The following is a 128,536-nucleotide window of genomic DNA, read 5'->3' as shown; positions in this document are numbered from 1 at the left end:
CAACACATCCTATGATTAAATGCAAGTATTTCTTTACCCAGTTGCAGTGATACACTGAGCTGCAGCACCAAGCCAACATGCTGAAACTGTCTTTACAGCACCCACAAAATGCCCTGGAAAACGCACTATTGCCAGAGCTTCTGCTGTCACTGCCGCAGTTCTTATCAGCCTGGCTTCCTTTTGGACTGTCTTCCTGAAAGCCAAAAAAACTGTGACTATCCATCACATTTAGTTTAATTCCTAATGCCCTCTCAGATGGCAGGCTAAAATAGCCAGCGATTTCTGACATACTGACAGAAACGGACACTTTACCAGTCCAAGTTGTGTGTACCCCATCGATGCCCGCCGGCAGTAAAAGATGTAAATGTTTGGAAAAGACACGTATGGGTTTTAACCAAGCATAGATTTTCACAATGCACAGTTTCAAATTGGTAGCTCAAATTTGTGGTTTGTTCTCTGCACCTTGAAGTGGGAAGGTAAAGCTTAAAAAACTATGAAATGATGAGAACTGAGCCCAGAACGGAGAAAGTGAGTGTAGATGTACTAGAGCTATGCTAGTAAACACCAGCTAAGGATTTGGCATTCAGCTTTGGTGTGTCATCTGGTTACACAAGTGTGGTGGTGGTGTGGGTTTGGTTTTGCTTTGTTTTTATCTCCAGGTCCGCTGTTAGGGGATTTGGCTGCATTGCAACATCTCTGGCCTGTTAAAGACCCTGCTGACAAAGGTTTTCTTATGGTCCATATTACATCTGTAACATCTCTGAAATTTTACCTAGCATTTGCGATTAGAGAGGGTGCCCGAAGTGTGACGTAAGTGCTGATTATGGGACACTTCTCCTCCCGCTGAAGGGTGGCACTGTCATGCGCTGCCATCAGCTGACAGACTATTACAAGGCACTAATGACAATTTCCTTCCCACATATCATGTTGTAAATGCATTAACAGATCACAACTAGCTCATATCTTGCTTAGCAGATGAAAGGAAATCATTCTCCTGCAGATTAACTGAATTAAAAGGGGAGTGCCACTCCTGCTTCACCAGGACTAAAGCGAAGGCTTCTTTTATGATTCAAGATTGAGAAGAATAGCTGTATTTTCCTGTTTCTTCTCTGTAACCAAAAAGGTTCAGTTTGGGAGTTCATATGAACCACCCTTATGAAGTGCACCATATGTTTTGGTCTCTTTTAATTACTGGAGCCTTTACAAGCTCAGCTAAATGTCATACTTAGTGCTTTGTTTTACAATTAAATCTCTCCTTTGGGGAGATCTTAAAATCTTTTTCTCTTGTCATCTGTGAAGTGTAAAGGAGAACTGCAAATTTACATTACTATGGGCAAACAACAGTTTTGTTTGGAAAACAAACTTTAAACTATTATTATATCAAGATGCTTTTTATTAAATGCTGTGTTGATGCCACATAACAACAGTGTAGATGATAAAAGACATTCTCTCTCCCTCTTCGGCAGTGCCTTGCATAAGCCAAAGCATCGGTTTATTATTTGAAGATAAAGGTCTACGCAAAATAAAAAAGACAATATCAGCTCAGGCCTCCACGTGTTTTTAAGATCGCAGTACTAAGGGCTAAGGATGAATTTGCATCTCAAGCAGCCTTTTGGTAACTGCCGAAGAACTCGAATCTATTCACAGCTCTCTCCCACTCCTCAAACCCACACATACTTTCTGCAAAGTGCTTTGCGCACAGATATGTCTCATTTAAAAAAAAAAAAAAAATCATTTCTGAAATAACTGCAAGCTTTAATTTAGGCCTTCTGAACCTCATGCGGAAACTGTTAGAGTTCTGCTGGAAAACTTCTAAATGTGAGGCGATGCCTGGGTGCAGGGATGGAAACATGACCTTCTCTGCCACAGGGTTTGGTTCTGGAGGGTCTCCGAGCTGTTCCCAAACTCTGATTAAACACCACAGCTCCCCTGAAAGATAAATAAGGGATTAGCCACACCTCGCAGGCACCACCTCGGGGTGAAATTCAACAGCGGTGTGACTAAAGGCGAGCCGGAGGTGCAGGCTCCAGGGGCACCTGCCATCGGGTTGGCTTCATCCGAAATCCTGCGGAGCGGCGGCTTCTCTTGCCACAAACATCATGAGGTTTTCTATTTACGGCAATAACTTCCAACTATCGTGTTTTATGCTGCTTTATGGAGATAACGCTTAAGAGGGAAATCTTCATTATCTTTTCCTAGTTCTAGGTGACTGGTGCTTCCTCTTACAGAAGCTATTAGCACTGCAGGCTTGGGGAAATGAATTTAACTTACTGCTGTTAAACCAGAGATGATCAGAAACAAAAAAACCAAAACACATTCCTCCTCCTCATCTCTCACGGATGTCTCAGGGCGGTTTCTAACACATTTTTTCCTCATGGCTGTGTGGCATTTTAACCTTTCTTAACCACCTCTCCCTGGCGCTGCCTCAGCTTCACTGAGGGCCTGAGGCAGGGATGGGGCTGAGGCGGCTGGAACCGGCCGGAACCGGCTGCGTCTGGTATGGGGCAGCCCTGGGCTCCCTCACAGAGGGCTCTGCAGCGCCACCGCCTTCTCACAGGCACCCGGTACAGGGAGAAGCAAGGAAAAGGGGTTGTTGGGTCTTTTTGTGTGGAAACAATAAGAGGCAACAGACGCTCTGCTGCTCCAAAGGCGTTTCAAAAGCGGAGAGCAACGCGTGGGGCTGTGTGTCATGGCCGGCGCCTCCATGGGCCATGGTGGGCAGAGGCAACAGGGAGCTCTGGTAGGGAAACTTCGGAAGGTCCGGCAGAGCAGCAGCCACGTGGAGGGGAGCAGACTTGGGAAACTGCCCCACGGGACAGTCAGCCCTCGGGATCTTTTACCATCTGCAAGAAAAGACTGGACACGGTCATGAAAGCTGCCACACAGAGGGTCCACCTCTGGCTGAGGAGGCCCCTGAGATGAATGTCGTTAGAAGGTGGGAGAATATTAGTGGAAATGTGTTACGTGGTTGCTTTTGTGGGCATCTCCTCTTGTCCGCTGGAGACGGGATACTGGGCTGGATCTGTGTTTGATTTGACCCAGTGTGGCCTTGCTCCTGGGCAAGGTTCTTGTGGTCGCTTGAATGAGCAAGAGCCTGCAGGGGCTCTGCCAAAGCTCTAATGCCTCCTTCCCAAAGAGCTGGCGGGATCCTGTGCTGGGAAAGCCAGCAGGCGGTAGGGCTTAATGGCAAACACCAGGTAATCATCAGCTACCCTAAATGCTGTGCAGTCCCACGCACACAGCAATGGCCGCAGGGCCGAGAGAGAAGGTAAAATGCTTTGCATCCCCTGCCAGCCTCCTCGCAGCACAAGCACAAGGTCACTCTGACCCAACAGTGAGTGCCAGGAGGTGGGGAGGGCTGCTGCGGCTCTCCCCACTGCTGTTTCTGTTATTTTATACAGCAGGAGTTGTAAGTGCAACTCATTCATCCTGGGAGACCGTTCCTCTGCTTGTCCCTTTTTCCCTGGTCTGAAACTCTCCCTCGGGGTCGGAGGCCTGCTGGCTCCTGGCAGACCCTCCTCTCCTCCTCAGGTGGCCATAAGCTGTGCTCCTGTGTTTTCCCTTTGTTAATTAGTTCCCCGCTTTCTTACCCAGAGCTGAGGCCTGTCTTGGTTGGCACCCCTGCTCCCCCAGGTTTGCCACCTGCGTAGGTGGGACTGCAGCAAGGAGTCCAGTCCCCGTTTGGCCACACACGAGGTGCTGGGGATGGAGAAGGACTCCTGCAAGAGCAGCCCTGTCTCTCTAAGGGCTCACCTGCTCCCCATGTGAACAGGGCCTTTGGAAGCCACACAGTCACCTCTCCTCCCCGCAACACCTGCTTTGTGTTAAAATTGGGGAAAATTTGGATCCTCCTTCCTTCTTCGGTGGCAGAAGTTTGCACAGGGTTGAGGTGCAGACTCCAGATTTTTGCCTCTCCCTCTCCCCTGTGCAAGGGCAAAGCGTGGGCCAGCTGTAGCTATTTCAGAAAAGCCCAGAAGGTGAGCAGGTAACACAGGTAAGCGGGGCCTTTCTGATGAGCAGCCATAGTGCCTTGGCAATCCCAGTTTAAAGATCTCATCCTAACAAAACAAAGAAAACACAATCTTCTTTCCGTAACCATTTCTTTTCCCTGCAAAGGCTCATCATGGCTGACACTGGAGACTACCAGAGTGGGATCTGTGGGCAGCTGGGGATCTGCCCATCGCTGCCTGAAAATTTCTTCAGAACAACACTTCCCCAGAAACTGTAACGTGTGGAGAAAACAGACCAGGCTGCTGCAGGTCAGACCCTCACTGTAGAGGGGACTTTTTTTCTATTTATTTATTTTTTCTTTCTGATGGTTATAAAACTAATGGGCCACATTTTTCATTCTCTCTGGTATCGTTAAGGAGAAACAGGGATATAGGGATATCCCTAAACGGTTTACATCTGTGTTCTGAATCTAGAAGAAAACACCCAGCCAAATTTCAGGAGAGAAACTGGAGACAGCTGTGAAAGGGGCGTTGCTGCTGTCTGTTTTATAGGGTCATCTATTCCCTTCAGTAGTAACAGGAGAACCACGTCCAAGGCAATCATGAGTTGGCCTTTGAGGATGAACTAACCAGGGCCACATAGCATTACAGCCTTGTTACTTTCCTACACAACAACATCCATAAATTCAGCAAAGAAGTATGTGCTGTGTGTGGATGCCTATTGCAGGGATCCAGCTCCAAAGCTGCAGCTTCAGCTACGGTGGAAAAAAAAAAAAGGAATCAGTCGGATTTTCCAGAGCAGGTAAAATTTGGACTACTTTTTAACTTTGAGCTGAGATGATTTTGTGTGAACTAGGTATATTTGCGCAGGATGACATCTCCAAATAGTCCCTGCGGGGCTCATGAGATGGTTTTGCTAAGAACTTGGCTAGCTGTGTGTCTGCGCTGCCCAACAACAGGGATGTTTTGCCTCACTAGATGATAACTTTCACATGCTGTTAGAGATCCACCACAGTAGAAGGCAGTACTAACCGGCTCACATGGCCTTCAGCTTTCCAAGATTTAATCATCAGGTCTCTAGGCTGATTCAAGTTTTTATTAGCTCCACACCTTATCCAATTTGGGAAGCCTCTAATATGAGGCCTTGTTCCTGACTGGAGGAGAGAATGGTCTGCTAGCACTTGGTGACAGTCACCCGTTTCCCCACAGCAGTCAAAACACAATTTTACTTGTTTCTTTGGATCATTTGCATTTTAAAACAAGCAAGGAAATCAGCAATGACAATTGCATGCTAATAGGTTAGTTTCTAGTAGGTTAGTTTCTAACCCAATTGGTTTATTTTAACATAAGGTTAGTTTTCTGTGGAAAAGGTGATGAAAGCCTGAGGCTGGTGCTTTTACTAGAGAATCGCTTTGGAGGGAAAAAATTGAAAATTAGTTTTCTGTGCTGGTGGCCACCACCGCCTGGTGGGATCAAGAGACAGACTGAGTGGTAAAAGCAGGCTGTACCGTGTCCCTCCCCACATTGGTGTGTTACTGGGGGCAGAGCCTGGCAGCGTGTCACAGCTCTGGCAGCTTCTTGGGTACTTTAGTGATAATGGCTTTTAATAGCTACTGAAAGGTATTACGGCAAGGAATTGCCCGTCATGCTTCTTCAGAATAGCAGGCAGGGTCAAACAGCAACTTGCGTATGCGTTAACTCTGTGACATCTGGGGAAATAGCCATTTCGGGTGGTTTATTTGTATCGTAGGTATTTATTACGAACGCAGGATGTTACTAGGGGTTGGGCTCGGCATTCTTGGCCTCAATGCAAACATTTTTATTTCAGCCATCCACCAGAGGAAAACAATGATCTATGTCAAGTAATTAAAAGGGTTGACACACTTTGTCAAATGAGCCCATGCTGTACCTCCCAAATGAACAGGTTCTTGCCAGTGACCTGCACCCGTTGGCAGCGGGTCTCTGCTTGTGCGGGCCGAGCTGGAAAGCTCTCACCAGGAGCGGCCATCTCTGCTTTAGTCTTATGTGTCACTGTGGCTGGGGTTACACCAGGCTCCTCACAAAAGTTCAGGTGCTGGTTAGAACGGACTCCTGGGTGCGCGTCCTGCGTGAGGGCTGAGCGACGCCCAGCATCTGGAGCAGATGAGACAAAGCAGCAGCCTCCATTAACAGGGCGATGTAAAGTGCTGCAGGGATTTGAGATCCTGCTGCAGAGTGGAGAACTGCGGAAGGTGTAAACAGTGTTTCCCTCTGCATTTGTTGAGTGCTAGAGATGAGACAGAAGTACTCTTATTTATGATTCTGCCTGGTTTTGAAGGGCTGTATGTTTCTGGCAATTTTCTGGTAACTTGGGGAGTGGGCAAAGGCAGTGGGCAGCTCCAGATAGCAAAGCAGAAACTTGGGAAATGGTACTTGCTGTGCAGTGAAATGCAGATGGAAATCGTACCTCATTTCAGGGATGAAGACACAATCTTCTCATTTTGGGTTAGTAATGGAGTGTGTTATGGGGATGACAAGCTTGAGATTGGAATTTAGATGGGAACATTCACGCCCAGAATGAAACCTTTACAAAATTAACGTATAGTTTGGAAAGGAAAGAAGGGTATCCTGCATAGGCTGGTGTGTGTAAAAAGCATCCAGAGAACTAATGTTGTGGACATGGGATTGAACCCCAGGTTTTACAAGAGCAGAAATATGAGTGCAGAAGAACCTGCCTGCAGGGCTGTCTGTGCCGAGGCAAACACACATAGGCCACTTTTGGGAGTTCTGTGGCGCAGGCAGCATGCACGAGACGCTGACTCCAGCAGGAGCAGCTCCTTCTGACGGCTACAAGATACTGCAGCAGGAGATGGATACATGCTTGTCTTGGAAGCAAACAGAAGAACTACTAGTTTTACAGTGGCCATATATATATGAGCCACCACACTGCTGTGAGCAGAAATATTTGCACAAAGGGAAAAGCTCCTGGCTGTATAAGATGAGCAGGTAAAATTCAGCAGTTGGGAGGTATGTAAACTAAATAGCTAAGTAAAGGAATGACAGAAGATACAATTTACTTCAGGTTAAAAGCCTGGCAAGTCTTTGCTTGCACTGAAAGGGCAAGGGATTATAAAAAAAAAAAAAAGCCCACAGAAACTTAAGGGAGAGCTTAAAGTTCTCCCCACCGCTCTGCCTGGGGCTGGCTGCATGTCCCTGCAGCCTCCCCGATTTCAGCCCTTCTCGTTCCCTGGCAGGTGGCTGCTGCCCTTCCTCCTCGCTGTGCGGCTGGTGGGGCTGCTGCTCGGGCTGCAGACCAGTGGCAGTCCTGTCCCTTGAGAGCACTCTGCGCCCGTGTCCTAAAATCCTAACTGGACCTGGACCGGGAGAAGCAATGGTCCAATGTCACCAAACAGGGGCCCTCTGCTTCCTTCACTGTTGGTCCCTCTCCTGGTTTTGCTGCCTGCCAGTTGCTCAGTCGACGTCCTTTGGGAGATGCCCTAATCTGTAATTCCTTTTGCTCTGATTGCTCTGGGCTCTGTCACCTATTTGCCCTGTCAGTAAGTGCTCTCCAGCCGAATGACTGTCTTGTGACATTAATTTGTTCCGTGCACCAATATGGGACAAAACTGTAAGAGGACTCCAGACTTTGCAAACTGGAGTGGCTCCTTAGAAGCACAGCAATGCAGAGCATGCACAGCTTCACAGGGCATTTCAGCCCTGCTCAGGGTCTGGCTGCCAGACTTCCCCTTGCTTATTTCTTCTTGCAACCTGTAGCCATCCTGGCTTTCACACTGGCTGCTCTCCTGCCGTCCTACCTCCTGCTATATCCAGCGAGGCTGGGTGCAGTGCTGACAGATCTCTTCACCCACAGAGAACCCTGCTGACGTTAGCGGAGCTGTATGTGGGTGCAAAAACTCACATAAAAAGAGCCCACACAGAACAAGCCCGTGGGCTCTAGGTCCTAGTTGGCAACCTTAAATATTTGTAATGTTCTGCTGAAATGACATTTCAATACTGTTATCCTTTTTAAATTAAGAGCATGTTTCAGAATTGTAACGCGAAGCATTTCTTGGAGGGTAGCTTCACATGATGCAGCATGTTGGCGGTCATTCTTATCTTGGATATTTGTTTTTGTTTTGTTTACAACCTACATGCAATTTGCCCCAGCAAATCTGAAGTGCATTTTAAAAGTCTGCATTAGTCAGCTCGTCCACCACAAAAAGAGCTAAAGCTTCATCTGTTTTTTGAAGACTTTCAAGGTCAATACTGAACTCTTTCAAAAGAGAAAACGATAAAAAGAAACTTGTTGTTTCAATTGCATCCTCGACGTCCTTACTCACAAAATGTTCAGGTACAGAAGATCCTGTGAGAGGAACTGGGATGGCCAGGAGGAACTGGGTGATGCCAACAGCAGTGGCGGGGGAAAAACGCAACTCTGCCCGCTCAGTGCACATTTGGGTGGGTGTCAGATATTAGCCACTACTGCGTAATCAGAAATCAGTCCAAACTAAAGTGCGTCTGACATGCTCACCTGGGGTTTCTTGGGAACTTTACATGTGACAGAAATGAAGGTAACAAGCCCTGGAAGAGGGCATGTTATACCTGTTTCTGTGGCATGGAGTAAAGGAAGAGCTCCCCTTGGCAGAGGATTTGTCTCGGCAGCGTTTCCAATCCAAGTTCCTTGACGAGGCGACATTTGCTGGCATCAGAGTGCTGATTTCTGAGAGCCACACTTTCCTTTGCATGCTTATGGATGGTGAAAAGGTTTGAGAACAAGGAATAGTTTCTAAGATGAAGATAATTTTCCTGCCATTTGTCTCGTGGAGCCCTTTGATCTTAGATTTGGGTACATTTCTCAGACACTTGCAGTAAAATATTGGAATCTGAGAGAATACCTTATCAAATGCTGCTTATAAGTGCTCTTCATTTGTCAGTACATTAAATTAACAGCAAGTCACTGTAGGGCACGCTTGCTCCTTGCTTAAAGAATTATGCTTTACTGTGTTTCACATGTACGACTTTATTTCCCCCAAGGGCACTGAATGGGTACAGCAGAGTATTGAATTTGACCAAATACCTGCAGAAAAACTGGCTGATGATAAAGAAGGGGCGATGCTGTTTTCCTCCTAAACTGCCCGAGTAGGTATTTTTCACACTGCATTCATCCAGCACCACAGGAATCTTCTCTTGTAAAGCTGTTTCTTTAACTTTCCACTGTTAAGAGTTCAACCATGCAGGTCACGGCAAATCTTTGCGAGTCCTGGTGATCAGAAACCTCCAGAACAGTATGAGCTTTTCTCCACTGGGTTCAGGGTGGACATATATTGTAACTGATTTGCTTGGAGTGGGCTAGCCTATAAATGGTGCAATTTTTCTCTTGTTTGAAACGTGTTAGAATATTGACTCTCTGGTATTTCAAAGCAGGAATGTCTGCTAAAAGCTTCTCCTGTGTGAGCTATACGTTTCTTAGGTTTCTCAGCTGTACGCTGCAATAAAAGGCATGCTGTTGATGGCCTGACTTTGGCCAAGTAGGCATTGTTTTCTGTTGCTTTGTGACATCTTCCCAAACTCTGAAAAACTGTGGTTGGATGAGGACATGTGAGAAAATATTTCAGTCTGAGTCTGCCCACGCTTGACAGTTGTTCAGCCCTGCTCCGTGGTTATTCAACCAGAGTAGCACTGCTTTAAAGTGGGAATGCCATAGCCATGTGGAAGAGAGAGTCATGGAACAGATGTGGCAAAAGAGTTCCTACAATTTACAGTGGCAGGAAAAAAAGGGGTAGAGGATGCTGGTGGCGTGGTTCCCACCGGCCTGCAATTAGGAAATTGTTGCTAAATGCTAAAGGCTTTTTTTGTGTTAGCTCTGCAGTTCCGAAATGTCACATTTTCTCTCCCCTCATTTGGTTCCTCTTCTTTGGGGCTTTTATTTGGAAAAGCTCCAGTTGCTTCTAAGTGGGCCAAGTTCTCAAGGACTAACTACACCGTGTGCAGAGGCTTCTCTATGTGTCCAGGTTTCCTGCCTGTCTCTTGGAAGGAGGCAGTGCTACCCCTCTCCCCTTGGATGCCCAGTGCAGAGCTCAGAGTTTCAGGAGTGCTTGAGATGCAAAAAATGGCTGAATGAAAGTTCAAAGGAACATTTTTCCTCTTTAAGTCAGACTTCCAAAGAGTTGGTTTTGCTTTCCAAAGCTAGTCCCTGAGTGGGTACGTGCTAATCCCACCAGTAACGATGGCTGCTCTGCATCTTGTGTGGATTCACACGGCCTGCCTTACCCTTTCAGTCCCCAAACAATGGGTTTTTGTCAGTTTTCTTTCATTCAGACATGATGGATATTTCCATTTAGCTTCACTTCATGAAATCCTAGATGTATTAGTTCTTCAGTATCACTTGGAGCCAAAGCCAAATATTTTAAGGGATCTTATAATGTTAAAAAAGTTACTGTATTTCTGAGACATATTTTTACTCAGGCAAATTGAGTGAAAGCACTGCCTGAGGACCAGTGTAGGACTCCCAACTTTCAATTTAGGTTTAGGACTTCCTGGGATTACCCAGGTGAGTAGTGTTGTGGTGAGGTATAGCAGAGCTGAGCTGGCAGGTTCTTAACATCATTTCGCTCTACTGTGCTGAGGAGTTTCTATCCTCTACAGTCCTCTGGGCCTATGTTGTATCGGTTATTGCTGTTTTACAATGATATGTAGAGGGATGAATTGATTTGTCCTGGTGATATGCCAGGAAATCGTTGGCAGAGTAGGGTACAGTCTGCGTCACAGTTATCCACTCTGACAGTGCCACTGGTCTCCTTCAGCTCAATCCTCAGCTGCTGGACACAAGACCGAGCCCCGTGTGCAGGAGTTCCCCCCAGCTTTCTCCTTCCAAAGGTGCACCAACAAACACCAAGTCTGTGGTCGTTTCCTCCTGAAGCCCGCCATTGCTACACATTCAGCTCTGGGCATAGCAAGGGCGTTGGAAATGCTATTGTACAAGGGGTGACAAGGATTTTTAACTTCTGTCTTTAACGTGCCTGGCTGTCAGGATCTCCTGCTGCCTCTGCCTGTGTTGGTTGTGTTGGTGGAGCAAAAATGGTGATAACAGTCAATGGGTGTTTCAGGGAGAGGAAACCTCAAGTTGAAGATCTAACGGAATGAGTGGTGCAGCTTGTATCCCCTTCCTAGATCTGAGGATGGATTTGTGTGCTTGAAAGCTTCTTAAGTGTTTTCCATGTGTGTCAATTGGTCTGATGAGAGATTATACCCCTACCTACAGACTTTTCCTTGCCGAGGCCATCACGGCTTCAACAGCAGAAACTGATGGAGTGATTTTGGGAGTCTCCTGTAATTCCCGTTTTAGTTTTATTACAGTCCGGGCGTTGACTCCAGTGGTCTCTCCTGGTATTCCTCAAACACGCGTGACTCGGAGCCCAGGGTGTGGAGCTGGCAGACAGGGGCTCACTCACAGCTCAGCCACAAACCTAACGTGCAAAGCCCAGATGAAGCGTTACTGCTGGCTCTGTTGCTTCCCATCTACTCATGGCGCAGCTGGGTGACAGCAAGTGGCACTCATGGGCTGTCACCAGATGATTCCAGTAGACCGTATCAGAGCAGCAGTGCTCACATCGCATGTTTGCAGAAGTAGAGAGAAATCAGAGTCCTCTGCTCTCTCTATGCTTTCTTTTTGCCTTCTGATGGAAGTCAAGACTGTGTAGGATCAGTTTTGGAGGGTTGATTGTTTCCTCACAAAGTAAATAGCATTTTTCTCTCTGGGTAAAGTTACACAATAATTTTGTATAGTTGGTCTAGCCCTGCGGGTGTCCAGCAGCGATCGGCAGCAAACCCCTTCCCCACATGCACTGCAACATCACACAATAAGACAGTCCCACTTTCCCAAGCTTTGGCTGTGTCAGAGACAGGATACCACATTATTCAGAAATGGAAACTCTTACCCTGCTACTTCTCCGTAATTGTACGCACATTTTGTCTGTGCAGATTTCAGACTTGTCTGTGAATGGGAGCTGCTGAAAGTCAGAGGCAGCCCAGAAGTTTCTCTGATCATGTTGCATTTTTACTGTCATGGACTGGGCTGAGCTGCGTTTGCGACGAGGAGGAGAGGAGAGCACAGGAGGAGGAGGGTGTGACGAGGAACCTCTCCCCCAGGGTGGCAGCGATAGAAGGTGACCAGGCGCTGTGGGGAGCCACCACCTCTGAATGCAGCAGTCAACGCTGCTCCGTCCCGTGGTTGCTGGGAAAGGCAAAGCCAGCAGCCAGACCACGGTGGCTCTGCTACATCCATCAGCTGGGTGTTTGGTCGGTCTTCTCCACCCGTAACTGAATGCCTGAGGAGATAGAGGAGCTTGGCAGGGTGCAAACAGCCCAGCTGGGTCTCCCTTCGCCGCCTGCCCTGGGGTTTGTTGCAGAGGTTTGGGGCTGGCCCTACAGCCAGGGTGAGGGCTGGAAACAGCTTGTGCTGAAGGGGCAGAAATGCAGAGGGGAGCTGAGCCTGGTGCCCCAAGGGAGGTCCCAGAGTTCTACATCCAGGGCAAGACCGGCTCCCTCTGACCTAGCCAGGGCGCTGGAGGTGCTTGCAGGCACGTCCCTGCTGCCTGGCGGGGAGAAGGCACCCCGGGTTATTCTTAAGGCTCTCTGAGGGATGTTTTCTCGATGACATAGTGCTGCAGTGACTTTGTTCTTCCCAGGGACTTCTCTCTAATTTATACCAGGATGGCTTTCTATAAACAGTCTCTATTGTCATATAAATGTAGCAACCGGACCCTCTTGATGTAAAGATTAGGATCAAAGTCACCATATGCTTCCGTGGTGGCTTACGGCGAGGTAAGTTTGGGGCCACTTAGATCTCAGTAAGCAGCAGTGGGATGGAAAGAAAATTAAAAGCGCTTCTTAGCACAATTTCGAAGCCACCTTTGATTGACTGAGGGGGCTTAACCTGGGCAAACCCAGGCGGTAAGGCACCTCTGCCCCACGGCAGGCGTGGGGCTCGGCTTTCACCCCCCCACTTTTTCCTTTTTAATTGGAACCCCCAGGCACCAGGATGCAGACTTTTCTCCCCCACGTGAGCCTTACAGAAAAGCCGATCTCATTGTTTCTCCGTGTCCAGCCCCGCTCCGCGGGCTCCCCGGGGCGGCGGGCACTCGCCTCCCGGCCGGCCGGCGCTGAGGCCGGGCAGCCGCGGTGCGGAGCGGAGCGCGGTGCGGCGGCAGCCCGCGGTGTCAGGTTAGCCAAACACCCCGCGCCGCCGGTCAGCCCCGCCGCAGCTTTCCGGCCCCTCCCTCTGCCTCCCGGGGTCCCCTTGCCCCTTCCCCCGCGGAGCGGAGCAGCGCGGCGCGGAGCGGGGCGGTAAGTGCGAGCGGTGGCGGGGCAGCGCGGGCGCGGATCAGCCCCCGGCGCCCCGCTCCGCGGAGGTGCGGCGCCGAGCCGGCCCCGCGGAGCCCAGCGGGAGGTCCCGGGACGCCCCTCGGTCCCGGTGCCGGTCCGGGCGGAGCGGAGCCGGCTGCAGCCCCTCGGTGCGGGGGACGCGATCCAAAGCCCTTTCCCGGCTCCTGGGACAAATAGGCAAACGGTTCCTTACGCTGTTTTCTCTTTCTCCTTTTCTTTTTAATTTTTTTGGTGGCGTTCTGAAAGTGGCAAATTGTCAAAGAAAAAAAAAGTTTCTGTAGATGTTTCAGAGCTGTTGCTTTATTGAAAACAACTCCCTGGGTGGAGGCGAGAGCAGCCTGCGGTTCGGTGGGAGTGTTTGCAAATCAAATGTCATTTGGAGGTGGGGGGAAATCTGGCAAAATTGTTCCATAAATGCGTTCTCCAAGTTGTGCAGGCTTGCTCGCCTCATGTGAGCTTAACGAAAACCAACGGGAAGTTTGAAAGGAAGAGGAGAAAGTACGTGGGATAACCGAGAGAAATGCTTTCTGCCTGTTTTTGCTGGTCTGCCTGGATTCTTGGAGTGAGCGGTGCTGGGTGCGAACGCTGAGGCGCTGCTGCCCTGGCAGGGGGCTGTGTTGGGGAGATTTGGGGGACCAGGCTTGCAGGATCGGTGGAGAAATCGGCCCCTGGAAGCAGAAACGCTCACGGCGTGTTGGGGGCTTGCGTGAGAGCCAGCCTGTTCTCTGCCCCCACACCTCCCCTCACCTTATCTCTTGTCACTCAAAGGCTTGTGCTGGAGCCGGTCGGTCCGCCCAGAGCTGAGCCACCCGCGGGGAGCAAGGCCAGAGGAGGTGGGGTTGGGCGCATGGTCTGTACCACCCGCGAGGGAGGTCCTTTGAGCTTACTGGTGCCATGCTTTTCCTCTAAGCCTGAAGGAAAAGGTCTTGTTATTGCTGAGATATATTAGTACTGAGTTTTGTTTCTTTGCACCCATAGGTGATGAGTAGAGAGGTGGTGCTTGAGGCTGTATCTGTTCCTGTGGTTTTCTAACAGACCATCCACACCTGAATCCTCTCCTTTCCTGCTCCTCCTCGTGGAACATCTTTGTTTTAGGCATCCTTGTCCTTTCAGTTGCAGAGGGAGGCTATGGGCACATCCTATAAACGTGGCTTTACTTATAACTTGATTTGACTGGCATTTAACAAGAAAAACTACATTTTATGGTATGTGGTTAATGGGTGTAAAATTATCTGAGAAAGATACAGCTTTCTGGACACAAAACGCCCTTATCAGTGGAACAGATAAAAATTTATAATATGAAAGGTTTTCCCCTAATGGCAGAAGGGGGCCTACAGGGGCCAAAAAAGGGTCTTTTAACTGTTTCTTTTCCCAAATGGAGACTTTCAAAATCACTTTGAAGACAGTTACACCAGCATTAATAGGGCTGCTGGTGGTGTAAAAATATCACCCAAAAGTCACACCCTTAATTGGCATTACTGTGTTGGCAAACCTTTTGTAGTGCTGCCTTATCCTTCAACAGCCCTGTTATTTTAATTGTATTCTCTTTCATGGGCAAGGCTCTGAGCAGGATTTATGGCCTTCAGTGTGGTGGCTGGAGCTTTACCTTCTCCAGTAAAGACAAGAAACCGATGGCAAAGCAGCTGAGGCCTTCAGCCCTGGTAGCTCCTCAGGGATTCCACTTCTGTGGGACTGCTGCTCTGGGCATGCTGCAGTAAGCTGCCTTGAAAGCTATACTGGGAGAAATAACAGGTAAACTCTAGCCTCGCAGTGTATTTAAATACCAGGAAAAACGTTTTCATTTCAAATCAGTTTCTGTGATTGGAGAGATCTCTCACTCTTCTCCTTCCATCCATCTGTCCATCCACTTTAGCACCTTTTCAGTTGCATTAGGGCATAATGTGGCATTATATATACTTCTAAATTTAGATCTGGTCTACTTGAAGCTGGAAGAAGCCATCTTTCTTCGATTTGGTGCACTATATGGTAGGTAGCCTTTCAGGGGCAATGATGGGCAGCGAGCCCCACGGTGCCTGGTGGCATTAAAGGTGACATTCCAGTGCCATCAGTGCTTTCTGTCCTGCTCAGGCATGGAGAGCAATAACCCACATACCTGAGGGCTGGTTGGGTGAGCATAGCTGAGGATCCGTTCGCTCAGTGGTAGAGGCCCGTGAGCACACGGGAGTCTGCACCGAAGTGCTCATCGACGTAGCTTCACTCCTGCATATGCGCAAGATGAAGCTCACCAGACATCCCAGGCTGGCTTTTGGCTCTGGTGGTAGATTGCAATAGAGCAGCAGCCCAGCGAGGAGATGGCGTATTCTCGACTGCCATCTCTGTGGTTGGTTATTACACGTATATACATTATTACATTATATTCCATTATAGCCCTGTTATTACACTTCTTGGAAATATTTTGTTTTGCTGGACAGTTCCTCGACAACAGGAGGGACAGTGCTGGGGCGTTTCCACGCTGCCAGAACCGCTCCAGCCCTGTGGATGTCCGTTCCTCTGAATTCGCAGGAGCAGACAGTAGGTTACCTCCCATCTCCAGGCTGTGACCTGCTTTCACTTTGTGTTCAAAATTATGCTTTTTGTGCCTTTTTTGTGTGGGTTGGAACCTCTAAGAACTTCTGTGGCTCTCATTGCTATAGTCTCTGGTATCTGCTCCCAATTCTCAAAGCCTGCATGGAGACCGCTGGGTATGTAAGATACCTTGGTTGTCCTTCCTTGTCATCCTTGTGCCCTTAGATTTTGCATCCCGTGTAAACCAAAGGAAGCCTACTGCCAACCATGTCTTTCACAGCTGCCTTCTTTCCTTTATTCTGGGAGATGACAAATGTTTACAATGTTGGTCTCTTTCAAACCGTTCTTTGGGAATTTTTCCATGCCTGGGAGTTTCTTCCCCTAGTTTGTGGGTAAGAGGTGGGATTTAATGGTTTCTGGCAAAACCAGAAGTGTCCCTTAAATTATCCAGAGATTTTTGTGGTTGCTGAAAGACTTAGAGTGGGCACATGCTTTCCTACAGCTGCCTTCTGGCTTTTCACCATCATACCCTGAAGAAACCAGACTGCTGCTAATGCCGGGGGCCACTTGCCCCTTCCACGAGCCTTTGAATTTGGGGCAACTGTGATCTCAGGTGGCCTCACACTACCCAGGGAGAGGGCTGTGCCTGCCGGGAGCTCACCTTCCTCCCCCGTCCCGGGGCTGAACTGTACTGAGGTGTTTCTTTTCTCAGTTGTCTGCAGGTCCTTATTGGCAGAAGGAAGCTTGACTCTTAATTATTCTGCCTCCTATCTCCTCTTTGATGTACCAACAGCCCATGTGTTTAGGATAAGGCTCTGATATAGTGATATGGTCTCATGCATTCACTTTTGTTTAGCTTTTCCCCTCATTCTCTTGCATTAGAAATTTGGATTTCCTTCCAGCTCATTGGCATAACATTAACCTTTCTTTTTGCTGGAAGTGACATATTGCCTTTAATAATAGGGGCCTGGATTTAATACCCCAAAAGGTCCTTTTCCGATTCCATGTTCATATACATTAGGAGCTAAAAGAGATTTCTGAAAGGGGCTTTCCAAAAAGTGGTTTGTTTTCTCCTGCCTACGTTATTGTGGTCTTTTTGTAAGAAATCAAACTGTTGAAATGAGCATATATCCCTCTTAGATATGAAGAAATTGCAGCTCACTTGTGGCCTGGATCCACTCCTCCTCCTGCTGAACATGATTAGAGCAAGACCAGACCCTTTGAGTTACCTTTTCATTCTTGTAGATTACAAGCCTAATACATTATTCATGAAAATTAAGCTGTGTTAATTACATCTCCTGGTCTGCTTTAAGACATACATTCCTGTCTGTCTTGTTTGCTAATGAACTCTGTGGATTGAATCCAAAATCAGGGAGAAGTTTAAGCACTGTCACTGGTCCGCGCATGCAACTCGCCCTGACTTCATTGTCCAGATGTGACCTCCAGGCTTCCCGTGTAGGGGCGGCTGTGGAAGTAAATGTTTGACTGGGAGATGTCACTGACATTTATTGCTGGGTGCACTAGAGCCTGTGGCTTTCATCAGTGTGGTCTCATTTTTATGAATGAAGGCAGGCACTGACTGCCGAGCTGTCCAAACCGGTGCCAGGAATCCGGTATTGTAGAGACGTGGGTGGAGATGGGAGCGTGGGAAGTGCTTCTGCGCCGGCGGTCCCACCGTGGTACAGCTGCGTGTCCAGCCCCAGGCACGATGGATGGCCGTGCTGCTTCTGCAGTCTGGAGGTGCTCTGAGCTTGGGGGACCCTGGAGAGAAAAAGTCATGAAAAAGTATGTCACACACTCCTTTTTGTGAAGTGAAGGTTTAAAAAGTATCCCCTCTCACCTTAAACTCTTTTCTGCCTATTTTGGTAGGAATTTATTTTTCTTTTTTTTTTGATCCTTAGCATGAAGCTGTTTTAGTTCAGTTCTGGTTTTAACTCTTGAACTCTATTCAGTGAACACACCTTGGAGACAAAGAGCTCATTTTTTCCTGTATCCACGAAACTTTTTAGTAACTGCTAACCCCTTACACCTGTACATGTATAGTCAAAGAAGGATCTTAATGTGGTTTTGTCTAGACTTGTGATGGAGGGAAAGAGAGAAAGCAATTCCTGAGGCATGGATACATGACTTTTTGGAAGTAGAAAATATAACCAGCAAAGGTTATATCCCCAGAAGGGGGCTGGCAGAAGGGGTCTTCTGGGTGTTCTTAATCCACCTCACTGCCAAGTCAGCCAGGTTAGCTCAAACCACCTTTGTTTTTGACGAAATTAGCTGAGTCTGCTCTAGCGCAGTGAATGTTCTCTCTGTCCCTCCTGCCAGACGTGCGGTGGGGGACTACCAGCCAGCTGCTGGTCTTCAGCCAACTCCTGCTGTAGCCACGTCCAGGAGAGACCATCTGTGTGTCCCCCAGGCTTCACTTAAATGAGAGCTGAGCCGTTTGTCCAGTATCAACTTAACCACGTTTGTCAGACAGAATCAGCTTAAGATGTGCCCCTTACACTCATGTTCGTGCTGTCCTAAATAATTTCAGCTTGGCACCTATCCCCCAGTTCTTAGCTCGGGTCCCATTAAAAGTTCTTTCTGGGAAATTTCACAGGTCACTGGTGCTCTGCGGCAGCCATCAGGAGTGGGACCAGCTGAACTCCTTAAGGGTGTCTGTGTGGTTCAGGCGGAACAGCTATTTTACCCATGGAAGGACAGACTTGGTCTTTTACCTGAGGCTTTGTGAAGCCTTTAGGCTGACACTGGGTATGCATGCATGGACAGAGACTGAGCGGGTGCCTATGAGATTTGAATTCCCATTTAAATTAAAAGGCAATTTGCTGTCTGTGTTTCTGTGACAATCCCATTTGAAGTGTTTTATAGAAGCAACTTCTGCTTTTCTGTACTGTGCACTGGGCTTTGGAGGACAGGTTACTGAGAGAAAGATGGAAGGCGGAGAAGTACTGTTTTGCTGGTGTCATGAATCTTTAGATAGGAGAGAGACAGAATACCTTTAAAACTCTGAAGTGTTGTGTAGCCTGAAACCGTTTCACAGGAGAATGCTACTTTAAACATAAGGCTGGAATGGGGAAAAAAAAAAAAATCACTTCTGCAAATGATGATTTTTATTTTTTTTTAAGAATTGAAAACAAGTGTTTAGACATGATTAATTATTGTAACATGTGAATGCTTTAAAGTTTCATCTATTCACAGTAGTATTTCAAATGATTTAAAGTTGTTTGCTTTTACCATGTCATTAAATGTCATGGATTTGTTCCAGCTGTCCTCCACAAATGTATCACTCATGATGGATTTTGCCTGGGAACAGGCTGCCAGATTTTAGGTTTGATACCGAAGCCCAATTTTGTTTTATTTTTAATATAGTTTTGCTTTGTAGAATGCATTACTGGCTTTTAATGGAGCTGGCAGAGAAGATGCTAGCAACTCTACCAGACAGAGTTATGGGACCCGACCTGCACCTTCTGAAACCGCTTGAGGCTGGGCTTAAGGGTGGGCGTTGTGGAGATATCCCACCGCTCTGACCACTACCAGACTTTCTCCCCTGGTACTGGTTGTACCTTGTCACTGCCTCCCATTGCTGTCACTGCCTCCCATTGCTGTCACTGCCTCCCATTGCTGTCACTGCCTCTTGGCAGGAGGTAGCAGTCCACCTATCTGCTGGCTCCAACGTTCACATTAGCACTTCCTAAATTGCTGTAGGCAAAATCAAGTGGATTATCTCAAGCCACTAATTAGACTATTGAAGATAATCCTGCTGGCTTTGGGGTTTGTCTCCTTCCTTCCTGAAGTGAATTAGGGAGGACTGTTAGAGGCTGCTGGAGCAGCCGCATCTGAAGGGGGCTGGGCTGTTGGTGGGTGCAGGACAGGCAGCTGGAGGTCTGCTCACCAGCACAGCTGCGGCTGAGGGGGGGTGTAGTCACCATGGCCTCGCTAACAGCCTAATGAAGTCATTATTGAAGGAGAACATCTTTCCTACTGAGCTGCTGGGGCAGCCCAGTGGCTCTACCAGGTTCTGTTGAGGCTTATTTTTTACTTCCTCAATTTTCATAACGGGAACGCTTACATTTGGTAGCATGTCATGTTTTCCTTTCTAAGCTAATCTGCCTCGTGCAGGGAGCTGTGTCATATAATCAGTGTAACATACCGTCTGACGATCTTGAAAGACTGGGTATGATTAACGTATGGAACTTGGACGGCCGCTTGGAAAGGATATAATGTGATACTCTAGAGAGCAGATTGATTTGGGGGACTACCCCTCAGTTCCGAATTGGTAAATAGCATAAATGGATCTGCTCAGTGAGAGGAACTGCGGTGTGCTCTGAAACCTAACAGTTTGCCTTTAGAGCAAAAGCAAAAATGCAAGCCTGCCTTCTGACCTGCTGTTTGGTTCCTGGCATGGCTTCTTGCATATCCATAACGATATGTCCTGTGGAAAATGTTTGCAATAATTTGGGGTTTTTTCTGAAATGCAGAGATTAATAGCAAGAGTGTGTGATAAGCAGTCTCTCTTCATTTTTATTAAGACTTTTGCATTCTTCTCAAAGGGTTGACATACTACACGATACCCTGGGGTGTTGCAAGTGGCTGAATATTGAGGATGTGTAAAAGAACATGAACATGTAATAATGTCTCTTCAGTCTGGGAAAACAGGTTAACTAGAGTGTATCACACTTATTCCTACATTAAAATAAAATGAACTATGATGCTAGTGATAAAAAAGGAAACTCACTGGTATATACTTACATTTACTAAAATCTCTCCTTCTGTAAAGAGTGAAAAAAGTAAATTAGCACGTATTGAATTCTAATTCTTGGTTGCATTTCTGTAGTTTGTGGTTGCCTGTGTCTGAGGCTGGAAGTGGCACGGTGGTGGGCACTGTGGTACTCTTAAACGTGCAACCAAGGTTCCAGGTGCTGCCACGATTGTGATACATCGTTGCGCTGGAAAAAAAAGCACTAAAATAGGCAGTGAAGCGTGTCAGGCAAGCATGCGTGTGTTTGAAGATGAAGTAGTCTCCACTGGGTTTAAAATGAAATGTTTTCCATTTCTTTTTAAGTCTGCTTTTCTAAAACTCATTTAAAGAGACTAAGTAACCTCTGCCATCAGCAGCACCCTTATGTTCGGGCCCTAGCCCTGGGAGCGCAAAGCGCGTGACGTTCATGTTAGTCACGGGGATGGGAAGCAGAGGTAGGTGTTTGCAGCAAGCACGGCGGCAGGAGCGGAGCCCAGGATTTGTGTAATAATGCTAGTAACAACTTCTCGGCTTTTTTCAATGGTGTTTTTTTTTTTTTTTCCTGATGGATAAATTAAGTAGGTCTTGTTTCCTCATTCAAAGAAAAGCTATGTTAACGAAGAAAAAAGCGTTCTGCAAATCGCATCCTGTTTTTGTCCTCATTTAATTAGCACAGATTTTAAGTTGCAGGGTGTAGGCCCTCTGACCTACCTCCCCTCCTTACTGACACTGATATTAGAACGATGGGAAAACTTAGACTCCTGGCAAAATGGGTGGAAAATCAAATGTTTAATGTTTTGCTTGAACATTTTGTGGTTTCTCCTGAAATTCTTTGTCTGAAACAAAGGATGTTCTTTGTTCTTTTCTGAGGGATTCGGTTTTTATTTGAAAAAATCTGCAATGTCACTGTTGATTGCAGAAGTTTCTGCAGACACGGCATAAGTTCTCTACAAAATCTTTTTTTTTTAAGCCTGACAGTTACAAACTGCAAAAAATTGCCTCTTTTGATGGTGACAAATAGTTTGTTGGCAGATTCTTAGAAGTGCATTTAGAATCGAAATGTTAGTGATTTGGAAAAATCTCGAAATAGAGTAATTTCACATGACCCCCTCTTGGAAGCTTGTAAGTTTTGCATTCTTTGCTCCAGCACAATTCCCACTGAAGAAATACTTCAAAAAAACCAAGATTATGGATTCTTGTAAAACTGTCATTCCTTGCTTTTTGGGTACTGTACTAAGTTGTGTTTATATATCTTCATCTTATCCTGATTTATATGATCAAAATTAAGCTTTCCTGGATTTGTTTGGAGTCTGGAAAAGATATGAATTGAACCGCAAGATAGAGAGTCGCTGCCCTTCTGAACGTGGAGGCTGCGGATGCCCGGGCCCTTCCAGCAGGATGTTGGGCTGCCGCAGCAGCGTGCTGCCCTCTTTTCCAGAGCTGCCTGTCCCCTGCCTGTGCTCCCTGCCCCTCCTCACCGTTTGCAGGCCTGAGGAGCAGCAATGGGCACAGGGGACGGGCCGGAGGCAGTGGTCAGTTGCCTTTGCAGAGCTGCAGCTGGGAAGGGGGGTGTCTGCAGCCCGGGGTGCAGGATAAAAAAGCAAAGCCCCGGGAGCAAGGGGCGGGGGGGGGGGATGCACCCACACTTGGCACACTCAGCGCCTGTGCAGTGCTCGGTACAGGGCCTCTGAGCTCTAAGGGACTGTCTGAAGCATAAAAAAAATGTTGGCTTTGGGATGATGTGGGTGAAAGGACCTTCTAGTCACGTATCTTCTGCCCTTTCGGCCGGACTGGCTTTTGCTGTGGTGCTAGCTTGCGCTGTTAAGTAGCTGCTAGTTGTCACTTTTGTATTGCTTTGTTATTTCAGAATTACTGAGACAGTTAATTGGCTGTTCATTAACTGCCTTAGAGAAAAATAAGATTTGATTAATCATCATTTCAGCAAATTACAGCCTGTTCTACAGGCTAATGAAATGAAGCCGTGAAGAGCTGGCTTCCTGCAGGGAGCTGTGACCTGCCCTGGCTGCGCAGCCCTCGCCTCCTGGCCCTGACCTGGGGGGTTTGGGGTGCATGGAAATCAGAGGGTCACTGGCAGGAATCAGGGGTGGGGGAGTGTAGAGTCCCATGTCAATGGGGTGAGGACCACCGACCACTGCCCAGGGTGCAGTGGAGATGATGCCTGTGCCTGGCAGAGGTACAAGTTGTGGACCTAAAGGCAGACTGCCAGACGTCTCTTGGCCGTAATTCCTAACCTTTGAGATCACTTCACTTCCTTTTTGTTACTTTTTTTGCAAGCAATCATGATTATAACTGATCAAGATCAAATTTCCAAGCTGAGATCTTGAATTAATCATTGAGGAATGTGTCTTTTTCTCTGAAATAGTCCTATATCTTTCTAGTTATTTCTAATTTTACCTTACGCATGTCCTGATTTCAAACATAACGGGTTTTAGCTAATTATGCAACAGGGGAGGTACAGGTAGCACCTTTGCTTTAGAATAAACTGGTTTATCCAAAGGTCTAGTGTTTGAAGAAAGAAAAACTCCACAGATGCATAATACAATCATTAGAAATCCCACACAAGATATTTGCAGGTGTTACTCGCAAGACCAACAATTTGAAAAGCAGTCTCCTTACATGAAATTGCTTTGCCGCCTTCTGGCCAGGAGTTAAAGTTCCCCCAAAGCTTTTCTATTTTCTGCCATCTTTGTGTCTAAGATCCTTCCTTTTCCAAGATCCCTGACTGTTGCTCCCCTTTAATCTCTTTTAGGGGGTCTGTCTCAGCTATTTAAAAGCTGCTCCTGCCATCTGCCCAGGGCTGGCAGAGAGAGGAACAGAAACCTCCCCTTTCTTTGCCAAGTGGGGCTCCTTCAGCCCCTCTGTGCAATTGGATTTAGCAGTGTTTGAGACAGTGACAATGTTGACGTTGGGATTACATCGAATTTGTTTTCAAGAAAGTTGGAGAATAGCACAACCATTGATGGTGTGCACTTTACCCTTTTCAAGACCTAAACGCTCAGGAGAAGCCTACGCCAGCCCAGGGCTAGTTGTTCATCACCTGGGTCTTGGTGTGCGACACTTAGGACGTGATGGTGTGGTTGGGGCTGGAGGAGTAGGAGTGACAGGACTTGAGGACTACTCTACCCCTCCTTCTCTGTGCCTTCACCGGTGTATGCGTGTTTGGCAGCTTCGCAACTGGTTTAACTCTTCCCTGTGCAGAATTTGTGAAGAAGAGGCACTTCCTTCCTCTCTGAAGTGTAGTATTCTCATCATTAAGCAAATACAAAGTAGAAATAGTTCAATAACAATAGAATAATATTAACAGAAGAATTAATAGAAGAAAGTTTGGAGGTGCTTTTTTTTCCCCTTTGTAGTAGAAAGCTTTCTTCTGTTAACAGAAGAAACTGAGATTGTTTCTTGCTTAGCTGATGGCAACACTGGAAAGGAATGGGTGAGAGTCTTGCAGCACACCCCATGTAATGTCTTCGTTACCAAAGATCCAGACCAGATGCCCGGGCTTTGTTGGGTCTCAGGGGGCTTCGTTGGGTCTCGGGGGGCCTCACTGGGCTTTCCCAGAGCCATCTCCGTGGAGAGCCTTGGTATTGGCCGTGGGGATGGCAATGGCCCCAGCACCGTGGTGGTTGCTCTGAGCAAGGGGAGCTGGCTCCCTTTGGTCTGGGGGCTGTGGTCCCCTCTGCGCTGGGCACTCCAGGGAAAGGGAGCAAGAGTCTCGGCAGCCCAGTGAATCCCCCATCCCAGGGTTTGGTAGGTGGAACGAGCTGATTAACCGCCCCATTTGGGTGGAGGAGGCAGCCCCAGTGCTGCGCTGCCTGTACCTGGGTCAGGGGGTGGCAGGCACAGCTTTGAAATGCGAAGCAGCTTCCTTAGGCGTCGCAGGGGGCAAAAAGTGAATTAACCATATCATAGGCACATGGTACTTCCCTGCTCAGATTACACTACAAAATCTGGGCAGTTCCTAAGATAGAGCTGGAAGTGGGGATTTGGGAGTGTGAGCAGTACTTGGAGCAGAGCACAGCTGACATGGCTGGGAACAAAAGGTGATAGGAAAACTCACTGCATCTACATTGCTGCACATCCACAGGTCAGCAGAAATCCTTCCTAACAGGATGCTTGTTGCAAATTTACTGGGAGAAGTGTGAAATAACTTTGTTTGAGTGCTGGCTTTGCTTTGTGCCTTGTGTTCTGCTGGTTGCAAAGATTCTATCTGGCTGTGTTTCTCTTTGATTTTGTACTTTCTTTTCTAGATTTACTTTCTAACTGTTGATCAGACTCTAAAACTCTTGTTAAATATCTTGTTTGCTGCAGTTTAAAGGCTTTTGCGGATAGGGGCAGATTTGCTTTGTTAGTTAAGACTGCTGAAGCTGTGTCTACTCTGCTCGTGGACAAAGCTTTTTGCAGTACGGATTTTTTTGCAAAGTACTCCATAAGCAACACATGTGTTTGTGCTGTTAGTCAGTTCTTCGCGGACTTTTTTTTTTTTTTTTTTCATCTGCTCCTCAGAAGTGAGCTTCTTAAAAAAACAATTATTTTGAATGCCGCTTCTGGCCTTTTGACTGAGAATTCGGAGAGCGTTTTACCTCACATACTGAAGCGAAAAGTTAGGTTTGTTTTTGTTAATGTAAGTCAAGAAGTAGCAATGATTCAGTGTGACAGGCTGAATGTGAGCCATATGAGCCGAGCTGCACAAGCATAAAGGATGATTGTGCTGCAGAATATCTCCAAGTAATTTAGATTTTGACACACTTACCACTTCTCAAGTTGCATTTCCCCCTCCCCGCCACTCCTGCCCTTCCCCCACCATCCAGGATCTGGTGTGATGGAAAAATATCTGCATTGTCTCTGGGAATAGTAATGCTTGGGCTAAAAGTGTTTTCCTTCTGCGAATTTTATTATAGCAATATGAGAGCTTCATGCAGAGATGATAATAATTGTATACGCTTACATACGTAGTCTTAAATAACAAATAACGACTTTGTGGGCTTAAATAGCTCAATTTTTAGATGGTAATTCTTATCGCTTAGAGTGTGTAACTGTCATCTGCTTCTCTGTTTCACTAACAGGTTTTGAAACGCTCCGGTATATAGTAGTTTTCTGAGTGAAGAAGTGTAAGTTTTGCATTGAGCCGCTGGAGCACAGCTCACACGCAGCTCCCGGCGCGTGTGACAAGAGTTGCATGTTAGGGAGGACTGCTTGTCCCCAGGAAGCCCAGAGAACCGGGCAGAGTGCCACTCGAGTCCCAGGATTGGGTGGAGGATTTGAGAGTGCCATTTTTTTCCAATTAAGGAATATTGATTTCTTTTGTGCGTGTTTTACTTTTTTGTTGTAGGCTTTTTTCTTTTTTTTTTTTTTCTTTTTTAATCTGCGGTTTCTCTGTATGAATGGCAACTGAAGGCTGCTTTAATGTTGACTCAAATGATACATACTCATAGCAGGATTTTATGTCCAGCGTTTTTATTGATTAAACTTCCGCATGTCTTAGCGTTTGGACGTAGAAGGGAACAGCAAATGGCTGTTCATTTCTCGCTAGGGTTTCTTACCAGTAAGTGAAGCAGGGGTGGGGGTGTGTGTGTATGTATGTTGTGTGTGTAATATATTAGTGTAACATCTATAAAATAGGACATATTTTAATGGCTCTTAAACTTGAAGATTGAATTCTATTCTCTTAGGAAGTCTATAGTACAGATACAACAGACGCATACCAGGGTAAATAGGAACAGAATTTGGTCTTTCAGTGAGTCTGTTCTAAACCATTGGCCCAGTCCAAGCCCTGCTGAAGTTAGTAGAAGGGACCCTGCTGACACTGGTGGAAGTGGGGATAAAGCCAGGCATTAAGATGGTCTAATTGTGACGCGCCTTTGCTGTTTAATGTTGTATGTGAAGTTTTTAAAGAAGCAAACCAAAAATAATATATTGGATACTATTTTTAAGGCAAAATCCCAGCAAAATATCTGTCATCGGGTTCCAAACGATTCCTTGATTCACTTTAACAATGAGCTATCCATTATATGGGCTTAATTTATGGAATGTTAAACAGTTTCTGGCATTACTGTGCCCCTGCAGGAAGAACAGATGGTACTTTTGAATGAGTTTTGCTATGGGGTAAAATGTTCCAAGTCTTCAGCAGATCATATCCATCTGTAAGAAAGGAATAGCATTTGTGCAAAATAAACAGGGTAGAGTCAAACAACTTGAAATCCTCTGCTGAAGGAAAGCCAGTGCCTCTAGGCTGAGGTGGTAGTACGCATTGGAAGGTAACGGGGAAAGTTATCACTTAACGTTATTTTAAGGGTGAGCATTTATTTTGGTTAAACAGCCCAAATGGGAAATCTTATATATCAGGACATGGAAGGCAGTGGTCAGTATATAACATGGTCAATCTATACTGACAGTAGCCTGTGTATAGTAAGAGTATGTTACATTATAATCATTGGCTGTGTCTTCGTCTTGTCTCCATGCAACAAAGTTCTGTTTTATTTGATTTATAGAGTTTTGGGTCTATAAGAATAGCGTGGAAGCACTGAAGACCCAGATCTTGACGGTCCTTATCACATTAATGTATAATGTAGCCAACCCTACAGAACGGAGTGGAACATCTCCATCGTGATGCACATCTTGCACCCTCCGTAAAAGTTAGTCTTACAAGTCAAACAGGAGTGGCAGAATTGTGAGAACTTGCACCACTTTCCTTCTTCATTCATCTAAATGACCAGGAACTGCTAGGATGATGGAAGCCATCATTTCTCAGAGCTCTGCTGTGATTCTTCCAGTTGTCCTCCTGGGGAATGATTCCTTTCTGCTCATTGGCCTTTGGACTTCTGTGGTCCACATTTTGTGAATGAATGTCCCCTTCAGTTTATCTGTCTGTCTTACAATTCTCTAAATTTTATTCATGTTCGCTGTAGAGTTTTCCTTTGCAAATTGAAAAATCACAGGCTCTTCAGCTTTATCTTCCTGAAAATAAGGTAATTAATCATGTAAGGTCTCCATATGGTGCACAGAGACAAGCTCATGTCTATGGGCCAATCCATCCATCCTAAACCAGATTATGAGTGATATTAGTTGCCCTATGAAATTTTACCCACCTCTCCATTGACTGTAGAGGAAGCTTCATCAATGACGTTAACTTGTAGAAAACTGAAGTTAAACTTGAACCTGTGATCTTCAGAGAATTTATATTCACGGTTCTCTTTGTTCTGTTCTTGTTCTTTGTCCTTTGAATACCCAAGATCACTGTATCAGCAACTTGCTTTTAGAAGTGATTCTGCAAAGTTGTAGTACCTTTATGTTATTGGAAATCTGGTGAAAGTCTTCCCTCTCCCAGCCTCCAAAACCAGTCAGCTGGGTGTGAGCGTCTGACCAGGCTGCCAAAGTGTGTAAAATCATTCTGGGGTGAGGCAGGGTCATGCCACAGGAAGGCTCTCTGCAGGTGCCTCTTTCTGCCGGCTGGCTGCGTGTTAGCCCGGCCTCGGAGGCTGCATTCATGGAAGCGCTAACGGAGGAATTTGAGAGCAGACTGGAAAGCAGGAGTACCTCTCCTTTCACTGTGAAGGGTGTGTTTTGGTCCTGATCATTTGGGTTTACTTTCCTTGGTGGTTTGTTTGTTGGTTTGGTTTTGTTTGGTTTTTAATACTTTATCTTTTGCATATTAGTGACTTTGTCATCTTAATTTTTCTTGCCAGTCATGCGCTGGACTGTGTATAACGAGCATGGAGGGAGTATCAGCTCATTCTTCTTCCGTTATATTAATGATTTCTTTCCCATCGCATAAATCATCTTTACAGTTGTAGGATTTCTTCAGCTGGAAAATAAAATAGTTTCCTTTCCTTCCAGGAGAAAATTGACCAAAACACATATGTGCATATTTTAATGTACCAAGACCAAACAAACTGTGCTCACTAGTCAATACCGCCTTCTTGGAGTATTGGTCATTGTAATGAAAATCAGACTTAATTTACTGCTTTGTCAGTGTGTTCAACAAAACCAAAATGTTGTGAAAGGAAAAGAAGTATTCTTGTTGTTTAAATTATATGCACTTCTATAAGGTAACATATAAAATATATTCAATCAGCATTTTATGTTACTGGGAGTACCTGCATGTACATAGTTCAATGCAAAAATAGTGCGCTTATCAGTTGATTGCTCTGGATCCTCTCTCCGGCATTGGAGGAATACCTGGGTGTTGCCTGACATGAAAAGCAAAGTTTACATTACTGTTTTCAATTCCCCAAAATTTTACTCAAGGATATGGGGCTAGCTTATTTTTCAGTATACTTGAAAGGGGCTGCCTTTTTCCTGTAAATGTTGAAGTCTGGTTGGTTTCTTCAGTGATGAGACCTGGTCTTTTCTGGGCAGCGGTTAAAGTAAAATTTCCATTATGTTAGATATCTTAAAAAAACATAGCCTGTTTCCCCATTAGAACAAAACCAAATTTTGTAGAATCAGTGTTTCTGGATTGCCGAGATTTCTAATTTTGAATGTTCTGCCTTTAGTTGCAAGTTATCATGGGTTTACTTGTATTTGTTGATGATCAGTAGCTTAACATTTTCAGGAGTATGGGTTGCGTATTTACACAGCAGACCAGACTAGCTTCCTGTGGTAACAGAAAATGTAATGTATAACTTGCAAAGTAAACAAGACTTGCTCTTCTAATATCGTCCTAGTTTGTAGGGTAAGCATGGTACAGAACCGCAAATCGTTATGAACACATGCACTACATGCGTGCATCTGAGGGCATATGTCTTTAGACACATAGCAAGTGCTCTGTCTGTGATCGCCCAGTATGTCAGTTTGAGATTCTGTACAATACACAGGAAAAAAACCCATGTCTCCTATCTCCAGGAAATTATTCTCCAAATTAAGGTTACACCTCGGACAAGTTGGATCTGGTCCAAAGCTACTGAAATCAATGGAAGGAGTCCAGGATCCAGGGTTCCGCATGTGCAGCAGACAAAAGGGTTGTGTGCTACTTTCACCTTCCTTAGAAAGCAAAAACGTGCCAGGGGAGTACAAGAAATATGTGTATTTATGTTTCTGTATCTGTTTATGTTGAAACCTGTCAGCAAGAATTAATACCAGATATTTTGTTTTTATAAGTTTCAAAGTACCAGTCAGTGCCTTCATTTTATGATGGTCTTTAAATAGCTTTAAATCTATTTCAAGTTGATTATAAATGAATTTGCTGCCCAGAAGAGAACAGGTCTCATCACTGAAGAAACGAACCAGACTTTCTCCAACATGTAGTACGATGCCTCCTCTGAAACACTTCTCTAGATATTAATCTTCAGTAAATGAGGTAGCTTTACTGCCCTTGGCATCTTTTGAAGGAAAAACAGCCCTCGAAGCATGATTGATCCAGATCCTCTGTAGGAGAGTACTGAATCTGTCTGCCTGTAGGAGCTAGACATCTTCCTGGGCAGCATCAAGTTTGGTTCATATAATTGTGTGCTACAGGAGATACAATGAAAGGTCCCGGGTAGGGGGGGTGTGCCGGACTCCAACCTACTTGTCCCGTCACCTCAAGGACTTACTGGCCTCCGAGAGGCAAAGCCTTCCCCAGCCTTGTGCCCAGCCACTGAGGCTCAGGATAGTTACTTTCCAAAACTGGAAACAGCAGCTCTCAACTTCTCTTGCACAACTCTCCACGGTCTTTGAGGATCAGTGAAGAACAAACACGGGGTGGAAGATGGGAGGTGTTGCAAGGGTAACTTCTATTAGTTACATCTGGCATTATTGTTGTCTCTGAATGATAGGCTCTGAGATGAAATAGCAGAGCAGGCATCTTTTCACATTTTGGTATCCAACAAACCAAATTAATTCCATTATCTTTTATGGGAAGTTTGTGCAGGAACAGTTTTGATTGATGGATTACATCTGCGGCTGCTGACTGATTAGCAGCATGATAGATGTAGCTTCATTTACAGGGATTTGCTTTCATTCATGAGGAAAAATTGAAGGTTTCTTTCCAGCACATTTTTTGCATTAAAACTTCTGAAAGTGCTCAACAAATGGTAGGCTTTGATTTCCGTTTGTTTAATGCCTGTGGTAATTAACATTTCTGTGAGAACATTTTAACCAAATGTTCTAGTTTCTCCTCCATTAAAATAATAATTTTTTGCTTTAGCTAAAGAATTTAATTGGTATATGTAATAACCCTGATACAGGATTTCTTTTGTCACCATATGAGAGGAAACTGTTTCCTGAGGATTGATCATTGTTGCTTTTTCTGGACTTCATTAATTTGTAATTGGCAATACGCCTCACGGTACATCCAGTCCGCTTACTACAGATATGCTCTGTCTGCAGTCCATTGTCTCCCGGCGTGGGTGGAGAGAGGACATGTATGCGAGTGCTGAAATAAATTCGAGTTCCTCTTCTTCCTACCAAAGAATATCTGGGCAGATACTCAACCAGATTAATTAGCTGAACACTTCTCAATGCAAAATTACGAGGCTGGATCCTTAACTCAGCCTGTCTTTGTGGAGTTGATTTCTAAACCCTGTCTCCTCCTCCATGGCTTGTAGAAATCATAGGATTGGGAAATCAAGAAATGGGGCTAAGGGGTGGCAGAGCAAAGGAGGTGACTATTTGGTGATACTGGTACCAGTTTCTGTTGGGAGATGCATCCACCCTTGTATTATTTACGTGTCCGTTTCATCCTGTATCCATGGCTCTTGTGTGCAGGTTCAGGCACAGGCTGACCTCTGGCAGCAGAGATCCTACACACCCTGTCCTGCAGTGAAGCTCGAAAGTTTTGGTTCATGCCAGGCTTACTCCAGGTAAGCCTCGTAGGTAGAAGTTGCAGTCAGGGAAGTTGTTTCTTCTTGTGCTGCTTATTCTTATCCCTTCCTTCTAACAGGAAGACTGTTCAGATTAGAACACAGCAAACTCAGGATCACTGTCAAGGGCAGAAGTAGCAAATCTGGGATGATTCCAGCAGTAATAACATGCTCAGGGCTACACAGAGGGCTGACAATTTTGTAAATGAAAAATTCAGAGAACAGTTACTGTAACGAAGAAAATGCAATGCCAGTGACTCAAGGCAGAGGTATTTCTTTGAAGTATAAGGTAGAGCTATGGTGTGCTTGTGACGGGTAAATTTGAGCTAGCATTTTATCCACCATACGTAATGAGCTATGGAGTCTTCCTTCTCCAGTTTTCCCCCCTGACTTGATCCGGAGGGACAGGGCAGAGAATGCCTTCTCTTTATGGAACAGTGACAGCAATGGCCTTGTGTGCTACTTATTTAAGAGCCAGAGCACATGCAGGACAGTGGGTGTGCAGAAGTTCACCTACTGTCATGCGAGTCTCAGCTAGGTGCGTTCTGCAGCTGGGAGAGCGGAAGATGTGTTTTCTCAGCTGTGGAGCAGAGTACAGCTAATGAAAGGAGCTGGTTTGTTGCTACAGTTGGTTACTGAGAGCACGTTTACTCTCTTGAGGGATGGATTTGCATCCTATTGAGTCATAAAGAAGAGTTTGATCTTCGGTCCTTCTGGGGATTTCGCTACGTTGTGAAAAATCATTGTGCCTTTTGAGGGGAACATGTCAAGATTCACAGCTTGCTCCTAGGGAAATCCTGATTGTAGGCAGCAGCTCTATGTGTTGTGGATCAAAAAGGTTACATTGACAGAGCTCTGTATAAAAGTCATGGAGAAACCGTGAACCAAATTAGTAAGAGACTATAAAACGCTCACTGTACAATACGTGTTATTTTCACCTCATCAGCAGATAGAATTTCACTGTTAATCATGACAATGACAAGGCCAGGACAGATTTACTGAAAACTTATTTACTACAAAATTACTGTAGTGACATTTTGTTTTGAGGCTCATTTGGAATTAATTGGCAGACTGAAGCAAACCCCTCTGAGTCACTCTGGAGAGTCTCAAATCAGATTCTTCTGTTCTGAGGTTGAAGTTCAGGTGATGGCGGAACCGCCGCTCCTCTGGCTGTTGAGCCGTCTTGCCTCACAGGTAGACCCTGGAAAAATGTGTTGCTGTTTCCTTCAGTCTTCCCTCAATGAAAACAGTTGTTAATTATTTCTAAATTGGCACATGGCAGTGCCCAGGGCAGGAAAGGCCACTTGCTAAGCTGTCTGTTAATAGTAGGCTTTATTTTGCCTAATTTGTATTTTAGAGTGGGGGTGGGGAAATTTTTGTTTCCAGCGGTTCCATAAGTGCTGCCTGCAATAGGTAGATAGTATCCAGATGTGCTTCTATTTAATGCCCAGATGCTCCAACCAACATGTTTCCCAACAACAGGAGCAGATCTGCTTAGGGCAGTGAGGTTCAAAGTGCTGGCAGGACTCATGCATAATAGAAGACTGGATTAAGAAAACAAACCGACCCAAAGCTTGAATCTGCTGCTTACAGAAAGTTCTAAGTAGTATTGTAGTCATTTCATTGAGGAGAGAAGGAATGGGGAGAGGGGATCACAGCGGGAGTGGGAATGGGATGCTCAAATTTTGCATGCCGCTGTCCTTGAGGTGGCAGCTGGATTTTCCCTTGGTGAGAGTCAGCAGCAGCCCTGCAGATATGCGAGCTCGATGAAACCCTGGGAAAAGGGCAGAGTATCCTGGAGGAAGATTAGGGAAATAAAGGAGGAGAGAGAGAAATGTAATCCAGGACCTTGAAAGGATGCTTTTTGAGGAGCATGGTTCTGAGACTGTACAGGGGTGTGTTCTGTTTGAGTTGCTTACGGTTTCCCACAAAAAGTACCTAAATAATGAGGAGCATCGTGGAAACTTGGGATTTGTTTCTTCCTGAGAAGGGAGGAGTGCAGCTCTTCAATTAAATGAGAAAAAAATTCTTTCCTTCGCTCATCAGAGCAGCTTCTGGTGTTTACAGTGTTCGTCTGAGCCCAGAGCGTTGAACTGGTGCTGGCGATGGCACCTGGGGCAGGGCCGTCCCTGGAGCTGTGCTGCCACATCTCCTGAGGCCGTCTCCACGTGTGCGTGGCTGCTTGAGGGGCTGGGGGACACGCTCTGCCTGCCTGCTGCCAAAAGAGCTCTCTGCGCAAATTAGTTCATAACTTATGAGCTTTGACAAGTTTTTGTTGGCTGTGCCTTTGGGAAACGTTTTTGAATGGCTGTTGCTGAGTTTGCTTTAATCTTTTCCCAGATTTTTTTGGCTGTCGTGGAAATAGCCGGATTATTTAATTGTGTTTTTTGAGGTGTGTATATAGTCACCTGAAACTTGGTGATGTAAAAAAAAAAAAAAGAAAAGGAAAAGTGTATCAATAACAAACATGTTTATTTTCACTAAAAAGAAAGAGTCAGGCTCCTTCTGCAGGAGAGCTGCATGACCTTGGCCCCGCTGCAAGTACAAGCTGAGCCTCCTGTGCGTGGACACCGTACTTGCATCGCCCTGAGGGAAACGGGATCTTAGTCGGTTTGTCAGTCTTCTCTGTGGCAGCGAACTTGGCATGTCTCAGCTGCTCTAGTCCCCCTGTCCACGCACAGCGCCTTTGCTGAGCTCGCCATCGCCAGCGTCTCGGAGCTGGGACGAGGACCGGCCACATGCGCTGGGCGGGACGGCGTTTCTCTTCACCTCCTCTCCCCCATGTGGGTCGTTTCTCTCGCTCCTCTGCAGCTGCCATCCTCCCACTGAGTCACTTTGTATCTGCTGCAGTGGTGACTCCCAATGACGCAGAATGTCAGTTTTCAGTGAGCCAAGTACCTGCCCTGATGTTTTGGGCTGGTCTGGGGCGGGGGGGAGGACTGACACAATAGATCCGAGACATGATTCTCCCCTCCTCAGCACTGCCCTGTCATTCACTTGGAAAAAGGCTGCCTTCACTCTCCAGGACTTCAAAAATGGCTTCAAAAGCTGCATATTCTGGAAGAATACATCCCAGAGCTGCCTGGTCACTATTGCTAATGCTTGGCTACTTCAGCTGAAATACCTCGGGTGATGCTTTTCCATTACTGCAGCGTGTCAGGTTCCTGTTTGGATTTGAGTGTGGGGAATGTCCTGGAGAGCGTCGGGAGCATCTCTGCCCAGGGGCGCTTCTGCTGGGAAGGGACGTCTTACTGGAGCCGCCCTTGGGAAACCGCGTGAGTTTTGATCCCGTGCTTCTTGCTCCTTGTCTGTCCCACTCTTGAGGTCTCTGTTGAATTAAGTAGTGATCCTCCAGACTCCCAAATGTCCATTTTTTAAGCTTTTCCCTGAAAAGGGGGTTAACGGTGACTGATTTCTTATTGAAAATAAAGCTGAGGAAAACCGTCTGCGAAAGCTATGACTTCTGAAAACAGGCTGATTTTGCCAAGAACTGGAGTGTTGACAACACTGAAGTGACTAAGCATCTCGTGCTTTACTTTCGATAAGAAAAAGCAGCTCATTGAATTTGGATTTATGCTGGGGTTTATCCTGCCCCTCTTCTCTTTCTCCCCAACCCAGGTGCCCCGAACGAGAAGGCCGGCTTCAGCTCATCTCCACTGTCATTAATTAGGAGGCAGCAATGACTGGCTCTGTGCACTGTATGTTGCATAAGAGCAGTAAAGGAAACCCTTCTCCACTTTTCATTCATCTGTCTGGTTACCTCCGCTCGCGAGATGGGCTGGGAGCAGCCAGCTGCAATCCCTTCCAGCGGCTGGTGAGATCACAAGTTTCCGGATTGAGAGGGTGTGAAAGGAAGAGCTAATCCACTGGCTGGCACAGCCGAGTCAGGAGTTACCCGGCTTAGGGGGTTTTGTGTTTTTCATACAAAAAAGATCTCTCACAGATTTCCATTTTCTCTCGCATTTAAAAGGGATTGTTTTTAAATTGATATTTCCTTCCGTCCCCTCCCTTCTTCCTCCCTTAGTCTAAACTATGACCGCAGCCATGTAAGAGCGGCTGGCAGCTGTAGCGGACCAGAGAGGTCTGGCTGTGGAGAAGTGCTAAAATACGCAGACTGGTGAAATCTGTTAGCCTTGTTGCTCAGCGTGGCTGTGCACATGCACTTCAGCCTACTACTGTGCTTTTTGCCATGCTTTCACCAACGTGGTAGAGATTCAACATCGCAGACCAGGGCTGGGTTTGGTCCCTGGTCATGCACGGCCTGAGCCCAGAGAGCCAGGTTGGACTGGGTGGCACTGAGAGACCAGGAGAACAGCTCGTAGCAGCTCTGTGGGTTGGTGAACTTGCTTTGTGCGCAGGTGGTGGGCGCTACTGCTGCATTTGCTTTCCAGTGCATGGACAGACTTCGGTCTTTGTATGCATGAAACCTCGGTGTAGGTTGATGGACAAACTAAGTGACGACCCCCGCAGGGAGTGTGCTCCCAGTACCTGGCCCAGGAGGGATCGCACAGCTGTCTGCCACCTTCCAGTTTCAGATCAGGCTTGCATCTGGCCCTGCACGCTGTTCTCAAGGAGAAGATGTATATCAAAACAGCTTTTCTATTTTTACCATTCTTGCGAAAGGCAATTCAGTGAGGAACTGAGAGGTAGGATCGGGAAAAGAACTGTTCTATCTAAACCTGTTTGCAGGGGTCTGCAGCTGGTTAAATCACCAGTACGTCTTCAAAGCTGGAAGGCAGTGGGTTCTCATGCAGGTGGTGTCCTCTGCAGCGGGCTGAATTTATTCTATTTATTGCTTGTTGTTTATAAATGGCTGCCTCTTTTTATTCAGTGAGCATTTGAAAGAATGCTCTTGATCCTGCAGTCTCTCTTCCACACGTGCACACCTTCTGCGCTTATTCTGCCGTCTCTGGGGCAACCTTCACGCAGAAAGATGGTGTTTGTGTGAAGTCTTTGAAGGAAAGTGCCTCCTGTCACCTCTGCTTACCTAGAATAAGCTTTCTGGTTCAGCGCTGAAATGAAAACATCTGGAAAAAGAATCTCCCAATAAAATACGCCTCTTAATTTAAAGAAGTTGCACATTTTAAATGTGTAGCTCTTCTGTGGGAACACACTGGTTTCATCAACATTTTTAAGTAATACAGCTGAACTGTTTTAATCAAGTCAACATTCTTCCTTTCGACTTTATGTTATGGCTTTGATTGAAGTAAATTACTCAGAGTATATTGTTTTGCAAAAATGTCAGAATTTATAACTTTTTGGCCCCAAACTGAATTGAAGTAAGCATTTTGAAATCTTGTTTTGTTCTACCCGCTTCCCCTGCCAGGAGACAGGAATATGATGTTTTTCAGCCAGCGCTAGTTATAATTTTGATGGTTGCTGCTGTTAGCCTTGGATGTCCTGTCACACAGATACTGGTTTCATCTGCAATGTGAACCATTCTCCTTTCCTTTTCCTTGAAGACATGTGCCTGTAGTTCATGTTCATTTGGACTTTTACCTTTTTTAAGCTGGTTTTCTACAAAGTGTCTTTGCTTTGCCTTTCCTAGGAATTGTTTTTAAAGAAGGAATTGAGGAATAATGAACTCTTTTGTAGTCTGACCATCCTCTATTTACTGCTGATTTACCTCTCAGGTTTACTTCTGTTGACTTTGAGGGACTTAGTCCTAATCCAGAGCATTGACCCTCCCTTGCATGGGCGCTCGTGCTTTCTCAGTACGCACTGTGCGCACATGACTCGCAACAGCTACTTTAATAGTGGCCCAGTACGACCCACTAAAGCCAACAGGGTCAGGACCTGAACCAGAGGAGAGCGGGAGATGCAGCGCAGCAGGTTTGGAAACTCCACAAAGGACACAGATTGAAGCCTTCTGGGTCATGAAGCAATGCACGAGGACTGGGCTGACACTGGGGTTACCGTGCTGTAGAGCTCTGTAAAGCTTTCAACAGCGACTTTGAAAGACCTTTATTTTAGGTGCGAAGGGCTTAATTTGCTGTGACATCTCACCCAACTGAGCAGCAAAAGTCAATGACATTGGTAAGAGTGGGGAAAGGACAGAGTTGAGAGTAAAAAGACACAATTCTTATTTAGCTGAAGCCGTTGCGTATTGTCCCAGTTGTGTAAAAGGACATTAAAGAAAGCATTAAAATAGTTAATGGAAACAAATTATTGCAATAATATCTACTGATATTAAATTCCCCTATCCTCCAGAGAGAGTGCATTTTTTACCCTCTTGGTATAGACACCTTTATTTCACAGCTCCCGCTTTTGATGCCATTACCAAGTAATTAGCAGCTGTCTCCAGAGCATCGTTTCAGCCCTGGGGAAGGGCATAGATCCAGAGGCAGTTGCACATCAGCTGCGTGGGCTGGCAAGAGCACACACACTCTGTTTGGAGGGATGCGTTTTCTCAGTGGGGCTCAATAGTCATGTCTGTGCGCTTCACTCAAAGCTGTTTTCTCTGTGTGCCTGAAGTAGAGACTGTTTCTTTGATATGCAAGTTTATGGGTTGGTGGGGGGGGCGGGGGGAGCGCTGGGTGTGGGGAACAGATGGAGAAAAGCACGGGGAAAATGCAGTGGTTTAAAGGAATAAAAAGAGATACTTTTGTTGGAATCATTACACCAGAAACAAGGTGTCTCTGATGAAGGAAAGTGAGCCTGAGGATAGGGAAGATTGCGGTGTCGCTGACAGCAAAAGGGTTTATAAGCATTTCAGCCTTATCAGTTTGAGGTTGCTAGCTTGAGAAGCCAAATGTTGCGGGATGTGGAAATGATCAAAAGAGAAAGGCTACAGAGGGACTGAGTAAGGCATTGAGCAGAAAGTGTGAGAGGCGGGGGGCAGGGACAGGGCTCGTGGGACAGGGGCCACGAGCTCTCCGTGGGCGAGAGGCAAAGGAGCAAGGAGAGGAACAGAGGAAAAACTGGAGGTGACCTGGATGAGCAAACAAACCCTTGGACAGAAAGGGGGTGCAGACGAGGAGGGGAGGAGGTAACCGTACAGGGCAAGGCAGTCGAGCAGCTCCTTTCACGACAACAGGGCTGTCCCACGATAAACTCTCAGCTGTGCATGAACTTCTAGACGTGCTAGTTATAAAGTGTGACTGCCTTTCTGCTTCTTGCTTCGCGATACAAGGTAATTTGGGGGTTTCTTGCTGGGAGTTCAAGTTTATGCCCGAGAAGCGAGTTCTTGTTTTGGGAAACCTGAATGCACAAGCAGGGCAGGCAAACACTGTTCACGGGGTGTCCTCCTCCCATTGTCACGTTTACCCGATGGGTTGTGCTGCACCAGGGCAGCAGGACTTGACTGTGGGCCGCTGCTGTTTGGATATGAAGTGGGTCCCCTTTACATGGCCCACAGGTGCTGATTACCAAGGCAATGCTGGGCACACAGAGGCTGGCCAGACCTGGGGCTGTGACACCCAAACAGCCTGTATCGGTGTCCCGGGGCTTTCTGAGCCTGGGAGGCACAGAAGTGGAAGAGGGAGGCGCAGGCAAGGGCAGCGCTCAGCGGCCACCAGCAGTGCTCTGGCAAGCGCAGAGTTTGACCAAGGGACTTACATGCGCTGAAGCATTAAAGCCAGGAGGTACCACTGGGAGGGGACGGTGACAAAATCCTGCTGTGGGACCCTTACAGAAGCAGCTTATTTTTAATTGTCCTTCCTTTCATTATTTCCCAGCTAATGCTGTGTAATAATTACGAATTTGGATTACCTGGAAAAGCTGCTGAAAGTAGGATAAATTATTAATTCCCAGGCTGGAGTCTGAAGAATTAATTTCAGCATCACATATTGAAAATTCTCCTTCATACAAAATATCCTAGTTTTGAGAGCAGTTCTGAAAAAGCGAGATTCTTCCAAGCCATTATTATACTCTCTGACAATTTTATTTTTCCTTCAGTCGGTATCCTTTAGCACACTCAACTGATGTACTCAAATTAGTAGTAGAAAACCTACGTTTGTAAGAATTATATCTCTGTACAACGTACTGAAGTAATTCAAATTCCAGGGCAGAACTGTGGAAATTCTTAGCACAGTTTGTCCGTATCTTATCAGAACAGGCACGCTTTTCCCACGGCCTGGCCGCTTGCCAGCAGTGCCGAAGCAGACTTGTTGGAAGCCCAGTTTGAATGGGAGAAGTAATCTTTCTGAATGAATTCTCTGGCAGGATTCCTGTTGCGTGTGTGGTTTATTGTTCTTGGTGATGTGACTACATTTTACCCCCTAGATAAATGTGTTAGGGTCTTTATTTTTTTGATGATGGGAGGGGTTCTGGAAAAATCATCAGATCGCTAATTCTATAAAATTCTATAGGCAAACATTCTTCTGTTTTAACTACTTTTCTATGTTGATCGTGTAGCTCTTTGAGCATGCTTTTGATCTAAAGGACAACAGCTGATTTACTTTTAAACTGTTCTGTGGTCAAGGGGTTTCGTAATTAAAAAGCAAGCAACTTTTATTTTCCTCAGTGCATTTTAACAAAGTGTTATTATGCGAATTCTCTTGTATATATACCTATATATTCTGCTCATAGCGTAGTAATTCACTATAAACTCTAAGTGGTGTGTCTTCAGTTGGTGTAAACCTCCTCTGGATATACAGCTGTAACTCCAGTGAAGTCAGAGTGGATCCCTCTGTGCGCTACAGGCCTGCTGTGGAGCTGTGCCAACTTCTGTGAGCTGAGGATCCGGCCTCTAATATGTATTACAGGATAGCTAATATGATGTTTAACCACACAGTAACCGCAGTATACAAAGAAGTTCTATTTTAGCACTGCTGGGGCAAAAAAAGGGCTGTTAATGCCGAAGACCGAAGTGCAAAAGATTGCTACGTGAGGGAAGGAGGCAGAAAAAAACTCCTCTTACTTTGAGTTAACATGTGTACAGGCAAATTCTCACGTCTCAAGGCTAAGTTTTGTCTAAGAAAGATCTTTAAGGTTTGGGTCTTTGTAATTAAAACATAAAGAATAATTATCTTAAACTTACATCTGCAGAGGAAGAACAGTGTATTTACTTCTTATCTGCCAAAAAATCTCTCTCTTTTTAGCTAGAAAGATTAACAAAAAGCCATTGAAGTATAAAGGCCTTTTTTAAATTGAAATATGTGTACATTTTGTGCACAGATTGAAGAGAGAGCAGTCACAACCTTTTTTTCTTTTTCTTTCTGTCTGTCTGTCTTTTTCAGAATGGGGGATGGGGTGGGGGGGGAAGCATGCAGCTCCAAACTTAGTGCCTACAATGCTTGGAAGACATTATGATTCATTTCATACTTAGGTTTCCAGATGTTGGATTTTGTCCCAACTTTTAAAGACCTCTAATGTTTAACAGGATATGTGCCGAGTATAGTCTTTAACAGAGTTTTCTTTCATAACTCTAGGATCTATGAGAAAAGGTAACTCGGGAAAACACTGAAGATTCAGAGCTGAATCTACAGCCTTCTAGGAAAAAAAAACCCCAACATTAAATGTGCAAGTTTGGAGTGAAGCTATATTTGTTTGGGAAGACTATGGATAGATACCAGAGCTGGCAGCTGAGCTGTTTGAATGCCATCCTCCTTGTGCTGCTGTGGACCGGCATTTCGTGTGCGCAGAGGGACTGCACGGGTGCGGAGTGCCAGCCCCTGGACAACTGCATCGAGGACGTGCTGGAGCCTGGCGAGTGCTGTGCCACATGTCTGCAGCACGGCTGCACGTGCGAAGGCTACCAGTACTATGACTGCGTCAACGTGGGCTTTATCAATGGCAAAGTACCTGAAGGGCAGTCTTACTTTGTGGACTTTGGAAGCACTGAGTGCTCGTGCCCTAAGGGAGGAGGCAAGATCAGCTGCCAGTTCATGCTGTGCCCGGAGCTGCCCCCAAACTGCATTGATGCGGTGGTGCCAGCTGATGGCTGTCCTCAGTGTGGGAGAATAGGTTGCCTCCACGAGGGCCAGAAGTACGTGGCGGGACACACTTTCCACATGCCCCCCTGCAAGGTTTGCCATTGCCCAAATGCTGGCGGTGAGCTGATGTGCTACCAGCTTCCAGACTGTAACGCTTTCGCCTTAAACACTGCAAGTCCAATAGATGCTGAAGACAGTGAACCAGAGAGGCACTACGATGATCCGTACAGCTACGACCAGGAGGCACCAGAAGGAGACAACACCCAGGTGGAGTCTCCAAAAAAATACAGGAGTTATTCATCCCACCTAGAGCAAGAGAGCATCAGCCAAGAGCAGAGCGAGGATTATGACTACCTGCCAGCCAGCATTGCTCCTTCAGCTTTGGCTCCAGCCGATCCATACACCGAGGAAACGGCTGCGCCACTCACCACACCAGTGGCTATGGTCCCCTCTGAAATGCGCAGTGCCACAGAAAGAAGTGAGCGAAAGAGGGTGCCTCGCACCACTGCAGCGTCCCTCCAGCAAGTGACGCATAAGGAAGCACCGGTAACCACCAGTGCTCCTCCGGAGCACACAACGGCCACCACTGAGACACCCAAGCATCTGGAGGAATTGGAGAGAAGACCAAAGGGGATGCAAGGGGACAAAGAGAGGCATGAGCAAGAAAGAGTCCCCCACTCTAAAATAAAAAAGCATGCCAGAAAAGAAGACCCAGGGAACAGCATGTATGTAGGCTTTAAAGAGGTGAATTTAACGGAGCCGAGTTGGTCAAAATCTTCCCATGAAACGCAGGAGGGAAATGCTTTCCCCAAGGTAAAGTTCAGCGCAACTACCTCTCCTCCTGTTGCTCTAAAGGAAGACCGTAGTCAGTCATCCCAAAAGCAGTCACAGACGCTTTATCGCTACCATCCCGAAGAAGATGGGGACCCCAACTCTATTCACGCTAACCCCAGGTTACCAGAAGGTAAGGACTACTTCCAGTGTAGATGTCTGGAGAACATTTCCTCATAGTAACGTTGGTGCGTATCCACTCTTCTTTCCTTCTTACTGCTCCACATGGGCATGAAGTCAAGCAAACCTCCACTTACCTTCTTTCATCTCTTTCATGAGATGGTTTGTGTTTCTTTTGACATAATAGATACCATTTCACTATTGCCTGCCTTGCTTTGATTTTGCGAACTGTGGATGGTGTTTTCTGGTTTTTTAACTTTCCTTCATATGAGGGTTTTTTAAACTCCAACCTTTTCCTTCCATTACTTGCTTCTAATTTCTAATGTGATGTTAGAGAAACATCTTGCTCTACACAAAAGGATTTAATTAGTTATCTGCTCGGATCCTCCAGTTACCAACTGAATGTAATCACATTTGTAGCTTTTGTCTTTTGCTGGGGAGGAAGTGAAACAGTTGTGCTTCTACTACAAAAATATTTACAGCACTTGTTGTAATATTTATCCTATGGCTGAAAGGCTGTCTAAGCTCGTTAGTACAAGAATGTGATAGATACACTGAAATAGCCCTGAGGACTAGTCGGGAGAAAAAGGACTGCCTCTTGCTTTGTGTTTTTTGGGGGCTGGAAGTTTATGATGTTTATGATCAACTGTGGCAAGTGTACGTAATTCCTCTCTGCCTCTGGATTCCTCTTGACATCTGCAATGAATGTTGATTATATGCTTTATGCAATGCTCATTACTGTAATGAATGCAAACTTCATCGCTATAAATTAGCACACGCACAGCTCATATTTCCAATTCATTTTTCATCAAATCAAGAGTAATATCTCCTTTTTCAAGATGTGGCACAAAATGTTCTCATGAGAGTCAGACATATAATACTTGCAGCCTGAGTAGAGAAATACTGATTACTCCCTAGATGGTGATATTTCTTCCTGGGTTATCTGGGTAACCCTTAAACATCTTGAGCTGCCTAGGCTATCAACTCAAGAAGTTCAAGGGAGAGAGGAGGAGAGCAGATTTGGAGCTGATACTCTAGTCCCAACACAAACAGCACCTCATGACTGTTTACCAACCAAAAGATGTAGGAGATCCATGAATGGAGATGGTAGCCTTTGTCTTCCACTTATGTTTTTATTGTGAATGTTGACCTCACAATTAGCGATAGGAGCTACAATCTGAGTCAGACCTTGACTTCTCGATTTCACCAAAACAATGCTCTAGCAACCAGTGTTACCTGAAGAATCTCACTGCATTGTAGGAGTAAGCCAGGTAGCAGTGTTTGAACGCAATGCTTTGAAACGAGAAGATGTCAGCTGAGCACACATACCATCCAGGGCCATGCCATTAGGAAGTGCAGGCTTTCAAAAGCAATGCAGATGGTTAACGTGCTCCAAGCCTTACCTCTGTGCCACCTTCTCTTCACAGATGCTTGTTGTATCTTACTTCCAGCTCCTTTCCTTACCTGAAAGATGAATCAAACAGGGGTGGCTGGCCGATTATCCTAGGGAAGCAATGAACTGATTCCAGCCTTCCAGTTTGTGTAACCTGAATAAGAGGATCTGTCCATAATATCTTCATCTGCTCTGTGCAAATGCAAGTGGCAAAAAGCATCTGCCTACATAGTGCACTGCGTTCATCTGTAGTCTGATTTTACGCTGCTTAGTGTTGCTGTGCAGCTTAAGCACAAAGCTCTTCCCTTATATTTGTTGGCAGCCTGCCACAAAATCTGACCTGAGCCGTGCACTGAGGCTGTGCAATACATGGGTCTGAGTTAGGACTAATATGCAATAACCTGTTTTCTGATGGAACTTAAAAACAATCTGTTTAAAATTAAATTGCCTTTTTATATATATATATTTTTTTTTTTTCCTCAAAAAGGAAAGATGTCTGAACCATCCTGAAATTTTCAATGAGAGGTTTTAAGAAAGCCCATTGGGGTGAAAGTGTTTAGCAGCAGAGGTAACTACTATGTTTTAGAGTCTCCTTGGGTGATTTCCAGTCTGTGATTCCTGAGAGCTGCGTGGCTGAGACAGGTCTGGTTGGGGTCTGGATTAGGTCAGGATGCCTGTTGGATAGGAGGAAAATGTCATGGATAGATGTCATGTCAGGCATGAATTGTCTAGCCTACAGAAGCAGGCTTGGAAATCACTGGGTGCCATTTTTGCCTTAGCTGAATTGTATACATATAAATAATTTCCTTTAAATAGTATAGAAGTAGAAATGGAAGTAAGTAGCTCTGGGGAGCACGGGACTCTCTGGCTGTAGACAATGCAGCTCTGAGGTTCTCTGGCCCATGGAGTTGCTGCACGTCCTGTGAGCGAGTGCCAGTGTCATTGTACCACGTGAATGTGAATCACCTTGCAGCCGCCGGCAAGCGTGGCCTGGCCAGGCAGCCCCAGTCCACTCCATCATTCCCATTAGGGATAGTTGGTGGAAGCAGATCTGTACAGGCCGTAAAGGAATTACAGAACCTTATCCAAAAATGAGACATCTCCCTTGACATGGCTAGCACCAGCACTCACGCCTAGGGACTGCTGGGTTTTCACTTGTGTTGTGTTGTTGTTTTAATCGATGTGGTTGTGACTCATGTGAGTAGATCCATATGTCTCAAGTAATAAAACACATACATCTTCTGTCTCTTTGGTGACTCCTGAGGCAGTGATAGAGGGTGAGCGAAGGTATTAGTCAGACTTGAAAGAAAAATTAATTTTGCCGTCAGCTATAGAATGAAAACATAAATTTTGTACGTGTATTTCTAACAAAATGGCAAAATCTACCAGAATTGCCATATAACTTCTTTTCTTGCCTCAAGAATCAGCAGCATGATATAAACTGCATCAATCCCTTAATTTTTGAAACCTGCGAGGCCATTTCGTTGTTGCCTGATGAGGCTGCCACTCTCGCAGCAGGGTGACGCCGCACTTCTGGACGCAGTCGGGCTTTTCTGAGCCTGAGGCTGTACATGGGCAGCCCCGAAACAGCGTTCAGGTCCCGTCCAGCTCTTTGGGGTGCCATGTGAGCCAGCCCTCGAGCAGGCACCAAGTCGCTCCTGTCCCAAAACAAGTAGGTGCTCCCACACCACTGCCTGCACCCTGCCCTGCCCGTGGGCTCCTAGAAGCACAGGTTTTGTCCGCCCGGCTCTCAGCAGGGTGCTGTGGGGTGCTGAGGTGGTTGCTTACAGCTTGGGGAGGGTGTTTTGGCTGCTGGGCACGCTGTGTGATTGCAGAGGGTCACAGTGCGCGGAGAAGGTGGATGCAGCCCGGGGGGCTGGAAGTGGCTGTGCCTTTCCGGCAGTGGCTGTCTCGGAGAGGGGGGCTGGGTTAGGGGATTGTTTGGGGGTTTTGCACTTAATTGAATTTTCCTGCTTTTCTCATCAGTCTGTGTACGTGGATGGATTTTCTTTATTTTGGGTTTTTCCTTCCTTGAAATCATCAATGCGGTTATTTACATTTCATCTTAATTGCTTTTTTTTTTCTGGAAATATAAAATTATCTAGGTTCCTGAGTCACTGAGAGATACGTTTTTGTGACTGTAGGGACATTCTAGATATTTTTTTTTTTTTTTTTAGTCTTTCGCCAGAGTTTAGAAAAGTATAGAAGGCTTCACAGAAACATTTGCTGCCACTAAAAATTCAGCCCAAGTTAGATGGCTATTGCATTTGTTCTTCCTATTAGCTACATCCTGGCACCAGGACTCAGCTGTGGTTGGATCCCTGATGCCTTTGGTTAAAAACTTGGCTTCATTACTTATATTTTATGTATCTCACTTTGGTTTTATATGTAGCTGAGTTTTCATCCCCCAAATCTCTTATGCCTCATATGTAATCTAATGGTGGGAACAACGTGGAGTACTTTGGCGCTCAGGAAAGGTTAGTTTTGTGTTTCAGTTCTCTTTCTCCTGTTGCGCTTTGTTTTTCATCTGTGTCTCAGGGTGACCCTGTGAGGCTGGGACATGCTGCTTCCCTTCTCGCCGTGGCGTGGGCTGAGCCTCGGGAGAGGAGGCTGCCCTGGGGTATGTGCTGAGCTGTGCCCGGCCCGGGGACGGAAAGAACTCAGCACCTAAAAAGCTGCTGTTAGACACAAGCACATACAACGAGATGTAATACTGTACTGTATTTCGCAGCAGCCCCCTAAGATGATCTGTTTAGCATCTTTGCTTGTGGCCTCCAGTGAATTGCCATTTGTTTTGGCAATTTTTTCCCCCCTCTCCTTTTCTGGCTGCTCTGAGCTTTTCTGAAGCAGCCATTTTGCTGATTATCCGGGTGCCGTGTGAGGCCAGGCCCACGCTGGTGGCTCTCCGGGGCAGCACGGCCCCCAGGGAGGACATGGGTGCTGCTGCAGTCACAGACATGGGCCCTGGTGCAAACCCACTGGTAAGATGGTGACTGTGGGGAGCTGGTTTCTCCGTTTGCAAGGTGGGAAGCGCGGCCCCAGCTCGGCAGGGCTGCGTGAGCCCAGGGGATGCTCTTCTGTCTCTGATGGGGGCGGCTGCTGCCGCTCAGGGGTCTCTGGCCCGCTCTGCTCTGGGCCAGCCCTGGCCATCCCTGCTGTGGAAACGTTTGTCTTCTGCTCCGTGTGCAAGTGCACTTGTCGTAGGTCCTGAATATAGACTAAAGAGCAACTTTCTTCAGCAAAATACAGACCTATCGAAGTTTCTGTGGCAAATGCTAATTACTCCATTCCTAAAGGAACTGTAAGTGTAAAGTAGAGGTAATTACTCAGCTGCAAAAGTGTAAATTAAGTACATTCACCAAGGGAAGGGATGAGATTGATGGAGACTATTCTCTTTATACAGTCTCTTTCCAAACATTGATCTTATCCTGTCACTTACTGCAAGAGCAACAAACAGAGAGAGTTTTAATTTCTTTATTTGCTATTTCCTCAACCTAAAAACACCCTGAACAGGGGAGGGTTGAATAAAACATCTTTAAAGATCTTCCTGTCAAGTTTTGTGATGATTTTCCCACTTTTTTCCTTTTCCCTGTGCTCTGGCAGTAGAGTTCTGCTTCTTGGATAAATGTAACTCAGGTAGCAAACAGCTTCGTTGTGAATGGTTTATGATTTGCGTTCCGGTTTTGGCAGGCTGAATAGCAATTTATGTCTAACTGGAACCATTGTGTTTCAGAATAGAGGTATTTTTCCCCAGTTGTGGATGAGTTTATCACAGTCATTTTTAGAGATAAGGATAATTGCTCTCCAGCTGAAGTAAATATTTGCCAGCCAAGATCAGTGGATGTGAGAATGGCATTTATTGCATATGAATCCTGATAGTCAGAAGGGACCGGGAGGCTCTCGTGTAACTTGTAAGGATGTAGTTAAGATCTCAGACATCCCATCTACCGCATGCTTGCTGATATTGAGGCTCATGAAGAAAGACAGCCTTGAATTTCCTAACTGAGAACAAACAGGAAACAAGAGATCCATAAAGCAGAGCTGCACTGAGGGTTTCCAAGGCTTTCCCTGTGCACGCTGACCCTTCATCCCTCCTCCTGCCACCCTAAAATGCACTGGAGGTGAGAGAATTCTGCGGACCGTGCTTCAGAAACGCAAACTCTATTTGCAGTTTTTGTCGTTTTTGGTATCAGGTGAAGTGTTCTTTCACATTGACTTGAATTACCTCAGGCTTAATCCTGTGCTGTCTACTTCGTGCCTGTTCTCTCTGCAAGAGGAAGAAATCCGCTTTGAGCCCTCAAACTAGGATAACTCGGGAATAAAAATAAACGTCAGGAGAGTGAAGTGTGCGGAGAAAAAGCCTCTGGGCCAGTAAGTGTGAATCAGCATGAATTCCAGCCCCAGGTAACAGCGTTCAGTTGTTTGGTAGTTATAGTTCGGAGTAAGATTACAGAGGAAGGTAGCATGAATGGGATACTTGAAGAAAGAGGAGGACTAAAATACTAAAAACCGAAGAAGAATTTTAAGGGGGAAACACAGAATAGATGTAGCTGTTTTGCCAAAAATGGCATTCGTACTTCACTATGTCGCTAGATGCAGTTCAGGAGGAAAAAGAAAAAATGCAAGTTTCTTTCCTAATTAAAAAATACCCTTTTTTTGTACGGTACGTGAGGGCTGGATCCGATGCACAGGCTCTTCCTAGACCCCATCCCTTGCTCAGCTCAGCGCTGTGACCCCGGTGCCCAGCTCTGCTGGCCCAGCTGGTGGTGAAGCTGGGCACAGCTTGTGCAGGGACCTCTCGTTTGGGCTGCTGGGCCACCGCCAGCCGGCCCTGCTGACAGTGGACCTGTCATTTCGAGTTTGTGCTTGAGCGGAGCATTGCAGGATGAAGCACGGTTGGGTCCGTCCCCTGCACGCAAGATTGGGAAGGAAACCTGCCCAAGGTGCAGTAGTCACCGCAGTTGTGTGTCCCTGTCCTTTTGTCTTCCTTCCAATATCTAAAAGGACAAGTAAGGGCTGAGGTGGGACAGCAAGATGAAGGGAACCACTTGTGCTGGCATGGGCCCTCTTGGCACTTTCTATTTTAACAAGACCAGGAATTTTGAGTGTGCGTGCGCTGAACACTGCTTGTGGCATGAATTTGTGAGCAAAGGGTGCAAGGGAAACCAAAGCCTGCCTCAAGAACACGGAGGAGTACATTCAGACTAATTGTTTGCAGACTCTGAAATAAACAGTAGCCAAAGGTCTCAAATCTCCAGGCACTGGACTGCCAGATGCGGCCTGGCTTTCTGTTTCCAAAGCCCATTCTTCCAGTGGATGCAACATTAGGCCCGCGTGAAGTGCTTTGAATAGTCCCCCTCGAGGAATGTGAGCACGGCTCAGGAGGGCTCATCTAACCTGCCGGCCCGGGCATGCAGGCAGCAGCTGGGTTTTGTGTATCCAGCCTTGCCCTACCCAGGAGCATACTTTTGGGGTCAGTGTTGATGTTTTGGTGTTTGTGTCTAGATGATGTCTCTGGACGCGTTGCTGCATGAGTGCTGCTTGCCTGTTTGTGTTTTGGGAACTGCTACGGGTCAGACCACTGCTCCTGGTTTTCCAGCTGGCTGGGCTTCAATGTGCCTCTCAAAGCTGCGGGCTCTGAATTTGGAGCATTATTCTTTCTTTGCAAGAATCTCCCTGGTGAGCCCAAGCCCTCCTTGCTGCAGACCTTCTTTCATTCGTCGTGTGCATCTCCTTGCTAAAATGGAGATGTTAACCAAAGGTCATGGGCTCCTGGCTAGCAGTACTTATTTGTCTGGCTTTTATGGTGATATTTTGGTCCTTAGCTCTTATAATAAGAGTATTTTAAGTGGTAGCCGTATACTGAACCAGGATCTCATGATCTTTAGTTAAATAGTTTAGAGGATCTTTTTTTGAAGATGTGTGAAGCGGTGCAAGCGCAAGCCTGATATGCAGAATGCCCAGCTTCAGCGCCATGCTTTACTAAAAACTGTCTGCAAAACCTGTCAGAGTCAGATGCATGTGGATTTTTAAGAGTCTAAACAACTTGCAGAAATGCTCAGGTCTCAAGGTCTTTTCTTTTTAAATCTCAGTACCTGCCAATCTAATAATTAGAGATGTTTGAGAACGTGGCGCTCTGTCTTCCTGAGTTGCCCATAAAACCAAGCCCCTCGCTTCAGTGTGATCCTACAGATAAGGCTGTGAATCACTGGCAGCCGTGGCAAGCAGGTACAGCGTGCAGTACGAGGTGGGACAAACATCTGTGTTCCTTCAGATCTTGCTGGTTTTGCCTTCGTGAAATACACTCTGAAGAGCAAGGTCTTTCTCCCAGCATCTGGTGCGATGATGTGGTGTAGTCAGATTTCCCAGCTGCTGATAGTGCATTTTAAACACTGGGTTCTTTTTGCTGCAGCACAAGGACTATTACTCATGCAGTTGGCTGGAGGAGGTTTTTATAAGGAAATCCATTGTGTTTAAGTGTTGGCACCAAGGGGAGGGGCAGAGAATGTCTGAAGAAAAAGGGAATCAGGCTGAAACATTCACACCTGGCTGGGGAGTGTGTGTCAGCGGTATCAGTGTCCCATCCTGCCCTGGAGGAGCTGGCACTGCTGGCGCTGGCACAAGCCCAAAAGGCAACGCCTGCATGGGACCGTTTTTCCACAGGGATGCTGAACACTAACTAAGGTTTTCAGAGATATTCTTAACTTCATGGGATTTAGTTACCGAGATAGTTAAAATCTTACTATTTTTGGAAACCCATCCCGTGTACCTATTTTGTAGAGGTAAACATCCTAATTTGTGAAAAGTTAGCTCCATCCATGGTTTGCAACAAGAACATTTGATCTCAGTTCTGAAATTAAAACATGCTGGTGCTGGAGACAAACTATGGGAATAAGATGGGAGTTTTCTTGTACAAATTAATTAACCACTTGAAAAGACAGGACTGTTAGGCTCACCAGCTTTCTCAAGGGGACTGCGTTTGCTGGTTATTTATAGTATGCATCTGAGAGTATTTTCTTGGTGTGCATGTTTGATACTTCTTCAGAAAACAGAATTTAAATGAGACTTCTTTGCAGTAGTGTTTGTAGTATTCTCATCGATCACTGAGGAATTACAAATGACCCTGAATATAGCTCCTTGTTAGAGAAAGGCAAATATAAGTAGTAATTTCTGATCCAAATTTTGTGAGACAATAACCTTTTGAACAGTTTCAAATATGTGGGCCAAATAAACGTAGCTTTCTAGCATATGCTTACTCACGAAAGGATTTGTAATTTCATTACCCCGGGCCTCACAGCAAGCAGTATCTCTTACCTCTTAGGGATTCTTAGGTAACAAGACAGCAGTAATTGGAATTTTATAAAGATACCTTTATGTGTGAGCAGGTTTTATGTTTTATTGACTGCTCTCAGTCTCCGTGCTGTGCCTGAGATGACCAATTCTCTTCCAAAGCCACCAAAAAGTCCTAAACCGCCATCCCAAAGCACTGGTGCTCAGACAAAGTCTGAGGGAGGGAGAGGGGGGAAAAAAGTAAAGTGTGCAATCTTTGGGGCCAGCTCCACTGAGCGTTTTTTCCCTTTCCTGCCGTTGCCTGGGGGGACAGGGAGCTGCAGTGAAACCCCGGAGCCACTTGTGTTTGTGCTGACACTACACCTGGAGTGGCTGCGACTCGACCAAGCGCGTTGCCGTGAACGCACTTGTGAGCAGTGACGTTACAGAGCCTCTGGGTCTGCAATTGTTCACTGCCCGGTGGAATTACTGGCTTTTACTCCGTCGCTGGGACGTGGTGATGGTGATGGAGTGCCGGACGAGGTGGTGGCAGTAAGGCGGGCGCTCTGGGGCGTTATGGGGAGGCAGCTGCTCCCTGCAGACAGCCGGGGGAGAGGCGGGTGTGTGGGCAGCACACTGAGGTTACACCTGCAGAGCTGCCTTGCCTGCTCCTCTACAGCCTCGTCGTGCTGCGTGCAGTTCTGGCTGCAACTTATTCAGCCCCTTCGTACCCGAAAAAAGAACCAATTTAGGAAAACACACAGAGCAAGAAATCCTTCTTCCTCGTTGCTATGAGTGCTGGGGTGCTTTTTGTGGCTTTTGTGAACTGTTGGGATGCTGATTCCATTCAAAAAGGGCTCAGAGTTGTTTGATTTACCAAGTACTAAAATAAATGTTTATGGCTCCAACAACTCTGGGTTTAAAACTTTTTAATAGTATAAACAGTTGCATGAAAAGGGAGGGTTTGCATCAGTAACTTTCAAAAGATGTTACAAAAGTTGATGCTCTTGTGAACTCTTGCTCCGAGTATAATACACATCTTAAAAATATTGAAAATCAACAAATGAAGCCTTGTGGCCTTACTGTTTACCATTCACAGGACACATTATTGCTTGCATCTCCAGTAACCCATACCACACGAGTAACAAGTTTTCATGCAGTGTTGTACGCATTTCCAGTTAGGTTATTTTGATTGGGCACATGTCTCAAGGATATGTAAGGTAAGTGCTTAGGATAAGCCTTATTTTGTATGAGGTCACTGTGTAGAAATTTTATTTCAAGAAGAAGAATTTGCATCTTGTCTCCTGCATTAGCTATCTGTGCTGCACCGTTCCCTTCCCTGCTTTCTTTGGCTGTTGCTAGACCTCATTATGGATTTTCCCCCTCCTCGTCTGCTGCATGTCTCCCCCTCCCCTCCCCATAGCCCTTGAGGAGCCAACTTTTGTGGCTTTACAATCAAGGAAATGATAGAATCATAGAATCTTCTGGTTGGAAAGGACCTTTCAGATCATCGAGTCCAACCAAAAAAAAAAACCAAAACACACACCCCTACAATCTCTGCCACTAGAGCATGCCCTGAAGTGCCACATCTAGAAATTTCTTAAACACCTCTAGGGATGGTGACTCAGCCCCCTCCCTGGGCAGGCTGTTCCAGTGCCTGACCACTCTGTCAGTAAAGTAATTCTTCCTAATATCTAATCTAAACCTCCCCTGCCGCAGCTTCAGACCATTTCCTCTGGTCCTGTCATTATTCCCCTGGGAGAAGAGGCCACCACCCACCTCTCTACACGCTCCTTTCAGGGAGTTGTAGAGGGTGATGTGTCCTTTCTCCTGAAGTCAGCACTCTGGGGCATGCTGATAGCTGCAGGTTGGAGATGGAGTGGCAGCCCTGACTGCTGCAGTGGCTGCAGCCCAGCATGAGGACTTTGCAGGCCAGCACGGGGTCCTTGTGGCCCAGCACAGGGACTTTTCAGTCTGGTGTCGGCCACCAGAACTCCCAGGAACTCTTCTGGGAGAGCTGTGGGAAGGAAATGAAGGAAGATGTGCCTCCAGTGGTGTTAGGGAAGTCAACAAGTTACCAAAACCCAAATAAACCGAAAAAGCAAGTAAGCGCTCAGTACAGGATTATCAGTGAGGACTATCGAAAAGGTACAGAAGAGTACCAGATGGGGAAAAAATGGCATTTGCCATGGATATCATACATAGTCCAAGAAATTTTAAGCCAATTTTAAACAATATGTTCCGGTCTTAATGTGTCACTGAGGTACTTTCGGCGTATCTTTTTGAGTAATAAGCTCAATAGCACCGTGTGAGGGCTACAGTCAGGCACGGAGCTGTGATAGCACTCACCTCCTTATATTCGTTGTGAGCAACAGCATCAGCTGTGGTTGGAGCAGGGGAGCTGGAGTTTGACTGGAGCTGGCTCATATGCAGGGAACAGAATTGAGAAGAAAATGAACGAGCTCTTGCAACAAGAACATCTGGCTATACTTCAGTTTCCTTTTCTTCTCACCTCTCACTATTTATGTTAGTTTCTGTCTGAGTTTTGAAAGACATTGTATGTGCTACTTACTGGAATCATTTTCTGAGCGCAAGTTAAATTGATTAATATTACAGAGTTATACATCTTGTATGAAGCAAAGCATCAAAAATGCCTCTTGCATTTGTGTTCTGATTGAGGCATTCTGCAGGGACTTAGGAAACAATTGTATTTTGCTGTCGGTTGTTTGTAACATAGAATTTATTATTCTTAATACCAAACCTACAGTGCGCCAATAGCACATGGCACACGCAAAAGAAATTCCAGAAACGCAAACCTTGCTTCAGCGGGGAAGAGAATTTCCTGAAAAGCAAACACTGAAACGAAAAGCATGTCATCTTCTCTCGCTAGCTTAGCAGTGAAAGCGGACAGCCTTGTGTGCCTGGTACAGGCGTTGTGTCTTGGGAGGATGGGTTTTGTAGAAGACTCAGGTTCAAACTTGTCTAGTTTGTCGTTAAAAAAATAAAGTTCATTAATGAAAACATATCTTTTTAAAGAAAATTCATCTTGCTGTATATAATGGTCATTTCTTATGACTCTTTCCATAAGGTTAAAGAGCTCTTTTGCATTGAGCAAGTAGAATGGGAAACTTTCAGCTATATTAAGGAGTCTTTTTTGTTGTTTTTAAATAATGATTCTGAGAAATCACTAGGAGGAGAACTTTTAGATAAGAGTATTAGGTCAATCCATTATCTGCTTGGTGGCATGGAAAGCCTTACACCCACCCAACAGCTCTGCCAAATGCTGTCAGTGTTTGGCTATCAAGCTTTCAGTTGATGGCTATTTCTCTCTACTGCTCAAGTAGACCCAATTGTAATTCTTCAGCTACCTCTATAAAACGTCTTGTTTATAGCCTGTAAGCAGCTGAAGATTAGCATAGTTCTCCCTCTTATCCAAGAATTCTTCCCCTGCAATGTGCATTAATTTTCCTCCTGTTGGAATTGCCTTGCGTGAAACTACTAGTAGTGTTCATTTCCAGATTCGAAACTACAGTATTCTAGCCAAATGATTGTGTAAGAGATTTACTCTGAGGAACTGTTTTAATTGAAGATAACATACACTTAAGTAATGTCTCGTGTATTAATGATAAAAGTTGTACTTTTACTGGTGCTGGATCAAAGTTGATAAGCATTAGCTTAACTCATGGCATTGAAATCAAAAGAAAAGTATAGTGAACGTCGGCGGTGACTTGGTTTTACATTAGAAGGTTACATAAATGTTCAGTTTCAATCCGCTTGGATTGGCTGCGGTCACAAGCAATTTGTGTTTTTCCTTGTATCTTTTAAGTGAGGTGGAAGATAAATATGGAAACTTTCCAAAATCTTGTGCACTGGTCTCAGAAGTTCGGGTTGTTGCATTAAACTAACGAATGTGTTTTACATATGTTCTTGAAATATGGACTTTTGCCTTGCTTGGCCTATTTTCCCGGTAGTGTCTGCACTCTTTCTCCTTTGTACTTGGCCCCGGAGACAAGAGGAGCAGGTTTATACTGTGGCATGACTGAGAATCCATTGTGGGACAGGCAGGGACTCTTGCTGCCTTGGCATTAGGTGAAAACTTAACTGGTTTAGATGAAAAAAGGTTTATACTTCTGGATTTCTTATTCTTGATGAATTTAACCAACCAGTTAAAATGAATAGGAGCTTTTGGAGTCAACCAGTTATGTTTGCTTTTCAGTGGGAATAATTTGATATGCTGAAAAATTCTGGCATGTGGCAGAAAGGCCGGCTTAGGTTTACTATTTCTCTTCACACTCCTGTACTAAGGCTAAATGAGTTTAACACTTTGGGACTTAAACTAAGCATCCTTTAACCTTCAGTCCTGGGTCCCCGTCCTCACTTTGCTGAGTGCTGACCTTGCAGGATGGCAGCACGGTCTGGCAGAGCAAGAAGCTCATGTGAAAGGTAACGTCCGTGACTTCAAAGGCGGAACGCTTCATCAGCACTGCTGTTTGTCTGGACTCCTTTAAACTATGGGATCTGACCTTTATTAGGTAATATTAAAGTCCCATTTTGGTATGGTGAACAGCTTTACACAGTCTTGAAATCTGACCCTGATATTTCAGAGAGATTGCTCGCTGTTATTCGGCTCTTAAATGGAGTAGTAATATATCTTGAAAAAGGACTTTGAAGGTCAGATCCTGTCCTGTCAGTGCCACATTAACCCCATTAGTTCCAGTAAGGTATACGCTCATTTTAGCTGTATTGCTTCCTCCTATATTACTATAAAACAGTAAAGGACAACTGTTAAGCATTAGAAATTCTAAAAATTAAATGCTATCTTTAAGAAAGAATTCCTTACATCTCACATGAACATACAACAGTTGGTCTCACTTCACAAGGCTTCCTTTGCAGTCACAAAAAACTTTGTTTGTCTGTTATATTTTTTGGACAGATGCAAATTCCTCTCCTAGAGCTTACAGTTAATGTATAGTAAACAAATACCTCATAAAACGTACTATCATTATACAAATACATTGTTATAGCCATTTGTCTTTTTGTTTGTGAACTCTACAAATTGAATGTCTGGGTAGTGGATGTTTGTGGAGATGCAGTCGATAGCGCTGACGGAGCCCACGGCACGGCGCGGTGCTGAGGGTCAGGAAGGAGCCCCTCTTCCCATGACCGGCAGGAAAGGGCTTGATGCCTACTGATCCGGTGTCGCGAACCACGTTCCTTTGGAAAGAAAGAGCGTCGTGTCGATAGATGAATATACTTGCCTCATCCGTGCTGGTTTAACAGAACTGAGGTTGACGCTTCTCCCTTTCAAATCTGACACAGAAAAGTCCAGACTTCCCCAGGGAGTTAATCGTGCACCTGACCACAAGCATCTGGATTATGGTCAGTTTTGTAGGTGAATATAGCTCTGTCTTTCAGGTATTAGAGACCAATTAATGATTTTGCTGCTCTATAAACTCCGAGTAATTGCAGTCTCTTATAAATATGTTAGTATGAGAATCGCTCTTGTGTACTGCCTTCATACTAGGTCAGAATACCGCAGTTCTTGGAGCAAGTCTTGGCTTACTTTGGTGCAATTGTAACACAGGTAGGTCCTGGTACTAGTGAAGAAATCTTCACAGCACTTTAATATTTTATATTCTTTAATGGCAAGAAACAAAAATATAAATGTTGCAAGATTAAAGAATAAATCCATTTCCTGGAAGGACAGAGGACTACACTGCTGAAATGGTGATTGATTCTATTCTGGAAGATGAACTAGAGAGGTTTTCTAAAGCTGACTTGTTTGTTTTGGCTGGCTGTTTGCTGCCACCTTGCTGAGATTTTTCTTTTGCTGCTTGAATCTGCTCCAGACTTCAGAACCTGAAAACTGCCAACGCTGATGACAAATAAGAAGGAGGAAGTGTTGGTGCAGTGGAAGAAGAATGCAAGTCAGCAACGAGTCTTAAGAGGACTGATATTTCTGGTGTCGTAGCCCGTGGCACGCTCAGTAACGAGGGTATGTGTTGCCCTATAGAATCACAGAATCATAGGGTTGGACGGGACCTCTGGAGATCATCTAGTCCAACCCCCTGCCAGAGCAGGGTCACCCAGAGCAGGTGGCACAGGAACGCGTCCAGGGGGGTTTGGAATGTCTCCAGAGACGGAGACTCCACCACCTTTCTGGGCAGCCTGTGCCAGGGCTCTGCCACCCTCAAAGTAAAGAAGTTCCTCCTTTAGGTGGAACTTCCCATGCTCAAGTTTGTGCCCATTGCCTCTTGTCCTGTTGCTGGGCACCACTGAAAAGAGCCTGGCCCCATCCTCCTGACACCCACCCTTTCAGTATTTATCAGTGTTGATAAGGTCCCCCCTCAGTTGTCTTTTTTCCAGACTGAAGAGACCCAAATCCCTCAGCCTTTCTTCATCAGAGAGGTGTTCCAGTCCCCTCAGCATCTTGGTAGCCCTTTGCTGTCCCCTCTCCAGCAGTTCCCTGTCCCTCTTGACCCGGGGAGCCCAGAACTGGACACAGCGCTCCAGACGCGGCCTCCCCAGGGCAGAGCAGAGGGGGAGGATGACCTCCCTCCACCTGCTGGCCACACTCTTCTCGATGCACCCCAGGATGCCATTGGCCTTCTTGGCCACAAGGGCCCATTGCTGGCTCGTGGTCACCCTGTTGTCCCCCAGGACTCCCACGTCTCTTTCCACCGAGCTGCTCTCCAGCAGGTCACCCCGAACCTGTCCTGGTGCAGGGGGTTATTCCTCTCCAGGTGCAGCACCCTACACTTGCCCTGGTTGAATTTCATAAGGTTCCTCTCTGCCCAACTCTCCAGCCTGTCCAGATCTCTCTATCTGTGCATTCTCCCAAGACGGAGAAGCAGATTATCTGCTTTCATAACCTGTCTCCTCTCTGCCGCTCTGGTAGCGCTAGTGGACCAGGACAGGTTTGTTCAGCAGTGCCTCTCATGGGACTGAAAAGGCAAATTTCAGGCTTTATCTATGCCCTGTCTTCATCTAATGAGGAGATGATACATGTGGGCTCCTGTGGACCAGTTTCAGGGTTTGTCTGTGCGTGCAACAGTGGAGAGTAAGGAGATGGCTGTACCTGCATGCATAGATGTGCAGGCTGAGCTGTAGTATAGAATAGTATATATAGTATACTATATTATAGTATAGTATAGAATTTAAAGTTGGTGTTCATTACAGAAGTTACGCACAGACAGCATACAGGAGGAACCCGGTCTAAATCCAGCCAATGCTAGTTACAGATTGTGTGTGACTGTTGGGTATCAAATGGCCTTAAAACAGTTGCAGAGTAACTTCCAGCTGTGCTGGGGAGCTGTGTGATAAGACTGGAAAAGGCCTTTATCTTGTTTGCCCTCTTCTTTTCTTCTTCCCTGGTAGTAAGACTTGGTTGCTCACTTTCAAACTGCTGAGCAACTTTCCGCTAGTTGAGTATACTCAAAAAAACCACCTCAGTTTGACACTAAAATACTTCCTAAGACGTTCCCTGGATCAGTCCGTCGAGCAGGGGAGAGTTCAGCTCTGCAGTAAGTGCTGGCCACTGCTGCAATTTATGTAATTGAAAACAGAAGTTTTGTAAGCAGGAGTTTCTAAGTGGCAAAATTACTCCCCAGGTTTGGATGGTGCTGTAGGAATGCTTGCTAGCTCAGTGGAGAGACTCAACATACAGACGGGTGGAAACTTTATTCACGTCCCTTAAAAGCCACGGGTTTGGTAGACGGAGGTCAAGCCATGCTGGAAGGTAGCCTTAGGGAACGAGGGAGCTTTTGCTGGGTAACTGAGCTGAGCCCCAAGGCTCAGAAAATCTGCAAAGTAATGCAAAGCAGGTCCTGGTTTGCAGAACCAACGCAACACAGCAAATGCATTTCTGACTGCTGCTTGTTAACAAGAATATGTACCCAGGCTTCACCTGGTTTCTCATTTAACCGCAACATGTCTCGCAGCTCGGACTCGCCGGGCTTTTTCTTCCATAACTGCCAGTTATGCAAATTGATTAATTTGACAAATTTCTGGCGTTTGTAGCAAGTCGTGTTCAGAACAAGGAAGGGTGAATATCTAGTATGTGGTAAAGTTGCTCGTTAAGTGTTGTGCCACGCATGCTTGTAAAGGAGACTAAGAAACACTTCCCAGCATGGAAACGTATGCTTTGGACATCACCTACAAAATGAAGGAAGGAATGCCAAATCCTACAACATGTTTCAAATAATCTGATATTTGAGGTTATTTGTAAGGTTCCATCTCCTGGAGTCATGTAGCTGCCCAAAATCATCGCTTTTCATTTAAAAGATTAAAAAAAAAATAAATAGGAGAGCCGCACAGCCTTCCTTAAAAAGAAAAACGAAATCTCAAGTGTTTAGAAACAAACAAACAAAACTCACCCCACCTTGTAAATATATAGAAAATTAAAAGAATTCAAATGTATACATGTTTGAATGGTTGGTTGGTTGGTTGGGTTTTTTTAATAGATAAAAGCTCTTTGGGAACAAACACTTATCCCAGTGTATGGTATAAGAGATAAACAAGCACTATAACTTCTTTCATAGATTTTGAGAAAGATGCGCTCAGCCCCTGTGGCTCCTTCCCCAGCCATCAGGCGCTGTGGGCAGGGTGGTGGCAGGACCATGGTGGGGTAACCGTGAGCCTGGGGGCAGCCGTCTTTCCGAGCGCCTCTCCTCCTGTGCACCTGGAGCACCTTCCTAGGAAGGTCACTACAGCAAGGAGGAACCAAAGAGGAGCCAGCCAAATTTGGAGTATGCGAGCCAAATTAAGACATTTCTCCTGCTCAGACCCACAGAAATCACTAAAGAGGGAAGATGGAGCGTGCTGAAATTTTCAGGAAGGGAGGGGAGATGAGCAGACAGGTATGTCCTACTTTGTCGCACGCTCTGAGCTGTTAGAGGAGTGGGTGGTGGGGTGGGTTTGGTATTTTTTCTATTTTACTTTCAACCTGGAGGTGGCTAAATAGGAATGGTTTAAAATAGTATCGTAGTTGCCATAGATACTTGTCTAAATTGAAAATAGAGGTCTGGACCAAGCTTTTAGTCTGTCCGCCAAAGCAAAACTTGGACCTGAGTGATGAAACCTGAGTGGGTTTGAGAAGTCATGCCGGAGCTTGCGTTGCCACGGTCAGTGATTCAGGCGCGCTGCAGAGGATGCGGGTGTGTTTGACGTCACCAAGCAGCTCCAGCAAGGGTTCACATGGGCCTGGGGACTCTGGGAAGGGAAAAATCCTTCATGGTTCAAACGTTTTCCTCCTTTTTTTTTTTGCCCCAGGAGGTCTGTAGAGCTCTGAAAAATGCCCCGGAATGCTGCTTTCCTAGGACTGGATTTGATTTTTATTTTTTAAATGTTACTGTGCAACAAAGCAGCAGCAAATTTGAAGTAGTTCAGCTGGATAAAAGCATCCTATGAAGGTAAATTCAGTTTACTTGTCCCAGGAATGTGTGGCAAATGTGTGTCTAATTACAGATAAGGCAACTAAGCCTTTCATCTTCTTTCAGTGAAAAAGAATCTGCAAATAAAGTGGAAAATGTTTTGGTGAAATGTCTGAAGGTCTTTTCAAGGATTTGGTCATCACAAGTGGGTCCCACTTAGGGGAATGGGAAATGTTTCGCCCTATCCTGCTGCTTTGTGGGTGGCACTGGATGTATCCAGACAATTGCAGCCAGCACTGGAAATCCCTCACTCCGAGGGAAACATCTATGGCTCTGCCTTGGGAGATTTCTCATTTCATCTCGCCTTCTTGAGACGGGGAGTGCAAATCAGTGCTGATCCGGTGAAGATGATGAAGATACACAGAACACTTCAGTTGAGTTCTGGCCTGAAAAGTGCATGCTTAACATTGTGTCGTATTTCCTCTCCAATTTCTTGCTCAGTAGGCGGTAGAGAATTAGTGCTTAATTACTTGCAGGCTGGGGACAACAACCAGCCGCCTTGCACTGTTTACATTTCTGAAGAAGGCTGGAGCTGAATGTTCTTTGTGGTTCAATCTTTCTCAAAATCTATGGAAGACGTTATAGTGCTTGTTTATCTCTTAGACCGTATACTGGGATAAATGTTTGTTCCGAAAGAGCTTTTATCTATTAAAAAAAAATATCCACATTCATCCACATCTATATCACATTATGTATGATAAATCCGATTTATACCATTCAGCTTCCCAGCTTGTGAAAAGGCACGGTCTGTTGTTGGAGAGGCTTGTGCGACTGCGGGAGTTCATAGCTGAGCAGAAAATCAGATTCAAGTCTTAAAGGTGGACCTGGAGTTCTAGACTTGCTTGGATATGAGGAATTACAGCTAGCAAACATTACTTGAATAAAACATTAATTTCCCATTAAAAAACATTATGTTGCTCTGATAATTGTTCCTGTTCTGAATACTCCTCATTTCCTGCACATCTCTGGTGACTCATCACAGCAGAGTTCGCATCCATTCTGCTTTGCAGATGCTCTCAAGCTGTCTATTCCTGATCTGACTCAGCTTCTTTATCATCAGCATCTTCTCTGGTCGCAGTTGTTGCGGGGAAATGTATGCCTCGCTAAGGACTTCATTCTCCTTCCAGCTTAAAAATGACTGGCACTGCTGGCTATACTTTTAAATTTAACTCAAGTTTTCAGAAAGTTTTAGGTTAAAAATTCATATTTCATGTTTTCAGGCTGTCTCAAGTCTTGAATCTGCAGCTGAGAAGCCCAGATTGCAAAAATGTAATGTATGTCTCTGAGTCCTTATCTCTGTCTATAATGGGAACGAAACTTGCTTCCTTTCAGATTTCCTGCGGGTGGTTTGCGGGTATAATAAATCCCCAATGTGATCTGTGCATCCTAGAGCTTCAATTAAACTTCACCTCAAGGAGTTAAAAGAGAGGGGTGGTGCATGGGTCTGTTTGGAGTTCTGTGCCTGTCAGCTACCACCTTTGTTACAAGGTTTGGGATTCTGTTGCTGGAGTTTATAGGTAAATATAAAGTTTTAAGAAAGCTAATTGCTGGATGGTGTGCTAAGCAACAAAACCACAGGATTCAAAGAAATCCTTGTTGAATATACAGCTTAGAGGGCTACAATACGCTGAAGTGTCGTATGCCTCCATGCAGTATGTTCTAGCACATTTAAATTCAGACCCTCAGAGCTGTGGTACAGCTGCAGGCACGTCTCAGGTGACGTTTGTGTTGCTCGTGTGACGTGTTTGTCAGTTCTGGGGTACACAGCAGAACCTTTTGTGACTCTCACTTTGCAATTTGGGCTAAAGCAGCGGAGGGTGCAGGTGTCATAAGGGAAGGGACCTTAAAGATCATCCAGTGCCACCCCCTGCCCTGGGCCGGGACACCTCCCGCTAGACCAGGCTGCTCCAAGCCCCGTCCAACCTGGCCTTGAACCCTCCAGGGATGGGGCAGCCACAACCTCCCTGGGCAACCTGTTCCGGTGCCTCACCACCCTCACAGTAAAGAATTTCTTCCTAATATCTAATCTAAATCTGCTCCCCTTCAGTTTGAGGCCCTTGCCCCATGTTCTATCATTACACTCCCTGATCCAGAGTCCCTCCCCATCCCTCCTGTAGGCCCCCTTCAGGGACTGGAAGGGGCTCTGAGGTCTCCCCGGAGCCTCCTCTCCTCCAGGCTGAACAACCCCAGCTCTCTCAGCCTGTCCTCACAGCAGAGGGGCTCCAGCTCTCTGAGCATCTTCGTGGCCCTCTGCTGGACCCGTTCCAACAGGTCCTTGTCCTTCTTCTGCCCGAGGACTCCAGAGCACCATTCTGTGATAACCCCTCTTAGAATTACCTGGCATTTAAGACTTAGATCTGCTGTTACTTCAAGGCTACGAGAAATTTTTGATCCTGAAGCAACACCAGAAGTTGCTGGCAGGAGTCCTGTGGGTGATGGGGATGCGTGCGAGGAGGAAGTTCAAGCCTCTTGCACGAGTGAGTCTTTCCTTCCCTCAGCATTTCCCCTGCGTGTTGGTCGGGGTTACTGGTCCGGAGGGTCATTGTCCAACTCAGGAGTAGCACTGAGTTGTACAGGTCAGCTTTCTTCTCCTTTTTTAAGTCATCCTTGTCCTCCTATGAGCAAAATGGAATCTGGTGTTTAATATGCAGTGCACTGGAGTGAATAAATAATTTGTTATGCTTTTCTAGGCCTTCCATTACTGAAGTTACGCGCTCTGAATTGGCGCTCCCATTGTATTACTTGGCGTTATCCTCTTCTCACTTGTACTGCAAGATGTACATCCGATTTGTGAGAGCAGATCATCTTCACTTTTAATCGACTTTTCCACTCTTTGTGTTACTGGCGGTTATTTAAGCTTCTTAGGTCATATCTGGGTAAAGGTTTTCTATCCATGCTGGAAACACATTCCAGTGTTAAAAGTTGCACGCTGACAATAGCTTTCACTCGATGAATGATGATAGAGAGAGGAGTTTTGGGATAGTGCCATGCTTCATATGGTTCTTTAGATATATCTGTCATTTGAGGTGGTTACCTCAGCTGTCAGTTTGTTAAGATTACGTAAAGTTTTTTGAATTATTTCCTCTTTGTATGGCCAAAAAATGATTCAGTCCTCTTGTGTATTGTATTGCCTCAAGATCTTGGTATTTATTACGCATACAATCAAGAAATTAAGAGTCTGAGGCTTGCAAAGATTTATTTAGTAGCATTTAATAGCTATCTGTTTGCTAGTAATTTGTTTCAACAGAATGAGAAATTTCTTTTTGAATTGTCTTTTAATGAGCCAGATAAGCAGGTTTCTTCATCACTTTGAAACTCTGGGTTGTCACTTCAGGGCTGTGTTTTTACAAATGGAAATTGTTATCTCTTGGATAGGTAGCAGGCTGTTGTGGTAGTTTTTATTGGTTTTACTGGAACTTGATTTTAAATACCCCCATTAGCTAAAAGAATCACGGAATCACGGAATTACCCCCATTAGCTAAAAGAAGAATATGAAACTTTCTCTTTTACTTCAGAGATATTTCTTTTACTGCATATTTGATCCTTGATGGAATTGGTACAGCCAGAATGACCCCCTAAATGATTCCCAGCTCTATGACTATCTGTATGTTATTTTTGTCATTGTTTTTGCCACTTGCAGAAACGGTCATATAAGAAAATTTAAGAATATCTTTTTTTTTTTTAAGGAGTTACATTTATCATAATGATTTTGAACTTGTTCATCACTGTATCTGTACTTATGGCTTGAGCAGCAGTCTGTGGTCCCAGAAAGGCTCTCACACAGCAGACCTCCCATGCCGTGCGAATCCTGGTCCTGCAGCGTCACCAGTGAAATGTCACCGTGTCGCGATCAAAAAGAGCACTTGAAGGTGTATTGAGAGAAATATGACATGAGTAAATATGGGGCTGCTTTGCTAAGTGACATGAAAGTTTTGTGGCTGCACCACATCTGTGCCCAAGTAAAGAAGGGTTTACGCAGGCTTGGCTCCACTGATGTGCAGGGGTGACTCTGCCCTGGGCTTCTTCCAGGCTGAGGGAGGTTTGATACAGAATCCTCCCCCTGGGAGGAGAGGAGAAGATGGCTTGTGATGTTGTCATACCTGGTTTTGGGAGGGCAAAGCAAAACGGAGATATTTCCGATGTGATAAGGGTTTCTGCGACTGAAACAGAGGATGAGCAATGTGGTGCGTCCATGTGGAAAATAAAAATAGTTTTAGTTAACTAACAAACTATCTGTTATTTAACTTAATGCTGCTGAAACAATTTATGTGCAGCTGAAGTTTTCTGTAAGGAAGGAAGGAATGGAACTGAACTGAATTGCAAGGGGTGAACGAGGCCTCGCCTGGGCGCTCGGTGCCTGACCTCGCCAAGCAGTAAATCAGTGTCTGGCAATGCAGGTTCTGCTGCAGATCCAGAGCGGATCATCTCTGTTCTGGCCAAACCAGTTTAGTTCAGCCATTCCTCCCATCAGAGCTTGGAAACTGCTCTGGGGGAGGGGATTTCAAAGTCGAGCGAACCTGGTTTTCCTCTCCCAGTCTCTAAATTGGAAAAAATGTGTGTGTGTGTGAGAAGGTGTGGTGTTGATCTACCAATTTTAGAAAGATCAAAGCCTATTTTGCACTTAAATATGGTGCTAGCTTTCCTAAGTACTGGTTGTGCAAGCTGAGTCTCGGGAGGGCAGATATTTCAAAACCTGTGTGTGTGTCTGCAGCGAGGTCCCCCCTGGGGCACCGCGGTGGGGCTGCCTCTCTCCGCCTGGGCCAGCCAGCCTCAGGCCTTTCCAGGAGCTCCACAGCTTTGATATCCCTGTCTTTCTGGCAAGTTCAACTGGAAGTCTGGCTAACAACTTAAAAAATGTATGAGATTGGCAATTGTTATAGAGACATGTAACGTGTGGTTCTGGGGGGCATTTCTTTTTGACATGAGGTATGGAAGTGAAAAAGCCAAAAGAGCAGAGGAGGATCTGCATGCTGTTCTAGTGGGGTCCAATAACAGCATTTAGGGGTTTTCTTTCTCAGAAATTTAAAACAAGAAGGCGCTGCTGACGAAGCCTGGCGATGACATGTAGGCTGAGCGATGAGTAGCAAGGAGGCCTGCGCAGGGCAGCGTGGATTGCTTGCACTTTAGCGTGGTCAAATGTAAGGTCATTCACCCAGGCTCCTCGGTCAGGAAAGAAAAAGCAAAAGGCAACTCTGGCTTCTTACAGTCTGGCAAAGCAAACAGCTTTGCATCACGCAGGGCTTAAAGCTGCCATGAGGCTTACAGGATAGAGCCTGGGGTGATTGGAGAGGTGCTCGGCTTCCCTGCTTCAGCTGTCAGGGCAGTGTTCAGGCTGGTCTTCCTATGAACAATTAATGTACACAAAATGACTGAACTTGGGTACTGTGTTGTGATAAGCAGCATCAATCCCTACAGGTAAAAGGTCCACTTCTGTCACGTGCAGTTTGTGAAATCCTATGAAAAAAAGAAAGAGAAGACAAAGGGGTGTTGCGTCAGGGTAACAGGAACAGGAGCGTAACTGCTGCTTCGTCTCAGTTTTACAGACATGGGTATGTTTGCCCCTGCAAGTTCTCACATATTTGTAAAGAAACACAGAATAGTAAGTGAAGTGTGGGGGATTTTTGTCCACTTATATCCTTATCCATTTTTAAGGAAGTCAGAAGAAACTTAGCAGTGCATGCGGTTCTTACTTTTTGTTGGCTTCTTGCCAGGGCATCGCTTTTTTTGACCTGTGGCCTTCAGTTTACTCCAATTCTGACTTATTTACAAATGTAATGCTGGGGAATGTCATTCCAAAGCCATCTACTGTGAGACAAGGCAGATCTTCATTTTTCATAATGTCAGATTAAGCTGTAGAAAGTGTGATCCTCTGGATCTAATAGGAGATATGGCTGGCCTCATTTTTTCTTTTTTTCTTTTTTTTTTTTTTTTTTTTTTTGTCTGCTGAAATAGACTTGTAACTGTGTGGAAGTAAATCATAACTAACATAATGCTCATACCTGTGAGCTGGAGCTAGTTGAGCCAAGTCTCCTGGGGGGAGGCAGGAATGCGTTGCGCAGTTGTAGTAAATCAAGCGAACAATGCACGCGGTTTGCATGAACTCCTCGGTGTCAGCAGAGCTGGGGATTGCTCGCAAAGGGTAACTTCAGCCTAGAGAGGTTGATGTGTTGGCTCCTACCCCGGGGTGAAGGAGGAACGTGGGCTGCAGAGCCAGCCAGTGGCCCCGGAGTCCCCCGCAGCCCCACGCTGGCGCAGGGCTCTGCCACTGGGACTGCAACTGAGCACCAGCCGCGGGGGTCGTGGCCCCCGGGAGCAGCACACGGGGCTCCCGTTCAGCGCCGGGGGGTCATCGCAGGACCCGGGTGTGCCGCCCCAGCCAGCCAGCTCCAGGGAATTTGCTGGTACCTCCTGTGCAGGAGCCATGCCTGCGGCATCCCCTCCCTTTGGCTCAGTCGCGGATGTGACTTGGCACCTGTGCGGGCTTTTGGCACGAGAATTGGCAACCGTCACTTGAGAGAGTGACGTGGAGCAGGAATTCAATTTAAATGTTTTGCCTTGTTGTCTGGAGGAGCCTGTCCCTCCCTGCTGTTGTCAGGAGCCCAGGGGACGTTAGCCCCACCGCCTTTTTATCTTTTGTCATTATCCCTGTGCTCTCGTTTCCTCAAATCCTGACAGTTACAAAAAGAAAACGAATATATTTTTTCATGAAACATGAAAAATCACACAATCTTTTCTTTTATGGGGAAAGAAGGATTGGGGGGGGGGTTGTATAGCAGCGAGATTACTGCTATTATAAGAACAGTACCTTGATAAGACGGTTTAAAAAATACATTAAAATGGCATGCTAGCTTGGATCCTACTTTAAAAAAAAAAATAAATTCTGTAAAGATGACGTGCGATGGTCCCATTTGTTCACCTGAGGTGACAACGGAAGGAAAAAGTCATCTGAGCAAGAGCTCCGTGTGAAATAAAGATGACGTCAGCCGTGCTGCGCAGAACTCTATAGATGGGAACACCACCTCATGCTAGCAGCCAAACCAGTTCTTAACGCATTGAGAAGATTTTCAAGACGTGCATAAAGAGAGATTATTGTGAGTTAGACTGCTGGGATTTAAATTTATGGCCATATCGAAGGGAAAGTATCCTCAGCTTGAAGTCATTCTAATTAGTGTCAGGTCAGTCTGTCCTCAGAATTTAAAGTAATAAAATAGTTGCTAAAAAAGGGGGCGCATTCCAAGGGGGAAAAATCATGAGAGGCTGAGCATTTGTGGAGCTGTGATTGTAGTTATAATCAGTAATAATTTTTGTAATTGCTAATTGTAGGTACACCTTTGTGACGTTTCAGATCCCTCGCGTTCCTCCAGCAGGGTTGGTAATGGATGGTGGGGGATACATAGTTCTCAAGTTCAGCTTGTAACTTGTTATACTGGACTGGCTTGTGAAAATATTACATCAAGAGTTAAAAATGTTGAGTCTTTCTTTGTAGCAAATATCACTGGATGTCAAGCAAACGTATCAAATTTAATTGACTTCTGAGACGTATGAAGTGTTTTGGAACTACTCCATGGAAATAGCGTTTAGAAAGTCTTACCTGTCGGTGCTGTTTCTGTTCAAGTTGGATCTATACGTTGCTGGCAGGGAACCGGGCGATTTGGGCTTGCTGGTCTTGGGGTGATTTTGTTTGAAGCCAGATGTTGACTCTTGGGAATTAATGTAATCTCCTGTGTTTAAATGCCGATGTATTTTCCTCATTTGCTTTAGTTTTTTATGTGCCAACCCCACTGTACAGATGTTTGTAAAATAGCCTTTATTTTTTTTTTTAATCACTGATTTTTCAATGGCAATCGATGTCTTAGAACTTTTTGTGTCATAGATGTAAATTGACGCGAAGCCTTGGAAAGCTGGAAGTGGCAAAACGATTTCCCCACTCCTAAGAAATTAAGAAACTATAATATGGGAAATTTTCGAGAGAGGAAGAGAATGTGGAAAGCAAAATTTTATTTAGAAGGCTTCTTTTCACTTCTTTCAGGATTCAGTATTATTTCCTCACTAAACAACTTTAATCCACAAATCAAGTGCATAGAGTTGCACTAATCATTACTTTAACGGATGATGGTGTGGAAAAGTAATTAGCCTTAAATAACAAATTGTTACGCTACGCCAGACAGTTTTGCTTTATATTTCACATGCTGTAAATGTAAGTCATCGTAATATCATTATGAATTCATGAAACTGTTAACTGAGGTTTCCATGTTCTCTCAAGTTCTTGAAATATTATTAATTCGCTTATAGTGCGAGTCAGTTCGTGTGCAGACACTGGAGATTAAAAGTCATATAAAAGTCAATGAACCACTGCACAGGAATAAAATCTTTTCCAACCAAGTATCATATTACTTTGATTTCATCCGTTGGCTTGAGGCGGTTGCAAACAGGAATTGTGTAGCGCAGGCACAGCACGTGCTGGTGCTGCCAGCAGTATAATGGATCTCCTCTTCTCAGACCTTTAAATACCTGCGGAACATGAGCTCGGGGCTAATAGCACTTTGAATACACTGAGCACTGGGAGTCCTGACTGAAATCAGCAGCTTTGCTGAGTCAGCGAGCGAACGTGCAAAAAGGCTTAAGACTGATAAAGGGCGCGGGGAAACACGTATGCCGTGGGAGCAGTGCCGTGGGCAGTTACTGCCGCATCAGTAACTGTGGGCATGCTGGACGGTTGGTTTGTGTCCTAACGTAGAGGGAAAGGGATAGGGGTTTTTTCTGCTAGAGAGTTTCCCAAAAGATGTGGGAAAAGAGATGGCATTTGGGGGGAGATAAGGAAAAATGGTCAAGAAAAATAGGTGTAATGGGTGCAAAGGGAGAAGACTAAGAGGCTCAGAGACGAAAACCAGTAGTGACAGAGAAACCTTCCAGGGTAAGAACTACAGGAAGGCAGCTGGACACAGATGACAATGCTTAGTGTTGTAGGGGGCTGTCGATGCTCCTGTCCGCCCCGGCAGCTGGGTTCCTGATGCTTTTGTCAGTATGGCACAGTGTCACACGAGCAGCAGACTCAGCTCGCGGTCACAGCTGCCTGCACAGCACTGCCTTTGCCCAGTGTGATCTGGGTGAGACAAGAAGATGAAAGAGAGCGGTCCTACCCTGAAACGTGTGGATGGTACTTTCCTGTTGTTGAAAGCTGAATATTCAGATTTTATATGAAAGTTTTTGTAACAAATTGCCTAGAAAGCTTGTGATCCCAAGAGGCTTTATATTGTCTTTTGCCAGATAGCCAATCTTTCATTATAATGTGGTTGCAGTGCATTTAACTTGAATTTAAAAACAAACAACTCCTCCCTAAAAGCAGCCTTGCCAATAAACTCTGTTGGTGGTCCTAACCCTTGCCGAAGGGAGCACGGCTCCGAGCGGGTGCTTCCCCCAGCAGCTTTGGACCTCCCCCTGGCATGGCAGCTTTAACCTTTAATTGGACTGCCACTACAGAAAAGCATTTTCCCATGCCCGTGTACTGAACATCAGAGTCCTGGGGACAGTGTTAGGCCTCAGAAGGCTTTCTGTCTCAACTGCGGAAAGGACTGGAAAATCCTTCAAAGCAAAATGCATCTTGGGTACCTGCAGCTTGGACTAGTTGGGTTGCTAGCCGTCCAGAGCACTCCTGTGTTGGAAACAGGTACATTTTCTTCAAATTTTTTATAAGGACTCACATATCTGATATGACAAGAATTTCTGTTTTTCATTTTGGTTTGCAGACACCACAAAAATATGGGCTGGTACTCTGGTATAGTCGTATAGACCTCATCTTCCCTCCAGCCCTCTTCCTTTTCATTGCAGGTTTATACAGAGTGGCAAAGCCACAGCAGAAGTCAGATTCGACCCCGTATTTCCAGCTGTATGGTAGAAGGGAACGATTGTTGGCCTCTCACCCCTGCGCGGCCCTTGTCCTGCGTGAAAGCTGATGTCTTGCAGTGATGAGGAAACAGCTGGCAGTTAACAAAGAGTGTTTGTTGACCGGGAGAAGCGGCAAGTTCAAAGTTGAACCTCTCCCTTGATTAAGAAAGATGCGTTCCTTACTGGGGGAGGGATCTGGCTGGTGCCCGGCCACTGCCAAGAACGTGCTGTACCGTTCCGTGTTGTCCTGCACGTTGCTCCCTTTCTCCTTCCCACTGAGGTCTAGATCAGCTTATCAGTGATGGGGGCAGTGGAGGGTGGAAAGCGGAGTAGCAGCTTCTAGAGCCTGTGGAAATGCAGCTAATGCTAAGCACAGAAGCTCTCGTCTCATAGGTGTCATCAGAAAGCACATTATTCTGGAGTTTATGTGTGTATTACATCACATTTCATCTCTGAAGTCTTAAAACGTTGAGGTTTAGTGCTGTAAGAGGGAGGATTTTTCCCCTTGCGTGAGTTAGTATTGAGGTTGCTGGGTTTAAATGAGACCTGGAGCCTGGCAGAGGTAAGGAGGGGCCTTCCCAGAGGCATTTGCCTCCTTTCCTGCCTCCAAGATCCCGCTTGGGATGTGTGGGATGTGCCACTTGGTTCATCTGAGGCCTTTCTCACGAAGAGAAGGTTTTTTTGGAGGTTAATAGGAAGAAGTTGCACCCGAGGAGGAAAATGCAGGGAAGAAAATAAGGGGATACCGCTGGCACTTTACTGAGATCTGTGGGTTCCCTGTGGATGCTCCCTGGTGGTGTGTTTTGCTTTTAAAGATCCATTTCACGTCCATTTGAGATTGCAGGTACAGCATGGAATGGTGTAATTGGCAAATCCAAATAAAACCAAATTTGATCTCAGACAGAAGTCATCATTTTAAAAGTGCTGGAGAGACCAAATATTATGCACAGAGTCCTGCTTCTGTGGAGTAGTTTATAGAAAACATGGGCTTTTGCTGGTTTGCCTTGGTGTACATAAATAACAGATTAAATCACATACTTGATTAAAAATCTACATGTCAGTGTTTATAAATAGTATTGCCAATCAGTGGGCATAGATAGCGTATGACAAGTCAGCACTAAGATATTTCTCCTCTTGGCCTGGATCTATTGAAAAACCAAGAGGGGGTGAGTTTATCTTTCACTCGTCATCTTGGTGCTCTCTGACTTCATTTGAGGAATCTGTTTTTCATGAGGTTGACGCAGGAAGGAGAATAGCACTGAAAAAAATATCTGCCCAGTGATTTTGGTCTCCGCGCAGGTTATAAATACATCGCTTTGATTTCAAGGGCGGGGACGCGGCTGGCTTACTGAAACACGGCTGAGGTGGTAACGGCAGGGCTCCGACAGAGCTCAGGCTGCGAAGCCACCTCTGGGCTGAATGCAGACGACGTAACCCCTGCTTTTAACGACGTGTCAGTACTTACCAGAATTGCGCTTGTGTTTGTTGCTCTTCGGCATGCAAGCAGCTCGGGATGAAGTAATTACCTCCCATGTGAAGATAAAATTTATGCTTTATTGGGCTGTGAATATTTTTTTCCTTTCTCCGGAAGAAATGGGCAGATCCCATGTAAGTGAAGATGCAAGGATTGTGCTCATTTTCCTTAGAAATTAATAGGCCACTGAGAACTCAAGAGGGTTGAGGGGAAAACTTTTATTTTAAACATGTGCAAACGTTAAAAAGCTTGACTCTGTGTCAGCATTTTGTAGCCTGAGAGTATAAACAAACACTGTCCCATTTGAAGCTATTGGCTAACTTGGCTAATGGAGCACAGTTGTTAAGCTAACAACTAAAATTCAGAGAATAACGTGAAGGACCTTGGCTTTCCTAAGCACTGGCCTTGTCTACGTGGGCCTGTAAAATTTGGTGGTGCTCCAAAACCTCTCAGCCACCGAGAGCCTGGTGTTTCATCCTCTTGGATCCCTGCTTCGTGGATGATGACTCGGCAAGTTGTTTTCTTTTAGCAGCTATGTCCAGACTTTTCTGGCTTTAAGTATATAGACACTTAGCTCCTCTCTTATGTACTCCCCTGAGAGGTTTCTGTCACGGATCTTGTTATCAACAGTGTTCAGGACAGAACTCAGACTGTACCCGTTACTAGCTATTAGTATGTAACTTGAACTAGAAACATGGAACTAGAAATTTCAAAATTGAACCATCCTGATACCTTCATCATTCAGTTAATAATTTGATCTTTAAATACGAAGCACTAAACCCACTTCCCTGCTCTGTTTTTCAGTGACTTCTGTTCTCCATCATCTCCTCTCTTATCTAGGTCCTGTGTCCTCAGCCTGAACAGGTGCTGTGTGTAAATGGACGTTGCTTTCCCAGCTCATGGTTGAATGTTAGAAAGAAAATGAGCAGTAGACTCCTTATTTATTTACATGCAAATAATAAAACCTAGTTTTTGGAAATGTATAGATGAAGTGGTATGTAAAGTTCTGCCTCTTTTAATATTTTTCATCGTTTCAGATGTCTCCTGCAGTCAGTAACTGTAATGAGCCTTTGTGGGAAAGATGAAGAGACTTCTCCACCCTTCATTAGAATTTGCCGCCTTATCCCAAATGCTCCAAAACACATTTAAATCACAGAGTTGGAGCTTTTCACAACCCAGTCCCTTTTCTCTCTCTTCATCTCTGGTTCCAAAGTAAAATATGTTCAGGAATGTAAATTCCTTTAAAATTGGCTGCAGTCTGTAGTTTCCAAGTGGGAAGTGTAGCCAGAGTCCATTGCAGGAAATCGAATTCCAGCTGAGATTTAACTCGCGCCTGGTTCAGGTGCTGCATGTGGGGCGGTGGAGCCTGCCCCGGCACTGCTGTGGCACACAGTCCTCTCCTCCGGCTGGGCAGGACCAGGAAGAGAAATCTCCTTCCTAGCTGGGCATGGGGTGCGTGGCGAAGCTGGACTGTGCTCTGTCTTGCCAGCCGTGTTTGTGCTTGTTTCGAGTGGTGTATATGTACGAGCTTGAGAAGGAAAAGTACTGCGACTATCTCCGCGGCTTACAAAAAGCACAAAATGCTGAGATTGCTGAAGAAATAGTTTCTGTAGAGACAGATAAGAGCTGTCAGCTAATGAAATGCTAATCTTTTCACAACATCCTTATGATTAGTTCATACTTTGTAGGAGACAGATGTTACTTGTTGAATGCTCCCTGTAGGAAGCACTGTCATACTTGATGTCACTGCGCCTCATACAGGACTTGAATCAGAAAAGACCTTCAGCACGTGTCTTAAGTTTCATCAATGCTGCTGAGCTAAGGACTTGCTTTAATAGACACGTGTTCATGGTTATTCTACATATTCAAGGCCCTCGTGCTTTAATTTTTAGTGAAGGAGCACACAGGGCCTGTAGGCTTCCGTGGGTGCTGGTTCAAACCCTGGCTTTTTCACTAAAGCATCCCCTTCTGCCGTAGTTTACAATAACGTGCAAATTATATACCTTATTTGAAGGTAACTTCAGTGCTTGCAAGTATACAATAGTATCGTTAATCTTGATGAACACGTACAAGCATGACTTGCTCCTTTTAATTAGGAGCAATGAGTTGAAACGAAGCCTTGAGTTTCGTGTGTGATCTGAGTGGTGTAGATTTTTCACGGGGGGAATTAGGGAATTAAACACTTCATGGCATTGTATTTCTCGTGGTTTATCGTGGCCAAAGGCTCCAGTGGGGTTACGCTGAGCTGCACCATGGGAGACCAGATAATTTGAGCTGGAGATAAAATCTGAAGTGGAAATGAGCAAAATGAGTCACCCAATAGCTCCTATGTGAAACCACAGTAAGAGTGTCAAACAAGGTGCGTCATTTAGAAGTTAAAAACTCTATTTTCCTTATTTCCACCCCAAATCATTAATTTCTTAGGGAACTGAAAAACCTTGTTCCCAAACAGCTCTGGTTCGGATGCATACTGCATGGCAAAAGAGAAACTTCCTGCTGTGCTTCCGGCTAGCGGCCGCTAAATTCCCCTGAAACACTCCAAGCATCATTATCAGCCCATTCAAATTAATATTTCCTCCTACATTTGTGAGGGATAAAAGGAAGTTTGTTCTGTTGCTGTTGACTAAAGTATCCCACTGAATTTCCTTCACAATAACTGCTCTGGCACTGGGTGCTTCCTGGAGAATTGAAACCTCCTTGGGGTTAACGCGTCAAGGCAGAACCGTGGGCCATCGACTCTTCCAGCCTGTCATTAATCCAGGAAATGCCCTGGGCCACAATCATTATTGCTGAAATTCTTGCACAAATGCTGATGGCAGAACTTCATAAAGAAAGCCAAAGGAAATGAGAGAGCTCGTCGGAACATCATAAAATAAATAAACAATGTAATTTATGATTATAAACCTGACGAGGACTAGCAAGTACAGTAGGATACCCAAATAAGGAAAGCTGGAGTCTGTTGCTTTTCTGTTCATTTTAAGCATCCCTACGCATTAATTAGAAACTCGGTGAAACTCAGAGGTTTCCTCCCTCTGATGTTCAGAATTGTTTGCTCAACAGTCCTCAGCCTTTTCCAAAGGCAGCTGGAGGGCACGCATTTCACCAGGAGCAGGTCAGGCTCCTGGGGCGGCTGTGGGTCGCTGACTGACGCTATCGTGCAATCTTATCTTTTCTTACCTTTCCAAGGTGTGCAAGACTATTTGGCTGGGGCTGCTGCTTCTGTTGTGAACGCACCCTATTAAGTTACTTTGAAAGCCGTGTTGAGCAATGTAGCAGAGAAAACGAGCTGACACCAGCAGCTGGGGATGAGTCAGGGAGTAAATTTTCCCAGTTTGTTTCAGTAATGTTCTGAATAGAGATGAGCATTCAATTCACAGTGAATAACTTCTCCCATGATTTTTACTGTTTTTCTACTTTGCGTGAATTGGTCATGAAGAGAAAGAAAACGTTGGCCTGTTTTTTTTTTCCCCAGAAAATGATTCAAGAGTTTTTCTGTGAACAATTTCTGATGGGCTCTCCTAGAGCGCAGCTAAGGGTGCGTTATTTTTAGTCTGTGCTGCATGCGGTTGTACTGATTGAAGCAGATCAAGCACTGGCCATCTGCTTGGCGTTTATTTGCAGTTACCAAAGTTGCAAAACTCAGACACCTAGAAGCTCACAACTGCACCCTGAAAGACGGGTGAACTTTGGGGTTGGCTTCATGTGGCTATTCCTGACCAGTTCCCTCTCACGGGTTAGCCCTGCCAGCGTGTGCGCGGTGCCTAAGCCTGTCATCTCAGCCCCAGTGAAGAAGATACAATTTGGATGCAAATGTACAATCCTCCTTTGTGACTTTAAACAAAAGTACAATTTCTGCTGTGATTGGTGTGAGATGAAATTATGTGTTTACATGGGTTGCATGATTAAGGTGTGTCTAGCGTTCTTAAGCAATTGAACTCCAAAATGGCACAATAGCTTGGCTTGTCCTTGATCGACATTCCCAGACCAAAACAAAGACCTTTTTCACTGCGACACTCTTAAAATTTTAAGCAGGAAAGAGTCTTGATGGATGGCTGTCTGTAATATTGCAGTACGTGGGTTTGAATAGTTACATGGTGAAATTCTTTTCTGTAGATAAACACACAGAAGTAGGAAGAGCGCATAAGCTAAATTAAGGCCTTACGCACACATCCATTTGCTTCTTTATGTTCGTTTGCCTTTTTTTTTAAAGGAATATTATTTCTGTAGTTTAATTATCGTTACAACCTCAGCTCAATTTGTAACTGGCACTGAAAGTGCTTGCGTTACTAACTGCTTGCGTTGCAGCAGATTCAGTGATGCTGCCTAAATGTCCCAAATGCTCTGACACAGTCCCTGACTACATCCCCCAGTAAACACTATTCCTCTTAATTTCAACTTTAAAATTAAACAGGGCTGGTGGAAATGCCGGCTTTGAAGAAAGGAGCCTACCTAGCCACAAAAAGGAGTACGCAAAGAGCACGCTCTCCCCCAAGATAAAATTCTTTAGACAGGAATTACAAGGGTAATCGGAACCAGGCCTTCCAAAGCCTCAGCTCTTTTGAAAGTTAATAGACAGCGTAAATACACTCTGTGCAATAGCTGGGGAAGGAAAGTTGAGGAGGAAAATACAGCCAAGGCTACGCTGAAGGGCAAGAAACACTATGTCTACTCGGAGTTATGACTGTAGCCGATAGAGGGATGATTGTGCATGAACTGTTTCACTTTAAACTCGGTGACAGAATAAGCCAATTTTTTAAAAGGCAGGAAGAGAAATTGCTTGGGTTTTTAGTTGGTGAAAAAGGTTAAAGAATTTATTTAGTTGTTTCCCTCCCCACCCCCACCCCCCTTCTTTCAACCTGGATCTAATAAAGGGCGCTGTCATGGAAACGTTAAAGACCAAACATAGTCTAAATTATCTGACCTCTGGCACAGGTAATACAAGTTTTGACTTACAAGGATTATCCAGAACTAAAGCCGGAGGGAATATAAGGTTGCTATTCATTCACACTTTGAGCAAAATCTGCCAGACAATCCTGGCTGAGGTTATGTTGATGTATGTCTCTATTGTACTGTGCATAGTAAAATGAGAACATGCAGTTTGGTTTATTCAGTTTTTCATTGTGCCTTTGGGCAGACACAACTCTTTATATTTTGCCAGGCAAGCCAGCATAAGGAATTCATGAAAAAAGAATAATGTAGGAAGCAGAGCGTTTTCGGGTTGAAATGGAAATCAGATGCCTCCCAAGGAGTGAAGGCAATATAACAGGAACTTGTCCTGGGTGAATGGTGGGATGGATTTCTAAAGAGACGCAGGTGACTTCAGAGGAAGTAGGAGAGCATAGAAAAAGCTTTTCTGTATGAAGTTTAAAATGAAGGCAGGTTGCTACAAGTGTGATGGACCGCACTTACATTACTGTGGTGACGGCATGGCAAATTGAGTCCAGTAGGAATGGAAGAGGATGACTGGAAAGAGGAGGGAAGGACTAGGTGCTGGATTGAAGCCATGAGATGTGTGTTGAACTCTCAGCTCAGTCTATGTTTCTCTTGCAATCTGCTTTTTCGTTATTTCGTTATTTCCAATGAGAGGAGCCTAAAAGTCTAATGAGTGCACGTGGGTTAAAGCCCCTTCCCCAGCAGTGAGCTAACTGAGGATTTGATCATGGAAACACTCGAGCACCACTCTCGTTTCGGGAAGATTTAGAGTCAAATATGCTCCTGAACACTGAGGTGCTTGGAGGAGCCTGCAGGAACCTGCACAGAATAAACCCTACGCTGATTTATCTGGGACCAGGTCCTGAAGAAAGCTTAACCAGTCCTGATGACGTAAGTGATAGTGCAGTTTCAAGTGAAAGCAGCTGGCTGGGGGGCTGCGTTGTCGCTCTCCCCTCCCCTGTCTTTGCCAAGATAAATGTTCTTCTCCCCTTTACCTGTGCTCATTAAAATGTCTTTCTAGCCATCTCAGATAAATCAATTTAAGAACATGTTACACTGCACAGCCAAATGGTGAAATTCAATGAGGGAATTTAATAAAGCCCCTCAGACTGCTGATAAGATAAGAAATGACAACCTATTAAGGCGTAAAGCTACAGTACTTTTTTTATTATTATTTTTTAAAGCTTTAAATGATGAAGAGATTGAAGCAGAAAAAAGACCCACTGGAAACAGGTATTTTTCAGTATTTGAAGAACCCCGTCAAGTTAATCGTTGTTCTGTGACTTTCTCTTTCGTTATTTGCCATAGAATATGGTTTTATGTTCTCAGGCAGGTATTTGAGAAGGAAATATAATACCTTTTTCTCCAGCGTGAGCAAACAATTCTTGTTATGTGCTGGGTGCCTTGCAGGTCTAGATACCCCTTCCTTTAAAAGGAAAGATGGACATATATAAAACTATAAACATATTTTAAAGGTGGCTTTTTTGTAAGGGAGTGGGAGACAAGTCACGAGCACCGACTAGACAGGAAAAGCAGCACTCTGCTTTGATCCCTTCCTGGACCCGCGTGCTCATGGAAGGGTGGTGGAGACTGCTCCTGTTCTGCTCCGGTACCATTTCTGTTCTTTCTCCGCTCATTTCTGGTGGGTGAGGATGGTTGCAGCAGGTGAAAGCAACCCATCCCCCTGGATCCGATTTTATACCAAATAACAGCTTGTTTTTAAGAAGTGAAAAGGTGCTAGTGCGCTCTGGTACCTCAGGGGGCTTTGCTACTCGGGGACTCGTTATCCGCCAGGGGTGTTGCTGGGGAGACTCATTAGCTGCTCTCAGAGGCCGGTTCGTTAACCTGACGCGTTGCAGGCTGCCGCTGCCTGCATGCGGGTGATGCTGGGCTGGGAGCCTGCTCCACCGAGCTCCGTGGGGTGGCTGGTTTATGCTGGGCTGGGACTCGGGCAGTTTGTGCAGTTGCTTTTTTTTTTTCAAAATGATGTTCTAGCTTGAGAGTCACGGCTGTCAGCTTCCCATGGGGATGAGCGATGAGAGCCTCCACATGAAGACGCGTCTTAATGGACTGCCTCATTTCTAGGAGGTTCCAAATCAAAATTAAACTCATCTCCGTGTGAAATCCTGCGGTGTTTGTTGGTTTTTAGTTCTCTCCCCTACCCAAATGTAAATACTATAGTTTTGGGGAAGATAAATGATTTTCCTCAGGTATAGCTACTGAATAGCATGCTTCATCGTAAGAACAAGAGCTCAGCTCAGTCATGGAGGTCTGAGCGTCGCCTCTTTCGCATGCGAGGGCCCATCCAGCAATTAGCAGCTTAAATTAAAGCCACCAGTGAAGAGACATAGCTGCCTGGGGCTGGCGGTGTCACGCTGCCCCTGCAATGCCAGTCTTCCCGGTGATTTGTGTTTCATCTGGAATACACTGCACTGACTTTCCCTGGCTAATGGGTCATTTTATTGGGAGTAATATCAGTTTTGAACTTTATCTACGTCTCGGATCAAATGGTTATATCAAAGTCCCCGCACTATGTCTGCCTACATGGGTCTCTCTGTAGATAAAAATAACTAAGACTCTTTAATGTGGCCCGGCTCCTATAATAATTTTATTAGAAAGGAAACTAATAGTTTATTTTAACTGAATGAAATCTTGGTACTGTTAAAGCTAATGGCCAAGATTCAAGCCATCACTTGCCACTCGTGGGTGGAAGGGTGGGATGGATGGGTCAGTGCTCACTGCTGGCAAGCTGAACTCTTAAGGTTGGTCTGTCTGTGTTCTGCTAGGAAGAAAGGACCGTTTAGAACAGGAGAATAGTGGATAAAACGTCCCTAATAGCTCAGTCACTGAGTCAATGCATTTGCTCGAAGAGTGGATGTTTGCACAATAGGAGTTAGTCGATCGATGGGAATGTTCTGCGGAGGTGCAGAACCGAAGTGAGAATGGAAGGAAGCAACGAGATCCGGGGCGTTAAACCGCTCCCGTGTTCTGAGTAGCAGCTCGGGTGAAGCTGAAATCAGTGAAACTGTGGTGTCAAAAAAGCTCTGGCAAGAAACCGAAATGTTCTGTCCCTCCTTGACCTGTCATAGAGCTGGCTGATGTTTTATCGCTCTTGAAACATAATTTGTGAATGCTGTGAGGAAAAGAGGGGAGGAGGGGTTTTGAAAATCCCTTTTGTCTCTTTTGCTATTCTAAAAAACTTACAGTTCACTGGATGAGTGGGGGCGAGTCATTTAAGTAGCCTTTAACTGTGTGCTTTGCTCAGTTTAATGTTTGAGCTTCAGCTAAACTTTTAAAGATACACCCCACATCTACCCCCATACCAGATTTTTCTGTCTGAAAGATGAAATTCCTGGAGAGCGGCACGTCCTAGTCAGGTCTGGACCAGGGGCTGAGGCACCATGACATCTTAGAGCACAGTCAAGGAAGAGTTAACGTTCTCAGGAGGGGAAAATGTTTCTCTAAATATTTGAATTAGATTATAAATGTCTCTAAAAGACAATATACAAACTTTTGAGACAAGGCCAAAATGTACTTTAGTTCGTATCTTCAGAGTGATGTAGAGTGATAATTGTAGGAGATAAGTTACTAAATTGAAAACAAGTGAGGAGACGTGATGCTGTTTTATAGTACAGCCTGAAATAAATGACTTTTTTTTCCTAGTGAAGAAATTCATAAATAGCAAATTATCTGTTAACAGGTGTCTTGTTAAATGACTCTATGAAATATCAAAGATGCACACAGTATACAAATACTCAGGATTATGGTGTTCTCAAATAAAATGGCTTTGTTTTCTGTGAGCAGATGCAAATCGACTTCTAAATCTGCTCATATCATGAAAGCTCCAAATAAACAAAGCTCTGTTTGAATGTTTAAGTATTTCAAAGTCTATTATATGTATAGCTTAAAGTCTCCATCCAGTGTAGAAGCTGTGTGATCTTCAGTCTTGTGCGTGTATCTAATTGTATATATTTGTTTTTACTAATGTATAATCAAAATATCATAAATCCATGCTAATGACTGTAAGTCCTGTTATGAATTATTCGGTTTTTCTAATTCCTGATTGAGATAAAATGCATTAGTTTGTTCATTTTAACTGCATTCTAGATTTAGTTCTTCATAAGATCATAACAAAAAGCAATATATTTGGTAAATATGACTGCACTAATAGTGTGGCACTTCACTACAGCAATCTGATACTGACTCTTTAGTGAGGAATGAGTAATTAATTTTTATTTGAATTATAACTCATGTACATTACTGCAATATAGATTAGTGAATTCTGCTGTATCCTTGTGTTTTAAACCTAGCAATACCGTAGCAACAGATTGTGTTTGGTAAAATGAATGGAGTTTCTGCCAAGGGACTGAATTAAAACTATGTTGAAATTATAGCAATGTTTCCTAATTATCTGGTACCAGGTGTATTTCCTGCCTAGTTTAACTGCATATATCACCCATCTCATGTCATATATAATCCCTTACACGTAACACAGCTTTCAAGACTCAAGTATGGTTTTCATGTTGTTAATATGCCGCATAAAATGAAAGCATTGCATCGACTGAAGTCCCGTTGCAGTTTGTTACGGGGCTGTGTGCCCTTGCGTGTGAGCATGAAGGGGCAACGCGGGAGGGCAGAAATGGCTTCGGTCATCAAACCCCCTCTAAGCTGGGCCGCACAGGGTGAGGGTGTTTTGGGTTGTCTCTCCCCGAAGCCTTAAAGAAAACAAAGTTAAATTTACGGAAGTGTGAAGTGCATTTTCTTTCCCCCCTCGCTGCTTTTTTTTTTTTCCCAACATATAAATAAGGACTTAGGATAGAGATGAAGCTCTCTGTCCCATGATCTTATCTGCAGACCTTGCTGTGCAAGTGATTTTTCTGTGGCACCTAATGGAATCACACAACTGGAGTTTGTGGTGGGCACAACAAGGATGGGTTTTGTCCTGGAAGCCCAAGTGTCCATCTTAGTGTCAACTGTCAAAACTGTTACTACTTTTCTGGAGTTGCTGTTGATTGATGCACTAACAGAAAATGCTTGCGGGCTGGGGCAGAACGGCAGTTGGGGGGCAGGTGGTGCAGGGTTTGATGGTCCAGGCCACAAGGTTGCTGCTGGTTTGGGCACACGTGGCTGCAGCTGTGAGGAGCAGTGTCCTGTCGCTTGCTGTAATCTCCTCCCCTTCCCCGTCCGTCCAGTTTAGTGATGAAGAAGGTGTTTTTCCACAGAGCACTTTCTCTTGTCAATTAAAAATGTAATTAAAAAGTTGAAATATTTTCACCAAGAAGTGTGGTTTAGAAATGCTTGGTGTTCCCATCTGCCCATGAGCGTGGGCCCTGCATTGGGAACTCAGTTCCCGCAGCAGCACTGCGCAGCCGGGAGTAGAGCGTGAGGCTGCAGCCCCCGCAGAGCCCCCCTCACCTCCGCAGGAGGAGCAGGGGCAATCCTACCTATCCTTGCTGCCACGGCTTAAATCTATTGCAAGACTGTCCTCAAACTGTGTTTCATCTGGCAACCGGAGCGGGCAACATTGCTCAGCCAGATCGGACTCAGGTCTGTTAAGGCATTGCTATAAAGTGTGTGTAATGAACCCTTTTGGGGATCAAAGAACACAGAGGGAAATGAAATTTGGTATTTTTTCTCCTATGAGATCTCGGTCAGAAATGAGACATGTATTCTTTCTTTCTCCCCCTCTTCTTCCCTCCTGTTAAATACAGTTTTTTTAAATTTTTTTTTCTCATGTGCAGACATTTCATGATAGCAGGCACTGTGTTTTGTACGTGTTTAATCATAGAATGGTTGGGGTTGGAAGGGACCTTTAAAGGCCATCTAGTCCAACCCCCCTGCAATGAGCAGGGACATCTTTAACTAGATCAGGTTGCTCAGCGCAACTGTCCAACCTGACCCTGAATGTTTCCAGGGATGAGGCATCTCCTACCTCTCTGGGCAACCTGGGCCAGTGTTTCTCTCCATGACATTTGAAAAGTCATGGCAGTCAGGTGAAGTCCCGGGTGACTGGAAAAGGGGAAACATCGCACACATTTTTAAAAAGGGTAGAAAGGAGGACCCTGGCAACTACCGACCTGTCAGCCTCGCCCCTGTGCCAGGGAAGATCGTGGAACAGCTCCTCCTAGAAGCTAGTCTAAGGCACACAGAGGGCAGGGAGGCGATTCAGTATGGCTTCACCGAGGGCAAGTCCTGCCTGACCAGCCTCGTGGCCTTCTTTGGTGGAGTGACTACATCAGTGGACAAGGGAAGAGCTACGGATGTCGTCTATCTAGACTTCTGTAAGGCCTTTGACATGGTCCCCTCAACATCCTTCTCTCTAAATTGGAGAGATATGAATTTGATGGGTGGACTGTTCAGTGGATAAGGAATCGGTTGGATGGTCACATCCAGAGGGTAGTGGTCAATGGCTCAATGTCTGCATGGAGATCACTGATGAGTGGTGCCCCTCAGGGGTCCTTATTGGGACCAGTAGTGTTTAATATCTTCATTAATTTTTCTAGTTGCTCTTTATAGAGCAAGCCATGCTGGTGGTGAGAACTTGCCAGTTTCCAAAATGTAGTATTATCTCCTAAATTAGCTGTAACAAGTACAGAGGAATAGTCTTCTACTGAGGTTTGTATTATTTGTGTAAGTGCCACTGTTTTTAACATTGAAGATAGCACTACACTTAAACTTCTCACCCTTGGTATCCAATCACGACTTTGCTCTACAAGACACTATATAAAGTTCTTCTACTATTGTTTGAAACATAGAATAACTGCCGTAAATACATGACAGCAGAAACGTGCTGGGAACATAGGCTGTCTGTGTACCTTCTGAACTGTGCAGCGTGGATACCCAGATGTTTTGAATTGTCGCCATTTCTATAAATGTCCCACTTATAGTTAAGCATTACAATTTTGCAAAGAAAAATTATTTGGCTTGATACCATATACCAAATGCAGACAAAAGAAAGGATTCTGTTAACTTTTTCATCAAATCTAGTCTATCGGAGAAGCTGCCATCTAACACGGTTGTCACATGCCGGGGGAGAAGGTTCTCAGTTCAGACGGAATGACTGCGGAATCACTCCTATCCACCTGAATGCAGTTCCCTAATAGATGAGAATTGTGCAAGACTGGCTTCCAAATGTTTAGGTTTGTTGCCAAGTGTCGGCAGGAGAGCACTGTACCTTCAGCAGTGCCATTCTGCAGCAATGGCATTTTTCCTACAACCCTTGTAGAGAAAGAGGTTCCCCCCCCTCCCACTTTAAGCACACTTAATTCAGGAGACGTTCACTTGAAAACTGGCTGAGGATTCTTGAAAATACGTTGTTCTGCAGTGTGGCTTGCTGGGAGCTGGTCAGTGAGTGCTCAGATGTGGAGCTGCCCAAGATCCATTGACCCACACGTCTCCTGCAACTCAGCTTTGGGGTGGCTTTGTCTTGTTTCCTTTTAATGGTAATGCCAAACCATGACAGAGACTGGCCTGGGAGGATGACTAAAATGTACGAACTGTTCCTTACATCCATATAAATGGCTTTAAAAGGAACTGGAGCATTTTTGATGAGCCAATGGAGAGAGCAGGCACTGCTCCAACTCATCAGCACAGGGCCATTGACTCTGTGGAGGAAGCAGAGCCCTGTGGTCTGATATACCATCTTTATTATGTGCATTGACGTGTATATCAATACTGTGAAATCACAGCCCCCAAACATTTGTAATGCACCTCGCATCTCTATAAAAGGCATCTCTTAATCATTTTCATACCTGATACCTGTGTAACCGTTCCCAAAGCAGAAAGCTCGTGCCGAGGACCCGTTAGCTGGTGATGGGGAGACCATGTGCTTTGTGCGATGGAGTCCACCCACTGCGTGAGCAGTCGCGGGAGAAATCTTCCTAATGACACAGCACAGCGCCTGCCAGCTGCTGCCACGGAGCGGGCTCCTGGCACTCCAGTATCAGTTTAGTTGATTTATGTTAGTGGATGTTTGGTATTTGCACCCCAGCAGCACAGCAGATGTCCCATCATGAAGTAAACTTCTGTACAGGCTCCAAAAAATACTGTTTCTGCCCAGTCTGATGGCACCTGCGTCCGTTATATACAGTAGATGTGTAGTGTATTGAAAATCCCCTGCTTTAAGTCGTATTTCACTTGTAACCGGAAAATTTACATCTTAAGTGGAAACCCACAAGGAGAAATATAAAAAGTAGTGCAGCATTCTACGTGTCCGTCTCTTTTACTGCGTCTTAGTGCCAGTGTTTTACATGAGCTCATTAGCAGAGTCAGCGTTATGTCTCTCAAACCCTTTTCAATTATGGCTTTAAACCAGCTGAACCCTCAAATTCAGCTGTAGGACACTCTAGGTATATGTACTCTAGGTAATTCTGAGGAGTGAAAGTTCTTTATCGCGTGGAAACAATTTCTTAACGCTATGTATGTCAAACCTATTGAAAGCACTCACGCTAAATACGAAGAACTTTGAGGGACTGTGACGAGGAACGTGTTTCAGTTTGTTGTTACTCATCAGTGAAACTTCATATTTACAATGTGGTATAAGGGAACTACTGAGGCTTGTGTGTGCCATGTGCCGAGCTTGTGTACGCTCTGTGTGCTGAATTTCATTTTTTGGGAAGGTGTACTTGGACGCCCCAAGTGTGTGCACCCAGCCCAGCGAGTGGGAGTGAAGGCACTGTTACAATCGCATAATGACTTATTAAATTAACTTGCGTTATGTGGCCAAGCATGACTCTTCAGGTCTTTTTGTTCAGAGATGTCAAAGGTAGAGTTCTCTTCAAACCAGTTGTCTTTTATTGTAAATGAAACTCTAATTTGCTTCTGCGGTTCCTGTCTGAAAGACGTTACCGAGTGGTCGATGATGTCAAGATACTGCAGGTATCAGTCGCTTTTTTCTGTATGTGCGTATAACCAAATGGAATGGAGAAAGAAAGAAAAACAAAGAACAAAAAGCTGAACTATTGTTATTTCAAAGATCTTCTCAATTAAAGAAACAGTGCTAAACCAAATCCATTCCATACCAAAAATTGCCGGTGTGTGTTTTATACAGGTTCCACAAAGGAATTGATTGAGAGCTGCTGTGGAGCTGGACAACAGTGGGCTGTGGACAACGGGGAGTGCACAGAAATCCCTGTAAGTGGAATGGATGGTGATATTTGCAGGTACGTAAGGCAAAACCGAGCATTTTAGATAAACATAGAGAGCGGTCCTTTAGAAGAAATCAAACAATTGTACAAATCATGGGATGTGCAGGAGACTGGGAACTGTTTCGTTCATTGTATAAATTATTGGTAGAGTGGCAACACGCCACGGCAAATTAGAAAGAGGGATTTCTCCCTCCCTTTCCCCAAAATCTAATCTAAACAACAGCCTTGTAAGATTTTTTTTTCCTCTCTCACGTGAGCAGAGCACAAATTTTTGTTTCCCAGTTTCATGCACATCTGTGGAGTTGCAGATAAATAGAAGGGCAGAGTTGGTCTTCCATTTGGCAAGTGCTAAATGCGATGATTATCCATATCATTAAATGATGTGTTTATTGTCCAGTGTGAATGGCTGCTGGTTCTGCTGTCTGTGCTCAGCTGGAGGGGTGGACCATATGCCTTGATAATGCTGCTGGTATCAATAGCATCTGGTCCGAGTGAGGGTGCCAGATTCAAACTGCACAGCAAGACAAGAAGAAGGGGTGCAGAGTTACAAGGGCAACGTATTACGCTCGCTGCAATTCTTCTCCCCCCTAGTCTGAAACAGGCCTTAGGGAGGGATGAAGGCAAAGTTATCTGAGACTCGCACGGCGCAACGTAAGCCAGATGGATTTCTCTAAGACAGATCCCAACATTTTCAGCATTAAAACAGTTTGGCATAATAGTTTTTATCAAAGTTAGTATCCTTGCACCTTTTTGAAGTTACTGGGAGATTAAAATCCCCCCCCACTGGGATCTGGCATGACATAACTGACACATACCAACTGTCTATGAAGTAAAGACAGATTAAAAAATTCCAGCCTTGGCCTAAGTAGGTGCAAATCCAATACATTAATGAGTTGCACCTGCACATCTGAGGCTGGGCTTAGATGAAAAAGCCAGATCCTAAATGTTTCAGTCCCCGTGAATCTGTTGGGATTTAAGAGACTAAGAGATGAGGAGTTCAGTTGTTTTACTTTCAAAATTTCAATTGTGTTTTAAAGAAAACAGTTCATGTAAAAAAAGTGTTCAAGAAAAAAAAGTGGCTTCAGAACCTTGAAAGCAGAGACAAAACCTTCCTGCTCCCACTGGGTGCTGTGCCGGTGTGCCGAGCTGGTCACCGTGCACGTATCCAAACCTCAGGCGTGAAGATGCCCGCAGGTCATGCAAGCTCCAAAGAGTCTGCCACTAACTCGACTCAGTAGCTAAGGATTTTAAAAAGTGTAAGATAGATTTTGATTGCAAAAATTAGTTACTCTTCTGCCAGGATAGTTGTCAATAAATACTTGTGTTTTACAAGTGACAGTCAATCTACTGATGGATCCTGAAGAGGGTAGATTTAGATTTAGATTTAGATGAGATCTCAGGCAGAAATTCTTTGCTGCGAGGGTGGTGAGCCCCTGGCCCAGGTTGCCCAGAGAAGCTGTGGCTGCCCCATCCCTGGAGGGGTTCAAGGCCAGGTTGGACGGGGCTTGGAGCAACCTGGGCTGGTGGGAGGTGTCCCTGCCCAGGGCACTGGCTGGGTTTTAAGGTCCCTTCCAACCCAAACCATTGTGTGATTCTATGATAATTTTTTTCAGCTTAGGCAAATGAGTGAAGCCTCCCCTGTGGCTGCTGAGGCTATAGATTTTTTAGATAGAGGTTGCAGATTGAGGTGTCTGTTGTTTCCAAGTGCTATTTTGGGGTTTTCAAGTGGCAAAAACGTAAATGTTAAAGCTACTTGTTGATGTGTCTTGATGTCTCCGGACATTCTATATTCATGTACCAACTTGCCGTATCTCTGTGGAATGACCAACACTAACTGCAGGATGAGAAATGTGTTAATTGAGATGATCACGGTCAGGACGAGCCTTTAGAAATAAACACATTAGTGTTCACCCAGGGCTTGGCTACAGACAGACAGTGGTGAGTGATGTGTGAAATGTGATGTCCCACTCTTTGAACAGACGTAATGTCTTGCTCAGCCAGGGACGCGATGATGCTTTTTTGATCTGCTCAAGGGTTGTATGCAAAACCCCACCACATTGCAGTATGAATTTTCCCATCTTTTCTATTTCTCCAGCCCTCTCAAATGTCATACAGTAAAACAAGTCGTGCTTATCTGAAGTCTTTTTTAAACACAATTTGTTCGGTTACTTCGAAGGTACAGACACAATGGTACTGGTAAGAAACAACAGCAAGTTACCTAGAAATGACTTCTCCAAGAGAGGAGTGTGCTGCAACTGGGACTACCTAAAAGAGATCACGTGTAGTAACTAGATGAATGAACTTAAAATAAAGCAAGTTACAGGAAATCTTTTGGTAGTGAATTGATAGTCAGATGTAAAAGTACCCCCAGAGCTTGTACCACTGGCTGTGTCAGAAATAGGATGTTAGGCTCGATTAAATCTCATCTGACCCAGTGTAGTAGTTTTTATCTCATAATTGAAATGTGGTTTATCATAATAGAGCAAAGTTTATCTGGGTGGCATTTATATCAGCCGTACCAGTGTGAATCCTGCTTTTTGCTGACACTGTGTCCTAATAGAGACTAATCAGTTGAGTACATTGACGTCATTTCACTGATCTTAACCGATACGCTCTTTGCCTAAAGCAGAAATGTTCTGAATCTTCTTTGAACCAACAGCTCGTTTATCTGGTCGCAAAAGACTGGTTAGCGAAAGACTGAAATCAAAAATGGCCAGTGAGGCTCCAGTGCTCCAGACAATACTGTTTCTACTACGTATTTCAGACATGAGAGGAATTTCTCATGGCTAAACGTCACATTTAACAAGAACACGAATGCATAGAGATTTCAGTCTTTTCATACGGCAAACACTTTGCGTATATAAAAATGCTTCTGGTAGCATTTTGTCATTTCTACAAACAACAATAACTTTCCCTTAGGGTTTTGTTTTTTTTTTTTAAATGATTTTTTTAAATTACTGGTACTTGAATATATTTGGGTAATAACCATTCATTGCTCAAAAAATTGTATTTCTCCAGTTGGCAATTAATCCTGGATTAGAAAAGTAACTTCCTTGAAAGCAAAGCCCATGGAGGTGGTAATCCCCTTCCTGTAATCAAACTCAGACCACCGCTTCCTGGTTACACCTCTCTTATGCTATCCAGATGAAAAATACTACTGTAAAGCTGACCCAACAAGCCATTGGTATAGGGAGAGCGGCCAAGTGGCTGTCACTGCCTGGTTTCTACTGGAATGAGAGACATCCCTTTCTTTTGTCTTTTTTTTTTTTTTTTTTTTTAATTTTTCATTGAAGCCTTAGGGTGAAAGCTGTGAACTGGAAATACATTCTTCTCAGGAAAGAAGAGGTTTTGTTTCCTAGGAGAACTGTGTTTTCTTGCAGTAATAATGGTATCTGACTGACAAAAGTTGTTTGCTTGCAAATAATTCGGTTGCAGGAGAACTGCTTCGCTATGAGGCGCTGCCTGTTAAAAAGCATCAGCCTCCCATCCATCGTGTCCAGGGTAGCCCATGAGGCAGCGTGCCCTGTTAGAGTGCATCAGCAAAAGACACTTAGACATCAAGGTTATTCTTGGAAAAAGATAAACTTTCCTTAATTCCTTTCTGCCGCCAAATCTGTCCCCAACAGAAATTTACCCTTACTCGTAACATAATATGTTATTTCACCTGAGTTTTAACATGTTCGTCTGTGTCACATACGCCCAATCTACAGGCCCCGTATTCAACATAACCCCCTCGGGAGGGTTTTGTGGCCTGCAGCTCTCAGCCCTCACCCTTCCCCACCGCGGGGGCCCGTCCCTCTCGCGTGCCCAGACACGCACCCGTCCTGGGGTGCTGCTCGTCTCCGCGCTGCGTGGAGCAAGAGCGGGGCTCCTGGCGTAAAGCCGAAGGGCCACGGGATTTTGTCTGCTCTTTTGCATATGAATGAAAGAAGCAGGTACCTCTTCAAATGGGCAGGGGGAGAAATCCACTATGAACTTTAAAAAGTAGGGAAGAGTATTTTATTATTTCAATAAAAATTATTAAATTTCATTTAGGAATTTGCCATTTAGATTTTAAATCTGTTTCATTTTAACCTTCGGTGCATCTCATTAAAATGTTTGATTTGAAGAGCCGTATATAGGAAATGTAGGTTCCCAAAGTACTTCGTATACAGTGATGAAGTCACCCATAACTTTTCTTTGATAACCAAAGTAAGAGGAAAGCATACATTCTACACATACACCCTACAACCTGCAGGGCTATAAAGAGTTTATAGGGGTTTTGTGATGTGACACCTTGCTTAAGTCCTGTCCAGAGCGTCAGTCCTCTGGTTGGTGAAGAAGTGAGTACAGGTGCATTTCCCTTTTCCCACTTCCCAGGGAAGAAGGTTTCTGTCTGGTTTCCATTTCTGAAACATTCTGAAGACTTCCGAGAAGCAAAACGTGGGGCAGAAGAACTGTTGCACAAATCCTGTGAGAGATATTGGTGACCAGAATTCGAGAGACAGTGATCTAAACACAAGCCTTCTTGAGGATTTATCAGTACATCTTTTTATTAGACGTGAGGAAAAAAGTATATCGTACAAAAGTCAGTGGTACCGTCTGTATTGTATTAGTATTGTCACACATGTCAAAGAGAGACCCAATCTGGGGAACGTATTGTGAATGCAATAGGTCTGGGGGTTTTTTTGCATCCCATCTTGACGTCTTCTCAGTGTCAGCGAACACTTGACCTCCGTGATCCTTTGCAGGATTGCTCAGAAGCAGTGCTGCGTCTCCACCGTGAAGGAGAACAGCTGCCTGGCTGGCATGATCGCTGCCAAGGAGGGAGATGCGTGCGGCCCAGAGGAAAGCGATCCTTGCGGAGGATCATCGTATAAGGTAAGTTGCTCTGATGCTTTTATAGGGTTTCGTTCCAAATATGAGGTGTCCTCATTTCTTGCATTTAGCAGTAATTTCTTCATACGTTATTAAGGAGCACAGAAAACTAGAAAGTTGCAGGAATGTGGTGGGGAAATTACACTGTTTGCATTTAGGTTTCAATTGCCTGGTGATGCAGCTCCTTTTAAAACTTCTCAGTAATTTTGTTTTGAATTATTTCCATCTCCGTTTTTGAGATTCAACTTGCTGTGTTGTTTTGCTTCCTCACTTTGGAAGTAGCTGAAAAGACCATTTTAGGTTTTATATCTACGGTGTAGAAGAATTTAGAAAATGATAGGGCAAAACTTAATGGAAGATATAATGGAAAACGCATTACTGAAGAGTTCGCTTGGCTACGGTGTTGAATCGCAGCCTCATTTCTCAGTTAAACAAAACGACGGACAAGAGGAACCAGCATTTTAGATGATGATGGAAGCTTTTGTTCATAAATAAAGGTAGACTATTAACGAATGGTTCAAATCACGAGCCACAGCTTCAGCTTCTGTAAATGAGATTTGCTTTATGAGAATCAGTGGAGCCAAACCAATTTAAACCAGTTTGAAGATTCAGCATCTTGCTTGCTGGCTTGTCTTGTTTTTTACCAGAAGGGTGCATTTCAGAATTCATTTCACTCTGATAATAATTTACATAGCTATATCTAAGCTTAAGTGCAGCTTCCCTTGTCTCAGCAGGAAACTGATTAGTTCTGTCTCTTCTTATACATCGGTGATTCTTGCAGATAATTGTTCACTGGAAAAGCAAAATACACGGACGTCTACTGCAGAGTTTAAAGTTTAATTAGCTATGCCAATTTGTCATTTTCAGAAATATTATCTATGTGGGTGTGGAGTCTAGCATTAGAATAAAAAGGGAATTTGTGCACTTGGGAGAAGACATTAATATTTCTGAAGGGTGATAGAATTATTATTCTTAGGTTTTCACCATGGGTCTTTTACATGCCAGGCAGAGCGCATGCCCTAGAGTATGGCTTATCACACGAGCCATTCCTCAGAAAGAAGTGGAGAGGGAAAACTTCACCGTTCCTGCCTGAACTGAAACAAGTTACAAAATACTCTCTTGGAATAGCTCCTCGTGCCAGTTCCAATGTAATGTCTTCCTTCAAGAGAAACCGTCTGAAATGGTAAAATAATTGAAGGAATGGCATTGCCCTCAGCTTTAGCTCTTTAGTCAGTGCTGCTACTGCTTGAAAAAAAAATAATAAAAATGAATAAAGATTGAAACTGTTGAGACTTTAAGAAAAGCTTTCTAGTTCTGTTATAGTTAAACGTTCTTTCGGAGGTGACCTCGCAGAAAATGCTGACAAGCGTATACCGGTGTTTCCCTTGATCCACTCCGCTACTGCCGACTGCTGTGTCTGGGTGTCGTAAATCACAGGAGTTTGTCTGGAATGTGGAAGGATAAATCCGTCGCCCCAAAGACTTTGCAAGATGTTTAGGCTGTCCTGCCAAAAGCCAGGGGGTTTACTTCCAGGTACCAAACACGTGTACGTCTTCAGGCATTTTAGATGTAGAGTCCTTACTTTTGCTTCAAGATGAACACAGCAGTGCCAGTTTTTTAGATGCAGCTATTCAGCTTGTGTTCAATACAACTCAATCTCAGGCTGCTTTTAATTGTCATTTACTCTAATACAAAAAGCACATGCTTAGGGACTTTTTTCTAGTGGATGGAGATGCCACCGTGGTAAATCCAATTACGCTGGATTCCAGCAAAGATGTTTTTGAGAGTAACATAGAATGTTGGGAATCAACCACGGTTCTCAAGGTATGTTTCTTGGTTGCAATGTAAAAAAAGTCATATTTGTTATTGTATCAGTTGTAGAATTCTACTCAAGTTCAAAAGGTAGCTAATAGAAGATCAAGACATTCCAAGTTTTTGTGTTTTAGAAGGAACTTTTTGATGAACAAGTTTTTCCACTGGAAAATGAGAACTTGTATTCATCTGGAAAATATGTGAACCCAAAAGTGTATGACTGATTCAGTACTCTCTGTGATGCCTGCACATGGGATGATTTGTGAATCAAAACTATGACTGAAAAAAGCCATATTCTTCACAGCAAATATTCCGATATTTTACAACACTTCATTAAAAACATGTATTATCCTTAACTTCTTTTGTTTTGCAAATTGAAGCTGAAAAAATTGTACCAAACCAAAAAAATATTTCTAGAAAGAATTTTCAGTTCATAAAATTTTGAATTTGGGAATTCTGTATTTGGGGAGGATGAAAAAGGATTTTTCGCTTTTCTACCATGACCACAATCCCTTATAGTTAGATAATCACTTTTTTTTTTTTTTAAAGATGATTTAGCCCATTTAGTATCAAAAATAATTCAGCATCTTCAGGACGTGTACTGTAAGTTATTCACAAACGTGTATTTGGGCACATAAAGGCAACTCTTTATGGCTATGTATATCTGCAGATGTGAATAACGTCTACTATTTTTGATGTTTGGGGATTTTTCAGATTAGAAAGCAGGGACATAAACTGTGAGCTGTAGTTATAGGTACTGGGCTGAACATGCAAGGGATACATATTGCACGTAAAATGCTCAGGAAACCCTAAAGCTACAGTGTTTGAATCTGGAAAAAAATGACTCAGCAGAAGTTTCTGCAGGTTGAGGTGTTAGTGGACAATTTCCCTGTCTCCCCAGTGCAGACAGACTCTGGTTTAATGCCCATCTAGGATTGCTAATCATGAAACGTGATTCCTTTCCATTTCCATACTGCGTCCAACCCTTACAACGCTCCTTCTCTTATTTGCTCTCCTCGGGTCAGAGATCTCTCTCCTGGGAAGTGGGAGCTTAGTTCAGTTTTCTTCTGTTCTGTCCTTGGACTTTCTGTTGACATAGCTAACTGGTGCCAGTTTGAATTATGACCTTCATTATATGTCTGACGCCTTTCATAGACCGAGTATTTGACTGGACTGAAATCACTTCCCTTGGTTCAGGGAGGCTCTTTCCGTGTAGCTGCAAACTATAAATGAGTGCTGCTGGGCTGGATGTCTTCATTATTGAAGGAGTCGCAGAGGCAAAGAGACTCTGTGTTTTATAACTATTCTGTCAGTGAAAGCGTCTAACTATATATGTATATTATTAGGGATGTCAGGACAGTTACATTTAAATCCAGACAGGCATCTGCAATTCACATGTGGCCCCTGTATGTCTCTGTAGCAGAGACTCACAACTCCTCCCTTCCTTGCTTGGTTAGGTACCCGCTGTGCATGTGCAGTACAGACTTTTTGAATCTGGTATAATTCATCTGATGTATTTTTGTGGGCCGACTCTGCAATAGATTTGTATGTGACTGGGTAAAGCACAAGAGAGTTGTTGTCTGCCACCTGCAGCAGGGGGAAGTGCAAGAGAGACTACATTTCTGGGGTGCCCCATTGCATCAACCTGTCAGCCAACCTGCTGCTTACATACACTCAGGAAGAAAAGGAAGGCAAATAGCTCATAAAATACACCCTGGCCTTTCTCTAGCCACTGTCTCAGCGAGATGCCGTCCAGGACAGTCAGGTAATTAAAGGTCACGGGCAGGGTTTGCAGGGCAGCGGTGCAGAGAGGAAAGAGTCGTTACTGACAGAATCACAGAATGGTTCGGGTTGGAAGGGACCTTAAAGATCATCTCGTTCCACCCCCTGCCCTGGGCAGGGACACCTCCCACCAGCCCAGATTGCTCAAAGCCTCATCCAGCCTGGCCTTGAACACCTCCAGGGATGGGGCATTGACAACTTCCCTGGGCAACCTGTTGCAGTGCCTCACCACCCTTACCGTAAAGAATTTCTTCCTGATATCTAACCTAAATCTCCCCTCTTTCAGTTTGAGGCCCTTGCCCCGTGTCCTATCATTACACCCCCTGAGAAAGAGCCCCTCGCCATGACATGCTGACAGAGCTCAGATGCTGCTGCTGATCCTCATGTCCATGCAAGATATTTACAATTTCTTTCGCATTGCTTCTAAACTAACCATTTTTTAAAGCCCTAATGTGAATACAGATTTGTATTATTTTGTTTATAATATACTATGTAATGTACTGTATTATTTTGTTTATAATATACTATAATGGCTGTGTGCAAGAGCTAGAAAGAGGTGGTCTGTGGCACCACTGCTTCCTTGCATGTGAAGCTGCTGAAATCATTGGCACAGCGAGACTTGGCTTGTAGCCTGGTGGCAGTTGACCCATTTGTGCAGGATGGCAAAACCAAGCACAAGTAAAGCTTTGATGTTTGCAACTGTCTCAACCCTAAGTGCTTTTCCAGATGCTCCACTCTTAAAGAAAGTGCAGATCAGTTCCAGGTGTGTGGGGGGGCTCGTCCCTCAAGCAGACTGTATTAAATCCTTGTTACTGATAGTCTCCTTCTTTTGCAGCAATGCTGTGATTGCTGTAATCTGGGCCTGCGATTAAGGAGCGAGGGGAAGACCTGCGAGTCCAACATAAATCTGGGCTACCCCTGCAGTCATGTGATGCTCTCCTGCTGCGAAGGGGGAGATCACTTTATCCATCCAGAAATCAAAAGGCATCCTGAACCTTTGCCAACAGTGACACCTGAGAAGGGTAAGTGTCAGTCTGTGATGTGAAGGCAATGCAGAGAAGATCTCTGTCTCGCAGAGTCATGCAAGCAGGTCCTGGAAGGAGTAATGCTACAGGAGGACACTTGCCTTCCTTCTTGGTTCAAATATAGACTCCCTTGTTCTTAAAACAGTTTTGAAAAAGAAAAAAATACGTAGGCGTTTCTGATCCTCAAAACATACCTTCTTTAGTAGTTTAGGGTTTTGGTGTTTTCCTCCACCCCCGAGTCACATAGTACAGAGACCTGCTATTAGCCCTTCTTACCAAGAAGCACAGGTGAAGCTGGTCGTTTTAGCAGAAGCAAACCTGAAAGATTCTGCATAAAGCAAAGTATGAGTACTTTCCAGCCAAAGCAGCCCCATGGATTATGGGGATACCAATGAAACGTCCTGGGAATGGATTTCCTATTGTACTGCTGAACATCAGAGCAGCTTTCTCACGGCACGCTCCGGAGAAGGCCCAGAGCGCTGCAAGTTTGTTTTTACTCTTTCAACATATGAATGCAGTGATGCCGAAGAGCTAAGTCAAATTCCTGTGGCCAAAGAGGCACGACAAAGGGAGCACGACAAATCTGGAGCTTGGACGGCTATGCTTCCTCCCTTGGCCCAAGGTCCCGCTCCTTCCAGCATCGTTCTGTAGCCACCTGTCACGCGTGAGCTGCGTGGTAACCTCCTGCATATGCTAGGGTTCAAATTTTGTCCATTCTCTTCTCAAGACCTAAATGTGTATTTTCTCTCGCCAGCAAATGTCAGGGTTTATTTTGACCTAGCTGAGACCTCACTGAGAAGGAAGTTTGCATGTATGTGTTTAAGAAAAGCTGACTGGGGAACTCGCTGAACAATTCATTCTAGTACTGCAGAAAGGCTTGTCAAACTTGGTCAGGAAATGAAAAGGGTAGTGCTTTTGCCAGTGTTTAAAAGCAGTAGGTAGGATGGCCACGGCACTATGAAGTGGGTCCTAGGACGTTTGTAATGCTAGCCACAGAAGCAGCTGATAAATCAACAGTGGTGTTGAAGAGAGTTTCCAAACCTACTGGATAAGTGTTTCTCCTGAACTTAGAAGTGGTTCTTCAGTGCGGCCAGTTTCAGATGAGGCTTCAGAGTGATACCTTAGTTCAAAGAACAAGAGCAATGGTGTTAGTCAGTGTGAAAGGTGAGCTTGTGACCTCCCAGGCTGTCCTGGTTTGAGGACATCTGTTTCTCAGTGGCTCCTGTAAAATGTCTGTCCCTCCAGCCTTACAGAAGGAGGTGGTGGACCTTCAACACAAATGTCTTTTCTTCAGGATGAGTTCGCTTACTCTTGTCCTTGGAGTAGCTGTTTTGGGTAGATTTGACTGTATCTGAACTTTGTGTGACCAAATGCTCCATATTCATAGAATCATAGAATGGTTCGGGTTGGAAGGGACCTTGAAGATCATCTAGTTCCAACCCCCCTGCCTTGGGCAGGGACACCTCCCACCAGACCAGGTTGCTCATTGTATAGTCCTAATACTAAAACACCTCTTAGAGAATGAGCAAGTGTTGTTTTGTTGCAGTTTCAGAGACGGAAGATCACAACGAAGCTTTGTCCATCAGTAACGAAGCCGAACTGTCAAATAACCTGCCTGGAGATGACCTGGATGAATGTCTTATCTATGGTGGGGAACTCTGTCAGCATTTGTGTATAAACACTGTGGGGTCCTACAAGTGTTCATGTTTTCCAGAATTCACTTTGCAAGATGATGGGACCAGCTGCTTGCCAGGTGAGAGAACAGACACAAAACACCATGAATGGCAGTGTCTCTGTGCCACCTGCCTTGATCTTCCAAGCTTTTCTTTAGTTTCTCTGTAATTTATGTGAGTTTTTTTATGGGTGTTAATGCACGGACATTTTCTGTAGAAATTGGACAGGTTCATAATGTAAAGAAAAAGAACCATTTAGGAAACTTAATTTATGTGTATTGGTGGCATGAGATCAGGGTGGTATTTAATAGGTTCAAATCAAGACTGTTTCACTTTTCAGAAGAGGATTTGTAAGGATGGTTTATGAAATACCTTTTCTTAGAGTCAATTTGTGTTTCACAGTTGGCTTTCCTTTAGATAAACTTTAGTCAGTTCAGACAGACAGCATTGCTTCCTGAACTTTGATTTTTATCTAAAATCATTAACATCTTTCAGTATACAAAATCTAAATATATCTAGTGTGGTGGAAGTCGTGAAAAGAAAGTCTATTGTGTTGTAATTGTTTTGATGTCTGGAGTTCTCTAATGGCAAGATTTCAAATCAGATATAAACCGAAAAGTTGAAACTTTATATTAGTTACAAGTGCTTTCAGTTATTTAACAAGGAAAATAACTGTTGCCATCCAATGACAAAATTCCTTAAACTTCAAATACTTTCTGCCCAAGCCAAACAATGAACATTCATTATGTCATTCTTCTCGACATGATGTTACAGCGCTTACATCAGTAATGTGTTTGACAGTGTTTCTGCGGCAGCTGTCTGCTCTGGTGTTTGTATTAAAAATCTGGGGAAGGAACCTAATCCAAAAGAGGCAAAGAAAATGGTTCTTATTTTAGCACTGCAAAATTTGGCTTGATGGCTCACCTGGAGCATATATGTGGTTTTGGTTCACTTTGCTTTGCTTCTCCCACCACCGACTCTGTCGGTGCAGATTTGGGGTCAATACATCTTGTACCTGGGTAGTCGGTATTCCTGGCAGATCTGCAAGACTGCAGTGCTTACGGCTGTGCCAAGAGCGTAGAGGGATTTACGGAGGTCAGCTGAGGTGGAGGATTGCGACGAGGGTAGGGGACTGCGAGTGAGACGTCTGAGACACACGGAGAGTGAGGCGAGGAAGGGTCGCTCCGGTCATTCTGGAGTCCTGGCTCAAATGAAAGGCTGGGCGAGGGAGCCAGTGGGGCAGGGCACCTCGCTTGCTGGCCTTGGCTGTAAACCGTAGGTGCTCTACCTGGCAACGTAGCACAGTGGCCTTTTATTTCTCATTTTTCCTCTGTGTATGTGCACGTCTCTGTCATGTCGTCTGGGCACAGAGACCCAGACACTCAGGTTTAAATCTCATGCTGTTGGCAATTTTTAATCCTGCGATTAGACGTAATGCTTTTGGTTTTGTACCTGTCCCAGTACATTTCCTGCTCTTTGTTGGACTGTGACTGTTTTTGTATTTAAGTTGTTTGTTTGTTGTTTTTTTTTTAAACGCTTTTTCGTGAGGCTTGGAAGAAGTAATGTTCTTGCTGTGGCTCTGTGAGGCAAGGAGAAAGCATACATTGATGAAACTTCAAAAGCTGTTTCTCGCTTCTCTGCTCTCTTTCTGGGGAAATCATTCAGGATATGCAGCAACAGGTGTCTTGTATTTGCCTCCGTGTCATAGCCCGTTGTATGTTTGTGATTTCATTTCCTTGTTGTTTTTTGTTTTTTGTTTTTTGCTTTTTTTTTAATGAAATCACTCTTCCCCAAGCCTGTATTGCAATCACACTTTGTCATTGAACGTTGTCATTGTTTGGTGGCTCACACTTTGCTCCAGGTGACACTTAAATCAATAGGAATAAGACACATCCCTCTTAAGGAAGGATTTAGGCTTCTGTTTTGATAATACTGATAAACAGGATTACTCTTATGGATGTAATAGAGCTTTTTTTTTAACTATTCTGATACCTTTAACATTACTGTTTGGTGAAAATCTTAATGACGGATAGCAGCTGTCACGTTTTCCCCTTGGCTGTGTAAAAATCATTCCAGACTATCCTGTGCTTGTAAAGGTGACCGCCTGCTTTTCATCTGTGTTGGAACAGGATGTACAGAATAAGCGTAAAGACTTGGTTTGGGTTCTGCTTTTTTTTTTTCATCACACACCAAATGAAAGACAGCCACTGTCTTTACAATATCACGGCGTTTTATAAAAGAAAATGAACACTTTCTGTTTGGTTCATTAGGTGTTGCAGTATTTTACTCCACAGAAGTTATTTTCAGCCAAGCCCTGATCCGTGTCCGTGAGGTTTGTGAGCATCTCCCTGCGCATGCAGCACGCTGCGTGTGTGCTCTCGGACAGTTGTTCATAACAAACACACGGCGGCTCCCAAAACTGATTATTCACCTCTGTGCATAGACAGTTCACCAAAATGTTTCCTCCTTGAACCGTGATGGAGTGGGATGAATGGGACCGGGACCCTTGCCATGGGGTGCCTGGTGGAGATGGTGCTGTCTCTGATCCACCGCTGCCTCCCTTGCCTTGCAGATCCTGACAGGGGACAGGTGACGAGGCTGGAAGCAGAAGCCACCGTCCCTCCAGCAGCCTCTCCTTCCCAACCTCTTCTCATCATGTCCTTACAAGAAGAGCAGGATAAGTGTAAAGGTATGTTGGAGGTATAAACTGCAGATGAGTGAGGAGTGTTAGAGAGCCTGAATAAAATTCCACACGTCCCTCCCCCAGTCTGATTTCAGCGCACATCCTTGATTTGTTACCTCTGGCCTAAGGCTGAGGAATTGTCAGGGGAAACCTGAGGAAGTAATTTGAGGCTATACTCTGGTTTCGGGGTTGTTACACACCTGCTATTTAGTTTAAGGTGGGCAGTGCAGCTGTGCGGCGCAATGGGAACAATCCAGGTTGGAGCGGCACAGGTGTGGTTCTGTGTAATAGCAGGGCTCTAAGTAGTGATTGGGGCTGTCTGGGCAGATTGTTTACAAACTGCACTCCCCCATTGCCTAAACCGGGATTATATTTGGCTGACTTGGAGGTTTGTAACTTCAGCTGATCCGTGTTGTGAATGCTAATGTATTTTGCGATTTTGCTTTGTATAGATAACGGTCCCTGCAAGCACATCTGCAGTATTGTGGAAGGAAATGTTGTGTGCTCGTGTTGGTCTGGATACACTATCATGGCTGATGGGGTTTCTTGTGAAGGTAAGCGGTTCAGGTTCACCACAGAGACATGGTTTCTATGGACACTTTTTATAGACGTCGTTGATCTCATACCCCTAGGTGTTTCTCTAAGGGTTCCTTATTTTCAGCGTTGTGAATTGCAAGGGGCAGCACAGAGACCATCTGCCAGAAGGAATACCAGATCTGCTTCACAGATGCCTCCTGCAGCACGTCTGTCCAGTGCACCTGTTCTCTGGGGACTTCAGGTGAAGGCAAGCCTGGATTTGTGCTCTTTTCCTCTCACATTCCAGGCTTTTTTTTCAGCCCTCTGGGTTTCTCTTCTGACTACCATTCCTCCCCAGGGTCTGTCTGCTCAGCTGTGGACGTGCAGCTTTTCTTCCTGAGAACGGGAGCAGCTCGCAGGCTGCGGGCATATTTGCTGTCCTGAGGAGCCCCCTCGGAGCTGCTGCTCTGCCCCATCGCCTCTTTGGTTGGGGTTTATTTCTGCTTGCCTTGCAAACCTGAATTCAGTGAAGCTTTACAGCTGCGAAGAACGTGCCGTTGTGAGCTTGTCCAGCTCCATGGGTTTCACTTGACACTGAAGCTCAGGCCTGCACAATGAGGAGCAGGGAATTCCAAACTGCAGCGGGATCTTTCACATTATATAGATTTTAAATGGCCGTGTTTGGGTAGTGACAAAGGATATATTTGCCCAGGAAAGACTTGGGGGTCAGAACCAGTGCCCTGTGACATACTTTAATTATAAATCTGTACATACGGGAGCAGTAACAGCCAGCAGTGAAATGCAAGTTGAAGGTTCAGATGCTCAGAATTGCTCACAGGTGATCCACATCCCTCTTAATCTCAGATCTTATTGAATAACAAATCATTTTTTATGAAATTCCAGATAGTCTGTGAAGAAAATGATCATCCTGTCTCAATATGTTGAATAGGGGATTTCTTTGCAGTAGGATTCCTAATTTATTTTGATGTTTCCTATAACTCAGATAATAATAAGATGGACTTTTTTATTAATCTTTAAAAATGTACAAATCTTGGGAATTAGCATGTCTGTGGATCAGTATATTTTCCATTTTCTGTAGAGTATGGAACGATTGTATGAGAGATACACACAATAGCTTCTCAGCACTGAACTTAATGGAACCATCATATCAGCGCCGTGGAAAAGTACAAAATACTGCCGGTGCATGTACAGCACATCTCTTTCTGGAATGACAAAAGTGTAGGGGTGTGAGCAAGGACTAGATGATCTCCGAGGGTTTATTCCAGCCCTATTTTCAGTGTAACACTGTATATATTATAGAATGGTGCTGATGTGGTAGCTCCAAGGCACTTCGTTTAGAGATCTCCAGCGTGAAAGAAGCGTTGTTTCATTTCAGAAATTGTTCTAATAGAATTCTGGTTTTCCCTTTTGGTTGCAACATGTTGATAGAGATTTGGATGAGTGCCTCACAGGTGCTCACGCTTGTTCCAGAGGACAATTATGTGTGAACACATTGGGATCATTCTACTGTGTCAACCACAGAGTGATCTGTGCAGAGGGCTTTATACTCAACAGGCATAGAAAATGTGTTGGTAAGATGATAGGTATAAGCCGTTCACCACAGCATCATAATTCTTCATGCTCTGCAATGCATTTAAACCGTTTGTGCTAAAAGGCTCTCTGGCCATCTTTGCGTATGACATTTCAATATGAGTTAGTAAAAACACATGTGCACCATTTGCTCAGCCACTTAACATCATAAGTTGTATGCTATTTGGCTTTTTCCCGAGCAATACATTCTCAGGATACATATAACTTTGCGCAAAAGTCATAAAAGTTCGTAGGTATGATGACCACAGCAGTGCTGATGACTATTAAACTGGAGTAAGAAAACATAGCAGTCGATCTCTCTGGGCAGTGTCAATACTGCCAAACCCCCAGACATTGTGAAACAGCAAAACTTCATAAATACAGCTCAAGAAATCTGCAGGCGTCCAGGCGGTGGAAGAGATCCATTCCAAAGTGATGGAATTTAAAAATTCAGATTAGTCCTTTGTTGATTCTGGCACAAATTTATTTGTACAAAAGTCAACGATGCATCATAATTCTGCTGTATCATCCCTGCTATTTAAGTTCATATAAGAAACCAATCTATTTTTACAAGTCTATTTATGAGGGTTTAATTTGCTTCAAAAAGCCAAGGCCGGAGCTTCTGAAATAGTTTCGATTTGGGGTACTTTTCTAGAGGCTGGTCTAGGAGGCACCCGAGCTGCAGCCGTGTAGTGTGGTAACACCTGGAAAAATGGACCCCCTGGAGACCGCTAGTCATTAGTGAAAGCAGCAGTGCCTGGGACGATAACGTCACGTGTGAATACATTCGCCTTCTTCCACTCCTGTCCTTCTCCCTACATTTATAACATTGTTTTTCCGACCATCACAGGTTTGATTTTGGTCTTTTAAAGCTCGGTGATCTCATCTCATTAATGAGCATCCTGTGGCATGAGCAGGAAAGTTTATACAGTGTCATAATTTAGAGCAGAAATGTGATTCCTTAAATTGTCAAAATTGGATTTTTTTTTTTTTTATTATTTGTTTTGAAATTAGAGATACTGGTAAGCAGGGCAAACTAATGGAATTATTAAGTTTAAATTAAATGGCTGAGAGAACGCCACTGGAAGGAAGGATGCCTTTAGAGAAAATACCAGGTTGTGAGGCGGAAGACGGTGTTTGTAGTTGGCCACAGCCTGCACGGGGTGTTTCATGGCTTTCCCGGAGCCTGCTGCATGTACCTCACCTCTGAATGTAACGGCAAGTGAGCAGCTGAGGCAACTGCCTCACCTCCCTTTCTGCTCCTGCAAATCTTGCCATTTAATCCCCTGATGTTTTTGCTGGACTATGCAGTAGGGTCATATCTGTCCTTTTCTACGTCTCCCAGGAGTGTTTTGAAACTAAATTAGCGCATGTTTGTCAGCAACTTTGGCAGAAGGTGCTATAGAAGGTGCCAAATGCTTCCTTGTATTCACTTTCTTCCCCTCCTGTCCTCTACCTCATGACATTATAAGAGTTTTATTGTGACGGATAGAAGATAAACCTCAGGCATCACTAGTAAAATGAAAGATACAACTCTCATTTGTAGAGCCAAAATATCCTCTGCTCCCTCACCAAATAACAAACCTCTGTATTTCTCTAATGCAAGTCAGGTATTTACAGGTATCCTTGTAAATAATCCAGAAAACTTTGACGTTTCTCTTTCTTTTTGGATAGCTGTACCTTGAGTTCTCCCTACTCGTCTGCAGCTCTGCTCTGTGTGTGGTGCCAGGAGAACTTTTGCTGTATTTAACATTTTTCCTACTTTTCTAGTCAAAGGGGAAAGCCACAAGCGTCCTGTGGTTTCTGTTTTGTTGAATTCCTCATTGCAGCCAGATGCGCCCAAGGTATCCTTTTCCAGCTTAACTGCTTTTGTGCTCCATCGTGAGCTATCTCAAACACCGTGAGGAAAGCTTTAGCAATTTGTTTGCACATTATTGTTGTTTTAATGGTGTTACTCTTTGCAGATTTTAGGGCCGGGAGGAACAATCTTTGCACAGCGACAAAACAGCTGATAACCTTTTATCTGTTGAATTCCCTTTAGTCAAACTGTGGAAGATTTTAATTCCAGGTGCATTCAAGAGCAGATATCCAGAATTCCTGAAAGCCAGCCGTGCACAATGAGGAGTCACCAGCTGTTTAAATACCTTGCACACACCAGCTTTGTGTAACTTTGTGAATAGACATTAAAATGTCTTTAGGCTTGAAAGCTCCGTGTTCTCCAGAGATAAGAGCTGGGTTGGATCTTGTTAACATGGATTGCTTTTCCCGGTGACTTTCAGGCAAAGTCATTACCACCACCCACACACACGCTGACGGGAGAGTACTTTGCTACTTTCTTTGCAACCCCCATCTAAATTTTCCCTCCCGCCAGAGCGAGCAGTAAGCGGTCGTTTTATTGCTGAACCATCGGGACGGTGCGCGAGCGCAGGATGGGTGGTTGCAAAATAACAACAGGTCTCAATAAAACAGATGTATTCCGGAAAAGGGAATCGAGCTGAAGCAATTTGAAGAGGGGAAAAAAATCATGAGAAACTACAGATGCAGGGCAAAAAAAAATCAGCATTTCACATTTTTATAAAACACACCAAAAAATATTTTTGAAGTCGAAGTATGCGTTGAAAAAAACAGCAGTAGGTAAACGCTGATACTCCTTTGCAAAAACATCAGCTTCTTAGACGCAATTGATATGCTCAGGGATCGTATATATGTTGCAGTTTTCAACAACAATTCCAGGGAAAAAAAAAAGAGATGTTACATGGTTACATTTCATTGTGGTTTTAACTGACATAAAGTGAGGAATGTTGTTGCCGCACACGTGGACCTAGTAGATTTCACCAAAATTAACTATGTGGCTTGTTTTTAATACATTACTGAAGTATATTTCCTCTTATTTCTGTTTTTCTTATAACTATAATCTTGCCCTACCTCACAGTCTCAATTGTGTTGGATGAAGACTACAGCTGGTCCAATGCTGGGAATTAACTTTGTTTCAAACTGGAAACCTTACTCGTATTTTTCCTAGTGCTCTGTCAAGCATCCTTTTTTGAGTTGGTGTCCAGTACTGAAGAGAGACGGGTCATGGGCCCTCTTATTTTTATGGATAATCAACAGTGAGGACAAAGGAGAGAGAGATATTGTCCTGTTTTATAAAAATGCATTCAGTCCGTGCTGCCCTCTACCTCGTGCCATAACGGTAGAGCAAAATGATACCAGGTACCGCCTGGGCTGCACAGAGCTACTGCAGGCGCTCGTGTGCTGCCCCAGCACAGACTGGCGCCCTGTTCCCAAAGACGCCTTTTCCCACCCTCACACTCATGCTAAGGCACGCAACTTTGTGATAGCCATTGAGAGTGGGAGCAACGATGTGGACCGATGGGAACTCATGAGAACGATGCTGCAAGTCGTCCGAGATCTCACTCTGTGGTGTGACCATTTAGGGTTTTGTTTGGAAAAGTGAACAAAAAATGGCATGTCTGTTAAATAATAACAAAAAGGGAACTTTGGTGCGCTGGCAACTGGCCTGATGTCAGAGATGGAGATTCATGCCCTAACAGAGCCTTCCGTCTGCATGGTTCATAGTTTAAGCCTTGTGTCTCAGCTCAGGTCACAATCATTAGGCTTTATAGTTCATCATTGTGTCACTTGTGCACAAAAGTTTAATTGAAAGGAAAAATTCTGTGTGTGGTCTTCCGGTTTCCGTAATTATAATTTTCTCAAATGTGTTCTGGCTAATTCTACTTACTTTCTCAGGTACTCAGAAATTTGAAAGTTGAATCAGAAATTATAGACAAAACATGAAACTATATTAGATTCTTTTTTTTTTCCTCTCTGTGAAATCTTAGCCTTCTTTTTACCTGTTTCACCTGCCAAGTAGGTGGAATACTTCCTACGTTATTTGGGTAGTATTTCAGACAACGATGCTTTCCTCCTAGTGTCTCTTTTGACATCGTGCTGAACTGACTTAAGTTCAGGTGATCCAGTGTAGCGTTGACAATTTGTTGATATGAGAAGGTTTGCAAGAAAAGATAATCTCAGATCTGTTCTATAGCCACTAGAAAGTCTTGGGCTGGTTTAAATGCTGTTAAGTGGCTGTCCATAGCTATTTTTCTCTAAAATTAAAAAAAAACCAAACCAAACCTCAAATTTATTTAAGAACTAAGTCTAGTTAGGTGGGAGAGGTCTACTACAGCAGCTCGTATTCTTCTCTCAGCGTGTGAGGGTTTGGGTTTATTGATTTTGGGTGTGTTTCCCCCCCACCCAAGACCACTTCTGAGAATGGTGCAGCTTACTCGTCATTCTAATGTGTAGAACCTGGGAAACTGTACGAGCATTAGGGGACATAACCCTGTAAAAACTTTGGGGTAGGCAAGTACCTGGCACTCAGTGGAAGTACACAAACATCGAGTGGGACGGGCAGAAAGATCTAGCTGATGGTAGTGACCTTGCTGCAGATTAATCAGCTGGCTTTGGAACGCAAGTACACAGCCATGTGAAGAACGGCAATGGCAAACAAAAAGAAAACACAAGTAAATGAAAAGTGAAATGGCCCCGAGGTAACATACTGGTCTCGCAAAACTCAGTGCACATCACCAGTTAGCTGATTTCAGCAGGAACTGAAATTTCTTGGTGCTTGTCTTTGTCTGTTTGGTAGAAAACAAGCTGGCGCATTTTCTAAGACAAAAGGCTTTTAAAATGGCTTTTCCTGTTTTCATGCTCCACAAGGGGAAGTAATATATCTGATGTTGGACTTATCTGGGAATGAAGTTCTACAGCCAAAATGAAAATCTGACTTAAACAATACTTGCTTTATTGTGTAGTATGAAAACAGCTTCATGTGGAGAGGAGCCGGATGATTGGTAATGGTTATGGTCGCATTTGGCTTTTGTTAGCTCTAGAAATACTTCTTAGCTTTATATAGAACTGTGAACATCTAAGATTTTGTGGAGAACGGCAAGAAAGTTTCTCTTCCCATCTCTACCCCTTTTTGTTGCTTGTAAGTATTTGCTTATCATAGTATTCCTAGCTTTCATTATTAAAATAAGCAAAACCTGAATTTGAGATTATTTCGTCCAAGCCTATCAAAACATACAATTTTAGAGGTGTGGCGTATTCCTTTCCAAATTGTGTCCTACATTCTGCGATCTGGTATTTAAGTGATTTTTTTAAAAGAACTTTTCTACTACATGTGCTGAAATCAGATCTCTTTCAAGATTTAACTACAAATTTACAGACTTGATTGAGCCTTCAGGACTCCTCTCTCCATGTCTTCTTGTGTATCCAGTTCTAATGACACATTCCTTGGGAAATTTTTTCTTCTGTTCTCCCAGTTCCAGACAGGGACACTGTAAGAAACAGACCTGTGCAATCTATCAACACGTGGCTCCGTGGCTGGTGTCACCGCCACAGTTTTGGGTTTTTTGACAATGGGATGGCCTACACGGCACCAGGCTTGTTGGCATCGGACGGGGCTCATCTTTCTGAAAGGTGGAAGAGGGTGTTTGCTCATGAGCTAGCAGGGCTCGTTGACCAGGCTTCAGACTAGGCTTGTTGCGGGAGGGGGATGCTACCCGGCTTGCTCGTGACAAGCCAAGGGACAATGCTCTGAGGGGCAGGTCACTAGTGAAGGCCCTCAACCTGTTGCTCCGAAGTGTGCTGGGAACGCTGCAGCACACTCCAAGTCTTATGGGGATGAGCCAGGGGCTCCTGAGGAGATAGGAACTGGGGAGTCACAGATAAAACACTCCAGAGGAAGACCACCTGAAGAGCAGCATGAAGGAAAAGCAAACGCTCCAGCCAGTGAGACAGCTTCATTGGGCACCCAGCTGAAATGCCTTTACGCAAATGCACACAGCATGGGAAATAAGCAAGAGGACTTGGAGATGTGCGCACGCCTCCAGGGCTACGATCTTATTGGCATCACAGACACGTGGTGGGATGGCTCTTATGGTTGGAGCGTTGGAATGGATGGATACTGACTCTTCAGGAAGGACAGGCTGGGAAGATGAGGAGGGGGTCTTGCCCTCTATGTCAATGAACAGTTGGATTCCATGGAGCTGGGGATGGATGAAGACCCAATAGAGAGTTTATGGGTCAAGATTAAAGGGAACGCAGAGGCAGGGGACATTACGCTAGGGTTCTGCTACAGGCCACCTGATCAGGATGACAGAGCAGATGAGGCCCTCCATAGACAGATAGGAGCGGCATCGTGTTCACAGACCCTGGTCCTCATGGGGGACTTCAACCACCCCAATATCTGTTGGAAGGAAAACACAGCAGGGCACAAGACATCCAGGAAGTTCTTGGAATGTGTCAATGACAACTTTCTTCTTCAAATGGTAGAGGAGCCAACAAGGAGAGGAACTATGCTGGACCTTGTCCTTACCCACAAGGAGGGGCTGGTGGCGAGTGTCAAGCTCAAGGGTAGCCTCAGCTGCAGTGATCATGAAATGGTAGAATTCAAGATCCTTCGGGCAGCGAGGAGAGCACTCAGCAAGCTCACTACCCTGGACTTCAAGAGAGCAGACTTTGGCCTCTTGAGGGACCTGCTTGGCAGGGTAACATGGGAAAGAGTACTGGAGGGAAGAGGGGCCCAAGAGAGCTGGTTAGCATTCAAGGATCACCTCCTCCAAGCTCAGGAGCGGTGCATGCCAAGAATGAGGAAGTCAGGCAAAAATGCCAGGAGGCCTGCATGGATTAACGCAGAGCTTCTGGACAAGCTCAAAAGCAAAAAGGAGGCCTACAGAGGGTGGAAGCAAGGAGGGGGTGACTGGGTGGAATACAGAGAAACTGTCCGAGTGACCAGGAACCAGATTAGGCAAGCTAAAGCCCAGAGAGAATTAAATCTGGCTTGGGGCATCAAGGATAACAAGAAAAACTTCTATAAGTACATCAGGGGTAAAGGTAAAACTAGGGAAGATGTGGGCCCTCTCAGGAAGCAGACGGGAGTCCTGGTCACCCAGGATATGGAGAAGGCTGAGGTGCTGAATGACTTTTTTGCCTCGCTCTTCACCGGCAAGGGCTCCAACCACACCACCCAAGTTGCAGGATGCAAAGGCAGGGTCTATGAGAATGAAGAAGCACCCACTGTGGGAGAAGATCAGGTTTGTGACCATCTGAGGAATCTGAAGGTGCATAAGTCCATGGGACTGGATGAAATCCATTCACACGTCCTGAGGGAGTTGGCAGATGAAGTTGCCAAGCCGCTTTCCATTATATTTGAGAAGTCGTGTCAGTCTGGTGAAGTTCCCGCTGACTGGAAAGGGGGAAACATAACCCCCGTTTTTAAAGGGAAAAAAGGAAGACCCGGGGAACTACAGACCGGTCAGTCTCACCTTTGTGCTTGGCAAGATCACGGAGCAGATCCTCTTGGAATCTCTGCTAAGGCACTTGGAAAATAAGGAGGTGATTGGTGACAACCAGCACGGCTTCACCAAAGGCAAATCGTGCCTGACAGATTTGATGGCCTTCTATGGTGTTGCCACAGCATTGGTAGATAAGGGGAGAGCAACTGACGTCATCTACCTGGACTTATGCAAAGCGTTTGACACTGTCCTGCACGACATCCTGGTGTCTAAATTGGAAAAGCATGGATTTGATGGATAGGCTGCTGGGTGGATAAGGAACTGGCTAGATGGCTGCACTCAAAGGGTGGCAGTCAATGGCTCAACTTCCACATGGAAACCAGTGATGAGTGGCGTTCCTCAGGGGTCAGTACTGGGACCGGTGCCGTTTAACATCTTTGTTGGTGACATGGACAGTGGGATTGAGTGACTCTGGATCAGGGAGTGAAGTGATAGGACACGGGGCAACGGCCTCAAACTGAAAGAGGGGAGATTTAGATTGGATATCAGGAAGAAATTCTTTACGGTAAGGGTGGTGAGGCACCGGAAGAGGTTGCCCAGGGAAGTTGTCGATGCCCCATCCCTGAAAGCATTCAGGGCCAGGCTGGATGAGGCTTTGAGCAACCTGGCCTGGTGGGAGGTGTCCCTGCCCAGGGCAGGGGGGTTGGAACTAGATGGTCTTTAAGGTCCCTTCCAACCCAAACCATTCAGTATGTATCTCGCAGCAGTTCCACGCTGGCAGCTCCTGTCTATCTGGCGCGAAGCAGCGGGACTGATACATAGCCTGAGCTGTGGAAACCTGGCAGTGAGCAGTAAGCATTAATCACTTTCTCATTCAGTTGTCCAGGAGGTTTCTCTCCAGTAAACCAGAAGCTGATTATCAATCCTCTGCCCACCCTGCATTTAACCAGTTCTGTTCATCCCATGTCCTCAACGCCTGCACCATCCACTGCACATTGGGAAGAGGGGAGAAGGAAATCGCCCTGTGATTTGTGTTTCTTGAGTTTCTCTGTTAACAAAAGATCCTGGAATAAAACATCTTTCATCAGAACACTGTAGCAAAGTGTATATTGACTGTCTTTTGTAAGAAATGGTTTCACTTGAGCTTTTGACTCCTTCCAGAAGAGCAGGAAGAGGTAGATCTCTTGGTAAATACGAGGCACTGAATTGTTTTAACTATTTCTTGTAGACATTAATGAATGCGTAACGGATGCGCACACCTGCCAGCGGAGAGAGCACTGCGTCAACACGATGGGATCATTCAAGTGTCTCCAGGAATTGAGCTGTCAGCCAGGTTATGAACTTAAGGATGGAGAATGTGTTGGTAAGACAAGTGTTTTTCAGCTGATGCGATTGCTGTTACCGAAAAAAGAAAGGAAAGGGGTTGCAAAGTATGTTATTGTTGCTGGTCCGTGCTATCAGGGTTGTAACTAAAAAAGGCTGATCATCATGGAAATGTTTGGCCCCTTCTGTACATTCATTTATTTGAAATAGATTCCAGTGGCAACTATAACTAATTTATAAAATGCACGAAACCATATGTATTAGGGTTTACCCTGTTTTTAAAGGGTTGGAGAGAGATCTTGCTGCTGGAGGAATTCCTGTTACATTCCTCTCTGGCTAGCTCTGCCTTTCCCTGAAGGGGCGGATGCTGTTTGCTGTTGAACACTGACTCACAGCCTGAATGGATCATGGGGCTGACTCAGTCCGGTCTTTCCTGTATTTAGGAAGTCTGTCTGCCTTTATTTACATTTTGAATGGTCATGGGGTTAAGAAGTTACTCTCCATCTCCCTCCTCTTGGTCTGTGTAGAGGGCTAATGGAGACGGTAACCTCGGGAGCTGTAGCATGGCAGAAGTTGCTCTGCAGCACAGGAGTAGGCAAGAGACACATGTGTCCTGCCTCCCAGGGCAAAAGTCAACGTTATTTACTCCTAAATTTTTTACACAAAGAGTTTACTGACAGCTGGAGTAAGAGAGATGCCTAAGGAAAGAACTTAGCTCTTGACATATAACATAAGGTTGTAAAATAGAAATGATCGGAAATCTTGCTTTATATACAGCTGTCGTGAGCGAACCTTGGTTTACTTGAGGAGGCTGTTTGTGAATGTCTTGTTCTGTTGTCTGATTCTATGGCATTTCTAAAATTTATTGCTAATCTAAATTGCTTTCTCGTCTTAAAGTTAGATTATAACAGATTATAAAATTTACAAATCGTTTCAAAGTAGCCTTTAAATCAATGACTTCTAAGAAAGACTAGAATTCCAGAACTACTCTGTGTAAAATTGCCTACAGATAACTGTTGAATTTGCAGAGGTTTATGAAACACCGAATTCCACGGTTTTTATTCGTCAGTCAATAAATACGGTAGGAAGACTTATCAATATAGTACCTTCCGGGGCCTTGTGATATTCCCTTGTGACCTTAAAATGTAACTGAGGAGCCAGGACAGAAAGAGAAGTGCCAGCAGTTCTCCCCTTGTCTGCCTGGAGGAGTGGGGACTCTTCAGTTGTGGAGTTATCCTTCATTTGTCTTTATCTTCTAGTAAAGATATTCATCAGAGCAGTTGTTCTCAAGAACCAGTGTATGTTAAAGTAGCCTTTGAAAATATTTACAGGAACTGCATTTTGAACGTATTTTGTAGCTGAAGTCTGTTCCTGGGTGGGGTTTCTTCAGCTGGAAGCCAAATGGAAGCCATGCCACTGTACCAGCTGATCCACACAGTCACTCCACGCAGATCAGCTGGGTGTAAATTTATAAGTTTGAAAGTTGCAGGAAGCATTTTCAATGTGCCTAGAAAGCAAGCGTTAACTTGGTTAGCATAACCCGCGAAATAATTTCATATACATAATAAAAAAATGAGAAGGCTGTGTTGAGCTTTGGCTGCAGAGTAAGAGAAAAAAGCAAAACTTGTTACTAATATTGCTACCTTTCATTCAAATTTTTTTCAGAATACTTTTCAGAGTTCGATAAGTGTTTTTTCTTGGTACTTAGGTACATACATGTATACACATGTGCCCGGGTACAAAGTGAAGCCCTGTTCAAGTGAGGTGCCTTTTTAGTATTGAATTCAGTGGAGGTAGGTTTCCACTTAGAATTCCGGAGGTATATAAGGAATGAGACCATTTTGATTTTGCAATAGTGTTACTCGTTTTATGCATCCTTTTTCCTAGTTTTAATTGAGGTCTTTAGGATTTGAAAACTGCGGATGTTTCAGTATTTGTGGTCTACAAGAGATGCTGTGAACAAGGCAGTAGGGATCTGAATCTCATCTGCTGCAGGACCTGACAAGTTCTGAAGCCTATGCAGAAGTGGATGTCCCGTAGCAAACACACCTAATCCTCAGGTTTCCCAAAGGCAATGTTGAGCGTCTGGTTTAAACGATGCTTCCTAACTTCCTTTCTGAGAAAAGAAGTTATATGCTAGTCATGAAGACCATTGAAAATTACAGCTTAACTGGTCACAATTTGGTGCTTTGCCCTGATTAACAGATATTGATGAATGCAAGAGAGGAACTCATAGTTGTAAAGTAAACTTCGTTTGTCAGAATACCGAAGGATCATTCTACTGTGAGTCGAAGCAACGCTGCATGGATGGATTTTTACAAGACCCGGAGGGAAACTGTGTTGGTGAGTGTGACCAGCAATGTGTTTGTAGTCTGTGCGGCAGCACTGGCCAACTCCTCTTCCTTTCAGCCTGTCCAAGGGGTGTATATTGACCACGTGTAATTTTCCTCAAATCCTGCTTTGAATTAAATTTAAAAATTGATGTCCTTTTAAAGATAAGCGTACTTGCATATTGAATTTGAAAGCACAGCAGACTTTCATCAGCCTTATCTTTGTAGCACAATAAATTGAAATGAAGGAAGAGAAGTGACAGCTGGAAGAAAACAGACCAGAAAGGTTAAATAGTTTCTCTCATTATTCTAATTCTTTGTCTTCACCAGATATTAATGAATGCACATCTCTCCCTGAGCCATGTAAACCAGGATTCAACTGCATCAACACCGTTGGGTCTTACACCTGCCAAAGGAACACGCTGACATGCAGCAGAGGCTACCACTCCAACGAGGAGGGAACGCGATGCATCGGTAAGGTCGGACTCCAGTGTCTGGTCATGTGCCCTCTCAGAGGAAAAAGTACATTTCAGTTCTGAAAAGAGGTTTTGAGTTACCTCCAGATTCCTAAGTTTATTTGAGGAATGGGGATTTGCTGTATGCATTAGCTGTCCAAGCAGCTCAGTGATTTGTTTGCGCTACAGGATGCTGCGCTGATGTCCGACTGCTGCCTGGAGTTCCTCTGGGTACGCCGGCTGCCATTGGTTTTGACTGCATATGGGATTTGCTGACTTCTACTCTGGAGTGAATGTGAATTAGTTGTTTTTAAACGCACGCTGTCAGTCAAAGCCGTGCTCCTTCGCTATTTTTTGTGGTGTCTCACTGTAAGCGATAGGTTCGGGAGCCATGGGACGCAGCAAAGGAGAAACGCTGAGTGTGTGGACTCAGGAGAGTAGCGCTAATGGATGTTCTTCGTCGCGCTAGGAATGGCGTTCCCCGTTTACATCCAGTTGTGTGTATGTTTAGGATAAATTCTTACTTTCTTTGTGAAAAGAAAGTTGAACTATTTGTATGGCTGGCACGCAGCTTGATACTGATTTGTATTTGTTCCAATGTGTTCATGGAGTTACTGACTCAGAAGAGCAGATTTCATCTCTTATTAGTATTTGTTCTGTAAATGAGCACACTCAGAAGAAAGGAACTGAAAGCTTGGTCCTTGGTGCCCAAGGCAAGGCTGGCTATGTATTTTTGAGTTCCCTTGATCTGCGTTTCATGAAGCAGGAAAATTATAAAACAATGGCAGAGGAAAAAAAAGAAATGACAAATCAGTATTTTGGTTAGTGATGATATCCTAATAATTCCTGCTTGTGTCCCCTTTGAATAAAAGGAAGGATGAAAAAATAAACAAAATCTGCTTTTGTGATGTTACAGGTGGGTGGAAGACGGGTTGGTCACGACTAGCAACTTGTAGCAAAAAATAGCAGTATAGCTAGAAGATGCCATTTCTGCATAAATTTCTGCATTCTCCTTTTTGCTTTTCTTTATGCTGTATCTCCCTTCATGACTTTACCCCCAGGACTGTCCAAATCATGCTTGGCCAGGGAGAAGGTGAGGAAGCTTTGGAAGCAGCAGAAGATGGGGACAGTTTATGTGTGTAACTGAGGAAATTGAGAAGGCTCCCTACTGCAGCTCTTGGGGGCTGTGTTTGAATACTCGGGGCAAAGCAGCGCAGTGTCATTTGCTCTCTTATTATACAGCAGCCTGAAATATTTTGGCCGTTAGAAAGGGAAGGTCCAAAAACCCTGTCGGTGCCACTTGCTACGAAGACACAATTCTTCAGCTGGTTTTGATCAGTCCTGTTTCAGCAAAGTCAAGCGGGCTAGGTACATTTGCACCACCTGAAGTGTGGTGACCCTGAAATTGTTTTTAGGGTTACTGCCACGCCAACATCTCCGTGAATGGTGGTTTTTTTTCCGCAAGTCAGCAGTCATCACTGAGCAGCTCAGAAGTCCGGGCTGTAGCGCTAACGGCCTTTGTTTTCAAACCCTGCTAATGGCTAGGGCAGATTATGTTCCTAAATTTCAAACTGATGATTTACAGAAAGAATCCAGCTTTTTTCCGCCCAGTTGTTCCTAAAAGAGGATGACTGTGTGTAAATATGTGCCAGAGGAGGAAATTGCCATTATTCATACAGCATTTATATCTTTAAAGCATGATGAGATAACACAATGTGCTGTAATTACTGATGATACTTTGTCTCTACTTTATACGATTGACAATGCTTTTAAGGAGCAGGTATAAGGAAGCTTCTTTAGTTTGATTTTGGGAAAACAAATGTTGAATGTTAATTGGTGATTCCTCTGCCTTTGCTGGATGCACTCTCTTTGCGGTCTGTATCTTTTGGTATTCTTTTGGTCTGACTTTCTTTAAGTAGGCAGAGAGCATGGAGAAGAAAGAAGAAAAGCATATGGTCCTAATTTCCCCTCTCTATGATAAAGACTAGTTTCTTTAAGGCATGACGATAGCTAATTAGATTCCTGATTCAGATTTATCCACAGTAGTAAATACATCATCTGCACATGTTTCTCCAGCAGAACTACACTTACAGGGTCATCCTCTCTGTTTAGGGGCTTCATCTCTCTTTAAAATGTTCATATTTTCTGATTTAGTAAATGAGTTATTAAAAACTACCTCTTCCATTTAACTGAAAACTACTGTAACTGTCGTGAAATGTAGCACACTTCTGGTGGTATAATGCCCTAGCACTAATTAAAGTCTGAATGCAACGGAATATATAATTTTGGACAAACTAATGAAATGGTTGCACACATGAATTCATTGCAAATAAACCTGCTACTTTACAAAATTGTATCTGCATTAGAAACTTCCTTGGTGTGATTACTACCCCTGATCTTAAAAGAAAATGAGGAGCTGGTGTTTCAGCAGAAATCTGGGAGCCTGTCAGGAATTCTTTGCCTGGCGAGTGGCGTTCCCTGCCATCCCTAACCCTGGTGCCAGCAGGGACTGTGTAGGTGGGAATCCGCTGCTGAAATATTGAACAAAGCATTTGCTTGTGCCTCTCATCAGGGTTCCTCTAATCTCCGCTTTTCCAAATCCAAGTTTCTTTGATAAGTAACTTTCTCTCACTTCCCTATCATTTTCTCAGCAAGCGACTGCTTTCCGGAGCTCCCTCCAAGGCTCTTGTCTGATGAAGAACTGCCCAGGAACCCTTTGAAATGAAATAGCGCTCAAATTTATGACTTCAAATAGGGCAGTATGGTGAGCCCCCAGCCTTAGACTGCCATTCTAATTAATATAACATGAACAGGGATTTGAGTTGTAAAAGTAGTTGAAGACGTGAATAGTAGGAAGGAAGCAGGCTGTGATGGCTTAGGAAATGGCAGAACTCGGAATACTTGAAGAAATACAAGTTTCGGAGAGTTAATCAGACTTTTTGATGCTTCTTGTCACAGATGGTAACAGGGATTTGTTAGATACTGATGAGCTATTTAGTCACGTTGCAAATCTTATAAATCAGCGCGTATTGAAAACTCTCATCTTCATCTGAGGATTTTTAAATGAGGTTGGAAGTGATGCATGTGAATGCAGAAGCAACTAATTTGTTGGTATTGGATTTCGGATGAGAGGCCGCGAGGAATATCAAAATGTGAGTTGATTGAGAAAAGAAAAAAGATCAACATTGGGAAAGAGCAAAAGGTAGACAGCAGAAGCGAGACTGAAAGGGCACCTCGAGATGAAAATAGCAATTGCCTTAATTGAAGGGATGAGCAGAATTTCTGGCTAGTTCTTGTTTTGCTTTAAATGGCTTGCCGTGACTCACGTAATGGCAGAACATCAGAATAGGTTGTTTAAATGTCATGGTTTGATCAGAATCAAAATGTGTTTACATTGAAATGCAGAATGTGCTGGGAAAGCTCCGTTGCAGTTACAGTTACCGCGTTCACTTTTAATAGAATGTATGGCTTTTGAAGAGTTTGACTTAGAGATTTGTAAAGCTAACTGAGACGAGCACAGTGGGAAAAGCTGATGTTCCTTGTTCTGTCCAGGGGACAACCCTGGTAGTTTCTATTCCTGTTATTTAATTAATTTATTTTGCTCTCTTCGTAAACATTGATTTTCAGCAAACTCTATGCAAACTATTTGCTTTCTCTGGTTCTGCAGACGTGGATGAATGTCAAACTGGTGTACACCGTTGTGGCGAAGGGCAGATTTGTCATAATCTTCCTGGGGCCTATCGCTGCGACTGCAAGATGGGATATCAGTACGATGCGTTCAGCAGAAGCTGCATTGGTATGTAAGGCGCAAGATGAGATGAAACGACTGATTGATTGAGCCTTGGACCTCAAGGCAGTATTTGGCACCACTGTAGTGTGCAGTTATTAGTTCTGCAATGCAGTGCCTCAGAAGATAATGGAATCACCTCCAAAGCAGCTGTTGTTCAGTGTGACCGGCCATTTAGAGCTCTGCTGCTCCACGCTGAGATTTCGGCCAGGTGCCCTTGGTTTGGTTTAGCTGCAGGTTATCAGTTAAAGTCATCTGCAAAGTCCTTCCCTACGGGTTACGCTTCTGCTGCCATAGAAATTTATCTTTCTGAAGATTTCACAACTTTCTTCATAAGAGGCTATGATACAGCATTTTGTATTTTATCGCTACCGTACACCAACTGGAGCCCAAAGTCAGCATAAAACCTGAGGCTGCAGCATTTCATGCTCTGCAAATCAATCTCTGACACTTTAAAAAATATCCTCCTGCGTCTTGTTTGATGCTTTTGTTTCTAAGTTGATTGTATATTTGCTTTTCGTGCTGGCAGATATAAATGAGTGCTGGAATTACCCTGGACGCCTGTGTCAGCACACGTGTGAGAACACCCCTGGGTCCTACCATTGCACTTGTTCTTCTGGTTTCCGCTTGTCTTATGATGGGAAGCACTGTGAAGGTACCGGACGTTTTTTCCGTGAAGAAGGAATTGCAGTGTGAATTAAGGGACTTTAGAGAAGAGGCTGAAGTGAAAGATAAATACAATAAACCCATGTGTGCTCAAATTTGCAGATTTTTAGTCAAACACTCAAACTGTCAGATGAGAGCCGACAAGTTTCTCCTCTTTCTTCCTTTCCCTCACATACTTTTTCCTTTCCTTCCAGACTAAAGAAAAGGAGAATGTAACAAAGTTAGAATAGGAGACTTTTCATTCAGATTTTAATAAAGATGAAACTTGGTAGTGACAAAACTTGAAAAAATGGATTTTGAATTGAATGGATATTTTTTAAGTTCTCCATGATTTTTTTTTAAGGCAAAGATTACCTAATGTGTAAGGTCTGAAACACATGTTTCCATGTGTATGTGTTTTCATTGGCATATATAGACATGAAATTCGGGTGCAACAGACATCCTCGCGCTTCTTGGCATTCTGCCTCTGGAGCAGAAGCATCTTCTTGGGATAAATAAGTCCATCCTTATTCACTCTGACCAGAAGGGGCCGGTAGCTGTTCTCAGAGGCAAGAAATGGTGGGAGGTACTGTTCTGAACCACTGTGGCAATGTCTGTGGGTTTGTTTTTGAATACAGATGTGAATGAGTGCGATACCAGTCCCTGCAGCCAGGAGTGTGCCAACGTTTATGGTTCCTATCAGTGTTACTGCAGGCAAGGTTTCCAGCTGGCAGAAGATGGGCATTCTTGTAAAGGTAAGGCTGCTGCTTTCTCAGGTCAAGTTAAATACGTGTACACTCGTTCACAGGCAGTGCCGTCGAACTCTCAACAGCACCTAATGCTGCAGGGGATGCCGAAGGATGATGCTGAGTTACACCCTGCTGCAGAAGCTGCAAAAGGTTACTCCAGCTATTGGCAAATTCAGTTTATTTTCCTGTCTCCTACTTGGGGCTGGAATATACTTACCTGATCATAGAACCGGGGAGGTTGTTGTTTCACAGGGCTAGAGCTTATGACTGAAAAAATGAGGAGGGAAGATATGTTTACCTATATTGCATCAATTAAGCCTCCACTCGGCCACAGCTGAACGAAGGCGTGCTCTGACTTCTGCTGGTGGTGCGTGAATGAGGAGTGGAGTGATCGGAATGGAGAAAGGAAGGGTTTTACCTGTTTTCTTGAAGTTACCAATACTGACACATACTTTGGAGAGTCTCTGTTTAAGAAATGGTGAAGAAACCCAGGTTCTTCCTAGCACAAGCACGCCCCCAAAGCCATCCTAAAAGAGTTACAGAGGTACCAGAGAGAGTTTTTCAAACCCAGACGTGCCCTAGTCTTACTGTTCTTTTCCGTAAGTCCGTACTACTTGCAACCAGGTTTTTCTGGAGCAATCTGGTGTTCAGCATTTCAGAAAGCACAACAACTGTCCTAGAGCAACGTCAAACTTTAATGGTTGCGTTCTTGTTTAAGACTATATTATAAATGTGTCAGATGAGAATTTCCTTGTGTTTTACAGCCTCCCTTTTCACATTTCTGTTTTTCTTTTTTTCATATGTTTGTAATTGTGCTTTTTTCCCCAGATATCGATGAGTGCACACAAAGTGCGGGCATTCTTTGTACTTTCCGCTGCGTGAACGTTCCTGGTAGTTATCAGTGTGCTTGTCCTGAGCAGGGATATACCATGGCAGCAAATGGAAGAACCTGTCGAGGTAATGGGGAGTTGAGAAACCAAAAGGATTATATCATGAAGCTTTAATCCTTGGAATGATCTAAGCCATTACGGTTATTCAATCAAGTCTCCGTTTTTCACATTAGTCACTGTTAACAAGCCGGTATTTGACAAAGTTGCCAAATATCGGTATCTGCAATGTCAGCTTTAGCCTGTGTTAGAAAATGTACTGGGGCAACTGAGGTGTCAGTGTGAGCTAATCGCTTAAATCAATTCCTCAGGGAGCCCACTTCATCGCTCAAATGGGGGCACTTGATTACTTGCATGAGCTGTGTGTGCACCTTGGCACAGCAGTAAATGATCTGGGTTTTTTAGAGGTGCCAGATGTAGAAATCTGTGGCTTCATTAGGAGTTGCACTTGCCTGCCACAGAAAACTGGGAGAGAGAATGTGGGAGCTGGAACGGGGACACGGACATGCAGAAGTCTGCCACCTCCACCTAAGCTTAAATATGTCGGCATTAGTAAATGTTAGCGTAAATGACATGTATCCTCCACACCCCCCCCCCTTTTCTCCAGAATCATAGAAATGTCTTCTGGAGGTCTGGTGGTTTTCATCTGGTGCACAGCTGTCTGATTTTGAAGTCAAAATCCCCCGTTTGCAAAGGATGCGCTGACTGTGTAATGATGGTTGGAGAGCTGATTACCTTTACGTACTCTACATGCATTCCCGCAGTCGCTTACACGAACTACCAGGCATTTCCTGCTCTTAGTTTTTCAGGAACCCTTCACATAACTTTCGGTTATGTATCTCCTATGCTTAAATTCTCTTCTCAGTGCTAATGGCAGTGAATTTGCACTGTGTAAATCATGAATGGCATGAGCATACTTGATCCTGACTTTGGAGCAGAGAAACAGACTAAATGAAAAGTAAAATATTTTTTAAAGGTTTTAAAAGCTTTTTATTTTTTTTAATAATGTGTTTTTAAGTATGACTTCAGCATGCAGTTATATCCATGTGCATTTAAATTCTTATGTAAAAGTAACCTTTAGAAAACTGCAGCTATAACTTTCCTCGGGCTTTTTACTCCCCTTGGGCTTTTTTTCCCCCCCCCGCTTTGAGCGCTGGCGTGTTGGTTGCCACCTCTGCCAGCAGCGCGATTTGAGCTGGGGACGTCTTCCAGAGTCAGTAGTGTGAGTCACTGCGTTAATTGGCCGGCGCAGCTCTCCCGAGCCGGAGGCGCCCAGCGTGCTCCAGGCGCTGGAGGTGGAGGAAGGAGGTTTGCCACATGGACCCGTGGATCTCACTTGCATTGTTTGTGCGGTGTGAAATCCTCCCTGCACGCTCACCCCGGGGGGAGAGGGTTCCTGTTGGATAGACTGGCCCTGCTAAGTGACACTTGGACGAGTGTCACTTAGCCCTTCAGAGGGCTGGAGCCCCTCTGCTGGGAGGACAGGCTGAGAGAGCTGGGGGGGTTCAGCCCAGAGAAGAGAAGGCTCCGGGGAGACCTTGGAGCCCCTTCCAATCCCTAAAGGGGCTCCAGGAAAGCTGGGGAGGGACTCTGGAGCAGGGAGTGAAGTGACAGGACGAGGGGTAACGGTTTTAAACTGAAAGAGGGGAGATTTAGATGAGATCTGAGGCAGAAACTCTTTGCTGTGAGGGTGGTGAGCCCCTGGCCCAGGTTGCCCAGAGAAGCTGTGGCTGCCCCATCCCTGGAGGGGTTCAAGGCCAGGTTGGACGGGGCTTGGAGCAGCCTGGTCTGGTGGGAGGTGTCCCTGCCCAGGGCAGGGGGGGGTTGGAACTAGATGATCTTTAAGGTCCCTTCTAACACAAACCATTCTATGGTTCTGTGGTTCTATAAGCTTTTCAAAGTACCAGCACCGCCTGGTACACGCACCCTCCTTAGAGGGTGAGGTTGGGCTACCTGCAAAACTTAGCGCGTGTTGGCAGCTCTGGGCATGGCTGGGTAAGCTGGCGTTTAGTCAGGCGTTGGAAGTAACCTCTGGGTACCTGCCCTTTCTTGAGCTCTCCAAGTTTGTAGTTACAAGTTCGGGCAGTCTTATATTGAAGTCTCTGAAAATATGATCAGACAAACTGCCTGAATTGATGTCGGCTGCACTAAACTCAAGAAGACTATATTGGTTTCCACCAGCTAAAGAGCTGACTCCAGTGGCTCATCATCTGACCAGTTATTAAGAGTTACTGGTGGTACATTCCTTGTACCTTTTTTTTTTTCCAAACAGACGAGTTGTATCTCATGTAATAGCATCTCAACATATGGATCTTTTTGGAGAAACTGCCTATGGTATTTTGCAGCACAGCCAAACTGGTGAAGTGAGGGCTTTCATGACAATGATTGCAATATGGAAGAAATTTTCTTTTCACCTAGGGGCACTTCTGAGAATCGGCAAGGGGTTTAATTTACTTTGATTCTCTCCTACTTCCTATTGTACACTTTTCTTTGCAAGACTTTTAAACCAGTTGGTTCAGTGTATGAGATCAGTTCTCATCCCAGGGGAATGGAGGGAGTGGGAGGTTATAGTTTTCCTCTAAGAGTCTCTCTCCTTTGTGACAATTGGCAGAACTGCGGAGCCCTACACAGTCCACGTGGTTTGTCTGTTAGCATTTATTTCATTTTAAAGCCTCCGTGCGTTGTCTAGACATTTGGGAGTACACAATGTGACTGCAAGATCTTTGCCAATATTTTCTGCTCAAGCTGGATCCTTGTTCTTGCATCTGGTTTTCAGCATTTAAAGGTCCATGGCTTGGGCTTGTGCATATGTATTATTTAGGTAACCACGTTTATGCTCTAGGCCATAAAGTGTCTTTGAGCTTTAAGTAATGAGAGTTAAGTAATGAGTTCCTTTTTGTCTTCTGCAACATTCTCATTACAAGGGTATATTTATACGTAACTTAAATTTTCAAAAATATGTGCCTTGTTCTAAAGCGTTGTTCTTAAGTTCCCATATTTCCTAATAGTCTGGTGGAGCTTACGTCTCCTGGATCACGCAGCTGTACAGCAGTCGTTGCTTTGCTTTGTATTTGCCCCCTGCTTTAATCCAGAGCAACCTTCATGCATGGACAATTTCTTCTCCTGACATAGCCCAGCTTTCCCCATTCTCAGGAAGTCACGAGAAGGTCCCGTTGGCTTTTAGCGTGGGTTGGTTCTGTTCTGACGGGATTTGTTTATTCCTGAGGGACTGCTTGTTCAGTAGCGGGCACTGCCTGTGGAGGCAGCCCAAGGGTGTCCCTCCATCCACGACGTGTGTTTGCTCTGGGGAGGGGCAGTCTCTGCAGACCGGGTGATAGGGGAATCTTTGTTTGCTTGGGCTATGTGGACATTTTACAGCCTTGTCCATGAAGAAGGAGCCATTGCGATCACACACACACGTGATGCATTGTACGAGCAATTTATTGCAGTGGCCACCTTTCATCAAGGACTGTCCCTCCTGCTCCAGTGCTTGCACGCCGTGTCCACACCATGCCCAAGTCTGCGCACGTGCTCTGCTGCCTGAAACCAGTGAGATGCTTCCCCCAGCTATTGAGCTTGTCCCACACGCACTGCGCTCACAGGCTTGATTAGAAACACAACGCATGACATAGTTTTGTGCTTAGAGCGAGCCTGTGGTTCGGGGAGTACCAGTGACCTGCGAAGCTGTAAAAATTGGCCCATCGCTTTCAGGAGACTATTCAAAAACTATCTTCAATCGGAACAGCTGTGGAAAGCTTACACAGCGTCTGCAGGGATGGACAGGTTGGCTGCTCTGAGAAGTTTAGAGTTCCACTGCCTTAGACTACGGCTATCTAGTTATTTTATTCTGTTTCATTTCAGCCTAGCTTAATAATATTACTTACAACACATCGCTGACACCCCTGGAGCAAGGGAGAATGTGACCACACAGGTGATTCCGTCAAGATGTTCATGTTTGGTTTGAACCAAACATGTTCGTGTTTGGTTTTTATTGCAGTGGGAAGTGGCAAGAAAGGAGGATCTTGGGCTTTGAGAACTTTTATTCCTTCTCATGTTTATTCTCCACTGAAAGTTAAACCCTGTGGTGCGTCAGATGTGTCTGCAGTGGGAGCTGCTGGGTTCACAGGCGCGTGCCAATGTTTGCGGAGTGCGGGTAAAGAAACAAACTTCCCCTGCAGTAGAAGGCCAGCCACGCTCTCTGCTGAGCAGGGGAAGGACTATCAAACAGCATGAAAAGGATCATAAGCTGCTCGTAGGGAAGAGCGGGCTCCCTTCTTCATTGCACACCCTGCCGAGTGGTACTGTCATCTCTTACTGACTGATAATGTCAAGGAAGGATTTTTTTTTTCCCCAGAAGACATAGGAATTTTAGCAGAATTGAAATTAACGTGATTTACCCTGTCACACCAAATGTTAAAAAGTTTCAGTGCGTAGAGATGAACCTGACACCCCTCACCTGAATGTGCCTTTCACGCCCCGGGTGTTTCCTCCGGCGTTCTCGCAGTCCTGCAGACAGCAGGCGCAGGTACCGGAGAGGTAACACACAGCGACTGAGTGGTGAAAACAAGAGCCCTCAGGTCGCAGAGCCAAACCCACAGGCTCCTCTTGCTTCTCGTGCCCACAGAGTCTCATGAGCGTAGGATTTGAGCAGCCTGGTCTGGCGGGAGGTGTCCCCGCCCAGGGCAGAGGGGTTGGAACTAGGAGATCTTTAAGATCCCTTCCAACCTAAACCATTCTCTGATTCTACAACATTACAGCCCATAAATTGTGATTATGTCTTATTTTGGAACTCACCATGTCTTTTCCTTTGTGTTTCTTCTCGTTAGATATCGATGAATGTGCAATAGGAACCCATAACTGCTCAGCTGCGGAGACTTGCTATAACATCCAGGGCAGTTTCCGCTGCCTGTCCTTCGAGTGTCCTTCCAACTACAGAAAAGTGTCTGACATGTAAGTATGGCCATCGCAGCAAAGCCAGCAGCCCTGTCCGGTGGCTGTGGATATTACATGGTGCGTTAATTTGTGGGTGGGTGTAAGTGCTCAGAGCTCTAAGGAGATGCTTCAGTACCTGGAGCACATGGACTTTCCCCAGCTTTCATAGCGTTTCTGTTCCTTTTTGCCTCTTCCTTTTTCCAAGCCCTAGAGCCCCCATTTGCCCTCCAACTCCGCAGTCATCAGAGCCTGCAGCTCTGCTTGCTGCAGCTCTAAAAGGGCGCTGCTTATAATTAAGTTTTTAAAAAAATAAGATCTTCTGTGCTGCTTCTGTCATTGCAGTGGCTGCCAGGCTGCTCGGTGCACCACTTAGAGTGGTTTTGGGGCCCCTGTTTAATGTTCAGATTGCAGTTCCTCAGAGATTGTCGAAATGCCGAGGGGCAGTAGGATAACGAGCTTGCCAGGCCGTGGGGTTCTGGGAATGGCACATCCCCACAGCGCTTCAGCAGCTGAGGTTCAGAAGCCCCGAAATCTCCCTCCCCATTTCCTGCCTCCATGGCTGGCAGTGCTCTGGGAAGCCGTATTTCGTTGCTTACGACTTAAAACATACTTTTCCTGCCTTATAGAATTGAGCAGCATTACAAGTTGAGGAGCTTGTTTCCCGTTCCCGTGCCATAGCTTCCTTTTCAAGTGTGATTGCTTTTATTTTCTTGGAGCACTGGCCCAGGCTCGTGCTGTCGGTGGTGAAACACAGACCCTTCTTCCGAGCTCCGTGCTGCTTGCAGCATGACTCGGGCTCTTTCTTCATCGTGGAGCTTCCCTACACAGCTCTCCGTGTCCAGGATCTTTTTCTTAGTGTTGTTCTCTGACAATTATATCGTTTACAAATGCTTTATGGGCACTGTAAAAGCAGAACAAGCAGCTGGTAATTACCCAACAGAAGTTTGGGACTCCTGTTTGTCTTTTACCGTGGCAATATTCTGAAATACACGTATTTTTACCTGCTATTACATGGACGCTGAATGTGCTTCATTTCTCATCTCTTAGGAGGTGTGAACGAATCAGTTGTTTTAATTATCTGGACTGCCAAAATACCCCGGTGCGCATTACCTATTACCAGCTGAACTTCCAAACCAATATTGTGGTCCCAGCTCATATTTTCCGTATTGGACCATCGCCTGCCTATGCTGGGGACAACATAATCCTTACTATCAACAAGGGAAACGAAGAAAACTACTTCAGCACTCGAAGGCTGAACTCGTACACGGGCATTGTCTATCTTCAGCGACAAGTGAAAGAGCCTAAAGACTTTTTGTTAGACGTTGAAATGAAACTGTGGCGTCAGGGAACATACACTACTTTTCTTGCCAAAATTTACATTTTCATCACAGCTCATGCGTACTGAAGCATGTATTGACATTGGATTTTATTGGTGCTATGCTCTTTAACTGTTCTACCAAAGCTTAATACTGTTGAACTGGCATTTAATGTATCTAGCCTTTATATTATTTTTCTGTCATTGCTTTAAACTTTTTTATTGGTCGTGTAAATTAAGTTAATTTTTATCTTTTTTTTGTTGTTTTCTTATGTAATTCTTTACATCATCATTTGACAATGAGCGAAGGAAGGGTTAGAAATGCAGTAAATACATTGTGTTAAATGCTGGAACCTTTTCTTAGCAATTATTTTTAGGTTTAGTCACATCTGCAGGGTATTGCACTAGAGAGGAAAGACGTTCACTTGGGAGTATTGGTTTTTGCCACTAAGAGAGACCTTGAGCAATTTCTCTTTGTTACACAAACTTTTTTGTGTATAGGGTTGGCTATAGGCTCGGCTCAGCCGCTGACTTCACTGAGGTTTCTGTGTTGAGATGCCGCGTCGAAGGCCGTACGTGTACACCGACGATTAGCTCACCTCATATTACCTACCGGTTTATTTTCCTCTTTCCAACTTTCATAATATGTTGCCTAAAAATATATATAAATAAAAGAAAACTCCACCAGTGAAAAAGCTTATGATTGAGTCTTGCTTTAGTAGAACTACTCATATGCTAAGTATTTGCAAGACCAAGGCCTTAAGAGAACGTCGTGCTTTAGAGTAAAAGCTCCCGTTGCCGTTGTTAGTAGTTGTCTTTAGAGCTGCGGGGATTCCTGTCTATACAGACTCCTTCTATCTAGGCAATTATAAATGCAGATTAGATGCATTGTAATTCTTAAAGCAACGTCAAGGAGAAACACGGAAGTAGTGAAATCGATTGCTGCTCCTTATTTTAAAGCTTGGGTGTGCCACTGAGGAAGCACTTGCAATTTTAAATAAACAAAAAGGGGAGTTGCTTCTCTTCTTCAGGAAAAATTGCTTCGGTTGTGTTACTGAATGACGCAGAGGAAAATGCTAGTTAAATTGGTGGTTTGTGTTATGCCATTTAGAAAATAACCTAACCTAAGTTTTGAGCTGGATTTCCTCTCGTTCTACAGGAAACTGGATGAGGTCCAAAGCTGAAGGCCAGATGTAGCAAAGCGTAGTATAATCAAAGTATTTGTTAGAATTTAGAAATGAATATCAGAACTTCTTTATGGCTGCTTTATGGCTGATTTCTTTTTTTTTTTTTTTTCCTTCCCCAAAAAGCAAAAAAGCTCCAGTGTTGAAATTTTCTGAGCTTCCTTTGTTCCAGCTATAATTATTCTGCAAAATGTTTTAAAGGAAAAACATAGCTACAATATATTGGCGGTTACTGCACTGCAGTTTAATAATCTGTTCTTTTCTACCGTCAGTCTTCTTTTGACCAGTGCGTACACACACACACACACAAAAGGAGAAATCAAATCTTACGGCTTTTTATGCCATAATCAACAATTTTACGATATGGTAAAATATTTGTTTGAACTGCATCTTAAAATCTTGTAAACACCACCTCTGTGGTGAGAGGGAAGATGTACTGTATTCACTATATCCCAAGGCCAATTTTTGCCACTTCAAGTCACTTCTTTAATTTGGACTCTCCTACTGATAATAAAGTGCAAATCTTTCTGTATCTGACATCATAAAGACCCATTACCGGGGAAAAAATATTGCTATTCCCCAGCTGTGAAATATGGGATATCTGTGAGTTTGCATACATCAAGCTTTTCTTTGTTTTTTCTATAAAAATCATTTTGTAAAAGTGATCTTCTTCCATCCATCTTTTGTTTTCCGTAGTTAACAGTTTCATAAGCATTTAACAGGGAACTGCCAACTGAGAAACACATGTTTATGCAATTTGTCATTTCAGTTAATGCATATCTTACAGCTACAGGCCTGGCAAGATGAAGAGGGAGCCGCGGCGGTGAGGAGGAGAGCCGTTCAGATTCATTATGCACCATACATGTTAAGTGGCGATACATTTCTCCATGCCCCAGTGGGGCACATCAAGAGTCACCGAAACGCAGAGTTTTCCATCAGCATTAGTATTTGATTGAGTGTAAATGATATTCAAGCCTCCACAGTCTTTCTTGTCAGAGAACAAACGGACAAGCCATTTGTTACTTGGAGACCTTTTGCTGACTAAAACCAGACGTAGTCAATCATATTAAGGATCTGGCAGTTTCTAACACCGACTTCTCATTTTTCTAGACAGGTAATTGATGAGGAAAGTTTTAGGAAAGGCTTTGCATACTATTATAACTAAAATGCTATGTTACAAAAAAACATGTCCTCGTCAGCACCGTGTCCAGTAGGCATTCAAAAAGGTTAGAAATTGTTGCTTGGTGCGACTGGTCAAAGCAAAGGAAAGGCTTATCGTAGATAATTTCACATTCTTCTGTTCCAAAAATAACCAGAGGAATCATTTACCTCTTACCAACCCGAAGCGTACGCCCCGTCAGTTGTAGGAGGAGCCGCAGTGCAGGGACAGTTAGCACTGCATCCTTTGCTCGTGGTGCTCACGACGGAACTTGAACAGCCAACATCCACCAGAGACTCACTGACAGCCGAGCGTGTTCTTCCACTGGGTGGCGATGGCTTTGGACTGGAATTTTTGTCTCCTTCAACTGCTCTAGCTCCTGCAAGGCCCCGTTCCCATCTTCAGTAATGCTCCTTCTGCCTGATTTGGCTGGTGGCCCAGGCAGAGCGTGTGTCTGTAGCCACTCTCACAAAAGAGGTCTCAGTGAGAAGAATTCAGGCCTGGCCTGTACCTTTACGGCCTCTTATGCTTTCTTCAAACAGCGATGGCTTTCTTGATTTCTCTCTTGTACAGCCATATTTTTCTTTCCCTTTTTTTTTTTCCTCTATTTCTAACACTTTCTAGTTAAGTAGCTTTTTTTTTTTTTCTCTCTCTTGGCTTCTTTGTGGCCCTCCCCACCCCTTGCCTGTTTGAGGTGAATTAAGAGCAACTACCCAAGAACTATGCAAGCTGATAAATTCATGAGGACGACAACAGCTGCAAACTTAACGAATAATTATAGTGTACTTGGAGCACGCGATTATCT

General features: G+C 44.7%; 1 protein-coding gene across 3 annotated transcripts; it reads left to right on the top strand.

Annotated features, from left to right (window-relative positions):
* The first annotated feature begins 13,043 nt into the window (after positions 1-13,043).
* Positions 13,044-126,076, top strand: FBLN2 (fibulin 2). 3 transcript variants are annotated; one of them, XM_063348317.1, is made up of 17 exons: positions 13,044-13,274; positions 40,742-42,209; positions 85,630-85,741; positions 90,457-90,586; positions 95,013-95,199; positions 96,749-96,955; positions 99,448-99,564; positions 100,011-100,112; positions 110,194-110,328; positions 112,494-112,631; positions 112,949-113,092; positions 116,741-116,869; positions 117,390-117,515; positions 118,144-118,260; positions 119,083-119,211; positions 123,968-124,091; positions 125,121-126,076. In XM_063348317.1, exons 2-17 carry the CDS (start codon positions 40,829-40,831, stop codon positions 125,476-125,478), a joined length of 3,636 nt encoding a protein of 1,211 aa, XP_063204387.1. In that variant the 5' UTR covers positions 13,044-13,274; positions 40,742-40,828; the 3' UTR covers positions 125,479-126,076. The 3 variants fall into 3 exon arrangements, with proteins under 3 accessions (XP_063204387.1, XP_063204388.1, XP_063204386.1); XM_063348318.1 differs by lacking the exon at positions 13,044-13,274 and adding an exon at positions 24,568-24,676; XM_063348316.1 differs by lacking the exon at positions 13,044-13,274 and adding an exon at positions 34,383-34,645.
* The last annotated feature ends 2,460 nt before the right edge of the window (positions 126,077-128,536 follow it).

Source organism: Chroicocephalus ridibundus, chromosome 10 (assembly GCF_963924245.1).
Source record: "Chroicocephalus ridibundus chromosome 10, bChrRid1.1, whole genome shotgun sequence".
Lineage (NCBI taxonomy): Eukaryota > Metazoa > Chordata > Aves > Charadriiformes > Laridae > Chroicocephalus > Chroicocephalus ridibundus.
Note: the sequence above shows the minus strand (reverse complement) of the source record. Positions and strands in the feature narration are given on the sequence as shown.

Excerpts from the sequence above, each read along its gene's own strand:
- FBLN2 (XM_063348317.1), top strand. The coding sequence starts at position 40,829 with ATGTGCAAGTTTGGAGTGAAGCTATATTTGTTTGGGAAGACTATGGAT. Across the intron at positions 113,093-116,740 it reads GGAGGGAACGCGATGCATCG|ACGTGGATGAATGTCAAACT; the intron begins GTAAGGTCGGAC and ends CTGGTTCTGCAG. Across the intron at positions 116,870-117,389 it reads GTTCAGCAGAAGCTGCATTG|ATATAAATGAGTGCTGGAAT; the intron begins GTATGTAAGGCG and ends TCGTGCTGGCAG.